The sequence below is a fragment of the Salmo salar genome, chromosome 24 (assembly GCF_965601325.2).
Source record: "Salmo salar chromosome 24, fSalSal1, whole genome shotgun sequence".
Taxonomy (NCBI): domain Eukaryota; kingdom Metazoa; phylum Chordata; class Actinopteri; order Salmoniformes; family Salmonidae; genus Salmo; species Salmo salar.
Window position 1 is genome coordinate 8,736,841 of NC_138314.1, and position 117,946 is coordinate 8,854,786.

General features: G+C 43.0%; 2 protein-coding genes across 3 annotated transcripts; both read left to right on the forward strand.

Moving 5' to 3' along the window:
• The first annotated feature begins 25,455 nt into the window (after positions 1-25,455).
• LOC123730377 (inactive carboxypeptidase-like protein X2) lies at positions 25,456-96,283 on the forward strand. 2 transcript variants are annotated; one of them, XM_082968469.1, is made up of 27 exons: positions 25,456-26,117; positions 29,138-29,173; positions 30,009-30,290; positions 30,438-30,485; positions 30,700-30,858; positions 33,039-33,122; positions 34,603-34,680; positions 35,416-35,472; positions 80,195-80,224; positions 81,705-81,782; positions 82,670-82,726; positions 85,731-85,808; positions 85,943-86,052; positions 87,959-88,098; positions 88,478-88,562; positions 88,712-88,856; positions 88,961-89,052; positions 89,303-89,426; positions 89,600-89,796; positions 91,165-91,341; positions 91,800-91,984; positions 92,087-92,377; positions 92,693-92,823; positions 93,038-93,177; positions 94,136-94,235; positions 94,496-94,662; positions 94,752-96,283. In XM_082968469.1, exons 1-27 carry the CDS (start codon positions 25,877-25,879, stop codon positions 95,124-95,126), a joined length of 3,687 nt encoding a protein of 1,228 aa, XP_082824595.1. In that variant the 5' UTR covers positions 25,456-25,876; the 3' UTR covers positions 95,127-96,283. The 2 variants fall into 2 exon arrangements, with proteins under 2 accessions (XP_082824595.1, XP_082824596.1); XM_082968470.1 differs by lacking the exons at positions 80,195-80,224; positions 81,705-81,782; positions 82,670-82,726; ... (14 more) ...; positions 94,496-94,662; positions 94,752-96,283 and adding exons at positions 40,188-40,265; positions 40,400-40,509; positions 42,416-42,555; ... (11 more) ...; positions 48,953-49,119; positions 49,209-50,740 and having other exon boundaries at positions 25,472-26,117.
• On the forward strand, positions 73,156-78,413 carry LOC145863993 (uncharacterized). The gene is made up of 3 exons (XM_082968777.1): positions 73,156-73,918; positions 77,902-78,183; positions 78,331-78,413. Exons 1-3 carry the CDS (start codon positions 73,678-73,680, stop codon positions 78,411-78,413), a joined length of 606 nt encoding a protein of 201 aa, XP_082824903.1. The 5' UTR covers positions 73,156-73,677.
• Positions 96,284-117,946: the final 21,663 nt, after the last annotated feature.

Below are 117,946 nucleotides of genomic sequence, written 5' to 3' on the forward strand. Positions count from 1 at the left end.
TTGAAATTGTGTTTTTTACATTGGATAAAAGTAGAGACTCAGAACTAGAAATTGGTATATCATACACTGCAGTTGAGAAATAATGGGAAAGTAATTCTGCTTTGAAAGTTGATAAAGTTGGTCCTTGAATGTTTTGGTACACCTACTGGAGAGCTCTGTTTTCACCCATTCAGCATCGTTAACACCCTCTTAAGCCTTAGCCCCACCCATCTCTGTGGGTGGGGTTAAGGATTCACGTGAGGCCATGTGCTAAACAGAGTGAGTAGTTTAGTAAACAACCAGAGATTAAGACTAAAAGTGGTCAAAGTAGTAGCCTACAATAAGGAAAAACTCCAGGTAAAAATACACTCTCTCGTCCTTGGCCTATATCCTTACATGACTTCGGTGCAGGTAATGTTGTTCTTCACATTACCTGTGTCTCTGGTAAACACACACTATATCAAATAACATCTAAGTTTATTTGTCACATGCACAGGACACAGAAGGTGTAAACTGCTCAGTGAAATGTTAACTAGCATAGTAGCAATATAAAAAACACAAAGTGTCCAGATGTAACAGTGTACGTTCCGTCCCTCTCTTCGCCCCAACCTGGGCTCGAACCAGGGACCCTTGCACACATCAACAACTGACACCCCACGAAGCATCGTTACCCATCGCGCCACAAAAGCCGCGGCCTTGCAACGCAAGGGGAACAACCACTTCAGGTCTCAGAGCGAGTGACGTCACCGATTGAAACGCTATTAGCACGCACCACCGCTAACTAACTAGCCATTTCACATCGGTTACACAGATAACAAATATATAATTATTAGACGACGCTTATCCGACACACTTTTCTAAATTGATGGGTCATGTAATCATCTGGCGAAGTGGAGTCTTTTGTTAGACTAGCTAGTTAGCTAAACAATGAACTGGCATAATCCCAACTCATACTACTACCAATACAAACATTGTCATAGGGATATTATGAATCTGCAGGTAGCTAAAGCTAACAACTAGGTTCAACATTAGCTAGCCTGTTAGGGCTAGGGGGCAGTATTGACACGGCTGGATAAAAAACATACCCGATTTAATCTGGTTACCACTCCTACCCAGTAACTAGAATATGCATATACTTATTACATATGGATAGAAAACACCCTAAAGTTTCTAAAACTGTTTGAATGGTGTCTGTGAGTATAACAGAACTCAAATGGCAGGTCAAAACCTGAGAGATTCCTTTACAGGAAGTGGCCTGTCTGACCATTTCTTGAACTTCTTTTCCATCTCTATCTTTTACTAAGGATCTCTGCTCTAACGTGACACTTCCCACGTCTTCCATAGGCTCCCAGAGCCCGGGAAAAAACAGAATGTCGTCATTCCAGCCCCAGGTTGAAACACATTATCGCCTTTCTCAAGTGGCCGATCAAGGGACTCTGGGCTTATGCGCATGACCCGACCGCCCCCGCCTTTGTGATTTTTTCCTCTGTTTGCCAAAAAGGAGATTCCCTGTCGGAATATTATCGCTTTTCTACGAGAAAAATGGCGTAAAAATTGATTTTAAACAGCGGTTGACATGCTTCGAAGTACGGTAATGGAATATTTAGAATTTTATTGTCACGAATTGCGCCATGCGCGCGACACTTCTTTACCATTTCGGATAGTGTCTGGAACGCACGAACAAAACGCCGCTATTCGGATATAACGATGGATTATTTTGGACCAAACCAACATTTGTTATTGAAGTAGCAGTCCTGGGAGTGTATTCTGACGAAGACAACAAAAGGTAATCAAACTTTTATAATAGTAAATATGATTATGGTGAGTGCTAAACTTGCCGGGTGTCTAAATAGCGAGCCCGTGATGCGGACATATCGAGTGCATAGAGGAGGTCTGTATCTATAATTCTTAAAATAATTGTTATGCTTTTTGTGAACGTTTATCGTGAGTAATTTAGTAAAATGTTAGCGAATTCCCCGGAAGTTTGCGGGGGGTATGCTAGTTCTGAACATCACATGCTAATGTAAAAAGCTGGTTTTTGATATAAATATGAACTTGATTGAACAAAACATGCATGTATTGTATAACATAATGTCCTAGGGTTGTCATCTGATGAAGATCATCAAAGGTGAGTGCTGCATTTAGCTGTCTTCTGGGTTTTGGTGACATTATATGCTGGCTTGAAAAATGGGTGTCTGATTATTTCTGGCTTGGTACTCTGCTGACATAATCTAATGTTTTGCTTTCGTTGTAAAGCCTTTTTGAAATCGGACAGTGTGGTTAGATTAACGAGAGTCTTTTCTTTAAATAGCTGTAAAATAGTCATATGTTTGAGAAATTGAAGTAATAGGATTTTTAAGGTTTTGAAAATCGCGCCACAGGCTGCAAGTGGCTGTTACGTAGGTGGGACGCAAGCGTCCCACCTAGCCCATAGAGGCTAGCTAACATTAGGCTATAACTAGCAATCCAAATGAATTTCTGATTTAAATAATATTACTACACAGATCATACACATACCATTAGCTCGCGCGCCAGTAAGCTAACATTCGCTAGCTAACAGTACGCTTTAACTTGCAATGAAAACAATTTTCTGAGTAAATTAGAAACGTATAATATCGGAAAATGTAGCTAGACTCTTAGCCGTATACATGGATGAACGCTTTACCGTAGACTGGAACCATTTAACTCAGTTTTGTTTGTAGCTACATTTTGTTTGGACAGCGTTGTGTCAAGTCACTCCAGTTCACACTGATCGTGGCACGTGCAGAAAGCAGCCCATCACTTTTTCCAACTGATCTGTCGATAGTGCGTGCTAAATTCAGGGCATCAATGTTGTTGAAAAAAGTAGCAATACTTTTGTAGTTCTTGAGGACTAACGTCATATCTTTCAAAAATGGCCCGGTAGAAAGGACTATCAACACATACTGAGCAGCTCACGTTATAGACCGACGAATCCAAATTCATCCCCCGGGATGTTCAGCCCATCCATTATCTCAGCCAATCATGGCTCCTTGTTTCATGAGCTGAAATAAAATATCCCAGAAATTCTCCATAGACACAAAAAGCTTATTTCGCACACATTTTGTGCACAAATGTATTTACATCCTTGTTAGTGAGCATTTCTCCTTGGCCAATATTAATCCATTGACCTGACACCTGTGGCATATCAAGAAGCTGATTAAACGGCATGATCCTTACATAGATGCACCTTGTGCTGGGAACAATAAAAGGCCACTCTAAAATGTGCAGTTTTTGTCACACAACACAATGCCACAGATGTCTCAAGTTTTGAGGAAGCACGCAATTGGCATGCTGACTGCAGGAATGTCTAAGGTATCTGAGACCAACAGATGCATAATGCATTTATTTCAATTGACTGATTTCCTTATATGAACTGTAACCCAGTAAAATCTTTGAAATTGTTGCATGTTGTGTTTATATTTTTGTTCAGTACAAATTTGGAACCATGTGTTGACAAATACAGGAGTCTGGGCACTGGCACAGACACGAAACACTTAATTAGAAATGAAGTTCTATCAGAATCCTTTTCACACCACACACCTTTCATTCATAAGAGCTTTCAACTCAAACCGTACTGGGATACTGGGATGACTGCAGAGCATTGTTGAAATAACATATTCACTAAATACTTGTGTCACTGCTTGTCTTTGTTGATCAAGATAAACCAACGAGAGACTTCAGACACTATGTCCCAGTCTATCAAGTCAAATGCATTTCGAAACGCATTGTGAACACTGCAAGGAACATGTTTCAATGTCAATTACCTCTCTGTCTGTGGCTTCTGCAAGGGCATTAGATATGAATTCTCTGTAAAACTTGTGGTTAACATTTGGTCCAAACATCAACATTTGTAGGAGGTGAAACGTGTTAAGTTTATCTGTCAACTCTGTGAAGGACAGTCCTTTGCTGAGCCATGTCCCATGAATGATGAGTCCATGTAGTGTGTGGTAACCTTGTTGGTTGTGGGGTTTAAAAACCTTACGTGGACATCCATTTGCTTTAGCTTGTTAGGTTCTAATTTTTCAGAGTAAATAACTCACGGACACTAGAGAAGCTTAACCAAGTTTAATTCTTCCCAAAGGGTCGTTACAGCTGTAATTCAGAGAAAAAAAACATTTCTCACCATCACAAATATATATACTCCACTTTAGACACCCCTCCTTCTCTCCAATCCTTACATCTTATGGTTCGACAGTAAGAAGGTAACAGGATGATATAACAATTATTTCTCCTTTCAGGGGATCTGACCTGACCTCCTCACCTCAACCCCTTCTTCGCCTAATCCACAGATGTCCTCTCGTATCACCTATCGCACTCGGTGACTCTCTCCCGTCCACCCAGGACATTCCACAGCCACTGTCTTTCTACAGATCTCACTCCTTTATATACTATGCGTCTGATCTATCATGTCTTTAATATCTCAATGTTCAAAGTTTAGCCCGAATCCAACAAGCTGAAGTGGTTTGTTCTGCGATTCGTCAAAAAGCAGCACATTACAGTCCCGTGTGGCTCAGTTGGTAGAGCATGGCGCTTGCAACGTCAGGGTTGTGAATTTGATTCCCACGGAGGACAGTTACGAAAAATGTATCCACTCACTACTGTAAGTCGCTCTGAATAAGAGCGTCTGCTAAATTACTAAAATGTAAAATGTTATTTTGCAACTTGTCCAAGAGGTGGTGCCGCAAGTAAGGTGAAGACTATGATTGATCTTGTAGGCTGTCTTCTCCCCACAGGCATATGACTTTGCTATAATACTGTCTGGAAACATCGAGTGGGAAATTGTGGTGTTGTCATCTGCACTATTGCAGGAGTAGTGGGAGACGACACTTCATTGTCCATAGGATCTATGCATGCCATGGAATAGTTGTTTCGGATTCATGAAGAGAGTTTTGAAGAGGACTCGGGTTGAGGATTCTGCATGAAAGAAAACAAATAACAATTCAGAACTTTTCTCAGTATTACCGTGGTGTCTCATTCTTTCTGAAAAGATGTCCACAACACCCTAAAATGATCAAATTCAACTCATGTTAGGTTGTATTTGTAATGGACTATCCCTTTACTTGACATTTATATCCAACGACCTCTTACGTTTAATCTTTAACCCTTAAACCTACAGCCTATGCTACATATTGCATGTATTTTAATTTCCACTTCAAACCAATTCCTGTACTTATATTATCATTGAACATACATAATAAACAGACATTAAACAAACATAAATAGAATAATGATGGTAATTATAACCATGGTTTCAAGAGAAATGTATTAAATGTCTATCGTTATAGCTTGCCATAAGTAAGGTTCAGCTGTAGAAACAACTTTCAACAACAATTGTGCTGAATGATAATGCCTAGATCATAACGCAGAAGATCTTGACTCTCTTTGTTGGGAAAAAAATGCTGATCTGTATCCAGAAATGAACAGTGGTCGAGTTCGCATGCTAGCTAGCCAAATGTTACCAAGCTGATTACTCAATGTTAGTTAAGTTGGCTAACGTTTGCTGGCTAGCATAATTTTGCCCAAATCATTCATCACACTCGCTATCCCAGATCACTTGATTTGAAGGAGGCATAGATACAGTTCTACAGTTATCTAGAAATCGTTTAATAATTCAGCTTCAGTTCCATTAGCTAGCAGGCTAACTAGCTAGCTCTTTTCGTCATTTACACGTAGCTATACAGAGAACTAATTCATGTTTGAAACGTTTCTTTACCTGATGGTTTGATTGTGCTGCTGGTTGTGATGTTGCTGCCGAAGCTTTGGAGGTTGTTGTCGAGAAAAAGTCATGTACTGTAGAACTAGTGCCAGCCCGGGCTGCAGCTTTGTGTCCCTTCCCCTTCATGTGGCTCTTCAGGGCTGATTCACCCAACATCGCAATGTCAAAGCCTTGGACACATTTTCTTTGCACCTTGCACGGTGTGTACTGTACTGTACTGCTAGCCCAGAGTGGTGGCGTGATCCACTAAAGGGATCTACTCCACTGCATCAGCATATGTTGGCTGCAAGGTCAAATCCCATTCGGGTGTATTAACGGATGCCAAGGGAAGCCAGGCTTCCCCCAAAAATGTGTCTTTCATCTCTCTGTGTTTCACAAATTCTCTTCAATTCGCAGGGGGCTGAATGTGTCTCACCTGAGAAAGCATTTGAGCGAACAAAACAACTCCCCTCTGTCTAGGTATGTGTTGTGTATCTATCTTATGCTGTCTGGTCAATAAGATTATGACATTGTTGCCCCCGTAGAATTGATGCAAGGGAAGCCAGCGAGAAGGGCCTGTGCGTTGGGGAGTGGAACCAGAGAGGTGATGAACCAGGCAGGGGAGATGATGAATCAAGCGGTGATGAACCACCTGTAGATGGGCCCTCACGGCTCAGCTACATCTCTGGACTTTCCAACACATACAAGCAGATGAATACAATGCAAGCTATCTTAAAACAACAGGATGAACCAAGTCAGTACTGAGGTACTGGGTGGCAAGTGATTGAAAGTGTTTTATGTATGGTGTTCTTACCTGAGGGAAGACACTGGTTTTATGTATGGTGTTCTTACCTGAGGGAAGACACTGGTTTTATGTATGGTGTTCTTACCTGAGGGAAGACACTGGATTTATGTATGGTGTTCTTACCTGAGGGAAGACACTGGTTTTATGTATGGTGTTCTTACCTGAGGGAAGACACTGGTTTTATGTATGGTGTTCTTACCTGAGGGAAGACACTGGATTTATGTATGGTGTTCTTACCTGAGGGAAGACACTGGTTTTATGTATGGTGTTCTTACCTGAGGGAAGACACTGGTTTTATGTATGGTGTAGACAACAAGTCTTTAAGATTAGTGCAAGAAGGGATATTGCATGTTGGGAAAGACATGTTGTGAGTTTACTCTTCCATTACATCCACAAGAGAGGAGACAGGGAGACCCCCGTACTGAAGTTAAAATACAATTGAAACCAATTGTGGTTATTTACCACACATATGTGGAACCATTTACAGTAGCGTGGTTAGTGAATAAATGTAGTGAAACTAAAGAAGAAGAGGGGTTAGAGAAAATAGAACTGCGTTGGGTATATCATCCTATGTTGGGTTCTACTACCTGTATACGGGGATAGAACTGGGTTTTTCTACAGTACCATACAGATAAGTCACTCAGTCCACATTACATAGAACCTGATTAAAACAAAATCACGGGGCACCATGACAGATTCAACCAAAGGCAGTGCAGAGACAGTGGGTCCCACACCAATGTAAACAATATTTATAGGTGTAACGCCCTGGCCATAGAGAGGGGTTTTTGGTTCTCTATTTTGGTTAGGCCAGGGTGTTACATGGGTGGGCGTTCTATGTTTATTTTTCTATGTTGGTTTGTTTCTTTGGTTTGGCCGTGTGTGGCTCTCAATCAGGAACAGCTGTAGATCGTTGTTGCTGATTGGGAGTCATACATAGGCAGCCTGTTTTTCCTTTGGGGTTTGTGGGTAGAGATTTTCTGTTTAGTGTTTTACACCTGACAGAACTGTTTGGCTGTCGGTTTCTTGCTTTTTGTGTTTAAAGTGTTCGATCTTTTAATAAATTCACGATGAGCACTAGCCACGCTGCGCCTTGGTCCACTCTCTCCAAAGACAGCCGTTACAATAGCACAATTATCCCTACTTGAAAACCAACCTGGACTGTTTTGGAAATGGAATAAATGGACAAACAAAGAAGAAAAGTACAGACATCCGGTCACAGGAACATTTGATAAGACTACGTGTGATGTGATAAGTGACATAGTCAAGGGAAGGCAAGCCAGTAAGAAGAAGAGTAATAAGAAGGTTACCATACTGTCAGCCACTATATTGGGACTAATTCAGACTGAAGGACAGACGTTTTCAGCTCAAAGTCAGTTGAAACAGTTGAAGAGTCAAAGGGTGGCGGAACAAGGGAAAAATTGAGACCCAGGATGTGGGCCCCTTCACCCTACAGCTCCCCCACCTTATGAAGATAAAGAAGGAGGTGTGGAAGTGAGAGAAGGTTTATACCCTTTAATAGCTACTGGTACAAAGGTAATTATTAAGGGGGAACTAATGAAAGAAGATGAAGAAGGAGAAGAAAGAAGGTGAGAGTCTACAAATGGAAAAAAATGGAGAAAAAGATGGAGATGGATAAAAAAAGTTTCAGTAATTGGCGAATTGCGGAATAAGGGTCCTCCGGGTGCCAGTCAACCCCTCTAGGAAACCCAGGCAAAGACAAAGACAGGAAGATTCCGCATATGGACAGCAGTTCATATAAGGACAGTAGTGGACCCTGGGATCTGGAGAAGGACTGAGAAACAGGCAGTAAGAAAAAGATCTCATACAAAGTTTGTAACGAGTAAAAGAATACTGTGTTTTCGAAGAACAATGGAAAGACCTAAGGCGTAAAGTCTGCGAACACCGAAAACAACTGAGTGAACTACAGGATGACGATTCTGAGGAAAACAGGAAACAATATGACAAACTAAGAGAGGTGAGCCTGACATGGTGATGATGAACACTCCTGCTCCTACAGCTCCCCCAAGTGGACCTGCGCTGCAACCACAGCCCATAGTGTCTTTTGTACAATTTCCCCCTCAGACCTATGGGAACCCACAACCATGGCGGCCACCATCACCCAGAATGCCACCTATGCAATGCTGGGGGTGTGGACAATTTGGACACATGAGGAACCAATGTCCACAAAATTCTCAATATCAAGGATGGGCTACAACACCTGGAGTGAACCGAAGAGGGAGAGGAAATTTCAGAGGAGGAAACAGAGGAGGATACCAACAACAAGGTAATATCAGCAGCAACCCCAAACCTATGGAGGACCTCCCCAGCAGGCACAAGGAGGTTACCAGCCTGGTCCTGGCCACCAAGGACGACACAGAGGAAATCAACCACAGGAGGGAGAAGAAGAGGTGTCTGGCCACAAGGAAATCAGAACACCAACACTTCCAATTTTCATAAAGAACAGCAATGAAGAGGCCCCTGGATCTGTGCAAGACCACTGAGAGAGATGTGCAATGGACGGCCATCTGAATTCCTGACCTGGAGCACGGATCAAATTAAGGCATTTGAAGATTTGAAGAAAGCACTGGCTAGTGCTGGAGCCCTTGGGTTGCCTGACTATAACAAAAAATGGTCATCTTTGTAGCTGAAAAAGGGGGGTTTGCCTCAGTTGTTGTTACACAAAAATCAAGTGGACAGCATAATCCCTGTGCTTACTACTCTACCAGATTGGATAATGTAGTGAGGGGTATGCATCCATGTCATAGAAGTCTTGCTGCGCCAGCATATGCGATTGAAAAGAGTACTACTCTCGTGTTAATGCATAAAGCCACCCTCTATGTGTCTCACAGTGTGATGGCACTCCTGAACCAAAATAACTCCTGCCTTACAGCTGCAAGGCTTTGTGGCTATGAGACTCTACTGACGCAACCCAATATTGCTATTAAGAGGTGTTCCACTGTTAATCCTGCTGCCCTCCTGGAAGAACGGACAGGGGGTACGCCACACGAATGTGAAAAGCAGATTTAACTTGACTCTAAGGCTAGGCCTTAGACACTGCCCTGACTGATGCTGACTTGGACCTTTTGGTTGACGGTTATGCATATACAGATCAAACTATGGTATTGTGACAATTGATAGAACCACTCACATACAACAACCATTACCAGATACTTTCTCAGTTCAACAGGCTGAACTTTTGGCACTAACCACTGCCTGTAAAATGGGAGAAGGGAAAAGGGTTACAATTTTCTCTGATTCTGCTTATGCAATAGGGGTTTGTCTCTCCTGGTTGTGGTGTCTGGAGGAGAAGGGGTTTTCACAATGCTTGTGGAAGTCATATTCATAATATAACTATGGTTTTAGATCTCTTGGAGGCTATGATGCTGCCCTCTGCTTTGGCTATTGTGAAGGTTGCTGCTCACACTGGGGGAAAAGATTTTGTGAGTATGGGTCACGCCATGGCAGATTGGCTGCCTCAAAGTGTCATAGCCACTCCATGTTTTTCTCTGCTGCTATCGGGAAAGACACTGATGATTTGGAATCTAAACAGTCTTTGGATGTTGGTTCTCATTTGGTATGGCAACAGCTGGGTTGTAAACTTGACCCTGTTTCTAAAAATTGGAGACAGACTCTGTTTGCCTGCTTGTCTTATCGCCTCTGTTTGGCAAGTGGCCCATGGTATGGCTCATTTGTCAAGGGGGATATTATAGTCAATTTCTTTGGATTGGTTTTCTCCAAATTTTACTCAGCAGTTGAAACAGTTTTTGTTTCGATGTGCTACGTGCATGCAATTTAACATTACAAAAGGAACACCTCTGAAACCAGGTAATTTCCCTACGCCAAGAGGACCATTTGTCCATCTTGCCATGGATTTTATAGATCTTGCAGAAAGAAAAGAAAGGAAAAGGTACTGTTTAGTCCTTATTGACAGGTTCACCAGGTGGGTGGATGCATTTCCCACCAAACACTGTGATGCTAAGACAGTAGCAAAACTACTAGTGAGGGAGATAATAGCTAGATTTGGTGTTCCTGTTTTTTTTTCTGCAGACAATGGTACCCACTTCACTGGTGATGTAATGAAGCAGGTAGCCATAATGATGGGAGTGGACCAGAAGTTTGTGTCCATCTACCACCCCCAGAGTAACGGGGTTACCGAGAGAGCTAACCAATCCATTAACCTCTCTTGGGCAGGCGGGACGCTACCGTCCGTCCCACTCACCAACAGCCAGTGAAATAGCAGGGCGCCAAGTTCAAAACAACAAAAATCTCATAATTCAAATTTCTCAAACATACACATTTTATACACCATTTTAACCTGTTAGGGCTAGGGGGCAGCATTGACACGGCTGGATAAAAAACATACCCGATTTAATCTAGTTACCACTCCTACCCAGTAACTAGAATATGCATATACTTATTACATATGGATAGAAAACACCCTCAATTTTCTAAAACTGTTTGAATGGTGTCTGTGAGTATAACAGAACTCAAATGGCAGGTCAAAACCTGAGAGATTCCTTTACAGGAAGTGGCCTGTCTGACCATTTGTTGAACTTCTTTTCCATCTCTATCATTTACTAAGGATCTCTGCTCTAACGTGACACTTCCCACGTCTTCCATAGGCTCTCAGAGCCCGGGAAAAAACAGAATGTCGTCATTCCAGCCCCAGGCTGAAACACATTATCGCCTTTCTCAAGTGGCCGATCAAGAGACACTGGCTTATGCGCGTGACCCCGACCGCCCCCGCCTTTGGGATTTTTTCCTCTGTTTGCCGAAAAGGAGATTCCCTGTCGGAATATTATCGCTTTTCTACGAGAAAAATGTCGTAAAAATTGATTTTAAACAGCGGTTGACATGCTTCGAAGTACGGTAATGGAATACTTAGAATTTTATTGTCACGAATTGCGCCATGCGCGTGACACTTCTTTACTATTTCGGATAGTGTCTGGAACGCACAAATAAAACGCCGCTATTCGGATATAACGATGGATTATTTTGGACCAAACCAACATTTGTTATTGAAGTAGCAGTCCTGGGTGTGTATTCTGACAAAGACAACAAAAGGTAATGAAACTTTTATAATAGTAAATATGATTATGGTGAGTGCTAAACTTGCCGGGTGTCTAAATAGCGAGCCCGTGATGCCTGGGCTATGTACTTAGAATATTGCAAAATGTGCTTTCACCAAAAAGCTATTTTAAAATCGGACATATCGAGTGCATAGAGGAGGTCTGTATCTATAATTCTTAAAATAATTGTTATGCTTTTTGTGAACGTTTATCGTGAGTAATTTAGTAAAATGTTAGCGAATTCCCCGGAAGTTTGCGGGGGGTATGCTAGTTCTGAACGTCACATGCTAATGTAAAAAGCTGGTTTTTGATATAAATATGAACTTGATTGAACAAAACATGCATGTATTGTATAACATAATGTCCTAGGGTTGTCATCTGATGAAGATCATCAAAGGTGAGTGCTGCATTTAGCTGTCTTCTGGGTTTTGGTGACATTATATGCTGGCTTGAAAAATGGGTGTCTGATTATTTCTGGCTTGGTACTCTGCTGACATAATCTAATGTTTTGCGTTCGTTGTAAAGCCTTTTTGAAATCGGACAGTGTGGTTAGATTAACGAGAGTCTTGTCTTTAAATGGCGGTAAAATAGTCATATGTTTGAGAAATTGAAGTAATAGGATTTTTAAGGTTTTGAAAATCGCGCCACAGGCTGGGAGTGGCTGTTACGTAGGTGGGACGAATTCGTCCCGCCTAGCCTAGAGAGGTTAAAGATAAACTTCTCGTTAATCTAACCACATTGTCCGATTTCAAAAAGGCTTTACGGCGAAAGCATAGCATTAGATTATGTTAGGACAGCACCTAGACAAGAAAAACCACACAGCTATTTTCCAAGCAAAGAGAGGCGTCACAAAAACCAGAAATACAGCTAGAATGAATCACTAACCTGCCAGATGGCACTCATAGGACTTCAAAAAACTTCAAAAAACTTCGGGTGAATGAGCACATCAATATACAGAAATACTCATCATAATCGTTGATAAAATAAACAACTGAATTATAGATACACTTCTCCTTAATGCAACCACTGTCAGATTTCAAAAAAGCTTTACAGCGAAAGCACACTTTGCAATAATCTGAGTACAGCGCTCAGTCACCAAACCAAACCCGCCATTTTGTGGAGTCAACAAAACTCAGAAATAGCATTATAAATATTCACTTACCTTTGATGATCTTCATCGGAATGCACTCCCAGGAATCCCAGTTCCACAATAAATGTTCATTTGTTTCGATAAAGTCCATATTTATGTCCAAATACCTCCTTTTTGTTTGCTCGTTCAGTCGAGTAATCCAAATGCACTGTGCTCGCGCAGTAAATTCAGACTAAAAGTCAAAAAACTATTACAGTTCGTAGAAACATGTCAAACGATGTATAGAATCACTCTTTAGGATGGTTTTATCATAAATCTTCCATAGTATTCCAACCGGACGATTCCAATGTCTTCAAAAAGGAAAAGGAACACAGCTAACTCTCACGGGAGAGCGCGCCACTGAGCTCATGTCATTTTCTCAGTCATCTGATTCCAAGACCTCTTATTCTCGCCCCATTCACAGTAGAAGCATGAAACAACGTTCTAAAGACTGTTGACATCTAGTGGAAGCCTTAGGAAGTGCAAAATGACCCCACAGACACTGTATATTAGATAGGCAATCACTTGAAAAACTACAAACCTCAGATTTCCACACTTCCTGGTTGGATTTTTCTCAGGTTTTTGCCTGCCATATGAGTTCTGTTATACTCACAGACATCATTCAAACAGTTTTAGAGTGTTTTCTATCCAAATCTACTAATAATATGCATATCCTACCTTCTGGGCCTGAGTAGCAGGCAGTTTACTACTGGCATGCTTTTCATCTGCACGTCAAAATACTGCCCCCTACCCAAGAGAGGTTTAACAAGGGTTAGGTAAGGCATGCCACTCCACCAGGGAATCTTGGGTGGATTATTTACCACTAGTGTTAATGAAAATGTGCAGTAGTGTTAATAAAGGCCTGGGGTGTACACCACATGAAATGTTGACAGGAAGACCCATGAATGTTCCCGCACACAGACTGACTGACAGACAAATAGACCTCACTCTAGAAGTAGAACACTAACTACTATTGTCAGATCTCTCCACTCACACACTAGGAAAGCTCAGGAGGAGGTACCAGGTGAGGACCCCGACTACCTGCTTGTGGAGGTTGGAGACTGGGTCAAAATCCAGCTCCACAAGAGAAAATGGAACCAGCCAAGATGGATGGGCCATGCAAGGTAACCATGGCAACACAACAGCGGTCAGAGTTCAGGAAAGGTCTGGCTGGAACCACCTGTCCCACTGCCAGAAGGTGTTCAGCCCACAGGAGATGATGGAGCCAGACACAGCCTGAAAAAAGAGGCAGAAGCAGATGTGAGCCGAGACCAAAGACTTGAAAAAGATGAAGGGCAAGACCAAAGCCCTGAAGAACCAACTGTTTTACATGATCAGCAAGGTTATGTTGTAAATAAACAAACCATTAGGGATATAAGAGAGGGAAGATGACAACATGTGGTCGTTGGTGGTTGACTGTGTTGGCTCTATCCACACTACTTGTTTGTGTGGGTGAAGCCGGCCCTGTCAACACATGGGTAAAGTTTGTTTGAGACTTAGGTAGAAAAGTGTCCCCAAACGAGACTGCGGTGTTAATTTTGTCTAAACCCAAATCCATGAGCACTAGTGATGATGGTGTTCTGACCAGGATGGGTAAATGGTTCACTGGGAAATTTGGAAATGTTATGGGCCAGATTTTAATGGGTATCTTATAATTTGTAGTTCCTGTGTTGATAGGCTTTTACTGTGTTTAGATGTTTTGTTGTCTTGGTAAATGGGCAGTGAAGAAGACCATACCTGGTTTAATGGTATTGGCTTTACCTGCCTCCTATGACGAATACTATGATGCCACTTGTGTTGACCCCAACTATGACCCTCTTGCTTGCCCAACGGACCCAGAGGATGATTACTATACTACCTATATGTGATGGTTAAAAGTTCCAGATGTCTAACATCGATTTCTGTACATGGTTATATGAGACTAGGTAGTCTCAAAGGGGGGAATGTTGGGGGTTACCCTGGGGGTTGGGTGTGTGGCTACACCAATGCCATGATAACTGTATATATCTCATAACCTTTGTATGCTTGCAATGCGCAATGATCGAAAAGTACTGGGTAAATGGAGATGTACTGCTTTAGTTCTCAGACTGAGAATTGTCTGCACCTGCTGATAGTCACACAGTCTCAAGGCCGAGATAGCAGAGTGAGAAACCACAGTCTAGACATGTTTTTCTCATCTTAGATACTTTGTATCTAATCCAATGCAACAATGTTAAGATATGATTGACGGTAGGTTGTAAAAAGAGTGTAGTCTCCTGTTTCGCCACACAGATCTTTACTATAGACTACTGAGGTATTCTGTATGTGGAGCTCTGTCTGCAATTGCATTTTATTACTTAAGAGTTTTTACAAAGGTTCCTGTGTCTGTGTCATCTATCTGGAAGACTGATTGTTAAAGGAAACATACATCACCCCATGCAAAGGACCACCCAACAGGAGGGTGTGATTCAATTGCTTGCTTGCTGAGGCCAAATCAAGTTCCATACTGCATTGCCGGGCACCTTCCAAATTTTGTAACAATGTGGAGAGCTTTGTATAGCGCCATAAAGCTCCGAATTTACATAATTGCTTGACGGGAGGTGGGGGCGGTACGTCCTATATAAACACAAACTCACTTTCTTGACAAATGGTACCAAGAATATGCATATCCTTGCTTCAGGGCCTGAGCTACATGCAGTTAGATTTGGGTATGTCATTTTAGGTGAAAATTGACAAAAAGGGGCGTATCCTTAAGAGCTATTAACTAACGTCAAAATCGCTAAGTAGCTAACTTCGAAGCAGTGTGCCGATGCGTGTATCACTTTATCAGAAGTACGTCATCAATGACGTACAAAGCTTTGTTTGATCCCGTGCTTTTTCAAACAGTGTGCTGCAAAATGCGAGATCCCACTGATTTCATTGTGGTTCTTGTGCCTTCTTAGATTCCAAGCTGCTTTCAAACACCGACCTCTACTGGACACCGTACTTACAAATATAGTTCAGATTTTGTACAGAAAGTTTCACCTGACCTTATCTGGTAGAGTAGGGTACTATGGAACATTCAAGGATGTGAGGGTATGAGGTCGAATCCATTTGAGTGGACACCATTTTGAAAATTGTTTTATGTGAAACCAAACTTTCTGGACTGTTGTTCAAATAATTTGTTATCTATTAAAGTATAAGCTTCTGTCTTAAACATCCTAAATAATGCCATAGATTAAGTTTTTGAAAATGTTTAAACCCCACATTTAATGAAAACAGTGAGAAAAAACAATTATCTGATAATCACACGCTGCTATGTATTACTGACCAGCAGATGCCACTAGTGAACGTTGTGAACAGATAATGAGGCTCTGAGTAATTAACTGTTTTTCGCCACAATTTGGTGAAAGAGCCGAAGCCTTCAGAAAGCCTTGGTTTCCCATGATTACTATTAACTAGCTAGGCTAGCGTGCGCATTACTATCTAGCTAGCTACCATCCTGCGAAAACAGAAAAACTTCAAATAATAATGTTAGCTTTGGTCTTTTCTACTTGACAAAATATAGATTTAGTTGAAATACACATTTGTTTGTTGAGAAAAGAGTTAGGGCTTTCTTCTTCTTCTCTCTGGCGTTTACTGTTTGGGCTTTCTAAAGAGCATAGCAATCCATCTTCTTCTTCTTTGGTATTATGGCGGTCTGCAAACAAAAATTATAGGTGCATGCCGCCAACTACTGTATTGGCTGTGTATCAACCTGCTAGTCTGTGGAATGAATTCATTACACTTTGTGAAAAATTGCTCGTCCTACTAACCCTGCACCCATTAAAACCTCACCACTATTCCACTATTTTGGCCCTATCTGATCCTACTCCATGGCAGCAGACTGGGAGGACGGGACACTATCGTTCAAAACATCTTGTAACTCTTCTGCAGTAAAATCTCGTACACCGAAATACTTCTCTGCAGCTGCCACCACAACATCTGTCATCTGTAATTTACGTTCCATTCCTGCAGTACAATTGACCACTGTTTTACAGCCTGTGTTCGTAACGGCTGCTCAGTAAAACGACTTGTCTTGATTTGTCATAGACACTTGCTAAAAAACCTTAATGAGCAAGCCTTCCTTCATGACCTGGCCTCTGTAAATATGTATAGAATCGAAGACGCTTAGACCTTTTTTTAATATTTTCAGTGTTATTGTTAACAAACACGTCCCCATAAAGAAAATGGGAATTATGAACAGGTTCAGACCCTGGTTCGACCGTGATCTGGCAGAGTTACTCCACCTCATTGCCCGTCCAACATTTCCTCATCCCCCACCCCTTCTAATGCGACTAGCCCTGATGCTCTTCGCTCTTTTTCCCCGGCCCCACTACAAAGTTTCTCCCTGCAGGCAGTCACTGAGTCTGAGGTGCTAAAGAAGCTCCGTAAACTTGACCCCCAAAAAACATCTGGGTCAGATGGTTTAGATCCTTTCTTCTTTAAGGTTGCAGCCCCTATCATCGCCAAGCCAATCTCTGACCTTTTTAACCTGTCTCTCCACTCTGGGGAGATTCCCATTGCTTGGAAGTCCGCCACGGTGTGTCCTTTATTTAAATAGTTATAGGCCAATTTCTATTTTGCCCTGTTTATCAAAAGTGTTGGAAAAACTTGTCAATAATCAACTGACTGGCGTTCTTGATGTCTATAGCATTCTCTCTGGTATGCAAAAAGCTTTTGATATGGTAGACCATTCCATTCTTGTGGGCCGGCTAAGGAGTATTGGTGTCTCTGAGGGGTCTTTTACTTGCTTTTTAACTGCCTCTCTCAAAGAATGCAGTGTATAAAGTCAGACCATCTGCTGTCTCAGCCACTGCCTGTCACCAAGGGAGTACTCCAACGCTCAATCCTAGGCCCCACGCTCTTCTCAATTTACATCAACAACATAGCTCATGCAGTAGGAAGCTCTGTCAGCCATTTATATGCAGATGATAGTCTTATACTCAGCTGGCCCCTCCCCAGATTTTGTGTTAAACGCTCTACAACAAAGCTTTCTTAGTGTCCAACAAGCTTTCTCTGCCCTTAACCTTTTTCTGAACACCTCCAAAGGTCATGTGGTTTGGTAAGAAGAATGGCACTCTCCCCAACGGTGTGATTATTACCTCTGAGGGTTTAGATCTTGAGGTAGTCAACTCATACAAGTACTTGGGAGTATTTCTAGACGGTACTCTGTCCTCAGCACATATCAAAGTTGCAGGTTAAATCTAGACTTGGTTTCCTCTATCGTAATCGCTCCTCTTTCAAACCAGCTGCCAAACTAACCCTGATTCAGATGACCATCCTACCCATGCTAGATTACGGAGACGTAATTTATAGATCGTCAGGTAAGGGTGCTCTCGAGAGGCTTGATGTTCTTTACCATTCGGCCGTCAGATTTGCCACCAATGCTCCTTATAGGACATATCACTGCACTCTATACGCCTCTGTAAACTGATTATCTATGTATACTCGTCGCAAGACCCACTGGTAGATGCTTATTTATAAAACCCTCTTAGGCCTCACTCCCCCCTATCTGAGATATCTACTGCAGCCCTCATCCTCCACATACAACACCCGTTCTTCCAGTCACATTCTGTTAAAGGTCCCCAAAGCACACACATCCCTAGGTCGCTCCTCTTTTCAGTTCGCTGCAGCTAGCAACTGGAACGAACTGCAACAAACACTCAAACTGGACAGTTTTATCTCAATCTCTTCATTCAATGACTCAATCATGGACACTCTTACTGACAGTTGTAGCTACTTCGCATGATGTATTGTTGTCTCTACCTTCTTGCCTTTGTGCTGTTGTCTGTGCCCAATAATGTTTGCACCATGTTTTGTGCTGCTACCATGTTATACTGCTACCATGTTGTGTTTCTACCATGTTGTTGTCATGTGGTGTTGCTACCATGCTGTGTTGTCATGTGTTGCTGCCATGTTATGTTGTTGTCTTCGGTCTCTCTTTATGTGGTGTTGTGGTGTCTCTCTTGTCGTGATGTGTGTTTTGTCCTTTATTTGAATGTTTTATCCCAGCCCCCGTCCCCGCAGGAGGCTTTTTGCCTTTTGGTAGACCGTCATTGTAAATAAGAATTTGTTCTTAACTGACTTGCCTAGGTAAATAAAGGTTAAATAAAATAAAATGTCCATGAATGCCAAAAAACAACCTTTCTGAAGCACATGTTATTACTGTCACTCTCTATTGGCCAATTCACAGGGATCCTCACCCTGGACCCATCTTCCTGTACAACTCTCTTTAGCTCAAATGAAATCACCGGCCCCCCTTTTGATCTCCAGCACCATGGGTACCCCTACAGTTTACACACACAACGTTTTCAACCGATACTACACATTCCTTTGTCTGATGTCCTCCTGCACACTTCTCACATCTAGGAATTTCCCTCCTACACACTGCTACCAGAGCATCAATATCTTCCGTGAAATTTGAAAGTTCACCCACGTACGTCGACATCGCACAATGTCATGCATAACGAATGAAACAGTCAGCCATGATTGCAAGGTCAAAAATGAGTTTGCTCACTTGAGTACCGACAACAAAAAGTCCAATACGTCCACTAAACTCTTCAGCTCGCTTCTTTCTGAATGTATGCCCACTGCTATGGTAAGGAGGAGCTATGTTAAGTTGATAGAGTGACATGTGCCTCTATCTATCAGAATATGTCCCACCCATACACATATTATGGCACACCCACCCACACAGGTTATGAGCAGAGGCATGCCCTGTCCTTTGAGTGAATACAATAGGCAGTAGATGTGTGTGACACTGGGGGCCGTGACACACACACAGACATGCACATCATGACAATAAAACCATGATTCAGCCTCTAATAGGGACACATAACAGAGCATCAGAATCACACCATAGATGTCACCGTCTGTGTGTGCGTGTGTACACGTCTTACAATACAGTACTTGTGAGAATTAGGGTTAGGGTTAGGAGTTGGGGTTAAGGGTTAGGGTTATGGTTAAGGTTAGGGTTAGTGTAAGGGTTGGGGTTAGGGAAAATAGGATTTTTAATGGGATTCAATTGTTGGTCCCCAACTGAGAAGTGAGTTTCACAGATTCCCATCTGCTACACGTGCATGTTTGAATGTGAGGATGTGTGTGTGTGCACCACAGAGAGAGTAACAGAGATACTATGTGCATAGTAGAGATATACAGTGCATTCGGGAAGTATTCAGACCGCTTGACTTCTTCCACATTTTATTATGTTACCGCCTTATTTTAAAATGGATTAAATAAAAAATTGTCCTCATCAATCTACACACAAAACACCGGCTCTGACGCTCGTCGGATGTGGCAGGGCTTGAAAACTATTACGGAATAAAAAGGGAAACCCAGACGCGAGCTGCCCAGTGATGCGAGCCTACCAGATAAGCTAATTGGCTTTTATGCTCGCTTCAAGGCAAGCAACACTGAAGCATGCACAAGAGAAACAGCTATTCTGGATGACTGTGTGATGACGCTCTCGGTCGCCGATGTGAGCAAGACCTTTTAACAGGTCAACATTCACAAAGCCGCGTGACCAGACAGATTACCAGGACGTGTACTCACAGCATGCGCTGACCAACTGGCAAGTGTCTTCACTGACATTTTGAACCTCTCCCTGACCGAGTCTATAATACCTACATGTTTCAAACAGACCACCATAGTCCCTGTGCCCAAGGAAGCGAAGGTAACCTGCCTAAATGATTACCGCTCCGTAGCACTCATGTCGGAAGCCATGAAGTGCTTTGAAAGGCTGGTCATCGCTCACATCAACAGCAACCCCCGGATACCCTAGTCCCACTCCAATTCGCATACCGCCCCAACAGATCCACAGATGACCCAATCTCAATCGCACTCCACACTGCCCTTTCCCACCTGGACAAATGGAACACCTGTGAGAATGCTGTTCATTGACTACAGCTCAGTGTTCAACACCATAGTGCCCACAAAGCTCATCACTAAGCTAAGGACCCTGGGACTAAACACCTCCCTCTGCAACTGGATCCTGGACTTCCTGACAGGCCCCCCCAGGTGGTAAGGGTTGGCAACAACACGTCTGCCACACTAATCCTCAACACTGGGGCCCCTCAGGGGTGTGTACTTAGTCCCCTCCTGTACTCCCTGTTCACCCACGACTGCATGGCCAAACACGACTCCAACACCATCATTAAGTTTGCTGACGACACAACAGTGGTAGGCCTGATCACTGATAACGATGCGCCTGTAGGGAGATCAGAGACCTGGCAATATGGTGCCAGGACAACAACCTCTCCCTCAATGTGAGCAAGACAAAGGAGCTGATAGTGTACTATAGGAAAAGGCGGGCCAAACAAGCCCCCATTAATATCGACGGGGCTGAAGTGTCCACATCACCAATTAACTATCATGGTCCAAACACACCAAGACAGTCGTGAAGAGGGCACGACGAAACCTTTTCCCCCTCAGGAGACTGAAAAGATTTGGCATGCGTCCCCAGATCCTCAAACAGTTCTACAGCTGCACCATCGAGAGCATCCTGACTAGTTGTATCGCCGCCTGGCATGGCAACTGCTCGGCATCTGACCGTAAGAGGGTAGTGATGTACTGGTACGGCCCAGTACATCACTGGGGCCAAGCTTCCTGCCATCCAGGACCTATATACCGGAGCGCCAAGTCTAGGACCAAAAGGCTACTTAACAGCTTCTTCCCCCAAGCCGTAAGACTGCTGAACAATTAATCAAATGGCCACCGGATTATTTACATTGACCCCCCATCCATTTGTTTGGTACACTGCTGCTACTCGCTGTTTATTATCTATGCATAGTCACTTCACCCCTACCTACATGTACAAATTACCTCAACTAACCTTCACCAACGCACACTGACTCTGTACCGGTACCCCATGTATACAGCCTCGTTATTGTTATTTTATTGAGTTACTTTTTATAATTTTTTACTTTCGTTTATTTGGTAAATATTTTCTTAACTCTTCTTGAACTGAACTTATTAAAAATAAAAAACAGAAATACACTACCGTTTGAAGTTTTGGGTCACTTAGAAATGTCCTTGTTTTGAAAGAAAAGCAATTTTTTTGGTCCATTAAAATACATCAAATTGATCAGAAATACAGTGTACAGTCGTGGCCCAGAGTTTTGAGAATGACACAAATATTAATTTCCACAAAGTCTGCTGCTTCAGTGTTTTTAGATATTTTTGTCAGATGTTACTATGGAATACTGAAATATAATTACAAGCATTTCATAAGTGTCAAAGGCTTTTATTGACAATTAGATGAAGTTGATGCAAAGAGTCAATGTTTGCAGTGTTGACCCTTCTTTTTCAAGACCTCTGCAATCCGGCCTGGCATGCTGTCAAATTAACTTCTGGGCCACATCCTGACTGATGGCAGCCCATTCTTGCATAATCAATGCTTGGAGTTTGTCAGAATTTGTGGGTTTTTGTTTGTTCACCCGCCTCTTGAGGATTGACCACAAGTTCTCAATGGGATTAAGGTCTGGGGAGTTTCCTGGCCGTGGACCCAAAATATCAATGTTTTGTTCCCCGAGCCACTTAGTTATCACTTTTGTTTTATTGCAAGGTGCTCCATCATGCTGGTAAAGGCTTTGTTCGTCACCAAACTGTTCCTGGATGGTTGGGAGAAGTAGCTCTCGGAGGATGTGTTGGTACCATTCTTTATTCATGGCTGTGTTCTTAGGCAAAATTGTGAGTGAGTCCACTCCCTTGGCTGAGAAGCAACCCCACACATGAATGGTCTCAGGATCCTTTACTGTTGGCATGACACAGGACTGATGTTAGCGCTCACCTTGTCTTCTCCGGACAAGCTTTATTCCGGATGTCCCAAACAATCGGAAAGGGGATTCATCAGGGAAAATTACTTTACCCCAGTCCTCAGCAGTCCAATCCCTGTACCTTTTGCAGAATATCAGTCTGTCCCTGATGTTTTTCCTGGAGAGAAGTTTTGCTGTCCTTCTTGACACCAGGCCATCCTCCAAAAGTCTTCGCCTCACTGTGCGTGCAGATGCACTCACACCTGCTTGCTGCCATTCCTGAGCAAGCTCTATACAGGTGGTGCCCCGATCCCGCAGCTGAATCAACTTTAGGATATGGTCCTGGCGCTTGTTGAACTTTCTTGGGCGCCCTGAGGCCTTCTGCAGAAATGCAGTTGAAATGTTTTCTGGGGGGATTCAGTTAATTTGCATGGCAAAGAGGGACTTTGCAATTAATTGCAATTCATCTGATCACTCTTCATAACATTCTGGAGTATATGCAAATTGCCATCATACAAACTGAGGCAGCATACTTTGTGAAAATGTACATTTGTGTCATTCTCAAAACTTTTGGCCACGACTGTTGACATTGTTAATGTTGTAAATGACTATTGTAGCTGGAAACAGCTGATTTATTATTGAAAATCTACAAAGGCGAACAGAGGCCCATTATCAGTACCCGCAATAGTACTCGCAAAACAATAGTACCCGCAAAACACCAGTGTCATGACTTCCGCCGAAGTCGGCTCCTCTCCTTGTTCGGGCGGCGTTCGGCGGTCGACGTCACCGGCTTTCTAGCCATCGCCACTCCATTTTTCATGTATCCATTTGTTTTGTCTTGTTCCATGCACACGTGTTCCCCAATCAATCTACATGTATTTATTCCTCTGTTCCCCATCATGTCTTTGTGTCAGATTGTTTGTGTTACGTGTTTGTTGTTGACGCGCCAGACTGGTTTGTTTTTTCCGTGATATTTCACCAAGATGTTTATTGTTAAACATAATTCTTGTGAGTGTTTTGCGCGTTTTTGCACTTTTGCCTCAATAAAGTGTGCGCCTGTTCACAAATCTCTGCTCTCCAGCACCTGACTTCGCTACCAGTACGCACACACCTGACAACCAGTCTCAACATCAACATTAAGAGGCGACTCCGGGATGCTGGCCTTCTAGGCAGAGTTCCTCTGTCCAGTGTCTGTGTTCTTTTGCCCATCTTAATATTTTATTTTTATTGGCCAGTCTGAGATATGTCTTTTTCTTTGCAACTCTGCCTAGAAGGCCAGCATCCCAGAGTCGCCTCTTCACTGTTGACGTTGAGACTGGTGTTTTGCGGGTACTATTTAATGAAGCTGCCAGTTGAGGACTTGTGAAGCATCTGTTTCTTAAACTAGACACTCTAATGTACTTGTCCTGGGTCTGCAGCCCAGAGTCTTCAGTGGCGGTCTGCAGCCCAGAGTCTTCAGCGGCGACCTTTAGCCTACAGTCTTCAGCGGGCGGTGGGCGGTCCAAAGCTTCCGGCGATGATCCACGGTCAGGTTCCTCCGGACACACAGAAGCGGGGGGATCAGCGGGTGGTGGGGGTGCTACACCCCGAACCAGAGCAGCCGCCAAGTACAGATGCCCACCCGGACCCTCCCCTATAGGTTTAGGTTTGCGGTCCGGGACAATGACATTTCTAAGTGACCCAAAACTTTTGAACGGTAGTGTATGTAAATGTGATATTTCTGTATTTAAATTTGCAAACTTTTTAAAAACATGTTTTCACTTGGTCATTATAGGGTATTGTGTGTATATGGGCAAGGAAAAAATATATTGAATCCATTTTGAATTCAGTCTGTAACACAACAAAATGTGGAATAAGTCAAGGAATACTTCCTGAAGGCACTGTATGTAGAGCAGTAGGTATATTAGAGTGAGATATGTCAAGAATCCAGTATATAAATAAATATGCGGTGTGTATAAAGTGTAACTAAAATGCAATGTAGAGTGGTAGAAATATTAGAATGAACTATGTCGAGAATACAGTATGTAAAAACACAGCTGTCAGGAATCCCGCTTCCTGAGTCTGTTTTCTGCCTGAGCTGACTGTTTTTTTGTTTTGGAGTCTTTTGTCTGAGGTTCCTGAACGCACCCTGTCTGGTTGCCAGGCGACGAAGCTAGGCGGGAGAACTTTTGATTGCCCGCACCTGCATCTCATCAACCATCTGCACATCTGGTCCTGATCATCACCTCTTCATAAGCCCTGACCTGACATCCATTCCCTGCCGGATCGTTAGCAACGAACAGTATGTTGTGCCAGCGTATCAGCCTCATGTTTCCTGAGTGTGTTTTGTTATTCTGTACTTGTTGCCGGTGACTCACTCCCATTTACTCTGTCTACAGTCATTCTCCCGGAACATTCAACTCCCTTGCCTGGCCGTCAGTGGATTCAGTGACTTCATTGGATCAACCCATTCACTCTCATCAACTCACCTCCGCTGCCGTTCCGTCTCCTGGATTATTCAATTTACACATCAAGACTACCAATAAATACTCACCTTCATTTTACTCACCTTGTCCTGGTCTGCTTCTGGGTTCTGTCTTAGAGAATCGTGACAAAAGCAAAATTGATATAATTGCAGGAAATTAGCTTCTGGACCTGAGTCAGGAATATAAATTATAAATATGTATGTGAATGGTGTGTATGGGCAGTATGTGAATAGATAAAGGTGTGTATAGCAGTAGTTATACTGTACTTTTCCTCTGTACCTTAAATATTTGTGGGTTTCAATATTGTTAGCACAAACACACTGTCCTCGACTCCTCCCCCCCTTTCCATTCCTGCCTGTTTGTGGCAGTCTGCAGAGGGGAAAGGAGGCGGAAGAAGTGGAAGAAGTGCTCTGCTCCTGGACTAAACTCTTTTCACCTCTCCTTGCTTCTCCAGTGAGCTGTTGCTAAGATCTCCTTTTGATCTCTGCACCTGTTGCAACTCATCAGCCAGGTGAAGGGGATTATATCTCTCTCAGCCATTACTTTTTCATCTGTCGTTCCAGGAGAGCTGTGGATCTCATTTAGTTAAATTGCAGGACAATTGGACTGCTCTGCCTCCCTCTTCCTCCCTCCCTCACTATTTTCTTCTCTCTGTGTCCAGCCCTGCCTCATGCTCTGAGTGAGTCTGTGTCTGGCTGTGGCTTGGAGCTCCAGAATCTTCCTCACCGGAGAGAAGGCATGGAACACTAGAGTAGAAAACTGAGAGGTAGAATTCTGTGATATAATTCAGATATAGAACACTTCGGTAGAATTTCTGAGTAGCGTTCTGAGCTGGAACTTTAAGCAAGATTTTGGGAAATCTGAACTAGAATACAGAGCTGGAATACTTAATCGGAACACTGAGCTGGAACTTTTCAGTGGAACATTGAGGTAGAATCCTGAGGCAGGTAGAGTAAGGAGGATGGGAGGTCATACTGCAGTGGTGTGTTTGGTTCTGCTGGCCCTATTCTGTGTGCTACTGCCCAGAGCAGGGGAGAGTGCAGGAGGCATTGTCTCTTTAGGCCAGGCTGTAGAGGAGATAGGGATGGAGGCCCTATATAGACAGGAGTCCCAGGATGAACCAGTTAAAGAAGAGGATCTCACAGAGACACAAAGCCAGACTAGCAAGGAAAAGAGAGCCACAGAGGAGGATGCCCTACCAGGTAAGAACGAAGCCAACCCACTGGACATAGACGTCAGTTCAACGTCTAGTTTTTATTTACATTTGGTTGAGTTGTCAACTAGCGTGAATTCAACTCAGCCAAAAATGTCACCCTGTCATTGAGGTTAAAAGTTTTATGAAAAAAAATACAAAATTCTCTTACGTTGAAGACTTTTTGCAAATCCGATCAGTTTTCCACGTTGATTCAAAGTTATCACATTGAAGTTTTGGGTTGAAATGACATGGAAACGTTGATTCAACCAGTTTTTGCCTAGTAGGAACATTCACATTATAATGCTATATATGTTACTAAGTGGAGAATTGGGTCCCATCTGAGTGGCTAGAAACATGGATGGTTTTACCTACTAGATGGGACCCAATTCAGCTGGTGTACAGGCCTTTGTTCCAGCCCAGCAATAACACATCTTATCATCGTATCAGCTAATGATCAAAACCTTAGTAGTAGAATCATCAACAGTGTCTGGTTGTTGGGCTGGAACAGATGCCTCCTTCCAGGACGAGGATTGTAGAACGTTATATGACATCATCAGGCAGGCACAGGGGACAGGGCACAAGGCAGGTGGAGGAGAGTGTTGGTCTTGAAAGAAGCCAGCAGTTTCCTGAATTACCCACACACACCTTTCAGTCACTATGACAAGTCCAACAGTGTCCACCCCGCACACACATACCACATCACACCACACCACACACACCATACAGTACTCTTACCTGTCTGTCTCCAGCTCACTCATACCTGGACTGTCTCTTGGCCCAAAGCAGAGTAGACCTGGGACTGGGGAAGATTCAGTCTTCTGCAGTAACAGACCTGGCTGGGCTCTGAGCTCAGCATCTTGGAGACAGATTTGTACAGTCCACTTTTATTTTCTACTGTACTGTGCTGTACCACAGAACCCAGCTCCAAAATGGAAGGATTCACCCTCTGAGATGGGCTGATGATGTAGTGTTAGTTATAAAACAAATTTTGTTTCTGAGATTCACAGCTTAACATGGAGTAAACCAGCACACACATCTGTTGGTTTAATCAGTCCAATTTCCCAATTAAATTGCACTAAAACCTTGTATTTACATGGTAATTACATTAGCTAGTAGGTACTGTATAACTATTTTGTGGGTACACATTGTTACATAGTGCAATACAAACTATGTAAAACTTACTACTACTGTTATAGGCTACATATTTATGGCTTGCACAATTGAAAAGATATTAGAAAAACCAACTACACAGAATCAGATTTCTTAAGGACAGGGAGAGGAATATTGAATACACATGAATATGACATGAATACACAGCCTCTGTTCCACAGATACAGTTGAAGTCGGAAGTTTACATACAGTACACCTTAGCCAAATACATTTAACAATTCCTGACATTTAATCCGAGTAAATATTCCCTGTCTTAGGTCAGTTAGGATCACCACTGTATTTTAAGAATGTGAAATGTCAGAATAATAGTAGAGAGAATGATTTATTTCAGCTTTTATTTCTTTCATCACATTCCCAGTGTGTCAGAAGTTTACATACACTCAATTAGCATTTGGTAGCATTGCCTTTAAATTGTTTAACTTAGGTAAAACGTTTCGGGTAGCCTTCCACAAGCTTCCCACAATAAGTTGGGTGAATTTTGGCCCATTCCTCCTGAGAGCTGGTGTAACTGAGTCAGGTTTTTAGGCCTCCTTGCTCGCAAATGCTTTTTCAGTTCTGCTCACAAATTTTCTATGGGATTGAGGTCAGGGCTTTGTGATGGCCACTCCAATACCTTGACTTGTTGTCCTTAAGCCATTTTGCCACAACTTTGGAAGTATGCTTGGGGTCATTGTCCATTTGGAAGACCCATTTGCGACCAAGCTTTAACTTCCTGACTGATGTCTTGAGATGTTGCTTCAATATATCCACATAATTTTCCTTCCATGATGCCATCTATTTTGTGAAGTGCACTAGTCCCTCCTGCAGCAAAGCACCCCCACAACATGATGCTGCCATCCCTGTGCTTCACGGTTGGGATGGTATTCTTCGGCTTGCAAGCCTCCTCTTTTTCCTCCAAACATAACGATAGTCATTATGGCCAAACAGTTCTATTTTTGTTTCATCAGACCAGAGGACATTTCTCCAAAAAGTACGATCTTTGTCCCCATATGCAGTTGCAAACCGTAGTCTGGCTTTTTTATAGCAGTTTTGGAGCAGTGGCTTCTTCCTTGCTGAGCGGCCTTTTAGGTTATGTCAATATAGGACTCGTTTTACTGTGGATATAGATACTTTTGTACCTGTTCCCTCCAGCATCTTCACAAGGTCCTTTGCTGTTGTTCTGGGATTGATTTGCACTTTTCGCACCAAAGTATGTTCATCTCTAGGAGACAGAATGCGTCTCCTTCCTGAGCGGAATGACGGCTGCATGGTCCAATGGTGTTTATACTTGCGTACTATTGTTTGTACAGATGAACGTGGTACCTTCAGGCATTTGTAAATTCCTCCCAAGGATGAACCAGACTTGTGGAGGTCAAAAAAACAAATCTGAGTGATTTCTTTTGATTTTCCCATGATGTCAAGCAAAGAGGCCCTGAGTTTGAAGGTAGGCCTTGAAATACATCCACAGGTACACCTCCGATTGACTCAAATGATGTCAAATAGCCTATCAGAAGCTTCTAAATCCATGACATAATTTTCTGGATTTTTCCAAGCTGTTTAAAGGCACAGTCAACTTAGTGTATGTAAACTTCTGACCCACTGGAATTGTGATACAGTGAATTAGAAGTGAAAAATGAGTTGTGTCATGCACAAAGTAGATGTCCTAACCGACTTGCCAAAACTATAGTTTGTTAACAAGACATTTGTGGAGTGGTTGAAAAACAAATTTTAATGACTCCAACCTAAGTGTATGTAAACTTCCGACTTGCACTGTAGGTCACTGGCACAGGTATTCAAATAGCCACGAATAGAGAGAGGGAAATACCAATGAATACACTCCACTGACTTCTGTAGTAACACAACTTCTTCTTCCCCAAGATAATGCCCTCCGTGGCGATATAAGCAGCACCATCAGTAAGTAGCACAAGAGCACAATTATATCCACATCCTATACGTAGCATGCAGCATACTGTAAATATGTACATTCAGAGGAAGCGGCAGAAAGAAGAAAATCTTTATATTTTATCCATTACACATCAGATAGAAAAAAAACACGTGATTATGGAATGTTTTAATGTCATGTGACATAATGTAGAAACATTTACATAAACCCAGATGAGATCTCCTTGACCTTGGGTGTGATGATATCACTGCAGTCCCTCTCCTTGATGTGTGTGTGTGTGTGTGTGTGTGTGTGTGTGTGTGTGTGTGTGTGTGTGTGTGTGTGTGTGTGTGTGTGTGTGTGTGTGTGTGTGTGTGTGTGTGTGTGTGTGTGTGTGTGAGGACCCTGTTGTTTCACCATGTGAACAGAGTAGCTTTTCTTCTGCACAGGACACCGTCATCTCCTCTCAGTCACACATCCCCCCCGCCCCCCGTTAGCTCAGCTGTGCCCCCTGCTAGAGTGATTCTGTCTGGGAGATTTCCCCATCCCCTGTCTGGTCCGGGAGTTCGGTCTGTCTGTCTTTGTTTCCCACTGTTTTTCCTCTGTCACCATCTCTCTCTGCCCCCTCTCACTCTATCACTCTATTTCTATTTGTTTAGCTGTCTCTCTATCTCTCATCAGTCTACTTCAGTAGCAGAGAGTTGGTGTTGATGTATAGCCTTTGTTTGAATGCCATCTTGTCATATCCTGGCATATCCGACTGTTATAGGATTGTTATGTGCTGTTAAACCTGACATTTGACCCTCAGGAATCAACATGTCAAAATGACCAAGTTTATTAACTTTCCTTTCCCCCGTTGACACCAAGCCAGGGTCAGGAGAGCCGAAGAGGAAGAGGAGGGCAAAGGGGATAAAAAGAAGGGCAAGAAAGACAAGAAAGACAAGAAAGACAAGAAAGACAAGAAGAACAAGGAGCCCAAAGTGCCCAAGGCCACCAAGAAGCCTAAAGCAGACAAAAAGCCAAAGAAGGGCAAAGAAAAGGGGCCACGGACAGAAGCACCTACAACTCCACCACCCACAACTACCACACTACCACCTACAACTACCACACCACCACCTACAACTACTACAGAGGTGTACACAGAAGCAGGTAATGCAGTAACACACCACTTTACTACTGTAATCAACGTTTTCAATAAAAACGGACTAGAATTGGTTGATTAGATTTTTTTATTGGCTTTGCATTGTGTGAGTAACAAAGTTGTTTGTAATCCTTTGATCTCTGTCCCATCTGAAGCTCCCACAGAACCTGACCCATACCCAGACTACCCCTACCCAGACAACGGTGAGACCATGTGTACAGATGACAAACCATTATAGAATTTCTCTGAAGCCGGTGCCTCAGTGTTCAAATACCACTCAACACTTTATAGCAGAGCCACTTTGTTTATGATCTTATTTGTACCTTGAAAAACCATGTGGATTTTGTTTTATATCTAGCTTAAAAAAATCTCCACACTAATAAAGTTACCTCTACTGTCCATCTGTCCCTCTGATAGAGGATGACTACTGGAAGCCAGATGAGGAGGAGCCCGCAGGCCCAGTGGTCGACCCAGAAGATGACTATTGGAAGGGAGAGGACCCAATGGCCACGCCCCCCACTCCTGTGGTGGATGGAAAGGTGGACGAGGGAGACGAGGACTACTGGGACGCCAGATGTATGTTTCATCCCCCTCTGTGTCCTAAAATGAATGATTCATTGACCGAATGAATGAATGAATGAATGAATGAATGAATGAATGAATGAATGAATGAATGAATGAATGAATGAATCAGGGGAGAACGACTTCCCCCTTTCATTGAAGTCATGAAGTTCAAGGTCGACCAGGGTACTACAGGCTGTTATTGCCAGAAAGCAGGATCCTCCATTATAGGAAATGGGAAAATAGCAATCTTCATGGTCAGTATTCGTGCTGCTATTACATCAGATGTACAGTATGTCCTTGAATCGATTATTTTAAAATCACACACAGAATGCCTTTCTAGCCAATCAGAAACGAGTAGTCAACAACGCTGTGCTATAAATAAGGATAATATTGAAATATCAGTATAATTTAGCGGAACTCAATATTAGGAAGGTGTTCCTAATGTTTGGTATACTCAGTGTATGTATACGATCTATGGATGGAATAAATGAATGAATGAATGAATGAATGGAACCAAGGCATCAATGACAAAAAATACTAATTTCAATTAACTTTACTAACTACTTCAAAATTATTATCAAAGTATTTTTTTTAAATACTAGCTATTAGTTTAAACGTGTACTATAGGTGTATAACCTACCAGCTCTCACAGTCTCACGTCAGAATTAGATGCTGCTGCTGCGCCTTCTTCACCACGCTGTCTGTGTGGGTGGACCATTTCAGTTTGTCCGTGATGTGTACGCCGAGGAACTTAAAACTTTCCACCCTCTCCACTACTGTCCCGTCGATGTGGATAGGGGGCTGCTCCCTCTGCTGTTTCCTGAAGTCCACGATCATCTCCTTTGTTTTGTTGACATTGAGTGTCAATCAAGCCTACCACTGTAGTGTCGTCTGCAAACTTGATGATTGAGTTGGAGGCGTGCATGGCCACGCAGTCGTGGGTGAACAGGGAGTACAGGAGAGGGCTGAGAACGCACCCTTGTGGGGCACCAGTGTTGAGGATCAGCGGGGTGGAGATGTTGTTACATATCCTCACCACCTGGGTCCCGTCAGGAAGTCCAGGACCCAGCTGCACAGGGCGGGGTCGAGACCCAGGGTCTAGGATTAACGTCTTACATCTAGACGTTCCGCTAGCGGAACACCTGCTCCAATATCCAATGATAGGCGTGGCGCGAATTACAAATTCCTCAAAAATACAAAAACTTCAATTTTTCAAACATATGACTATTTCACAGCATTTTAAAAACAAGACTCTCCTTTATCTAACCACACTGTCCGATTTCAAAAAGGCTTTACAGCGAAAGCAAAACATTAGATTATGTCAGCAGAGTACCAAGCCAGAAATAATCAGACACCCATTTTTCAAGCTAGCATATAATGTCACAAAAACCCAGAAGACAGCTAAATGCAGCACTAACCTTTGATCTTCATCAGATGACACACCTAGGACATTATGTTATACAATACATGCATGTTTTGTTCAATCAAGTTCATATTTATATTAAAAAACAGCTTTTTACATTAGCATGTGACGTTCAGAACTAGCATACCCCCGCAAACTTCCGGAGGAATTTGCTAATAATTTACTAAATTACTCACGATAAACGTTCACAAAAAGCATAACAATTATTTTAAGAATTATAGACACAGAACTCCTCTATGCACTCGAGGTGTCCGATTTTACGGTTTGGGATAGGGTTAAAATTCAAAAACAACTTTTTATCTCTGGATTTCTCGTCCAGATCCACTCTAAATCGAACCCTTTATGATATTTGCCAACTGGACTCTTTAACCAATGACTCAGGTTTTCCACCTTATATGATGAAAATCTCATCTCATGTGAAGGTTTGTCAGCAAAGCTCAGCTCATCTGTTCTTTGTGTGATAGCTGCAACAGGTTTTCATTACTTTTACTGTGTACATAATTCCACTACTGTTTCACCCTACCATATTTCCACTCCTACAGTATCTCACTCTCCTGCACCTCTCCATTTCTCTCTGTTCCCACTCCACCATCTCTCTCCATTCTCATCCTCTCCTTTCTCTGATTTCTCTACTCTTACTTCTCCATCTGCCTCCTTCCTTACTCTCATGTGCCTCTTCGATCTTGCTCTCTCTTTTCTCTTTTGTGCTCTCTTTATTCTCTGAGATCTCCATTCTCACTTTCTCGTTTTCTCCGTTCTCCAATAACAGACGAGGTGCCCGAGAATCTTCCTTTCCCTGATGGTAAAGAGGTCGTCCCCACAGAGAAAGATGACTGGAGCTACGCTGTTACAGGTGACTTACATCTCAATTAGTCAATCAGTCAGTCAGTCGGTCAATCAGTCACCGTTTAGAGGGCCACATTGTATGCTGCTATTCCTCCTTTCTAAGAATGAAAAACAACCGCTGTTTTAGGGTTTATAGTGTGGAAGTAGATCCTGTAAACCATATGCTTAGACCTAGATTCAATCAGATCAGCTGATGTTTTGGCGGTGTCTGAGGTGTAACTGTGTTGGAGCTGTCAAATCGGTGAGCAGCTGCTCTTGATCATTGTCACGAAGCCACACCCATCCCACTCACATAAGAATTTCAGGACGAGAAAGTGTAGGCTATATAGAAATAATGGCACTCAGAGACAGCAAGGGTTCAAACTGTAGAACCCAGTTTCTAGATTTCAATATAAAAATGTATTTTATAAAACAAAACTTTGCTACATTTTATCTCTGGGACCCTCAGGATGACAAATCAGAGCAAGAATACTGAATGTAAGTACATTATTTACCTTCAGAGTTGAATGTATCAAACCAGTTGCCGTGATAAAAGTGTTTTGTTGTTGTGCACTCTCCTCAAACAATAGCATGGTATTTTTTCACTGTAATATCTACTGTAAATTGGACACAGCAGTTAGATTATAAAGAATTTAAGCTTTCTGCCCATATAAGACATGTCTATGTCCTGGAAAGTTGTCTGTTACTTACAATGTCATTCTAGTCATATTAGTGCATGTTAGCAACAACTGTCACGGTTTAGGGACACCGATCCCGTAGAGGTTAATGCAACTCTGTGCAGCCAATGCCAATGTCTGCTTTAGGCATAATGCCTGGAGACGCTTGTGGATTTGATAGCTCTAACGCAGTTCCACCTCCAACATCGCCAAAACAATCTCTATGCTGATGTCGGCTAAAGCAGATCAGATTGAATAGAGCTCTTAGTCCAGGGAATGACATCAGAGTAGGAGGCTAGATCATCACCCTGCTTTTTAGAGGAAAGCGAGTGGGTGAGAGTGTAGTTCAAAACAGTCAAAGGCTTTTCATGGTTTTGTTTTTGAGCAAGAAGCCTTTCACAAGATGGCTGCTCTGTTATATTCCTTGTAAACTTAAATTAAACATTTAACTAGGCAAATAACAGGCAGCGTGTTATGCTAGCTTTATGTGGGTCCAAACAGAGAGTGTCTGTTGTGGATGCAGAAATAAAGGCTCTGTTCCACCATCACTGTAGTAGAAAATTACTGTATTAATGTTTTGAAACTACATACTGCATTTTAGCTTCCGAGAGCTTCGGAAGGCACACATTAAACCAAAGAGACTCTCTCTGTTATGTTGTTTAGTAAAAATAGATTAGTACTACTAGACAGGCTGCCAGTCTGTTTCTGCTTGAGCCAGGTTGTTGTGGTTTTGCCATGGCAGTTATGTACTGTTGAATCAATGCAGAAACAGTGTGCTACTCAGTCTAGGCTACTGGAGTGATGTGTTTGTGTTTTCTCCTTCCAATACAGAGGAGCTTGTTACACCACCACCCACCTATGAAAGCCCATGGTACGAGGAGTATGACTACGGCCATAGTGGTGGACAGAGTATGTACACACACGGGCACACACACACAGTCCTTGTGGGGACCAAACAATTGATTCCCATTCAAAATCCTATTTTCCCTAACCCCTAAGCCTAACCCTTAACCTAACCCTAACCTTACCCATGAACCTAAACCTAACCCTAACCCCTAAACCTAACACTTAAACCTAATTCTAACCTTAACCATAATTGCAACCCTAAACATAACACTGCGAAATGTCTCCACTTGTCTGTATTTTCCTTGATTTACTATCCTTGTGAGGTAAAACCTAAAACACACTGACACACACACATGCACTCTGCACTGTAAAATAAACCCTTGGCCAAATCTCCACTAGAAATATGTTTTTCATTTCAATGGGACCCTGCGGTGAAATAAAGATTAGACACAATAAAGAATAAAGAACTGGCCCTTTACCACGGAGTCAAAAGTAATGGGCCTACACTTCTCATTCCCCACAAGAATGAAAAAAAAGAAGTGTATACTGTTTCAATTATATGGTCTGTTGTCTAAGTTTGGGTTAAGCAAGACTTTGGCAGCTGATGTTCCAAACTCCCAAATAAGAAAATGCCAAGTAACATCATGACGTTATGTTATTCTATCTGCAACGTTCTAAATGTTTCACTCCACTGAAAACACCCAACATACACAGTATACTGTTACATGTAATGGGGAGGTGGGGGGAAGTAACCTCAAGTTCATCCATGATTGTTTTTCCCTCCTTTGTTTACCACAGCGAAAAAACAGGAGGAGAGAGAGAACCAAAGGAAAGAAAAGGAGAGAGAGGATAGAGGTATTGTGCACAGCCTATTTTCCATTATGATCTGAATGACTGTGATCTATTTCAGTTGTAGATACTTCACATTATACAGTAACATTTACATGTTGGTCATTAAGCAGACACTCTTATCCAGAGCAACTTACAGTTAATGCACTCACAGAAAAATTCTGGGTTAAAAACAACCCAATTTGGGGTTTTTGGTAACCCAGCGCTGTGTAAATATTGGATAGAATTCACACTGGGTTATTTTGACCCAGTCAACGATTGGGTTGTGTGAATAACTCAACATGTTGGGTTGTTGGGATTACCCAAACATTAATTTAACGATTAGTTGGGTTTTTACGAACTTTCATTCTGGGTTGACGAGCAATTTTTGGGATCATGTTGTTGATTTTTTTAAACAAAGTCCACAAGACACAGAACTCCCTTTTGCAAAACAGTAAATGCGTTTTCAAAATATAGATGCCTTCTCAAAACATAAATACATTCATCAAAACTTTATTATATCTTCGAAATTGCAAATACATTCATCAAAAGAACACAACTGCCCTGCAAAAAGACTAACAGACAAAACAGAAAGTTTGTCTTTCTTTTAAAAAGCCCAGTAGATCAAAACATTTTCTTTGCATTCACTAAATCATGATAATCAAAATTGGAAGTGCAAAAGTATACTAAAGTGCAGAATTATGGGCAATTACTATCCTTTTATGCATATTTCATCAAACAATTTCATACTTATCAAATCAAATTTTATCCCTGATAAAAATGTTTTAAAAAAATAAGCACATTGTGCAGCATTCATTCATGGGTATCATCACAATCAATTTCCATGTACAATTACATAGGTTAGTTTGCTCATAGTTTTTTAGTTTCCAATTAGGTACAGTGTCACAAAAAGAGCCGTGTTGAATAGACCAAACTGCAGCGGGAATATGGATGCTCATGTTTTAATTCAAAAAAGGAGTAACGCATCCACTGGAAAACATTATACACGACAGGAACAGTTTTGCAGGCACACAACACGCAGTGCAAAAACAACTACCCACGAAAACCAAACAAACACACACCTACTTATGGGACTCCCAATCAGAGGCAACTAGAAACACCTGCCTCCAATTGAGAGTCCAGCACCCAAAACTACACATAGAAAAACAAACCTAGAACCTATACCAAACTAATACACCCCACTACACCACACACAAAACCCCATAATACAAAACAAATATACCTCTGCCACGTCCTGACCAAATATAATAGAAATAATACCTAAATATTGGTCAGGACGTGACATTACCCCCCCCCTAAAGGTGCAGACCCCGGAATGCACCTTAAAAGAAAACACAAAAAATCCCCATTACCCCAACAAAACCAAAAAGCAATACCCCCTAAACAATAAGGGAGGGAAGGGAAGGGAGGGTGGCTGCCGTCAACGACGGCACTGTGCTACACCCTCCCTCCCCAACCCACCTATCCTGGAGGTGGCTCCGGTGCAGGACGTGGACCCTGCTCCACCCTCGGCGTCGCCCACTTCGGTGGAGCCGATAGCTGCGCCAGGCAGACGGACCCCTCGGGCTGGGCCGGGGGAACAGGAGGGCCCCTCGGGCTGGGCCGGGGGAACAGGAGGGCCCCTCGGGCTGGGCCGGGGGAACAGGAGGGCCCCTCGGGCTGGGCCGGGGGAACAGGAGGGCCCCTCGGGCTGGGCCGGGGAACAGTCTGGCCACTCCGGCAGTTCAGCGCAGTCTGGCCACTCCGGCAGTTCAGCGCAGTCTGGCCACTCCGGCAGTTCAGCGCAGTCTGGCCACTCCGGCAGTTCAGCGCAGTCTGGCCACTCCGGCGACTGTTGACTGGCGGGCAGCTCCCACGACTGTTGACTGGCGGGCAGCTCCCACGACTGTTGACTGGCGGGCAGCTCCCACGACTGTTGACTGGCGGGCAGCTCCCACGACTGTTGACTGGCGGGCAGCTCCCACGACTGTTGACTGGCGGGCAGCTCCGACGACTGTTGACTGGCGGGCAGCTCCGACGACTGTTGACTGGCGGTGCTGGGCTGACGCACTAGACTCCTGATGCGTGGGGCTGGTACTGGACGTGCCGGCCTGGAGACACGCACCTCCATGCTAGTGCATCTAGCGGGAAACACCGGACCGAAAGGGCGCACTGGCGGTCTTGAGCGCAGGGTTGGCATCACCCCTTCCGGCTCGATGCCTACTTCGCCCTGGCACATGCGGGGCGCTGGTACCTTGCCTACCGGCCTGAAAATCCCAGGCCTCACCACAGCCCCAACCCCAAAGCACGGGACCTGTCCAGTCTGCCCTACAAGGGTACGGGGAGCTGGCCTGGGGCTGTAATCTCGCCCCGCCAAATAGCCCTTGTGCCCCACCCTAAAAAATTATTGGGGCTGCCTCCAACATTCCTCCCTCACTTGCCTCTGTCCTCTTCTCCGCTGCTTGGTCCTTTGGTGGTGGGTAGTTCTGTCACAAAAAGAGCCGTGTTGAATAGACCAAACTGCAGCGGGAATATGGATGCTCATGTTTTAATTCAAAAAGGAGTAACGCATCCACTGGAAAACAATATACACGACAGGAACAGTTTTGCAGGCACACAACACGCAGTGCAAAAACAACTACCCACGAAAACCAAACAAACACACACCTACTTATGGGAGTCCAGCACCCAAAACTACACATAGAAAAACAAACCTAGAACCTATACCAAACTAATACACCCCACTACACCACACACAAAACCCCATAATACAAAACAAATATACCTCTGCCACGTCCTGACCAAATATAATAGAAATAATACCTAAATATTGGTCAGGACGTGACATACAGAAACACAATCCCACATTAGAAATAGGAAAGGTGAATGTATGAATGTATGAATGTACAGTATAGGCCTCAATCCACATCAAAGCAAAACTCTATAATGGAAGGTCACAATGTAAAATGTTTTTTTTAACAACAAAGTGACCCAATGTCTGCAACCCAGCAGGTGGGTCAGCCAAACAACCCAGCATGTGTTTGTGTCCATTAAACTAAGGTAGGTAAAACAACCACATATCAAAGTCATTGCAAGTAAAACTTAGTAACACTACAATGTCCTACTTTGCACTGTCAAAGCTCCCAGTCAAGCAGATGAACACGTCACTCAGAGATTCATAATGTAGTGGAAGAATATCAGTCCCTAATGGTTCATGTTTCTGCTTAAAGCGAATGAGGAAAAAAACACAGATATCAGTCTCTACCTGGGCATTGCAAACATGTAGCTGTGAAGCTTCAGTATGGCTTCACTTGCTAAGACGAGGGTCAAAAGTTAATTCTATCTAGAATAGGACAAATCTGAACCATAGAAATGTGTTGTGAGGGAAGGAAAGGTCGCTGGTTTGAATCCCTGAGTCAATTAGGTGAACAATCTGTTGCTGTGCCCTTGAGCAAGGCACTAAACCCTAATTGCTTCTGTAAGTCCCTCTGGATAACAGCTAAATGACTTAAATGTAAACCTATTTAACCTGTATTGGTGCATGGAAGAAGCTTTGAGCTGGAGCAGAAAGAAAGGGAGAGATGGGACAGCAAAGAGAGGTTACAGAACATGCTGGAAGGAAAGATGAGGGAAAAACAACATAAGGGATAGAAACAGAGGAGTAGCGAGTCTAACAGTAATGGAGGGGAGAGATGTTGAAATCACGAGCTTAGAATGAAGATCGGAACACTCGGGATAAGAACCAACAGCTGTTGCCACATGTTCCATTCTGTACTGTACCTCCTGTACAGCGAGGAGAGTAGAACCAGCTAAATGTATAATCAGAATGGAACCAGGGACTTTTGTCTATGGGAGATTACACTGAGTGAACAAAACATTAAGGACACCTGCTCTTTCCATGACATAGACTGACCAGGTGAATCCAGGTGAAAGCTATGATCCCTTATTGATGTCACTTGTTAAATCCAATTTAATCGGTGTAGATGAAGGGGGGACACAGGTTAAAGAAGGATTTTTAAGCCTTGAGACATGGATTGAATATGTGACAAAATATTTAAGTGCCTTTGAATGGGGTATGGTAGTAGGTTGCCAGGCGCACCGGTTTGTGTCAAGAACTGCAACACTGCTGGGTTTTTCACGCACAACAGTTTGCCGTGTGTATCAAGAATGGTCTGCCACCCAAAGGACATCCAGCCAACTTGACACAATTGTGGGAAGCATTAGAGTCAACATGGGCCAGCATCCCTGTGGAACGCTTTAGACACCTTGTAGAGTGGGGGACGGGGACAGGGGCATACCCTGTCCACCACTATCTGTGATTTCACATGTGTATGTAGAACAAAATCACATTTAATACAAAATGTGACAGCTTTCTCATCCAGTTAGATATATTGACACTTTTAGCAGGGTTACCCATAAAATGTGACTGGTGGTTATGAAAGTTTGGATACAACAGTGTGCGAATGAGGAACTGTTGTATCCAAACTTTCATAACGACCTGTCTTAGATTTACTGAAGAAAAAAAGAACAATCTGAATTTAATCAGCACATTCCTGAATTTGGAGAAACAGAATACATCTGGTTTCCTTCCTATCTGCAATGTGAAGGCATCTGGATCCTCTGAGGCATTACTGCATTTGTCGATACACACACACACACACACGTGCACGCACGCAAGCGGTCACACAGAGAATCTATTACTGGGATTGTAGTTAGTGATTGACTATGGTGCTGTTTGACAGAGAGAGCTCAGCAGAGGAGGGAAGAGGAAGAGAGGGCCAAAGCCAAGAAGAGGCCACACGTATTCAAGGAACCCAAAAGTAAGTAACTTGCTACCATCCAATGATACAATACTCGGTTAGCAAGAGTTTTAGCAAGAGCTTAAGAGCTTTTCCATTGTGGCTTGAAGTTTTTGTGATGTGTGTGTGACTGAGATGTTTTCCCCTGGTGGCAGAGTGTCCTCCCCTGGGTATGGAGTCTCATAGAATACAATCAGACCAGCTGCTGGCCTCCTCCATGTCTCACCACCGCTACAGCCAAGCCAGGGCACGACTCAACATACAGGTAACCCTAACCCTTACACACTAACACTAACCTTCACACACTAACCCTCACACACTGACCTTAACCTTCACACACACTAACCCTCACACACACTAACCTTAAACTTCACACCAGGGGCGAAAATCTGATATCAACTTTGGAGGGGACAATTACATGAAATTTTCTCAAGAGCAATTCCTGAGGGGGACACCAAAAGTAGTGCTGTAACACATAGCCTACATTGTAATATGGTAAATGTATATTGAGGAACCAAAGAAATAAGGTGTTTGCCGTACTCCTAACTACCGGTACCCAAAACTACACAACTAATCACAACAGCAATACCATTGCCTTTAACAAATCTTAGTTCAGTCACCAGTTTAAGTTGAGAGTGGGGGTATCCATGGCATTTTCCAATTATGTTCCTATTTTACAAGTAAAAAAAACTGAGAACCTTTCATAATGTTGCTAAACAAAGACTCAACAAACTTACCTGAGACTCCCTGTCTCTGCCATTCTCTCCCTGCATATCTGTCCCCAACTCTGCTGTCTGTGTGCCATCTGTTGCCTGCTCTGCCTAATGACATCATTGTGAAACATTTCCATTAGAATTTCATTTCTTTCTTATGAACATTTTATCAACTAGTCTTTGAGATATTAGGCTACTAGGGTTCTTACTATGCGTTTTTGGTGTATTGAAAAATACTCTGATGTCCGTCTTTTATTTTTCTGCCATTTTTCTACCTGGCTGGCTGGCTGGCTACACACACAGTGTGTAGGTTATTTACAGTAGGAGATGGCCTTCTATCATCTTCAATCATTCTATTTGGGCTTCGATCTAAAAGGTAGCTAGCAAATGTGAAACGGATTAAAATGACAAGAGTTGACAGCGGTATGAGTTCACCATTTACACAACATATGCTGCAACCTTTTGTAATTTTAATAGTTTGTTTCATATTGGCTGGCTTCCAACAATAGCTGAATTTGCAAAGCTAGCGAGCACCAATTCAGTTGCAGTGGTGTTTGCTATAATCTTTGCTACCCGGGTTAAATAAAGGTGAAATAAAATAAATAAATAAAAGTTCCCTTGCGACAATTTAGCTTTTGCAACGAGACCATTAAATATATTTAAGACAATGGTAGAAGAGAGTGTAGTTCTGTTCAGTTTGGATTTCAGTTTATCGCTAACCTTATCACAGGGACTTTGAAGCACTAACTTACATCATCTGCCTGCTGATCTTGGAATAAATTGACGATAGCAAAGATTCCATCTTTGACGACGCCACATAAATGGAATAGGTACTAGCTAGCTTAATAGTTAATATTTGCACGCTAGCTCTGCATATTCACAGAGTGTGTGTGTGCGATCGACTGGATTAACCTCACGTCAGTTACGTGCATTGAGTGCCTTTCAGACAGTAGATACGACCTCTCTGTTACCTAGCAAGCTAAGGAACTGGCAGTGGATCAAACCATTGTGAGGCAAAGGGTGGGGGGGGTCGCAATCTTTTGAAACTTAAAAACGCGCTATTAAGTGTCTATAATCAGCACAATTGCTTTCATTGCATATTATTAATATTATTTAAATTACATAGTTATGTTTCAGTGATATATTGGGGGGGACAAATCACATTTTTCCCAGGATGGGGGGGTCGTGTCCCCCCCGTCCCCCCCGGGATTTCCGCCCCTGCTTCACACACTAACCCTCACACACTGACCCTAACTCTCACACACTAAGTCTAACCCTCTCACACTAACCCATAACCCTTATACACTAACCCTCACACATTAACCCTAAGTCTCAGTACTGCTCCAGCCAACACAGAGCATGACTCAACATGCAGTTAGACTCCTCACACTAATTCAAACCTGACGGTAAGCCCCCTTACCCACATCTCCAACACTGTATGGTTTCCATGGTTTCCAGGCTTCGGATGATGAGGAGGACATGCATGGTGGGGCGTGGTGTCCTAACCCAGAGGACAATATTCACTGGTTTGAGATGGACGCTCGCAGAGCAACAGAGTTTACTGGGATCATAACACAGGGACGAGACTCACGCAACGAGTAAGACACACAAGCACACACACGTTTATTTTACTATCCTTGTGGGGACCAAAACATGTGTTCCCAATCAAAATCCTATTTTCCCTAACTCCTAACCCTAAACCTTAACCTTAACCCTAACCCCTAACCCTGAAACTAAATCTAACCCTAACACACATAATCCTAAACCTAATCCCTAACCTTAATCTTAATTCTAACCCTAAAATAGCCTTTTTCCTTGTTTTACACACACACACACACACACACACACACACACACACACACACACACACAGACAATTTCAAACATATCAAAGACAAAATGGTGACAACATTTGTGTGCGTCTTTCTGTTTCAGGATTGACTTTGTGACATCGTACTACGTGCAATTCAGTAATGACAGCAGAGAATGGAAAACCATCCATGACGGTTACTCTGACTGGGTGAGTCTGTCAGCCTCGCTGCTTCAAATGTACTTTGGTCCCAGGGTTCACTCTCAAGCTCTTTTTATGGGGCACAAAAGTTCACCATGTCAAATATATTTGTCTCTCCCTCTCTCTTTACCCCCCTCCTCCCCTCTCTCTGTCTCTAGTTGTTTTTTGCTAACTCTGATAAGGATACCCCTGTGCTGAATCAGTTAGCTGAGCCCATACTAGCACGCTACATCAGAGTTATCCCTCAGAGCTGGAATGGTAGTTGCTGTATGAGGCTGGAGGTACTAGGCTGCCCACTGCCTGGTGAGTGACACACGCACCCACCCTACTAGACTTCTGGTCCCCACAAGGATAGTAAAACATAAAACACACGCAAACATTCACACTGTGCATTTTCATTTCCTCAGACCCCACCAGTGCCTACCAGAGGCTGCAGAATGAGGTGACTCCCGTCCAGTACCTGGACTTCAGACATCACAATTACTCAGACATGGTCACGGTGAGACGGAACATTCCCATTTCAGGGGACTTCAAACCTTAAGGTCATCAGTACCACCTGTTTGAACTTGAATCAGGTCTAATGTTTTGTCTGACGGATTGTGACAACTGACTTCAACTCTGTCTTGACACTTTGGAGATTCATTTAATAAGATTTGTTGTGCTTGAACAAAGACTTGCACAGACTCACTGAAGGTGTCCCGGGCCAGGGCTGGTAACTGCTGCTTTCCCCTGTGTGTCTCTTCTGGTAGATGATGAAGTCTGTGTCTGAGGAGTGTCCCAACATCACCAGTATGTACAGCCTGGGTCGCAGCTCTAACGGACTGGACATCCTGGCCATGGTGATATCAGGCAACCCCACAGAACACGAGATAGGTGGGATGAAACCAATATTGTGTCTGTGTCCACAGTTTTCAGAACATGCACCCATTAGTTATTCCAGGCTAACTGCACCCCTTTGTTATTCCAGGCGAACTTTCATAGAAAGCTCTGTACTCGTGTCCGCTCAAGCATGGAAAGACAATGACAATCTGTGTTTTTCTCCTTAGGTGAGCCGGAGTTCCGCTACACGGCCGGTCTCCATGGAAACGAGGCGACGGGGCGGGAGATGGTTCTTCTTCTGTTGCAGTACCTGTGTAAGGAGTACAATGATGGCAACCCCAGAGTGCGCCGCCTGGTGGAGGGAATACGTATCCACCTGGTGCCCTCACTCAACCCTGATGGGCAGGAGAAGGCCCTCACAGTGGTCAGTACTGGATATTATACGGTTCATTCTTGAATTGCGGTGGTAAATGTTGTCCCTTGACTTTGGCACCATGTAAAAACAATAGAAAATGACAAAAACATTAAAAAGAATACATTCTAATTTTATTTCACTGTTATTTAATAAGAAAACATATGTAAGTCCTTTATACTGCAAAACAACTATTTGTATGCATTGTTGAAACTACTGGGGGTTAGCAAATTGGCTTGCCCCATTGGCGATGTGTAGAGGTGTAGTGACATGTTTTGGGGTTTAGAGATACTGTATCTATTATTTTGAATGCTAGACAGTAAACAAAAGTATTTAATATGGTTTACTTTAGACCTCCCAAACTCAACTCTGGACCTTGAAGCCAGTTCCACTGTATTGTTTCATTGTTCCCCTCTAATCAGGGACTGATTTAGACCTGAGACACCAGGTGGGTGCAATTAATTATCGGGTAGAACAGAAAACCAGCAGGCTCTGGACCTCGTAGGGTAAGAGTTGAATACTCTTGCTGTAGATCAATAAAAACACCTATTGTTTTACTAGTATAATGTGTGTCCCTCAGTTTTATGTCATTGGTGTTACCACTTTGAAAATCGCTGATTACAAAGATGTACAAGGACCTTGAGCATTTTCTCCCGTGGCAAACTGTTATTGAGGGAGGGTTCTATCTTAAAGAAAATGATTAGCTTATCACGACCTTTCAGTATGTCATAAATTTGAGAATTTCATTCATCATTTTGCGTCACTTGGTGTCAGCCAGTTTAAATAAATGGAAATAATTAATCACTTTAGTAAATAATTTTTAAAGGATTGACCTTAGATTTGAGCATTTGTGGCCTCCATTTCAGAAAATCCTCATTGGTGTTACTACTCCACCGGTGGCACAATGTTATCATAATGGTAAAAACATATTTTAAATCATTAAGCTACCATATTAGTTGATTTAGAATGGGAAGATGTACCCAACTACATTTAAATAAAAAATCAAGTCATTCTTTTCCAAAATGCCATTCCAAAATTCCACCGCAATTCAAGAACGACCCTTACAGGGAAATACAGCCTGTATTTATACTTTACACTTCCAGGGTGCAAATCTATTTTCTTCTATTAAGGAAAATGGGTGCCAGACAGTGTCTGATTTAGCCAACTTGTTATCCTGTAGGAAAGTATTGTTGTATGCAGGAACAGTCTAGCGCCCAACTTTATTTTCCTCAAGAGAAGAAAACATATCTCATATGTTAAGTCAAGACTAGAGACATTCAAGCAAATCCTAAGACGTTTGGTTTTAACATGTTGATATTACTGCAGTAAATATGCAGTCCATATCCCCATAACATCCTGTCCCATTGACACCACAGGGTTCCGAGCTGAGTGGTTGGACAACAGGCCACTGGACGGAGGACGGCCATGACATCTTCCAGAACTTCCCTGACCTGAACAGTGTTTTGTGGGAGGCCGAGGACAAGGGCATGGTGCCCAAACTGACCCCCAATCACCATGTCAAGATCCCTGCAGATCAAGAGGGGGATGACAGGGTGTGTGGAGGGAGGGAGGGAGGGTGGGAGGTTGGGAGGGTGGGAGGGAGGGAGGGAGGGGAAGGTAAGGGAGAAAGGGAGGGGATGAAGACAGGAGGGAAGGAAATGTAGATGGTGTGAAGAGCAGAGACAGTACAAGGAAGTCCATTTCTCTGTTTATCAACTTAACAAGGGGACTCGAGTGGCACAGCGGTCTAAGTCACTTCATCTCAGTGCTAGAGGTGTCACTACAGACCCTGATTCGATTCCAGGCTGTATCACATCCGGCCGTGATTGGGAGTCCTATAGGGCAGCGCACAATTGGACCAACGTCCTCCGGGTTAGGGTTTGGCCGGGGAAGAACATCATTGGAAATAAGAATTTGTTCTTAACTGACTTGCCTAGTGAATTAAAAAAAGATGGCTGCTGTTTGTTCTTCTTGTCCTGCAGATTGCTGTGGAGACTCGAGCCATCATCTTGTGGATGGAGAGCCACCCATTCGTACTGGGGGCCAACTTCCAGGGGGGAGAGAGGTTTGTGGCGTACCCCTACGACAATCACCGCCTAACCAAGACCGCCGGCGCCAGCACCAGAGAGGGCAAGAGAGAGAGGGCACAGAGCCGCAAGAAGAGACAGTACGAGGCTCTTTCTCTTCCTGCACTCTTGCTATTTTTGGCAGGAGTAATAATGATATGAAACCAAATAAACAATCAACTCAATTTAAATCATTCTTCTAGGTACGAGGAGTTTGAGGAGCCGGTGGAAGATCATAGAAACAGGGGATACCAGCAGCCAGAAGAAGACCAGTGGAACAGGGGATACCAGCAGCCGGAAGAGGACCAGTGGAACAGGGGATACCAGCAGCCAGAAGAAGACCAGTGGAACAGGGGATACCAGCAGCCAGAAGAAGACCAGTGGAACAGGGGATACCAGCAGCGAGAAGAAGACCAGTATAACAGGAGATACCAGCAGCCGGAGGAGGAGTGGAGGGGACATGGCTATGGCCACAGGGAAGAGGAAGAGGAGGATGACAGAGGGAGAGGGGGGTACGCAGAGCCTGAGGATGAACCCAGGGCCACAGCAGACGCCTCCTTTTTCAGGTGTGTAGCATAAAGTAAATGTTTTTATTTAACTAGGCAAGTCAGATAAGAACAAATTATTATTTACAATGACGGCCTACACCGGCCAAACCCGGACGACGCTGGGTCAATTGTGCACCGCCCTATGGGACTCCAAATCACAGCCGGTTGTGATACAGCCTGGATTCAAACCAGATTGTCTGTTGTGACACCTCTAGCACTGAGATGTAGTGCCTTAGACCGCTGTGCCACTCGGGAGCCCAAGTTAACCACAGATCTAGGATCAGATTACCCTATCTGACTGTGTGTGTGTGTGTGTGTGTGTGTTTGTGTGTTATAGGTGGTTGGCCATCTCTTATGCCTCTACTCACCTGTCGATGACATACACTTCCCACGGCACCTGTCACGGCGATGACATCACTGGAGGCATTGGAATCGTCAATCGCGCCAAGTGGCAGCCCGTCACAGGAAGTAAGGACCGACAACATCCCTTTTTTATTCCATTGTTATCTGCTGTTCATTAAGACATTACATAGAGTAGTTCAAAAAGGTTGAAACCTGTAATGTAACATTGATCAGAGTAAAGGACCCAGTTTTGGGGGCAATGGTCCTCTCTGGTGGCTCATCATTTGCATTGCAGGTTCTCATTGCCACCTGTCTTCCCCCCCCCTCTCCCTCCATCCTCAGGTATGAATGACTTCAGCTACCTGCACACTAACTGTCTGGAGCTGTCAGTGTTCCTGGGCTGTGATAAGTTCCCCCATCAGAGTGAGCTGGTCATTGAGTGGGAGAAGAACAGAGAGGCCATGCTCACCTTCATGGAGCAGGTACACACACAGACACACGTATGCACACACATAGAAACAATTAACACATTTTGAGAGTATACCAAACACACACACGGTCCTGGAGTGTGGCCGTAGAGCAGTGGTATTCAAAGCTGGGGTCGCCAAAATATATATATATATATATATATTACTATATATATACTGTATATACACAGTGCATTCGGAAAGTATTCAGACCCCTTGAATTTTTCCACATTTTGTTATGTTATAGTCTTATTCTAAAATGGAATTCATTTTAAAAAAATCCTCAATCTACACACAATACCCCATAATGACAAAGTGAAAAGAGGTTTTTATAATTTTTTGCAAATGTATACCTTATTTACATAAGTATTCAGACCCTTTTCAATGAGACTCGAAATTGAGCTTAGGTGCTTCCTGTTTCCATTGATCATCCTTGAGATGTTTCTACTTGATTGGAGTCCACTTGTGGTAAATTGGACATGATTTGGAAAGGCACACACCTGTTTATATAAGGTCCCACAGTTGACTGTGTATGTCAGAGAAAAAACTAAGCCATGAGGTCGAAGGATTTGTCTGTAGAGCTCCGAGACAGGATTGTGTCGAGGCACAGATCTGGGGAAGGGTACCAAAAAATGTCTGCCACACTGAAGGTCCCAAGAACACAGTGGCCTCCATCATTCTTAAATGGAAGAAGTTTGGAACCACCAACACTCTTCCTAGAGCTGGCCGCCTAGCCAAACTAAGCCATCGGGGGAGAAGAGCCTTGATCAGGGAGGTGACCAAGACCCCAATGGTCACTCTGACAGAGCTCCAGAGTTCCTCTGTGGAGATGGGAGAACCTTCCAGAAGGACAACCATCTCTGGGATCGCAATAAATTATTGTGGGAAAAATGGGGTCCCCACTGAAAAAGTTTGTATACCACTGCTGTAGAGTGACTGACATTTTGAACCCTGGTTTTCACCCCACCCAGGTGCAGCGTGGGATCAGGGGCGTGGTAAAAGACAATGAGGGGAACCCCATCGCTAATGCTACAGTTTCTGTAGAGGGGGTCAACCATGATGTCTCTACAGGTGGGTACAGTGTGTGGCTTTGTGTTAACCATGTCCCATAGGCTACTGCCCTTGGCATTCTGACTGCTGTGAACACATGAATGTAGCTATGCACTGTTATATTGGTATATTCATTAAACTACAGCTGGGGTAGATATTGGTAACAACCTGTTGTCCCTTCCCCCTGAACAAATCTACATGCAGTGGACGTCCAGGAGCCTGCCAGTGCTATCTTTACTGAGTGTGCAGTCTAAGCCCTCTCCTCTCTGCTTGCTCCACAGCTGTAACAGGGGACTACTGGCGCTTGTTGAACCCAGGTGAGTACCGTGTGACGGTGCGGGCAGAAGGCTTCGCCCCCCTGACCAAGCTGTGTGTGGTGGGCTACGAGGCAGGGGCAACTACCTGCAGCTTTAACCTGGCCAAGTCCAACTGGGACCGCATCAAACAAGTGGGTACTGCTACACCTACAATTAGAGTGCCTATTAGCCACTTTAGGGCCATTGAAGCACTATATAAATGCTATCTATTCATCCACAGATCATGGCCCTGCACGGCAACAAGCCCATACGCCTGCTCAGCCACGGCAACGGCGGAACAATATGGCACATGGTCCCCAATGGTAACAGGAATATGGAGTTTCCCGGACATGCACTCATGGATTCTACGACGCGTGACCAGAGAAGGAAAGAGCTAGGGCTCGACCGCCCCCGTCATCTACGGCAACAGAGACTGATGAGATTGACAAAAACGTTGCCCCCGACGACCACGCCGGTTCCCACAACAACAGAGGCAGAGCCCACCACTGCTTGGTACGACTCGTGGTTCATAGGAGAGGGGCAAATGTCGGCACCGGAAAGTTTCACGGACTCCATCTTGGATTACAAATACGAGTACAAGATCGACGATTACTAAACTAAACACCAAGGCCTTGTTCCAATACATTTACAATACATCCTTCCTCCCCACTTCCTTGAAGAAATCAAGGTAGGAAGGGAGGAAGTATGCATTCTAAGGTATTTGAACAGGACCGATGTCATAGTCCTGAGCCCAGGCTGTTAACTCAATTCTTAGAGTAGACAACTAAGTGACCCCTTAATGGCATATTTGGGATTTTGGCAATGATGCCCTTTATCTACTTCCCTAGAGTCAGAGGAACTCGTAGATATGATTTTTATGTCTCTGTGTCAAGTATGAAGGAAGTTCGAGTTAGTTTTGCAAGCCAATGCTAACTAGCATTAACACAATGACTAGAAAGATGCTTGCAGATACCCATAGACTTCCAGTCATTGCGCTAAAGCTAGTTAGCAATTGCGCTAGCGCTAGTTAAGAACTTCCTTCAAACTGCACACAGATACATAAAAATGGTATCCACGAGTTCATCTGACTCTGAGGAAGTAGATAAATCCCAAAGTATCCCTTTAAAGAACTGACAGGTAGGGGTAGGTTTAAGCAAAATGCCTGAAACTCCAATAACTCTGGTAGCCCCCCAGCCATCCATTCTTTCAGATCAACAAAGGAGCTGCAAGAAGTGTTTAGGTATATCTGCAAAAACTGATTAAAGGAACAATGCAGTGTTGAATGCAAGAACAGTCATGTACACAAGCTAATGTCAGTGGTCTGTATAACTGCTCGAGTAGGTCTTTTAATACAACGTTAACACACACAAAAATGTCAGTTTAGAGTAGAAAAATAGAACCACTGATATCTGGAAAATAAATGTTATACCAATTCAATTTAAAAAGTTGTTGCAAAGCTTTCCTAGAGAATGTACTTCAGAGATCATGTAGATGTGGTGGTTGCAGATTACGCACTTGTTTTACTATCGCCTCCACCCTTGAAGAGTCAAAACAAAGAATCAAAGTTTCTGTTTTTCTTATAAAAGTGTGGATTAATTTACATTATTTTCACACATTGACAGCAAAGTCATAATATCGACATACAGTAACTTTACAAAATGTTTGTTGAATAGTAAGAGAGTAATCAAAAGAGATTTTCTTAAATGTTCCTCATAATTTAGCTGAGGAAGAGGAAAGTTATTTTTTCAATTAATAAAGGCTTGTTTACATACAGCATTTGTTTTGTTCATGTCCACACTGAGCAAAAATGTGACCGACCGCCTCGATTCGGTCTTATGTAGCAGAATTTGAAATTGTGTTTTTTACATTGGATAAAAGTAGAGACTCAGAACTAGAAATTGGTATATCATACACTGCAGTTGAGAAATAATGGGAAAGTAATTCTGCTTTGAAAGTTGATAAAGTTGGTCCTTGAATGTTTTGGTACACCTACTGGAGAGCTCTGTCTACACCCATTCTGCATTGTTAACACCCTCTTAAGCCTTAGCCCCACCCATCTCTGTGGGTGGGGCTAAGGATTCACATGTGAGGTCATGTGCTAAACAGAGTGAGTAGTTTAGTAAACAACCAGAGATTAAGACTAAAAGTGGTCAAAGTAGTAGCCTACAATAAGGAAAAACTCCAGGTAAAAATACACTATCTCGTCCTTGGCCTATATCCTAACATGACTTTGGTGCAGGTAATGTTGTTCTTCACATTACCGTCTCTGGTAAACACACACTATATCAAATAACATCTACGTTTATTTATCACATGCACAGGACACAGAAGGTGTAAACTGCTCAGTGAAATAGTATAGTAGCAATAGAAAAAACAGAAAGTGTCCAGACAAAAAATGTATAATTATTAGATGACGCTTATCCGACACACTTGTCTAAATTGATGGGTCATGTGAAGAAAATTCTATAACCACATCTAGCGGATGTGGATGGGTCACTATTGTCTAGACATGTACACATGTTCATGAAATACAGTAGATGGCCGTAATCACCCACAGATACAACTGGCTAACTTGATGGGTCATGTAATCATCTGGCGAAGGGGAGTCTTTTGTTAGACTAGCTAGTTAGCTAAACAATGAACTGGCATAATCCCAACTCATACTACTACCAATACAAACATTGTCATAGGGATAGTATGAATCTGCAGGTAGCTAAAGCTAACAACTAGGTTCAACATTAGCTAGCTAACATTAGCAATCCAAATGAATTTCTGATTTAAATAATATTACTACACAGATCATACACATACCATTAGCTCGCGCGCCAGTAAGCTACCATTCGCTAACTAACAGTACGCTTTAACTTGCAATGAAAACAATTTTCTGAGTAAATTAGAAACGTATAATATCGGAAAATGTAGCTAGACTCTTAGCCGTATACATGGATGAACGCTTTACCGTAGACTGGAACCATTTAACTCAGTTTTGTTTGTAACTACATTTTGTTTGGACAGCGTTGTGTCAAGTCACTCCGGTTCACACTGATCGTGGCACGTGCAGAAAGCAGCCCATCACTTTTTCCAACTGATCTGTCGATAGTGCGTGCTAAATTCAGGGCAACAATGTTGTTGAAAAAAGTAGCAATACTTTTGTAGTTCTTGAGGACTAACGTCATATCTTTCAAAAATGGCCCGGTAGAAAGGACTATCAACACATACTGAGCAGCTCACGTTATAGACCGACGAATCCAAACTCATCCCCCGGTATGTTCAGCCCATCCATTATCTCAGCCAATCATGGCTCCTTGTTTCATGAGCTGAAATAAAATATCCCAGAAATTCTCCATAGACACAAAAAGCTTATTTCGCACACATTTTGTGCACAAATGTATTTACATCCTTGTTAGTGAGCATTTCTCCTTGGCCAATATTAATCCATTGACCTGACACCTGTGGCATATCAAGAAGCTGATTAAACGGCATGATCCTTACATAGATGCACCTTGTGCTGGGAACAATAAAAGGCCACTCTAAAATGTGCAGTTTTTGTCACACAACACAATGCCACAGATGTCTCAAGTTTTGAGGAAGCACGCAATTGGCATGCTGACTGCAGGAATGTCTAAGGTATCTGAGACCAACAGATGCATAATGCATTTATTTCAATTGACTGATTTCCTTATATGAACTGTAACCCAGTAAAATCTTTGAAATTGTTGCATGTTGCGTTTATATTTTTGTTCAGTACAAATTTGGAAACATGTGTTGACAAATACAGGAGTCTGGGCACTGGCACAGACACGAAACACTTAATTAGAAATGAAGTTCTATCACAATCCTTTTCACACCACACACCTTTCATTCATAAGAGCTTTCAACTCAAACCGTAATGGGATACTGGGATGACTGCAGAGCATTGTTGAACTAACATATTCACTAAATACTTGTGTCATTGCTTGTCTTTGTTGATCAAGATAAACCAACGAGAGACTTCAGACACTATGTCCCAGTCTATCAAGTCAAATGCATTTCGAAACGCATTGTGAACACTGCAAGGAACATGTTTCAATGTCAATTACCTCTCTGTCTGTGGCTTCTGCAAGGGCATTAGATATGAATTCTCTGTAAAACTTGTGGTTAACATTTGGTCCAAACATCAACATTTGTAGGAGGTGAAACGTGTTAAGTTTATCTGTCATCTCTGTGAAGGACAGTCCTTTGCTGAGCCATGTCCCATGAAAGATGAGTCCATGTAGTGTGTGGTAACCTTGTTGGTTGTGGGGTTTAAAAACCTTACGTGGACATCCATTTGCTTTAGCTTGTTAGGTTCTAATTTTTCAGAGTAAATAACTCACGGACACTAGAGAAGCTTAACCAAGTTTAATTCTTCCCAAAGGGTCGTTACAGCTGTAATTCAGAGAAAAAAAACATTTCTCACCATCACAAATATATATACTCCACTTTAGACACCCCTCCTTCTCTCCAATCCTTACATCTTATGGTTCGACAGTAAGAAGGTAACAGGATGATATAACAATTATTTCTCCTTTCAGGGGATCTGACCTGACCTCCTCACCTCAACCCCTTCTTCGCCTAATCCACAGATGTCCTCTCGTATCACCTATCGCACTCGGTGACTCTCTCCCGTCCACCCAGGACATTCCACAGCCACTGTCTTTCTACAGATCTCACTCCTTTATATACTATGCGTCTGATCTATCATGTCTTTAATATCTCAATGTTCAAAGTTTAGCCCGAATCCAACAAGCTGAAGTGGTTTGTTCTGCGATTCGTCAAAAAGCAGCACATTACAGTCCCGTGTGGCTCAGTTGGTAGAGCATGGCGCTTGCAACGTCAGGGTTGTGAATTTGATTCCCACGGAGGACAGTTACGAAAAATGTATCCACTCACTACTGTAAGTCGCTCTGAATAAGAGCGTCTGCTAAATTACTAAAATGTAAAATGTTATTTTGCAACTTGTCCAAGAGGTGGTGCCGCAAGTAAGGTGAAGACTATGATTGATCTTGTAGGCTGTCTTCTCCCCACAGGCATATGACTTTGCTATAATACTGTCTGGAAACATCGAGTGGGAAATTGTGGTGTTGTCATCTGCACTATTGCAGGAGTAGTGGGAGACGACACTTCATTGTCCATAGGATCTATGCATGCCATGGAATAGTTGTTTCGGATTCATGAAGAGAGTTTTGAAGAGGACTCGGGTTGAGGATTCTGCATGAAAGAAAACAAATAACAATTCAGAACTTTTCTCAGTATTACCGTGGTGTCTCATTCTTTCTGAAAAGATGTCCACAACACCCTAAAATGATCAAATTCAACTCATGTTAGGTTGTATTTGTAATGGACTATCCCTTTACTTGACATTTATATCCAACGACCTCTTACGTTTAATCTTTAACCCTTAAACCTACAGCCTATGCTACATATTGCATGTATTTTAATTTCCACTTCAAACCAATTCCTGTACTTATATTATCATTGAACATACATAATAAACAGACATTAAACAAACATAAATAGAATAATGATGGTAATTAGAACCATGGTTTCAAGAGAAATGTATTAAATGTCTATCGTTATAGCTTGCCATAAGTAAGGTTCAGCTGTAGAAACAACTTTCAACAACAATTGTGCTGAATGATAATGCCTAGATCATAACGCAGAAGATCTTGACTCTCTTTGTTGGGAAAAAAATGCTGATCTGTATCCAGAAATGAACAGTGGTCGAGTTCGCATGCTAGCTAGCCAAATGTTACCAAGCTGATTACTCAATGTTAGTTAAGTTGGCTAACGTTTGCTGGCTAGCATAATTTTGCCCAAATCATTCATCACACTCGCTATCCCAGATCACTTGATTTGAAGGAGGCATAGATACAGTTCTACAGTTATCTAGAAATCGTTTAATAATTCAGCTTCAGTTCCATTAGCTAGCAGGCTAACTAGCTAGCTCTTTTCGTCATTTACACGTAGCTATACAGAGAACTAATTCATGTTTGAAACGTTTCTTTACCTGATGGTTTGATTGTGCTGCTGGTTGTGATGTTGCTGCCGAAGCTTTGGAGGTTGTTGTCGAGAAAAAGTCATGTACTGTAGAACTAGTGCCAGCCCGGGCTGCAGCTTTGTGTCCCTTCCCCTTCATGTGGCTCTTCAGGGCTGATTCACCCAACATCGCAATGTCAAAGCCTTGGACACATTTTCTTTGCACCTTGCACGGTGTGTACTGTACTGTACTGCTAGCCCAGAGTGGTGGCGTGATCCACTAAAGGGATCTACTCCACTGCATCAGCATATGTTGGCTGCAAGGTCAAATCCCATTCGGGTGTATTAACGGATGCCAAGGGAAGCCAGGCTTCCCCCAAAAATGTGTCTTTCATCTCTCTGTGTTTCACAAATTCTCTTCAATTCGCAGGGGGCTGAATGTGTCTCACCTGAGAAAGCATTTGAGCGAACAAAACAACTCCCCTCTGTCTAGGTATGTGTTGTGTATCTATCTTATGCTGTCTGGTCAATAAGATTATGACATTGTTGCCCCCGTAGAATTGATGCAAGGGAAGCCAGCGAGAAGGGCCTGTGCGTTGGGGAGTGGAACCAGAGAGGTGATGAACCAGGCAGGGGAGATGATGAATCAAGCGGTGATGAACCACCTGTAGATGGGCCCTCACGGCTCAGCTACATCTCTGGACTTTCCAACACATACAAGCAGATGAATACAATGCAAGCTATCTTAAAACATCAGGATGAACCAAGTCAGTACTGAGGTACTGGGTGGCAAGTGATTGAAAGTGTTTTATGTATGGTGTTCTTACCTGAGGGAAGACACTGGTTTTATGTATGGTGTTCTTACCTGAGGGAAGACACTGGTTTTATGTATGGTGTTCTTACCTGAGGGAAGACACTGGATTTATGTATGGTGTTCTTACCTGAGGGAAGACACTGGTTTTATGTATGGTGTTCTTACCTGAGGGAAGACACTGGTTTTATGTATGGTGTTCTTACCTGAGGGAAGACACTGGATTTATGTATGGTGTTCTTACCTGAGGGAAGACACTGGTTTTATGTATGGTGTTCTTACCTGAGGGAAGACACTGGTTTTATGTATGGTGTAGACAACAAGTCTTTAAGATTAGTGCAAGAAGGGATATTGCATGTTGGGAAAGACATGTTGTGAGTTTACTCTTCCATTACATCCACAAGAGAGGAGACAGGGAGACCCCCGTACTGAAGTTAAAATACAATTGAAACCAATTGTGGTTATTTACCACACATATGTGGAACCATTTACAGTAGCGTGGTTAGTGAATAAATGTAGTGAAACTAAAGAAGAAGAGGGGTTAGAGAAAATAGAACTGCGTTGGGTATATCATCCTATGTTGGGTTCTACTACCTGTATACGGGGATAGAACTGGGTTTTTCTACAGTACCATACAGATAAGTCACTCAGTCCACATTACATAGAACCTGATTAAAACAAAATCACGGGGCACCATGACAGATTCAACCAAAGGCAGTGCAGAGACAGTGGGTCCCACACCAATGTAAACAATATTTATAGGTGTAACGCCCTGGCCATAGAGAGGGGTTTTTGGTTCTCTATTTTGGTTAGGCCAGGGTGTTACATGGGTGGGCGTTCTATGTTTATTTTTCTATGTTGGTTTGTTTCTTTGGTTTGGCCGTGTGTGGCTCTCAATCAGGAACAGCTGTAGATCGTTGTTGCTGATTGGGAGTCATACATAGGCAGCCTGTTTTTCCTTTGGGGTTTGTGGGTAGAGATTTTCTGTTTAGTGTTTTACACCTGACAGAACTGTTTGGCTGTCGGTTTCTTGCTTTTTGTGTTTAAAGTGTTCGATCTTTTAATAAATTCACGATGAGCACTAACCACGCTGCGCCTTGGTCCACTCTCTCCAAAGACAGCCGTTACAATAGCACAATTATCCCTACTTGAAAACCAACCTGGACTGTTTTGGAAATGGAATAAATGGACAAACAAAGAAGAAAAGTACAGACATCCGGTCACAGGAACATTTGATAAGACTACGTGTGATGTGATAAGTGACATAGTCAAGGGAAGGCAAGCCAGTAAGAAGAAGAGTAATAAGAAGGTTACCATACTGTCAGCCACTATATTGGGACTAATTCAGACTGAAGGACAGACGTTTTCAGCTCAAAGTCAGTTGAAACAGTTGAAGAGTCAAAGGGTGGCGGAACAAGGGAAAAATTGAGACCCAGGATGTGGGCCCCTTCACCCTACAGCTCCCCCACCTTATGAAGATAAAGAAGGAGGTGTGGAAGTGAGAGAAGGTTTATACCCTTTAATAGCTACTGGTACAAAGGTAATTATTAAGGGGGAACTAATGAAAGAAGATGAAGAAGGAGAAGAAAGAAGGTGAGAGTCTACAAATGGAAAAAAATGGAGAAAAAGATGGAGATGGATAAAAAAAGTTTCAGTAATTGGCGAATTGCGGAATAAGGGTCCTCCGGGTGCCAGTCAACCCCTCTAGGAAACCCAGGCAAAGACAAAGACAGGAAGATTCCGCATATGGACAGCAGTTCATATAAGGACAGTAGTGGACCCTGGGATCTGGAGAAGGACTGAGAAACAGGCAGTAAGAAAAAGATCTCATACAAAGTTTGTAACGAGTAAAAGAATACTGTGTTTTCGAAGAACAATGGAAAGACCTAAGGCGTAAAGTCTGCGAACACCGAAAACAACTGAGTGAACTACAGGATGACGATTCTGAGGAAAACAGGAAACAATATGACAAACTAAGAGAGGTGAGCCTGACATGGTGATGATGAACACTCCTGCTCCTACAGCTCCCCCAAGTGGACCTGCGCTGCAACCACAGCCCATAGTGTCTTTTGTACAATTTCCCCCTCAGACCTATGGGAACCCACAACCATGGCGGCCACCATCACCCAGAATGCCACCTATGCAATGCTGGGGGTGTGGACAATTTGGACACATGAGGAACCAATGTCCACAAAATTCTCAATATCAAGGATGGGCTACAACACCTGGAGTGAACCGAAGAGGGAGAGGAAATTTCAGAGGAGGAAACAGAGGAGGATACCAACAACAAGGTAATATCAGCAGCAACCCCAAACCTATGGAGGACCTCCCCAGCAGGCACAAGGAGGTTACCAGCCTGGTCCTGGCCACCAAGGACGACACAGAGGAAATCAACCACAGGAGGGAGAAGAAGAGGTGTCTGGCCACAAGGAAATCAGAACACCAACACTTCCAATTTTCATAAAGAACAGCAATGAAGAGGCCCCTGGATCTGTGCAAGACCACTGAGAGAGATGTGCAATGGACGGCCATCTGAATTCCTGACCTGGAGCACGGATCAAATTAAGGCATTTGAAGATTTGAAGAAAGCACTGGCTAGTGCTGGAGCCCTTGGGTTGCCTGACTATAACAGAAAATGGTCATCTTTGTAGCTGAAAAAGGGGGGTTTGCCTCAGTTGTTGTTACACAAAAATCAAGTGGACAGCATAATCCCTGTGCTTACTACTCTACCAGATTGGATAATGTAGTGAGGGGTATGCATCCATGTCATAGAAGTCTTGCTGCGCCAGCATATGCGATTGAAAAGAGTACTACTCTCGTGTTAATGCATAAAGCCACCCTCTATGTGTCTCACAGTGTGATGGCACTCCTGAACCAAAATAACTCCTGCCTTACTGCTGCAAGGCTTTGTGGCTATGAGACTCTACTGACGCAACCCAATATTGCTATTAAGAGGTGTTCCACTGTTAATCCTGCTGCCCTCCTGGAAGAACGGACAGGGGGTACGCCACACGAATGTGAAAAGCAGATTTAACTTGACTCTAAGGCTAGGCCTTAGACACTGCCCTGACTGATGCTGACTTGGACCTTTTGGTTGACGGTTATGCATATACAGATCAAACTATGGTATTGTGACAATTGATAGAACCACTCACATACAACAACCATTACCAGATACTTTCTCAGTTCAACAGGCTGAACTTTTGGCACTAACCACTGCCTGTAAAATGGGAGAAGGGAAAAGGGTTACAATTTTCTCTGATTCTGCTTATGCAATAGGGGTTTGTCTCTCCTGGTTGTGGTGTCTGGAGGAGAAGGGGTTTTCACAATGCTTGTGGAAGTCATATTCATAATATAACTATGGTTTTAGATCTCTTGGAGGCTATGATGCTGCCCTCTGCTTTGGCTATTGTGAAGGTTGCTGCTCACACTGGGGGAAAAGATTTTGTGAGTATGGGTCACGCCATGGCAGATTGGCTGCCTCAAAGTGTCATAGCCACTCCATGTTTTTCTCTGCTGCTATCGGGAAAGACACTGATGATTTGGAATCTAAACAGTCTTTGGATGTTGGTTCTCATTTGGTATGGCAACAGCTGGGTTGTAAACTTGACCCTGTTTCTAAAAATTGGAGACAGACTCTGTTTGCCTGCTTGTCTTATCGCCTCTGTTTGGCAAGTGGCCCATGGTATGGCTCATTTGTCAAGGGGGATATTATAGTCAATTTCTTTGGATTGGTTTTCTCCAAATTTTACTCAGCAGTTGAAACAGTTTTTGTTTCGATGTGCTACGTGCATGCAATTTAACATTACAAAAGGAACACCTCTGAAACCAGGTAATTTCCCTACGCCAAGAGGACCATTTGTCCATCTTGCCATGGATTTTATAGATCTTGCAGAAAGAAAAGAAAGGAAAAGGTACTGTTTAGTCCTTATTGACAGGTTCACCAGGTGGGTGGATGCATTTCCCACCACACACTGTGATGCTAAGACAGTAGCAAAACTACTAGTGAGGGAGATAATAGCTAGATTTGGTGTTCCTGTTTTTTTTTCTGCAGACAATGGTACCCACTTCACTGGTGATGTAGTGAAGCAGGTAGCCATAATGATGGGAGTGGACCAGAAGTTTGTGTCCATCTACCACCCCCAGAGTAACGGGGTTACCGAGAGAGCTAACCAATCCATTAACCTCTCTTGGGCAGGCGGGACGCTACCGTCCGTCCCACTCACCAACATCCAGTGAAATAGCAGGGCGCCAAGTTCAAAACAACAAAAATCTCATAATTCAAATTTCTCAAACATACACATTTTATACACCATTTTAAAGATAAACTTCTCGTTAATCTAACCACATTGTCCGATTTCAAAAAGGCTTTACGGCGAAAGCATAGCATTAGATTATGTTAGGACAGCACCTAGACAAGAAAAACCACACAGCCATTTTCCAAGCAAAGAGAGGCGTCACAAAAACCAGAAATACAGCTAGAATGAATCACTAACCTGCCAGATGGCACTCATAGGACTTCAAAAAACTTCAAAAAACTTCGGGTGAATGAGCACATCAATATACAGAAATACTCATCATAATCGTTGATAAAATAAACAACTGAATTATAGATACACTTCTCCTTAATGCAACCACTGTCAGATTTCAAAAAAGCTTTACAGCGAAAGCACACTTTGCAATAATCTGAGTACAGCGCTCAGTCACCAAACCAAACCCGCCATTTTGTGGAGTCAACAAAACTCAGAAATAGCATTATAAATATTCACTTACCTTTGATGATCTTCATCGGAATGCACTCCCAGGAATCCCAGTTCCACAATAAATGTTCATTTGTTTCGATAAAGTCCATATTTATGTCCAAATACCTCCTTTTTGTTTGCTCGTTCAGTCGAGTAATCCAAATGCACTGTGCTCGCGCAGTAAATTCAGACTAAAAGTAAAAAAACTATTACAGTAAGTAGAAACATGTCAAACGATGTATAGAATCAATCTTTAGGATGGTTTTATCATAAATCTTCCATAGTATTCCAACCGGACGATTCCAATGTCTTCAAAAAGGAAAAGGAACACAGCTAACTCTCACGGGAGAGCGCGCCACTGAGCTCATGTCATTTTCTCAGTCATCTGATTCCAAGACCTCTTATTCTCGCCCCATTCACAGTAGAAGCATGAAACAACGTTCTAAAGACTGTTGACATCTAGTGGAAGCCTTAGGAAGTGCAAAATGACCCCACAGACACTGTATATTAGATAGGCAATCACTTGAAAAACTACAAACCTCAGATTTCCACACTTCCTGGTTGGATTTTTCTCAGGTTTTTGCCTGCCATATGAGTTCTGTTATACTCACAGACATCATTCAAACAGTTTTAGAGTGTTTTCTATCCAAATCTACTAATAATATGCATATCCTACCTTCTGGGCCTGAGTAGCAGGCAGTTTACTACTGGCATGCTTTTCATCTGGACGTCAAAATACTGCCCCCTAACCAAGATAGGTTTAACAAGGGTTAGGTAAGGCATGCCACTCCACCAGGGAATCTTGGGTGGATTATTTACCACTAGTGTTAATGAAAATGTGCAGTAGTGTTAATAAAGGCCTGGGGTGTACACCACATGAAATGTTGACAGGAAGACCCATGAATGTTCCCGCACACAGACTGACTGACAGACAAATAGACCTCACTCTAGAAGTAGAACACTAACTACTATTGTCAGATCTCTCCACTCACACACTAGGAAAGCTCAGGAGGAGGTACCAGGTGAGGACCCCGACTACCTGCTTGTGGAGGTTGGAGACTGGGTCAAAATCCGGCTCCACAAGAGAAAATGGAACCAGCCAAGATGGATGGGCCATGCAAGGTAACCATGGCAACACAACAGCGGTCAGAGTTCAGGAAAGGTCTGGCTGGAACCACCTGTCCCACTGCCAGAAGGTGTTCAGCCCACAGGAGATGATGGAGCCAGACACAGCCTGAAAAAAGAGGCAGAAGCAGATGTGAGCCGAGACCAAAGACTTGAAAAAGATGAAGGGCAAGACCAAAGCCCTGAAGAACCAACTGTTTTACATGATCAGCAATGTTATGTTGTAAATAAACAAACCATTAGGGATATAAGAGAGGGAAGATGACAACATGTGGTCGTTGGTGGTTGACTGTGTTGGCTCTATCCACACTACTTGTTTGTGTGGGTGAAGCCGGCCCTGTCAACACATGGGTAAAGTTTGTTTGAGACTTAGGTAGAAAAGTGTCCCCAAACGAGACTGCGGTGTTAATTTTGTCTAAACCCAAATCCATGAGCACTAGTGATGATGGTGTTCTGACCAGGATGGGTAAATGGTTCACTGGGAAATTTGGAAATGTTATGGGCCAGATTTTAATTGGTATCTTATAATTTGTAGTTCCTGTGTTGATAGGCTTTTACTGTGTTTAGATGTTTTGTTGTCTTGGTAAATGGGCAGTGAAGAAGACCATACCTGGTTTAATGGTATTGGCTTTACCTGCCTCCTATGACGAATACTATGATGCCACTTGTGTTGACCCCAACTATGACCCTCTTGCTTGCCCAACGGACCCAGAGGATGATTACTATACTACCTATATGTGATGGTTAAAAGTTCCAGATGTCTAACATCGATTTCTGTACATGGTTATATGAGACTAGGTAGTCTCAAAGGGGGGAATGTTGGGGGTTACCCTGGGGGTTGGGTGTGTGGCTACACCAATGCCATGATAACTGTATATATCTCATAACCTTTGTATGCTTGCAATGCGCAATGATAGAAAAGTACTGGGTAAATGGAGATGTACTGCTTTAGTTCTCAGACTGAGAATTGTCTGCACCTGCTGATAGTCACACAGTCTCAAGGCCGAGATAGCAGAGTGAGAAACCACAGTCTAGACATGTTTTTCTCATCTTAGATACTTTGTGTCTAATCCAATGCAACAATGTTAAGATATGATTGACGGTAGGTTGTAAAAAGAGTGTAGTCTCCTGTTTCGCCACACAGATCTTTACTATAGACTACTGAGGTATTCTGTATGTGGAGCTCTGCCTGCAATTGCATTTTATTACTAAAGAGTTTTTACCAAGGTTCCTGTGTCTGTGTCATCTATCTGGAAGACTGATTGTTAAAGGAAACATACATCACCCCACGCAAAGGACCACCCAACAGGAGGGTGTGATTCAATTGCTTGCTTGCTGAGGCCAAATCAAGTTCCATACTGCATTGCCGGGCACCTTCCAAATTTTGTAACAATGTGGAGAGCTTTGTATAGCGCCATAAAGCTCAGAATTTACATAATTGCTTGACGGGAGGTGGGGGCGGTACGTCCTATATAAACACAAACTCACTTTCTTGACAAATGGTACCAAGAATATGCATATCCTTGCTTCAGGGCCTGAGCTACATGCAGTTAGATTTGGGTATGTCATTTTAGGTGAAAATTGACAAAAAGGGGCGTATCCTTAAGAGCTATTAACTAACGTCAAAATCGCTAAGTAGCTAACTTCGAAGCAGTGTGCCGATGCGTGTATCACTTTATCAGAAGTACGTCATCAATGACGTACAAAGCTTTGTTTGATCCCGTGCTTTTTCAAACAGTGTGCTGCAAAATGCGAGATCCCACTGATTTCATTGTGGTTCTTGTGCCTTCTTAGATTCCAAGCTGCTTTCAAACACCGACCTCTACTGGACACCGTACTTACAAATATAGTTCAGATTTTGTACAGAAAGTTTCACCTGACCTTATCTGGTAGAGTAGGGTACTATGGAACATTCAAGGATGTGAGGGTATGAGGTCGAATCCATTTGAGTGGACACCATTTTGAAAATTGTTTTATGTGAAACCAAACTTTCTGGACTGTTGTTCAAATAATTTGTTATCTATTAAAGTATAAGCTTCTGTCTTAAACATCCTAAATAATGCCATAGATTAAGTTTTTGAAAATGTTTAAACCCCACATTTAATGAAAACAGTGAGAAAAAACAATTATCTGATAATCACACGCTGCTATGTATTACTGACCAGCAGATGCCACTAGTGAACGTTGTGAACAGATAATGAGGCTCTGAGTAATTAACTGTTTTTCGCCACAATTTGGTGAAAGAGCCGAAGCCTTCAGAAAGCCTTGGTTTCCCATGATTACTATTAACTAGCTAGGCTAGCGTGCGCATTACTATCTAGCTAGCTACCATCCTGCGAAAACAGAAAAACTTCAAATAATAACGTTAGCTTTGGTCTTTTCTACTTGACAAAATATAGATTTAGTTGAAATACACATTTGTTTGTTGAGAAAAGAGTTAGGGCTTTCTTCTTCTTCTCTCTGGCGTTTACTGTTTGGGCTTTCTAAAGAGCATAGCAATCCATCTTCTTCTTCTTTGGTATTATGGCGGTCTGCAAACAAAAATTATAGGTGCATGCCGCCAACTACTGTATTGGCTGTGTATCAACCTGCTAGTCTGTGGAATGAATTCATTACACTTTGTGAAAAATTGCTCGTCCTACTAACCCTGCACCCATTAAAACCTCACCACTATTCCACTATTTTGGCCCTATCTGATCCTACTCCATGGCAGCAGACTGGGAGGACGGGACACTATCGTTCAAAACATCTTGTAACTCTTCTGCAGTAAAATCTCGTACACCGAAATACTTCTCTGCAGCTGCCACCACAACATCTGTCATCTGTAATTTACGTTCCATTCCTGCAGTACAATTGACCACTGTTTTACAGCCTGTGTTCGTAACGGCTGCTCAGTAAAACGACTTGTCTTGATTTGTCATAGACACTTGCTAAAAAACCTTAATGAGCAAGCCTTCCTTCATGACCTGGCCTCTGTAAATATGTATAGAATCGAAGACGCTTAGACCTTTTTTTAATATTTTCAGTGTTATTGTTAACAAACACGTCCCCATAAAGAAAATGGGAATTATGAACAGGTTCAGACCCTGGTTCGACCGTGATCTGGCAGAGTTACTCCACCTCATTGCCCGTCCAACATTTCCTCATCCCCCACCCCTTCTAATGCGACTAGCCCTGATGCTCTTCGCTCTTTTTCCCCGGCCCCACTACAAAGTTTCTCCCTGCAGGCAGTCACTGAGTCTGAGGTGCTAAAGAAGCTCCGTAAACTTGACCCCCAAAAAACATCTGGGTCAGATGGTTTAGATCCTTTCTTCTTTAAGGTTGCAGCCCCTATCATCGCCAAGCCAATCTCTGACCTTTTTAACCTGTCTCTCCACTCTGGGGAGATTCCCATTGCTTGGAAGTCCGCCACGGTGTGTCCTTTATTTAAATAGTTATAGGCCAATTTCTATTTTGCCCTGTTTATCAAAAGTGTTGGAAAAACTTGTCAATAATCAACTGACTGGCGTTCTTGATGTCTATAGCATTCTCTCTGGTATGCAAAAAGCTTTTGATATGGTAGACCATTCCATTCTTGTGGGCCGGCTAAGGAGTATTGGTGTCTCTGAGGGGTCTTTTACTTGCTTTTTAACTGCCTCTCTCAAAGAATGCAGTGTATAAAGTCAGACCATCTGCTGTCTCAGCCACTGCCTGTCACCAAGGGAGTACTCCAACGCTCAATCCTAGGCCCCACGCTCTTCTCAATTTACATCAACAACATAGCTCATGCAGTAGGAAGCTCTGTCAGCCATTTATATGCAGATGATAGTCTTATACTCAGCTGGCCCCTCCCCAGATTTTGTGTTAAACGCTCTACAACAAAGCTTTCTTAGTGTCCAACAAGCTTTCTCTGCCCTTAACCTTTTTCTGAACACCTCCAAAGGTCATGTGGTTTGGTAAGAAGAATGCCACTCTCCCCAACGGTGTGATTATTACCTCTGAGGGTTTAGATCTTGAGGTAGTCAACTCATACAAGTACTTGGGAGTATTTCTAGACGGTACTCTGTCCTCAGCACATATCAAAGTTGCAGGTTAAATCTAGACTTGGTTTCCTCTATCGTAATCGCTCCTCTTTCAAACCAGCTGCCAAACTAACCCTGATTCAGATGACCATCCTACCCATGCTAGATTACGGAGACGTAATTTATAGATCGTCAGGTAAGGGTGCTCTCGAGAGGCTTGATGTTCTTTACCATTCGGCCGTCAGATTTGCCACCAATGCTCCTTATAGGACATATCACTGCACTCTATACGCCTCTGTAAACTGATTATCTATGTATACTCGTCGCAAGACCCACTGGTAGATGCTTATTTATAAAACCCTCTTAGGCCTCACTCCCCCCTATCTGAGATATCTACTGCAGCCCTCATCCTCCACATACAACACCCGTTCTTCCAGTCACATTCTGTTAAAGGTCCCCAAAGCACACACATCCCTAGGTCGCTCCTCTTTTCAGTTCGCTGCAGCTAGCAACTGGAACGAACTGCAACAAACACTCAAACTGGACAGTTTTATCTCAATCTCTTCATTCAATGACTCAATCATGGACACTCTTACTGACAGTTGTAGCTACTTCGCATGATGTATTGTTGTCTCTACCTTCTTGCCTTTGTGCTGTTGTCTGTGCCCAATAATGTTTGCACCATGTTTTGTGCTGCTACCATGTTATACTGCTACCATGTTGTGTTTCTACCATGTTGTTGTCATGTGGTGTTGCTACCATGCTGTGTTGTCATGTGTTGCTGCCATGTTATGTTGTTGTCTTCGGTCTCTCTTTATGTGGTGTTGTGGTGTCTCTCTTGTCGTGATGTGTGTTTTGTCCTTTATTTGAATGTTTTATCCCAGCCCCCGTCCCCGCAGGAGGCTTTTTGCCTTTTGGTAGACCGTCATTGTAAATAAGAATTTGTTCTTAACTGACTTGCCTAGGTAAATAAAGGTTAAATAAAATAAAATGTCCATGAATGCCAAAAAACAACCTTTCTGAAGCACATGTTATTACTATCACTCTCTATTGGCCAATTCACAGGGATCCTCACCCTGGACCCATCTTCCTGTACAACTCTCTTTAGCTCAAATGAAATCACCGGCCCCCCTTTTGATCTCCAGCACCAAGGGTACCCCTACAGTTTACACACACAACGTTTTCAACCGATACTACACTTTCCTTTGTCTGATGTCCTCCTGCACACGTCTCACATCTAGGAATTTCCCTCCTACACACTGCTACCAGAGCATCAATATCTTCCGTGAAATTTGAAAGTTCACCCACGTACGTCGACATCGCACAATGTCATGCATAACGAATGAAACAGTCAGCCATGATTGCAAGGTCAAAAATGAGTTTGCTCACTTGAGTACCGACAACAAAAAGTCCAATACGTCCACTAAACTCTTCAGCTCGCTTCTTTCTGAATGTATGCCCACTGCTATGGTAAGGAGGAGCTATGTTAAGTTGATAGAGTGACATGTGCCTCTATCTATCAGAATATGTCCCACCCATACACAGATTATGGCACACCCACCCACACAGGTTATGAGCAGAGGCATGCCCTGTCCTTTGAGTGAATACAATAGGCAGTAGATGTGTGTGACACTGGGGGCCGTGACACACACACAGACATGCACATCATGACAATAAAACCATGATTCAGCCTCTAATAGGGACACATAACAGAGCATCAGAATCACACCATAGATGTCACCGTCTGTGTGTGCGTGTGTACACGTCTTACAATACAGTACTTGTGAGAATTAGGGTTAGGGTTAGGAGTTGGGGTTAAGGGTTAGGGTTATGGTTAAGGTTAGGGTTAGTGTAAGGGTTGGGGTTAGGGAAAATAGGATTTTGAATGGAATTCAATTGTTGGTCCCCAACTGAGAAGTGAGTTTCACAGATTCCCATCTGCTACACGTGCATGTGTGTGTGATGTGTATGTTGGAATGTGAGGATGTGTGTGTGTGCACCACAGAGAGAGTAACAGAGATACTATGTGCATAGTAGAGATATACAGTGCATTCGGGAAGTATTCAAACCCCTTGACTTTTTCCACATTTTATTATGTTACCGCCTTATTTTAAAATGGATTAAATAAAAAATTGTCCTCATCAATCTACACACAAAACACCGGCTCTGACGCTCGTCGGATGTGGCAGGGCTTGAAAACTATTATGGAATAAAAAGGGAAACCCAGACGCGAGCTGCCCAGTGATGCGAGCCTACCAGATAAGCTAATTGGCTTTTATGCTCGCTTCAAGGCAAGCAACACTGAAGCATGCACAAGAGAAACAGCTATTCTGGATGACTGTGTGATGACGCTCTCGGTCGCCGATGTGAGCAAGACCTTTTAACAGGTCAACATTCACAAAGCCGCGTGACCAGACGGATTACCAGGACGTGTACTCACAGCATGCGCTGACCAACTGGCAAGTGTCTTCACTGACATTTTGAACCTCTCCCTGACCGAGTCTGTAATACCTACATGTTTCAAACAGACCACCATAGTCCCTGTGCCCAAGGAAGCGAAGGTAACCTGCCTAAATGATTACCGCTCCGTAGCACTCATGTCGGAAGCCATGAAGTGCTTTGAAAGGCTGGTCATCGCTCACATCAACAGCAACCCCCGGATACCCTAGTCCCACTCCAATTCGCATACCGCCCCAACAGATCCACAGATGACCCAATCTCAATCGCACTCCACACTGCCCTTTCCCACCTGGACAAATGGAACACCTGTGAGAATGCTGTTCATTGACTACAGCTCAGTGTTCAACACCATAGTGCCCACAAAGCTCATCACTAAGCTAAGGACCCTGGGACTAAACACCTCCCTCTGCAACTGGATCCTGGACTTCCTGACAGGCCCCCCCAGGTGGTAAGGGTTGGCAACAACACGTCTGCCACACTAATCCTCAACACTGGGGCCCCTCAGGGGTGTGTACTTAGTCCCCTCCTGTACTCCCTGTTCACCCACGACTGCATGGCCAAACACGACTCCAACACCATCATTAAGTTTGCTGACGACACAACAGTGGTAGGCCTGATCACTGATAACGATGCGCCTGTAGGGAGATCAGAGACCTGGCAATATGGTGCCAGGACAACAACCTCTCCCTCAATGTGAGCAAGACAAAGGAGCTGATAGTGTACTATAGGAAAAGGCGGGCCAAACAAGCCCCCATTAATATCGACGGGGCTGAAGTGTCCACATCACCAATTAACTATCATGGTCCAAACACACCAAGACAGTCGTGAAGAGGGCACGACGAAACCTTTTCCCCCTCAGGAGACTGAAAAGATTTGGCATGCGTCCCCAGATCCTCAAACAGTTCTACAGCTGCACCATCGAGAGCATCCTGACTAGTTGTATCGCCGCCTGGCATGGCAACTGCTCGGCATCTGACCGTAAGAGGGTAGTGATGTACTGGTACGGCCCAGTACATCACTGGGGCCAAGCTTCCTGCCATCCAGGACCTATATACCGGAGCGCCAAGTCTAGGACCAAAAGGCTACTTAACAGCTTCTTCCCCCAAGCCGTAAGACTGCTGAACAATTAATCAAATGGCCACCGGATTATTTACATTGACCCCCCATCCATTTGTTTGGTACACTGCTGCTACTCGCTGTTTATTATCTATGCATAGTCACTTCACCCCTACCTACATGTACAAATTACCTCAACTAACCTTCACCAACGCACACTGACTCTGTACCGGTACCCCCTGTATACAGCCTCGTTATTGCTATTTTATTGAGTTACTTTTTATAATTTTTTACTTTCGTTTATTTGGTAAATATTTTCTTAACTCTTCTTGAACTGAACTTATTAAAAATAAAAAACAGAAATACACTACCGTTTGAAGTTTTGGGTCACTTAGAAATGTCCTTGTTTTGAAAGAAAAGCATTTTTTTTGGTCCATTAAAATACATCAAATTGATCAGAAATACAGTGTACAGTCGTGGCCCAGAGTTTTGAGAATGACACAAATATTAATTTCCACAAAGTCTGCAGCTTCAGTGTTTTTAGATATTTTTGTCAGATGTTACTATGGAATACTGAAATATAATTACAAGCATTTCATAAGTGTCAAAGGCTTTTATTGACAATTAGATGAAGTTGATGCAAAGAGTCAATGTTTGCAGTGTTGACCCTTCTTTTTCAAGACCTCTGCAATCCGGCCTGGCATGCTGTCAAATTAACTTCTGAGCCACATCCTGACTGATGGCAGCCCATTCTTGCATAATCAATGCTTGGAGTTTGTCAGAATTTGTGGGTTTTTGTTTGTTCACCCGCCTCTTGAGGATTGACCACAAGTTCTCAATGGGATTAAGGTCTGGGGAGTTTCCTGGCCGTGGACCCAAAATATCAATGTTTTGTTCCCCGAGCCACTTAGTTATCACTTTTGCCTTATGGCAAGGTGCTCCATCATGCTGGAAAAGGCTTTGTTCGTCACCAAACTGTTCCTGGATGGTTGGGAGAAGTAGCTCTCGGAGGATGTGTTGGTACCATTCTTTATTCATGGCTGTGTTCTTAGGCAAAATTGTGAGTGAGTCCACTCCCTTGGCTGAGAAGCAACCCCACACATGAATGGTCTCAGGATCCTTTACTGTTGGCATGACACAGGACTGATGTTAGCGCTCACCACCAAGCTTTATTCCGGATGTCCCAAACAATCGGAAAGGGGATTCATCAGGGAAAATTACTTTACCCCAGTCCTCAGCAGTCCAATCCCTGTACCTTTTGCAGAATATCAGTCTGTCCCTGATGTTTTTCCTGGAGAGAAGTGGCTTCTTTGCTGTCCTTCTTGACACCAGGCCATCCTCCAAAAGTCTTCGCCTCACTGTGCGTGCAGATGCACTCACACCTGCTTGCTGCCATTCCTGAGCAAGCTCTATACAGGTGGTGCCCCGATCCCGCAGCTGAATCAACTTTAGGATATGGTCCTGGCGCTTGTTGAACTTTCTTGGGCGCCCTGAGGCCTTCTGCAGAAATGCAGTTGAAATGTTTTCTGGGGGGATTCAGTTAATTTGCATGGCAAAGAGGGACTTTGCAATTAATTGCAATTCATCTGATCACTCTTCATAACATTCTGGAGTATATGCAAATTGCCATCATACAAACTGAGGCAGCATACTTTGTGAAAATGTACATTTGTGTCATTCTCAAAACTTTTGGCCACGACTGTTGACATTGTTAATGTTGTAAATGACTATTGTAGCTGGAAACAGCTGATTTATTATTGAAAATCTACAAAGGCGAACAGAGGCCCATTATCAGTACCCGCAATAGTACTCGCAAAACAATAGTACCCGCAAAACACCAGTGTCATGACTTCCGCCGAAGTCGGCTCCTCTCCTTGTTCGGGCGGCGTTCGGCGGTCGACGTCACCGGCTTTCTAGCCATCGCCACTCCATTTTTCATGTATCCATTTGTTTTGTCTTGTTCCATGCACACGTGTTCCCCAATCAATCTACATGTATTTATTCCTCTGTTCCCCATCATGTCTTTGTGTCAGATTGTTTGTGTTACGTGTTTGTTGTTGACGCGCCAGACTGGTTTGTTTTTTCCGTGATATTTCACCAAGATGTTTATTGTTAAACATAATTCTTGTGAGTGTTTTGCGCGTTTTTGCACTTTTGCCTCAATAAAGTGTGCGCCTGTTCACAAATCTCTGCTCTCCAGCACCTGACTTCACTACCAGTATGCACACACCTTACAACCAGTCTCAACATCAACATTAAGAGGCGACTCCGGGATGCTGGCCTTCTAGGCAGAGTTCCTCTGTCCAGTGTCTGTGTTCTTTTGCCCATCTTAATATTTTATTTTTATTGGCCAGTCTGAGATATGTCTTTTTCTTTGCAACTCTGCCTAGAAGGCCAGCATCCCAGAGTCGCCTCTTCACTGTTGACGTTGAGACTGGTGTTTTGCGGGTACTATTTAATGAAGCTGCCAGTTGAGGACTTGTGAAGCATCTGTTTCTTAAACTAGACACTCTAATGTACTTGTCCTGGGTCTGCAGCCCAGAGTCTTCAGTGGCGGTCTGCAGCCCAGAGTCTTCAGCGGCGACCTTTAGCCTAGAGTCTTCAGCGGGCGGTGGGCGGTCCAAAGCTTCCGGCGATGATCCACGGTCAGGTTCCTCCGGACACACAGAAGCGGGGGGATCAGCGGGTGGTGGGGGTGCTACACCCCGAACCAGAGCAGCCGCCAAGTACAGATGCCCACCCGGACCCTCCCCTATAGGTTTAGGTTTGCGGTCCGGGACTATGACATTTCTAAGTGACCCAAAACTTTTGAACGGTAGTGTATGTAAATGTGATATTTCTGTATTTAAATTTGAAAACTTTTTAAAAACATGTTTTCACTTGGTCATTATAGGGTATTGTGTGTATATGGGCAAGGAAAAAATATATTGAATCCATTTTGAATTCAGTCTGTAACACAACAAAATGTGGAATAAGTCAAGGAATACTTCCTGAAGGCACTGTATGTAGAGCAGTAGGTATATTAGAGTGAGATATGTCAAGAATCCAGTATATAAATAAATATGCGGTGTGTATAAAGTGTAACTAAAATGCAATGTAGAGTGGTAGAAATATTAGAATGAACTATGTCGAGAATACAGTATGTAAAAACACAGCTGTCAGGAATCCCGCTTCCTGAGTCTGTTTTCTGCCTGAGCTGACTGTTTTTTTGTTTTGGAGTCTTTTGTCTGAGGTTCCTAAACGCACCGTCTGGTTGCCAGGCGACGAAGCTAGGCGGGAGAACTTTTGATTGCCCGCACCTGCATCTCATCAACCATCTGCACACCTGGTCCTGATCATCACCTCTTCATAAGCCCTGACCTGACATCCATTCCCTGCGGGATCGTTATCAACGAACAGTATGTTGTGCCAGCGTATCAGCCTCATGTTTCCTGAGTGTGTTTTGTTATTCTGTACTTGTTGCTGGTGACTCACTCCCATTTACTCTGTCTACAGTCATTCTCCCGGAACATTCAACTCCCTTGCCTGGCCATCAGTGGATTCAGTGACTTCATTGGATCAACCCATTCACTCTCATCAACTCACCTCCGCTGCCGTTCTGTCTCCTGGATTATTCAATTTACACATCAAGACTACCAATAAATACTCACCTTCATTTTACTCACCTTGTCCTGGTCTGCTTCTGGGTTCTGTCTTAGAGAATTGTGACAAAAGCAAAATTGATATAATTGCAGGAAATTAGCTTTTGGACCTGAGTCAGGAATATAAATTATAAATATGTATGTGAATGGTGTGTATGGACAGTATGTGAATAGATAAAGGTGTGTATAGCAGTACTTTTCCTCTGTACCTTAAATATTTGTGGGTTTCAATATTGTTAGCACAAACACAGTGTCCTCGACTCCTCCCCCCCTTTCCATTCCTGCCTGTTTGTGGCAGTCTGCAGAGGGGAAAGGAGGCGGAAGAAGATGAAGAAGTGCTCTGCTCCTGGACTAAACTCTTTTCACCTCTCCTTGCTTCTCCAGTGAGCTGCTGCTAAGATCTCCTTTTGATCTCTGCACCTGTTGCAACTCATCAGCCAGGTGAAGGGGATTATATCTCTCTCAGCCATAACTTTTTCAGCTGTCGTTCCAGGAGAGCTGTGGAACTCATTTAGTTAAATTGCAGGACAATTGGACTGCTCTCCCTCCCTCACTATTTTCTTCTCTCTGTGTCCAGCCCTGCCTCATGCTCTGAGTGAGTCTGTGTCTGGCTGTGGCTTGGAGCTCCAGAATCTTCCTCACCGGAGAGAAGGCATGGAACACTAGAGTAGAAAACTGAGAGGTAGAATTCTGTGATATAATTCAGATATAGAACACTTCGGTAGAATTTCTGAGTAGCTTTCTGAGCTGGAACTTCTAGCAAGATTTTGGGAAATCTGAACTAGAATACAGAGCTGGAATACTTAATCGGAACACTGAGCTGGAACTTTTCAGTGGAACATTGAGGTAGAATCCTGAGGCAGGTAGAGTAAGGAGGATGGGAGGTCATACTGCAGTGGTGTGTTTGGTTCTGCTGGCCCTATTCTGTGTGCTACTGCCCAGAGCAGGGGAGAGTGCAGGAGGCATTGTCTCTTTAGGCCAGGCTGTAGAGGAGATAGGGATGGAGGCCCTATATAGACAGGAGTCCCAGGATGAACCAGTTAAAGAAGAGGATCTCACAGAGACACAAAGCCAGACTAGCAAGGAAAAGAGAGCCACAGAGGAGGATGCCCTACCAGGTAAGAACGAAGCCAACCCACTGGACATAGACGTCAGTTCAACGTCTAGTTTTTATTTACATTTGGTTGAGTTGTCAACTAGTGTGAATTCAACTCAGCCAAAAATGTCACCCTGTCATTGAGGTTAAAAGTTTGATGAAAAAACTACAAAATTCTCTTATGTTGAAGACTTTTTGCAAATCCGATCAGTTTTCCACGTTGATTCAAAGTTATCACATTGAAGTTTTGGGTTGAAATGACATGGAAACGTTGATTCAACCAGATTTTACCTAGTAGGAACATTCATATTATAATGCTATATATGTTACTAAGTGGAGAATTGGGTCCCATCTGAGTTGTGGCTAGAAACATGGATGGTTTTACCTACTAGATGGGACCCAATTCAGCTGGAGTACAGGCCTTTGTTCCAGCCCAGCAATAACACATCTTATCATCGTATCAGCTAATGATCAAAACCTTAGTAGTAGAATCATCAACAGTGTCTGGTTGTTGGGCTGGAACAGATGCCTCCTTCTAGGACGAGGATTGTAGAACGTTATATGACATCATCAGGCAGGCACAGGGGACAGGGCACAAGGCAGGTGGAGGAGAGTGTTGGTCTTGAAAGAAGCCAGCAGTTTCCTGAATTACCCACACACACCTTTCAGTCACTATGACAAGTCCAACAGTGTCCATACAGTACTCTTACCATACAGTACTCTTACCTGTCTGTCTCCAGCTCACTCATACCTGGACTGTCTCTTGGCCCAAAGCAGAGTAGACCTGGGACTGGGGAAGTTTCAGTCTTCTGCAGTAACAGACCTGGCTGGGCTCTGAGTTCAGCATCTTGGAGACAGATTTGTACAGTCCACTTATATTTTCTGAGATTCACAGCTTAACATGGAGTAAACTTCAGCACACACATCTGTTGGTTTAATCAGTCCAATTTCCCAATTAAATTGCACTAAAACCTTGTATTTACATGGTAATTACATTAGCTAGTAGGTACTGTATAACTATTTTGTGGGTACACATTGTTACATGGTGCACCACAAACTGTCACGAATCCCACCGAAGGCGGTTCCCCTTCCTATTCGGGCGGTGCTCGGTGGTCGTCGTCACCGGTCTACTAGCTGCCACCGATCCCTTTTTCCCTTTTTTTTGGTTGGGTCTTATTGTTTTCACCTGTTCCTTGTTGGGGTTTGATTAGGAGCTATTTAAGCTGGCAATGCCCGCTTGCTGTTGTGCGGGCTTGTTTCTCCAGTGTAGTGTTGGTGGATGTGTTTATTTGCTTTTACGCAGTACTGTAGTGGGTCCTGTTTTGGCCCGGTCTGGGTTTTGCGCCTAGTGTATTGGCGTGACTGTATTCAGTCCTGTATTAAATTGCATTCGTCCTAACCTCTGCTCTTTGCGCCTGATTCCTGCACCCACACGTTACAAAAACGTACTACTACTGTTACAGGCTACATATTTCTTAAGGACAGGGACAGGACAATGTTGATGATGCTCTGACAGCATGCCATTACAGTTTGACTGGGTTACTAATGGAGAGGAATATTGAATACACATGAATATGACATGAATACACAGCCTCTGTTCCACAGATACAGTTGAAGTTGGAAGTTTACATACAGTACACCTTAGCCGAATACATTTAACAATTCCTGACATTTAATCCTAGTAAAAATGTAGTCTGGCTTTTTTATGGTGGTTTTGGAGCAGTGGCTTCTTCCTTACTGAGCGGCCTTTCAGGTTATGTCAATATAGGACTCGTTTTACTGTCGATATAGATACTTTTGTACATGTTCCCTCCAGCATCTTCACAAGGTCCTTTGCTGTTGTTCTGGGATTGATTTGCACTTTACGCACCAAAGTACGTTCATCTCTAGGAGACAGAACGCGTCTCCTTCCTGAGCGGAATGACGGCTGCATGGTCCCATGGTGTTTATACTTGCGTACTATTGTTTGTGCAGATGAACGTGGTACCTTCAGGCATTTGTAAATTCCTCCCAAGGATGAACCAGACTTGTGGAGGTCAAAAAAATAGTGATTTCTTTTGATTTTCCCATGATGTCAAGCAAAGAGGCCCTGAGTTAGAAGGTAGGCCTTGTAATACATCCACAGGTACACCTCCGATTCACTCAAATGATGTCAAATAGCCTATCAGAAGCTTCTAAAGCCATGACTTAATTTTCTGGATTTTTCCAAGCTGTTTAAAGGTACAGTCAACTTAGTGTATGTAAACTTCTGACCCACTGGAATTGTGATCCAGTGAATTATAAGTGAAAAATGACTTGTGTCATGCACAAAGTAGATGTCCTAACCGACTTGCCAAAACTATAGTTTGTTAACAAGACATTTGTGGAGTGGTTGAAAAACAAGTTTTAATGACTCCAACCTAAGTGTATGTAAACTTCCGACTTCAACTGTAGGTCACTGGCACAGGTATTCAAACAGCCACGAATAGAGAGAGGGAAATACCAATGAATACACTCCACTGACTTCTGTAGTTACACAACTTCTTGTTCCTGATAGAATAATTTGATATCTTGATGATAATAATCAATAATCAATTCGCCTTGACTAATGCCCAAGGTTTGTAAGACAATGGGTTAAATAATTAGGCAAGGACTCAGCTTTCTGCAAAAGGTTTCTGTAGCTTTATTCAGAGAACGTTCTGAGGTCAGGATAACAAAACAGTCATTTTATAGTTCTTGCTTACTTATGCACATGCATTTACACACAAACTGTTGGTGACCTGCATCCCCCATTGACTTCCCACACTGTTTATCACTATCTAGCTCAGCCTGTTCCTTTCCCTCAAGGTTAGGAACCCTTTGAAGTTTTACTGCCTTTACCATCTGTCCCCTACTCCCTACACTAATTACATACACACATTTCTTTCCCTCTCCAGTGGTTCCTGGACTTTCTGGGACTAATCAGACCAATCGATCACTACATTGATCATTACATTGATTATTCATTAACCATGCTGTATGACTAATAATTCATCATGGTTTATTGATTCATTTACCTTTATTAGATAATTCTCTTATCAGTTCCCCAAAACAATACAATACAATACAATACAATGCCCTCCGTGGCGATATAAGCAGCACCATCAGTAAGTAGCACAAGAGCACAATTATATACACATCCTTTACGTAGCATGCAGCATACTGTAAATATGTACATTCAGAGGAAGTGGCAGAAAGAAGAAAATCTTTATTTTATCCTTTACACATCAGATAGAAAAAAAACACGTGATTATGGAATGTTTTAATGCCATGTGACATAATGTAGAAACATTTACATAAACCCAGATGAGATCTCCTTGACCTTGGGTGTGGTGATATCACTGCAGTCCCTCTCCTTGGTGTGTGTGTGTGTGTGTGTGTGTGTGTGTGTGTGTGTGTGTGTGTGTGTGTGTGTGTGTGTGTGTGTGTGTGTGTGTGTGTGTGTGTGTGTGTGTGTGTGTGTGTGTGTGTGTGTGTGTGTGTGTGTGTGTGTGTGTGTGTGTGTGTGAGTGTGAGTAGAGGACCCTGTTGTTTCACCATGTGAACAGAGTATCTTTTCTTCAGCACAGGACACCGTCATCTCCTCTCAGTCACACATCCCCCCCGCCCCCCGTTAGCTCAGCTGTGCCCCCTGCTAGAGTGATTCTGTCTGGGAGATTTCCCCATCCCCTGTCTGGTCCGGGAGTTCGGTCTGTCTGTCTTTGTTTCCCACTGTTTTTCCTCTGTCACCATCTCTCTCTGCCCCCTCTCACTCTATCACTCTATTTCTATTTGTTTATCTGTCTCTCTATCTCTCATCAGTCTACTTCAGTAGCAGAGAGTTGGTGTTGATGTATAGCCTTTGTTTGAATGCCATCTTGTCATATCCTGGCATATCCGACTGCTATAGGATTGTTATGTGCTGTTAAACCTGACATTTGACCCTCAGGAATCAATATGTCAAAATGACCAAGTTTATTAACTTTCCTTTCCCCCGTTGACACCAAGCCAGGGTCAGGAGAGCCGAAGAGGAAGAGGAGGGCAAAGGGGATAAAAAGAAGGGCAAGAAAGACAAGAAAGACAAGAAAGACAAGAAAGACAAGAAGAACAAGGAGCCCAAAGTGCCCAAGGCCACCAAGAAGCCTAAAGCAGACAAAAAGCCAAAGAAGGGCAAAGAAAAGGGGCCACGGACAGAAGCACCTACAACTCCACCACCCACAACTACCACACTACCACCTACAACTACCACACCACCACCTACAACTACTACAGAGGTGTACACAGAAGCAGGTAATGCAGTAACACACCACTTTACTACTGTAATCAACGTTTTCAATAAAAACGGACTAGAAATGGTTGATTAGATTTTTTTATTGGCTTTGCATTGTGTGAGTAACAAAGTTGTTTGTAATCCTTTGATCTCTGTCCCATCTGAAGCTCCCACAGAACCTGACCCATACCCAGACTACCCCTACCCAGACAACGGTGAGACCATGTGTACAGATGACAAACCATTATAGAATTTCTCTGAAGCCGGAGCCGGTGAATGAATGAATGAATGAATGGAACCAAGGCATCAATGACAAAAAATACTAATTTCAATTAACTTTACTAACTACTTCAAAATTATTATCAAAGTATTTTTTTTAAATACTAGCTATTAGTTTAAACGTGTACTATAGGTGTATAACCTACCAGCTCTCACAGTCTCACGTCAGAATTAGATGCTGCTGCTGCGCCTTCTTCACCACGCTGTCTGTGTGGGTGGACCATTTCAGTTTGTCCGTGATGTGTACGCCGAGGAACTTAAAACTTTCCACCCTCTCCACTATTGTCCCGTCGATGTGGATAGGGGGCTGCTCCCTCTGCTGTTTCCTGAAGTCCACGATCATCTCCTTTGTTTTGTTGACATTGAGTGTCAATCAAGCCTACCACTGTAGTGTCGTCTGCAAACTTGATGATTGAGTTGGAGGCGTGCATGGCCACGCAGTCGTGGGTGAACAGGGAGTACAGGAGAGGGCTGAGAACGCACCCTTGTGGGGCACCAGTGTTGAGGATCAGCGGGGTGGAGATGTTGTTACATATCCTCACCACCTGGGTCCCGTCAGGAAGTCCAGGACCCAGCTGCACAGGGCGGGGTCGAGACCCAGGGTCTAGGATTAACGTCTTACATCTAGACGTTCCGCTAGCGGAACACCTGCTCCAATATCCAATGATAGGCGTGGCGCGAATTACAAATTCCTCAAAAATACAAAAACTTCAATTTTTCAAACATATGACTATTTCACAGCATTTTAAAAACAAGACTCTCCTTTATCTAACCACACTGTCCGATTTCAAAAAGGCTTTACAGCGAAAGCAAAACATTAGATTATGTCAGCAGAGTACCAAGCCAGAAATAATCAGACACCCATTTTTCAAGCTAGCATATAATGTCACAAAAACCCAGAAGACAGCTAAATGCAGCACTAACCTTTGATCTTCATCAGATGACACACCTAGGACATTATGTTATACAATACATGCATGTTTTGTTCAATCAAGTTCATATTTATATTAAAAAACAGCTTTTTACATTAGCATGTGACGTTCAGAACTAGCATACCCCCGCAAACTTCCGGAGGAATTTGCTAATAATTTACTAAATTACTCACGATAAACGTTCACAAAAAGCATAACAATTATTTTAAGAATTATAGACACAGAACTCCTCTATGCACTCGAGGTGTCCGATTTTAAGGTTTGGGATAGGGTTAAAATTCAAAAACAACTTTTTATCTCTGGATTTCTCGTCCAGATCCACTCTAAATCGAACCCTTTATGATATTTGCCAACTGGACTCTTTAACCAATGACTCAGGTTTTCCACCTTATATGATGAAAATCTCATCTCATGTGAAGGTTTGTCAGCAAAGCTCAGCTCATCTGTTCTTTGTGTTATAGCTGCAACAGGTTTTCATTACTTTTACTGTGTCCATAATTCCACTACTGTTTCACCCTACCATATTTCCACTCCTACAGTATCTCACTCTCCTGCACCTCTCCATTTCTCTCTGTTCCCACTCCACCATCTCTCTCCATTCTCATCCTCTCCTTTCTCTGATTTCTCTACTCTTACTTCTCCATCTGCCTCCTTCCTTACTCTCATGTGCCTCTTCGATCTTGCTCTCTCTTTTCTCTTTTGTGCTCTCTTTATTCTCTGAGATCTCCATTCTCACTTTCTCGTTTTCTCCGTTCTCCAATAACAGACGAGGTGCCCGAGAATCTTCCTTTCCCTGATGGTAAAGAGGTCGTCCCCACAGAGAAAGATGACTGGAGCTACGCTGTTACAGGTGACTTACATCTCAATTAGTCAATCAGTCAGTCAGTCGGTCAATCAGTCACCGTTTAGAGGGCCACATTGTATGCTGCTATTCCTCCTTTCTAAGAATGAAAAACAACCGCTGTTTTAGGGTTTATAGTGTGGAAGTAGATCCTGTAAACCATATGCTTAGACCTAGATTCAATCAGATCAGCTGATGTTTTGGCGGTGTCTGAGGTGTAACTGCGTTGGAGCTGTCAAATCGGTGAGCAGCTGCTCTTGATCATTGTCATGAAGCCACACCCATCCCACTCACATAAGAATTTCAGGACGAGAAAGTGTAGGCTATATAGAAATAATGGCACTCAGAGACAGCAAGGGTTCAAACTGTAGAACCCAGTTTCTAGATTTCAATATAAAAATGTATTTTATAAAACAAAACTTTGCTACATTTTATCTCTGGGACCCTCAGGATGACAAATCAGAGCAAGAATACTGAATGTAAGTACATTATTTACCTTCAGAGTTGAATGTATCAAACCAGTTGCCGTGATAAAAGTGTTTTGTTGTTGTGCACTCTCCTCAAACAATAGCATGGTATTTTTTCACTGTAATATCTACTGTAAATTGGACACAGCAGTTAGATTATAAAGAATTTAAGCTTTCTGCCCATATAAGACATGTCTATGTCCTGGAAAGTTGTCTGTTACTTACAATGTCATTCTAGTCATATTAGTGCATGTTAGCAACAACTGTCACGGTTTAGGGACACCGATCCCGTAGAGGTTAATGCAACTCTGTGCAGCCAATGCCAATGTCTGCTTTAGGCATAATGCCTGGAGACGCTTGTGGATTTGATAGCTCTAACACAGTTCCACCTCCAACATCGCCAAAACAATCTCTATGCTGATGTCGGCTAAAGCAGATCAGATTGAATAGAGCTCTTAGTCCAGGGAATGACATCAGAGTAGGAGGCTAGATCATCACCCTGCTTTTTAGAGGAAAGCGAGTGGGTGAGAGTGTAGTTCAAAACAGTCAAAGGCTTTTCATGGTTTTGTTTTTGAGCAAGAAGCCTTTCACAAGATGGCTGCTCTGTTATATTCCTTGTAAACTTAAATTAAACATTTAACTAGGCAAATAACAGGCAGCGTGTTATGCTAGCTTTATGTGGGTCCAAACAGAGAGTGTCTGTTGTGGATGCAGAAATAAAGGCTCTGTTCCACCATCACTGTAGTAGAAAATTACTGTATTAATGTTTTGAAACTACATACTGCATTTTAGCTTCCGAGAGCTTCGGAAGGCACACATTAAACCAAAGAGACTCTCTCTGTTATGTTGTTTAGTAAAAATAGATTAGTACTACTAGACAGGCTGCCAGTCTGTTTCTGCTTGAGCCAGGTTGTTGTGGTTTTGCCATGGCAGTTATGTACTGTTGAATCAATGCAGAAACAGTGTGCTACTCAGTCTAGGCTACTGGAGTGATGTGTTTGTGTTTTCTCCTTCCAATACAGAGGAGCTTGTTACACCACCACCCACCTATGAAAGCCCATGGTACGAGGAGTATGACTACGGCCACAGTGGTGGACAGAGTATGTACACACACGGGCACACACACACAGTCCTTGTGGGGACCAAACAATTGATTCCCATTCAAAATCCTATTTTCCCTAACCCCTAAGCCTAACCCTTAACCTAACCCTAACCTTACTCATGAACCTAAACCTAACCCTAACCCTTAAACCTAACCCTTAAACATAATTCTAACCTTAACCATAATTGCAACCCTAAACATAACACTGCGAAATGTCTCCACTTGTCTGTATTTTCCTTGATTTACTATCCTTGTGAGGTAAAACCTAAAACACACTGACACACACACATGCACTCTGCACTGTAAAATAAACCCTTGGCCAAATCTTCACTAGAAATATGTTTTTCATTTCAATGGGACCCTGCGGTGAAATAAAGATTAGACACAATAAAGAATAAAGAACTGGCCCTTTACCACGGAGTCAAAAGTAATGGGCCTACACTTCTCATTTCCCACAAGAATGAAAAAAAAGAAGTGTATACTGTTTCAATTATATGGTCTGTTGTCTAAGTTTGGGTTAAGCAAGACTTTGGCAGCTGATGTTCCAAACTCCCAAATAAGAAAATGCCAAGTAACTGGAGCAAACAACAGTCAGATCAAGATTATTACCCCCTTCAAACACTTTGTCATGTGGCAAACCTTAAGAAACACCTGGGCCTGTTCAGGAGGGGAAAACGTTATAGAATGTTTGTGTATATTATGATTGTCTGTCAGGTACAATAGGAAATCATGACGTTATCTGTTATTCTAGCTGCAACGTTCTAAATGTTTCACTCCACTGAAAACACCCAACATACACAGTATACTGTTACATGTAATGGGGAGGTGGGGGGAAGTAACCTCAAGTTCATCCATGATTGTTTTTCCCTCCTTTGTTTACCACAGCGAAAAAACAGGAGGAGAGAGAGAACCAAAGGAAAGAAAAGGAGAGAGAGGATAGAGGTATTGTGCACAGCCTATTTTCCATTATGATCTGAATGACTGTGATCTATTTCAGTTGTAGATACTTCACATTATACAGTAACATTTACATGTTACTGTATAATGTGAAGTATCTACAACTGAAATAGATCACAGTCATTCAGATCATAATGGAAAATAGGCTGTGCACAATACCTCTATCCTCTCTCTCCTTTTCTTTCCTTTGGTTCTCTCTCTCCTCCTGTTTTTTCGCTGTGGTAAACAAAGGAGGGAAAAACAATCATGGATGAACTTGAGGTTACTTCCCCCCACCTCCCCATTACATGTAACAGTGCAACTTACAGTTAATGCACTCACAGAAAAATTCTGGGTTAAAAACAACCCAATTTGGGGTTTTTGGTAACCCAGCGCTGTGTAAATATTGGATAGAATTCACACTGGGTTATTTTGACCCAGTCAACCGATTGGGTTGCGTGAATAACTCAACATGTTGGGTTGTTGGGATTACCCAAACATTAATTTAACGATCAGTTGGGTTTTTATTAACTTTCATTCTGGTTTGACGAGCAATTTTAGGATCATGTTGTTGATTTTTTTAAACAAAGTCCACAAGACACAGAACTCCCTTTTGCAAAACAGTAAATGCGTTTTCAAAATATAGTTGCCTTCTCAAAACATAAATACATTAATCAAAACTATATTATACCATCAAAATTGCAAATACATTCATCAAAAGAAAACAACTGCCCTGCAAAAACATTAACTCAACCATACTTTTGTCCAAACAGACAAAACAGAAAGTTAGTCTTTCTTTTAAAAAGCCTAGTAGATCAAAACATTTTCTTTGCATTCACTAAATCATGATCAAAATTGGAAGTACAAAAGTAAACTAAAGTGCAGAATTATGGGCAATCACTCTCCTTTTATGCATATTTCACCAAACAATTTAATTCTTTTCAAATCAAATTTTATCCCTGATAAAAAATTTAAAAAATTGCACATTGTGCAGCATTCATTCATGGGTGTCATCACAATCCATTTCCATGTACAATTACATAGGTTAGTTTGCTCATAGTTTTTTAGTTTCCAATTAGGCACAGAAACACAATCCCACATTAGAAATAGGAAAGGTGACTACAATTGAGGAACACAACTGATATGAATGTACAGTATAGGCCTCAATCCACATCAAAGCAAAACTCTATAATGGAAGGTTAAAAATAAAAAAAACTTTTTTTTTTTTACAAAACAACAAAGTGACCCAATGTCTGCAACCCAGCAGGTGGGTCAGCCAAACAAGCCAGCATTCTTTTGTGTCCATTAAACTAAGGTAGGTAAAACAACCACATATCGGAGTCATTGCAAGTAAAACATAGTAACACTGCAATGTCATACTTTGCACTGTCAAAGCTCCCAGTCAAGCAGATGAACATATGACCACGTCACTCACAGATTCATAATGTAGTGGAAGAATATCAGTCCCTAATGGTTCATGTTTCCGCTTAAAGCGAATGAGGAAAGAAACACAGATATCAGTCTCTACCTGGGCATTGCAAACATGTAGCTGTGAAGCTTCAGTATGGCTTCACTTGCTAAGACGAGGGTCAAAAGTTAATTCTATCTAGAATAGGACAAATCTGAACCATAGAAATGTGTTGTGAGGGAAGGAAAGGTCGCTGGTTCGAATCCCTGAGTCAATTAGGTGAACAATCTGTTACTGTGCCCTTGAGCAAGGCACGTAAGCCTAATTCTTCTGTAAGTCCCTCTGGATAACAGAGTGTGCTAAATGACTTAAATGTAAACCTATTTAACCTGTATTGGTGCATGGAAGAAGCTTTGAGCTGGAGCAGAAAGAAAGGGAGAGATGGGACAGCAAAGAGAGGTTACAGAACATGCTGGAAGGAAAGATGAGGGAAAAACAACATAAGGGATAGAAACAGAGGAGTAGCGAGTCTAACAGTAATGGAGGGGAGAGATGTTGAAATCACGAGCTTAGAATGAAGATCGGAACACTCGGGATAAGAACCAACAGCTGTTGCCACATGTTCCATTCTGTACTGTACCTCCTGTACAGCGAGGAGAGTAGAACCAGCTAAATGTATAATCAGAATGGAACCAGGGACTTTTGTCTATGGGAGATTACACTGAGTGAACAAAACATTAAGGACACCTGCTCTTTCCATGACATAGACTGACCAGGTGAATCCAGGTGAAAGCTATGATCCCTTATTGATGTCACTTGTTAAATCCAATTTAATCGGTGTAGATGAAGGGGGGACACAGGTTAAAGAAGGATTTTTAAGCCTTGAGACATGGATTGAATATGTGACAAAATATTTAAGTGCCTTTGAATGGGGTATGGTAGTAGGTTGCCAGGCGCACCGGTTTGTGTCAAGAACTGCAACACTGCTGGGTTTTTCACGCACAACAGTTTGCCGTGTGTATCAAGAATGGTCTGCCACCCAAAGGACATCCAGCCAACTTGACACAATTGTGGGAAGCATTAGAGTCAACATGGGCCAGCATCCCTGTGGAACGCTTTAGACACCTTGTAGAGTGGGGGACGGGGACGGGGGCATACCCTGTCCACCACTATCTGTGATTTCACATGTGTATGTAGAACAAAATCACATTTAATACAAAATGTGACAGCTTTCTCATCCAGTTAGATATATTGACACTTTTAGCAGGGTTACCCATAAAATGTGACTGGTGGTTATGAAAGTTTGGATACAACAGTGTGCGAATGAGGAACTGTTGTATCCAAACTTTCATAACGACCTGTCTTAGATTTACTGAAGAAAAAAAGAACAATCTGAATTTAATCAGCACATTCCTGAATTTGGAGAAACAGAATACATCTGGTTTCCTTCCTATCTGCAATGTGAAGGCATCTGGATCCTCTGAGGCATTACTGCATTTGTCGATACACACACACACACACACATGCACGCACGCAAGCGGTCACACAGAGAATTTATTACTGGGATTGTAGTTAGTGATTGACTATGGTGCTGTTTGACAGAGAGAGCTCAGCAGAGGAGGGAAGAGGAAGAGAGGGCCAAAGCCAAGAAGAGGCCACACGTATTCAAGGAACCCAAAAGTAAGTAACTTGCTACCATCCAATGATACAATACTCGGTTAGCAAGAGTTTTAGCAAGAGCTTAAGAGCTTTTCCATTGTGGCTTGAAGTTTTTGTGATGTGTGTGTGACTGAGATGTTTTCCCCTGGTGGCAGAGTGTCCTCCCCTGGGTATGGAGTCTCATAGAATACAATCAGACCAGCTGCTGGCCTCCTCCATGTCTCACCACCGCTACAGCCAAGCCAGGGCACGACTCAACATACAGGTAACCCTAACCCTTACACACTAACACTAACCTTCACACACTAACCCTCACACACTGACCTTAACCTTCACACACACTAACCCTCACACACACTAACCTTAAACTTCACACCAGGGGCGAAAATCTGATATCAACTTTGGAGGGGACAATTACATGAAATTTTCTCAAGAGCAATTCCTGAGGGGGACACCAAAAGTAGTGCTGTAACACATAGCCTACATTGTAATATGGTAAATGTATATTGAGGAACCAAAGAAATAAGGTGTTTGCCGTACTCCTAACTACCGGTACCCAAAACTACACAACTAATCACAACAGCAATACCATTGCCTTTAACAAATCTTAGTTCAGTCACCAGTTTAAGTTGAGAGTGGGGGTATCCATGGCATTTTCCAATTATGTTCCTATTTTACAAGTAAAAAAAACTGAGAACCTTTCATAATGTTGCTAAACAAAGACTCAACAAACTTACCTGAGACTCCCTGTCTCTGCCATTCTCTCCCTGCATATCTGTCCCCAACTCTGCTGTCTGTGTGCCATCTGTTGCCTGCTCTGCCTAATGACATCATTGTGAAACATTTCCATTAGAATTTCATTTCTTTCTTATGAACATTTTATCAACTAGTCTTTGAGATATTAGGCTACTAGGGTTCTTACTATGCGTTTTTGGTGTATTGAAAAATACTCTGATGTCCGTCTTTTATTTTTCTGCCATTTTTCTACCTGGCTGGCTGGCTGGCTACACACACAGTGTGTAGGTTATTTACAGTAGGAGATGGCCTTCTATCATCTTCAATCATTCTATTTGGGCTTCGATCTAAAAGGTAGCTAGCAAATGTGAAACGGATTAAAATGACAAGAGTTGACAGCGGTATGAGTTCACCATTTACACAACATATGCTGCAACCTTTTGTAATTTTAATAGTTTGTTTCATATTGGCTGGCTTCCAACAATAGCTGAATTTGCAAAGCTAGCGAGCACCAATTCAGTTGCAGTGGTGTTTGCTATAATCTTTGCTACCCGGGTTAAATAAAGGTGAAATAAAATAAATAAATAAAAGTTCCCTTGCGACAATTTAGCTTTTGCAACGAGACCATTAAATATATTTAAGACAATGGTAGAAGAGAGTGTAGTTCTGTTCAGTTTGGATTTCAGTTTATCGCTAACCTTATCACAGGGACTTTGAAGCACTAACTTACATCATCTGCCTGCTGATCTTGGAATAAATTGACGATAGCAAAGATTCCATCTTTGACGACGCCACATAAATGGAATAGGTACTAGCTAGCTTAATAGTTAATATTTGCACGCTAGCTCTGCATATTCACAGAGTGTGTGTGTGCGATCGACTGGATTAACCTCACGTCAGTTACGTGCATTGAGTGCCTTTCAGACAGTAGATACGACCTCTCTGTTACCTAGCAAGCTAAGGAACTGGCAGTGGATCAAACCATTGTGAGGCAAAGGGTGGGGGGGGTCGCAATCTTTTGAAACTTAAAAACGCGCTATTAAGTGTCTATAATCAGCACAATTGCTTTCATTGCATATTATTAATATTATTTAAATTACATAGTTATGTTTCAGTGATATATTGGGGGGGACAAATCACATTTTTCCCAGGATGGGGGGGTCGTGTCCCCCCCGTCCCCCCCGGGATTTCCGCCCCTGCTTCACACACTAACCCTCACACACTGACCCTAACTCTCACACACTAAGTCTAACCCTCTCACACTAACCCATAACCCTTATACACTAACCCTCACACATTAACCCTAAGTCTCAGTACTGCTCCAGCCAACACAGAGCATGACTCAACATGCAGGTAGACTCCTCACACTAATTCAAACCTGACGGTAAGCCCCCTTACCCACATCTCCAACACTGTATGGTTTCCATGGTTTCCAGGCTTCGGATGATGAGGAGGACATGCATGGTGGGGCGTGGTGTCCTAACCCAGAGGACAATATTCACTGGTTTGAGATGGACGCTCGCAGAGCAACAGAGTTTACTGGGATCATAACACAGGGACGAGACTCACGCAACGAGTAAGACACACAAGCACACACACGTTTATTTTACTATCCTTGTGGGGACCAAAACATGCGTTCCCAATCAAAATCCTATTTTCCCTAACTCCTAACCCTAAACCTTAACCTTAACCCTAACCCCTAACCCTGAAACTAAATCTAACCCTAACACACATAATCCTAAACCTAATCCCTAACCTTAATCTTAATTCTAACCCTAAAATAGACTTTTTCCTTGTTTTACCCTCCTTGTGAGGACTTCTGTTCCCCACAAGGATAGTGAAACCAAACCCCACACCGCACGCCCACACACACTCACTCGCACACGCGCACAGACAATTTCAGACATATCAAAGACAAAATGGTGACAAAATTTGTGTGCGTCTTTCTGTTTCAGGAGTGACTTTGTGACATCGTACTACGTGCAATTCAGTAATGACAGCAGAGAATGGAAAACCATCCATGACGGTTACTCTGACTGGGTGAGTCTGTCAGCCTCGCTGCTTCAAATGTACTTTGGTCCCAGGGTTCACTCTCATGCTCTTTTTATGGGGCACAAAAGTTCACCATGTCAAATATATTTGTCTCTCCCTCTCTCTTTACCCCCCTCCTCCCCTCTCTCTGTCTCTAGTTGTTTTTTGCTAACTCTGATAAGGATACCCCTGTGCTGAATCAGTTAGCTGAGCCCATACTAGCACGCTACATCAGAGTTATCCCTCAGAGCTGGAATGGTAGTTGCTGTATGAGGCTGGAGGTACTAGGCTGCCCACTGCCTGGTGAGTGACACACGCACCCACCCTACTAGACTTCTGGTCCCCACAAGGATAGTAAAACATAAAACACACGCAAACATTCACACTGTGCATTTTCATTTCCTCAGACCCCACCAGTGCCTACCAGAGGCTGCAGAATGAGGTGACTCCCGTCCAGTACCTGGACTTCAGACATCACAACTACTCAGACATGGTCACGGTGAGATGGAACATTCCCATTTCAGGGGACTTCAAACGTTAAGGCCGTCAGTACCACCTGTTTGAACTTGAATCAGGTCTAATGTTTTGTCTGACGGATTGTGACAACTGACTTCAACTCTGTCTTGACACTTTGGAGATTCATTTAATAAGATTTGTTGTGCTTGAACAAAGACTTGCACAGACTCACTGAAGGTGTCCCGGGCCAGGGCTGGTAACTGCTGCTTTCCCCTGTGTGTCTCTTCTGGTAGATGATGAAGTCTGTGTCTGAGGAGTGTCCCAACATCACCAGTATGTACAGCCTGGGTCGCAGCTCCAACGGACTGGACATCCTGGCCATGGTGATATCAGGCAACCCCACAGAACACGAGATAGGTGGGATGAAACCAATATTGTGTCTGTGTCCACAGTTTTCAGAACATGCACCCATTAGTTATTCCAGGCTAACTGCACCCCTTTGTTATTCCAGGCGAACTTTCATAGAAAGCTCTGTACTCGTGTCCGCTCAAGCATGGAAAGACAATGACAATCTGTGTTTTTCTCCTTAGGTGAGCCGGAGTTCCGCTACACGGCCGGTCTCCATGGAAACGAGGCGACGGGGCGGGAGATGGTTCTTCTTCTGTTGCAGTACCTGTGTAAGGAGTACAATGATGGCAACCCCAGAGTGCGCCGCCTGGTGGAGGGAATACGTATCCACCTGGTGCCCTCACTCAACCCTGATGGGCAGGAGAAGGCCCTCACAGTGGTCAGTACTGGATATTATACGGTTCATTCTTGAATTGCGGTGGTAAATGTTGTCCCTTGACTTTGGCACCATGTAAAAACAATAGAAAATGACAAAAACATTAAAAAGAATACATTCTAATTTTATTTCACTGTTATTTAATAAGAAAACATATGTAAGTCCTTTATACTGCAAAACAACTATTTGTATGCATTGTTGAAACTACTGGGGGCTAGCAAATTGGCTTGCCCCATTGGCGATGTGTAGAGGTGTAGTGACATGTTTTGGGGTTTAGAGATACTGTATCTATCTATTATTTTGAATGCTAGACAGTAAACAAAAGTATTTAATATTGTTTACTTTAGACCTCCCAAACTCAACTCTGGACCTTGAAGCCAGTTCCACTGTATTGTTTCATTGTTCCCCTCTAATCAGGGACTGATTTAGACCTGAGACACCAGGTGGGTGCAATTAATTATCGGGTAGAACAGAAAACCAGCAGGCTCTGGACCTCGTAGGGTAAGAGTTGAATACTCTTGCTGTAGATCAATAAAAACACCTATTGTTTTACTAGTATAATGTGTGTCCCTCAGTTTTATGTCATTGGTGTTACCACTTTGAAAATCGCTGATTACAAAGATGTACAAGGACCTTGAGCATTTTCTCCCGTGGCAAACTGTTATTGAGGGAGGGTTCTATCTTAAAGAAAATGATTAGCTTATCACGACCTTTCAGTATGTCATAAATTTGAGAATTTCATTCATCATTTTGCGTCACTTGGTGTCAGCCAGTTTAAATAAATGGAAATAATTAATCACTTTAGTAAATAATTTTTAAAGGATTGACCTTAGATTTGAGCATTTGTGGCCTCCATTTCAGAAAATCCTCATTGGTGTTACTACTCCACCGGTGGCACAATGTTATCATAATGGTAAAAACATATTTTAAATCATTAAGCTACCATATTAGTTGATTTAGAATGGGAAGATGTACCCAACTACATTTAAATAAAAAATCAAGTCATTCTTTTCCAAAATGCCATTCCAAAATTCCACCGCAATTCAAGAACGACCCTTACAGGGAAATACAGCCTGTATTTATACTTTACACTTCCAGGGTGCAAATCTGTTTTCTTCTATTAAGGAAAATGGGTGCCAGACAGTGTCTGATTTAGCCAACTTGTTATCCTGTAGGAACGTATTGTTGTATGCAGGAACAGTCTAGCGCCCAACTTTATTTTCCTCAAGAGAAGAAAACATATCTCATATGTTAAGTCAAGACTAGAGACATTCAAGCAAATCCTAAGACGTTTGGTTTTAACATGTTGATATTACTGCAGTAAATATGCAGTCCATATCTCCATAACATCCTGTCCCATTGACACCACAGGGTTCCGAGCTGAGTGGTTGGACAACAGGCCACTGGACGGAGGACGGCCATGACATCTTCCAGAACTTCCCTGACCTGAACAGTGTTTTGTGGGAGGCCGAGGACAAGGGCATGGTGCCCAAACTGACCCCCAATCACCATGTCAAGATCCCTGCAGATCAAGAGGGGGATGACAGGGTGTGTGGGGGGGGGGGGGGGGAGGGAGGGAGGGAGGGAGGGTGGGGGGGGGGGGAGGGAGGGAGGGAGGGAGGGGAAGGTAAGGGAGAAAGGGAGGGGATGAAGACAGGAGGGGAGAAACAGGAGGGAAGGAAATGTAGATGGTGTGAAGAGCAGAGACAGTACAAGGAAGTCCATTTCTCTGTTTATCAACTTAACAAGGGGACTCGAGTGGCACAGCGGTCTAAGTCACTTCATCTCAGTGCTAGAGGTGTCACTACAGACCCTGATTCGATTCCAGGCTGTATCACATCCGGCCGTGATTGGGAGTCCTATAGGGCAGCGCACAATTGGACCAACGTCCTCCGGGTTAGGGTTTGGCCGGGGAAGAACATCATTGTAAATAAGAATTTGTTCTTAACTGACTTGCCTAGTTAAATAAAAAAAGATGGTTGCTGTTTGTTCTTCTTGTCCTGCAGATTGCTGTGGAGACTCGAGCCATCATCTTGTGGATGGAGAGCCACCCATTCGTACTGGGGGCCAACTTCCAGGGGGGAGAGAGGTTTGTGGCGTACCCCTACGACAATCACCGCCTAACCAAGACCGCCGGCGCCAGCACCAGAGAGGGCAAGAGAGAGAGGGCACAGAGCCTCAAGAAGAGACAGTACGAGGCTCTTTCTCTTCATGCACTCTTAATATTTTTGGCAGGAGTAATAATGATATGAAACCAAATAAACAATCAACTCAATTTAAATCATTCTTCTAGGTACGAGGAGTTTGAGGAGCCGGTGGAAGATCATAGAAACAGGGGATACCAGCAGCCAGAAGAAGACCAGTGGAACAGGGGATACCAGCAGCCAGAAGAAGACCAGTGGAACAGGGGATACCAGCAGCGAGAAGAAGACCAGTATAACAGGAGATACCAGCAGCCGGAGGAGGAGTGGAGGGGACATGGCTATGGCCACAGGGAAGAGGAAGAGGAGGATGACAGAGGGAGAGGGGGGTACGCAGAGCCTGAGGATGAACCCAGGGCCACAGCAGACGCCTCCTTTTTCAGGTGTGTAGCATAAAGTAAATGTTTTTATTTAACTAGGCAAGTCAGATAAGAACAAATTATTATTTACAATGACGGCCTACACCGGCCAAACCCGGACGACGCTGGGTCAATTGTGCACCGCCCTGTGGGACTCCAAATCACAGCCGGTTGTGATACAGCCTGGATTCAAACCAGATTGTCTGTTGTGACACCTCTAGCACTGAGATGTAGTGCCTTAGACCGCTGTGCCACTCGGGAGCCCAAGTTAACCACAGATCTAGGATCAGATTACCCTATCTGACTGTGTGTGTGTGTGTGTGTGTTTGTGTGTTATAGGTGGTTGGCCATCTCTTATGCCTCTACTCACCTGTCGATGACATACACTTCCCACGGCTCCTGTCACGGCGATGACATCACTGGAGGCATTGGAATCGTCAATCGCGCCAAGTGGCAGCCCGTCACAGGAAGTAAGGACCGACAACATCCCTTTTTTATTCCATTGTTATCTGCTGTTCATTAAGACATTACATACAGTAGTTCAAAAAGGTTGAAACCTGTAATGTAACATTGATCAGAGTAAAGGACCCAGTTTTGGGGGCAATGGTGCTCTCTGGTGGCTCATCATTTGCATTGCAGGTTCTCATTGCCACCTGTCTTCCCCCCCTCTCCCTCCATCCTCAGGTATGAATGACTTCAGCTACCTGCACACTAACTGTCTGGAGCTGTCAGTGTTCCTGGGCTGTGATAAGTTCCCCCATCAGAGTGAGTTGGTCATTGAGTGGGAGAAGAACAGAGAGGCCATGCTCACCTTCATGGAGCAGGTACACACACAGACACACGCATGCACACACATAGAAACAATTAACACATTTTGAGAGTATACCAAACACACACACGGTCCTGGAGTGTGGCCGTAGAGCAGTGGTATTCAAAGCTGGGGTCGCCAAAATATATATATATATTACTATATATATACTGTATATACACAGTGCATTCGGAAAGTATTCAGACCCCTTGAATTTTTCCACATTTTGTTATGTTATAGTCTCATTCTAAAATGGAATTAATTTTTTTAAATCCTCAATATACACACAATACCACATAATGACAAAGTGAAAAGAGGTTTTTATAATTTTTTGCAAATGTATAGAAAAAAAATACCTTATTTACATAAGTATTCAGACCCTTTTCAATGAGACTCGAAATTGATGTTAGGTGCATCCTGTTTCCATTGATCATCCTTGAGATGTTTCTACTTGATTGGAGTCCACTTGTGGTAAATTGGACATGATTTGGAAAGGCACACACCTGTTTATATAAGGTCCCACAGTTGACTGTGTATGTCAGAGAAAAAACTAAGCCATGAGGTCGAAGGAATTGTCTGTAGAGCTCCGAGACAGGATTGTGTCGAGGCACAGATCTGGGGAAGGGTACCAAAAAATGTCTGCCGCATTGAAGGTCCCAACAACACAGTGGCCTCCATCATTCTTAAATGGAAGAAGTTTGGAACCACCAACACTCTTCCTAGAGCTGGCCGCCTAGCCAAACTAAGCCATCGGGGGAGAAGAGCCTTGATCAGGGAGGTGACCAAGACCCCAATGGTCACTCTGACAGAGCTCCAGAGTTCCTCTGTGGAGATGGGAGAACCTTCCAGAAGGACAACCATCTCTGGGATCGCAAGAAATGATTGTGGGAAAAATGGGGTCCCCACTGAAAAAGTTTGTATACCACTGCTGTAGAGTGACTGACCTTTTGAACCCTGGTTTTCACCCCACCCAGGTGCAGCGTGGGATCAGGGGCGTGGTAAAAGACAATGAGGGGAACCCCATCGCTAATGCTACAGTTGCTGTAGAGGGGGTCAACCATGATGTCTCTACAGGTGGGTACAGTGTGTGGCTTTGTGTTAACCATGTCCCATAGGCTACTGCCCTTGGCATTCTGACTGCTGTGAACACATGAATGTAGCTATGCACTGTTATATTGGTATATTCATTAAACTACAGCTGGGGTAGATATTGGTAACAACCTGTTGTCCCTTCCCCCTGAACAAACCTACATGCAGTGGACGTCCAGGAGCCTGCCAGTGCTATCTTTACTGAGTGTGCAGTCTAAGCCCTCTCCTCTCTGCTTCCTCCACAGCTGTAACAGGGGACTACTGGCGCTTGTTGAACCCAGGTGAGTACCGTGTGACGGTGCGGGCAGAAGGCTTCGCCCCCCTGACCAAGCTGTGTGTGGTGGGCTACGAGGCAGGGGCAACTACCTGCAGCTTTAACCTGGCCAAGTCCAACTGGGACCGCATCAAACAAGTGGGTAGTGCTACACCTACAATTAGAGTGCCTATTAGCCACTTTAGAGCCATTGAAGCACTATATAAATGATATCTATTCATCCACAGATCATGGCCCTGCACGGCAACAAGCCCATACGCCTGCTCAGTCACGGCAACGGCGGAACAAGACGGAACACGGTCTCCAATGGTAACAGGGATGTGGGGCCTCCGGCGGGAGCAGCCATTGCTTATTGGACGCGTCACAAGCAAAGGGAAGATCTAGAGCTCGACCGCCCCCGTCATCTACGGCAACAGAGACTGATGAGATCGACAAAAACGTTGCCCCCGACGACCACGCCGGTTCCCACGACAACAGAGGCGGAGCCCACCACTGCTTGGTACGACTCGTGGTTCATAGGAGAGGGGCAAACGTCGGCACCGGAAAGTTTCACGGACTCCATCTTGGATTACAAATACGAGTACAAGATCGACGATTACTAAACTAAACCCCAAGGCCTTGTTCCAATACATTTACAATACATCCTTCTTCCCCACTTCCTTGAAGAAATCAAGGTAGGAAGGGAGGAAGTATGCATTCTAAAGTATTTGAACAGGACCGATGTCATAGTCCTGAGCCCAGGCTGTTAACTCAATTCTTAGAGTAGACAACTAAGTGACCCCTTAAAGGGATATTTGGGATTTTGGCAATGATGCCCTTTATCTACTTCCCCAGAGTCAGAGGAACTCGTAGATATGATTTTTATGTCTCTGTGTCAAGTATGAAGGAAGTTCGAGTTAGTTTTGCAAGCCAATGCTAACTAGCATTAACACAATGACTAGAAAGATGCTTGCAGATACCCATAGACTTCCAGTCATTGCGCTAAAGCTAGTTAGCAATTGCGCTAGCGCTAGTTAAGAACTTCCTTCAAACTGCACACAGATACATAAAAATGGTATCCACGAGTTCATCTGACTCTGTGGAAGTAGATAAATCCCAAAGTATCCCTTTAAAGAACTGACAGGTAGGGGTAGGTTTAAGCAAAATGCCTGAAACTCCAATAACTCTGGTAGCCCCCCAGCCATCCATTCTTTCAGATCAACAAAGGAGCTACAAGAAGTGTTTAGGTATATCTGCAAAAACTGATTAAAGAAACAATGCAGTGTTGAATGCAAGAACAGTCATGTACACAAGCTAATGTCAGTGGTCTGTATAACTGCTCGAGTAGGTCTTTTAATACAACGTTAACACACACAAAAATGTCAGTTTAGAGTAGAAAAATAGAACCACTGATATCTGGAAAATAAATGTTATACCAATTCAATTTAAAAAGTTGTTGCAAAGCTTTCCTAGAGAATGTACTTCAGAGATCATGTAGATGTGGTGGTTGCAGATTACGCACTTGTTTTACTATCGCCTCCACCCTTGAAGAGTCAAAACAAAGAATCAAAGTTTCTGTTTTTCTTATAAAAGTGTGGATTAATTTACATTATTTTCACACATTGACAGCAAAGTCATAATATCGACATACAGTAACTTTACAAAATGTTTGTTGAATAGTAAGAGAGTAATCAAAAGAGATTTTCTTAAATGTTCCTCATAATTTAGCTGAGGAAGAGGAAAGTTATTTTTTCAATTAATAAAGGCTTGTTTACATACAGCATTTGTTTTGTTCATGTCCACACTGAGCAAAAATGTGACCGACCGCCTCGATTCGGTCTTATGTAGCAGAATTTGAAATTGTGTTTTTTACATTGGATAAAAGTAGAGACTCAGAACTAGAAATTGGTATATCATACACTGCAGTTGAGAAATAATGGGAAAGTAATTCTGCTTTGAAAGTTGATAAAGTTGGTCCTTGAATGTTTTGGTACACCTACTGGAGAGCTCTGTTTTCACCCATTCAGCATCGTTAACACCCTCTTAAGCCTTAGCCCCACCCATCTCTGTGGGTGGGGTTAAGGATTCACGTGAGGCCATGTGCTAAACAGAGTGAGTAGTTTAGTAAACAACCAGAGATTAAGACTAAAAGTGGTCAAAGTAGTAGCCTACAATAAGGAAAAACTCCAGGTAAAAATACACTATCTCGTCCTTGGCCTATATCCTAACATGACTTTGGTGCAGGTAATGTTGTTCTTCACATTACCGTCTCTGGTAAACACACACTATATCAAATAACATCTACGTTTATTTATCACATGCACAGGACACAGAAGGTGTAAACTGCTCAGTGAAATAGTATAGTAGCAATAGAAAAAACAGAAAGTGTCCAGACAAAAAATGTATAATTATTAGATGACGCTTATCCGACACACTTGTCTAAATTGATGGGTCATGTGAAGAAAATTCTATAACCACATCTAGCGGATGTGGATGGGTCACTATTGTCTAGACATGTACACATGTTCATGAAATACAGTAGATGGCCGTAATCACCCACAGATACAACTGGCTAACTTGATGGGTCATGTAATCATCTGGCGAAGGGGAGTCTTTTGTTAGACTAGCTAGTTAGCTAAACAATGAACTGGCATAATCCCAACTCATACTACTACCAATACAAACATTGTCATAGGGATAGTATGAATCTGCAGGTAGCTAAAGCTAACAACTAGGTTCAACATTAGCTAGCTAACATTAGCAATCCAAATGAATTTCTGATTTAAATAATATTACTACACAGATCATACACATACCATTAGCTCGCGCGCCAGTAAGCTACCATTCGCTAACTAACAGTACGCTTTAACTTGCAATGAAAACAATTTTCTGAGTAAATTAGAAACGTATAATATCGGAAAATGTAGCTAGACTCTTAGCCGTATACATGGATGAACGCTTTACCGTAGACTGGAACCATTTAACTCAGTTTTGTTTGTAACTACATTTTGTTTGGACAGCGTTGTGTCAAGTCACTCCGGTTCACACTGATCGTGGCACGTGCAGAAAGCAGCCCATCACTTTTTCCAACTGATCTGTCGATAGTGCGTGCTAAATTCAGGGCAACAATGTTGTTGAAAAAAGTAGCAATACTTTTGTAGTTCTTGAGGACTAACGTCATATCTTTCAAAAATGGCCCGGTAGAAAGGACTATCAACACATACTGAGCAGCTCACGTTATAGACCGACGAATCCAAACTCATCCCCCGGTATGTTCAGCCCATCCATTATCTCAGCCAATCATGGCTCCTTGTTTCATGAGCTGAAATAAAATATCCCAGAAATTCTCCATAGACACAAAAAGCTTATTTCGCACACATTTTGTGCACAAATGTATTTACATCCTTGTTAGTGAGCATTTCTCCTTGGCCAATATTAATCCATTGACCTGACACCTGTGGCATATCAAGAAGCTGATTAAACGGCATGATCCTTACATAGATGCACCTTGTGCTGGGAACAATAAAAGGCCACTCTAAAATGTGCAGTTTTTGTCACACAACACAATGCCACAGATGTCTCAAGTTTTGAGGAAGCACGCAATTGGCATGCTGACTGCAGGAATGTCTAAGGTATCTGAGACCAACAGATGCATAATGCATTTATTTCAATTGACTGATTTCCTTATATGAACTGTAACCCAGTAAAATCTTTGAAATTGTTGCATGTTGCGTTTATATTTTTGTTCAGTACAAATTTGGAAACATGTGTTGACAAATACAGGAGTCTGGGCACTGGCACAGACACGAAACACTTAATTAGAAATGAAGTTCTATCACAATCCTTTTCACACCACACACCTTTCATTCATAAGAGCTTTCAACTCAAACCGTAATGGGATACTGGGATGACTGCAGAGCATTGTTGAACTAACATATTCACTAAATACTTGTGTCATTGCTTGTCTTTGTTGATCAAGATAAACCAACGAGAGACTTCAGACACTATGTCCCAGTCTATCAAGTCAAATGCATTTCGAAACGCATTGTGAACACTGCAAGGAACATGTTTCAATGTCAATTACCTCTCTGTCTGTGGCTTCTGCAAGGGCATTAGATATGAATTCTCTGTAAAACTTGTGGTTAACATTTGGTCCAAACATCAACATTTGTAGGAGGTGAAACGTGTTAAGTTTATCTGTCATCTCTGTGAAGGACAGTCCTTTGCTGAGCCATGTCCCATGAAAGATGAGTCCATGTAGTGTGTGGTAACCTTGTTGGTTGTGGGGTTTAAAAACCTTACGTGGACATCCATTTGCTTTAGCTTGTTAGGTTCTAATTTTTCAGAGTAAATAACTCACGGACACTAGAGAAGCTTAACCAAGTTTAATTCTTCCCAAAGGGTCGTTACAGCTGTAATTCAGAGAAAAAAAACATTTCTCACCATCACAAATATATATACTCCACTTTAGACACCCCTCCTTCTCTCCAATCCTTACATCTTATGGTTCGACAGTAAGAAGGTAACAGGATGATATAACAATTATTTCTCCTTTCAGGGGATCTGACCTGACCTCCTCACCTCAACCCCTTCTTCGCCTAATCCACAGATGTCCTCTCGTATCACCTATCGCACTCGGTGACTCTCTCCCGTCCACCCAGGACATTCCACAGCCACTGTCTTTCTACAGATCTCACTCCTTTATATACTATGCGTCTGATCTATCATGTCTTTAATATCTCAATGTTCAAAGTTTAGCCCGAATCCAACAAGCTGAAGTGGTTTGTTCTGCGATTCGTCAAAAAGCAGCACATTACAGTCCCGTGTGGCTCAGTTGGTAGAGCATGGCGCTTGCAACGTCAGGGTTGTGAATTTGATTCCCACGGAGGACAGTTACGAAAAATGTATCCACTCACTACTGTAAGTCGCTCTGAATAAGAGCGTCTGCTAAATTACTAAAATGTAAAATGTTATTTTGCAACTTGTCCAAGAGGTGGTGCCGCAAGTAAGGTGAAGACTATGATTGATCTTGTAGGCTGTCTTCTCCCCACAGGCATATGACTTTGCTATAATACTGTCTGGAAACATCGAGTGGGAAATTGTGGTGTTGTCATCTGCACTATTGCAGGAGTAGTGGGAGACGACACTTCATTGTCCATAGGATCTATGCATGCCATGGAATAGTTGTTTCGGATTCATGAAGAGAGTTTTGAAGAGGACTCGGGTTGAGGATTCTGCATGAAAGAAAACAAATAACAATTCAGAACTTTTCTCAGTATTACCGTGGTGTCTCATTCTTTCTGAAAAGATGTCCACAACACCCTAAAATGATCAAATTCAACTCATGTTAGGTTGTATTTGTAATGGACTATCCCTTTACTTGACATTTATATCCAACGACCTCTTACGTTTAATCTTTAACCCTTAAACCTACAGCCTATGCTACATATTGCATGTATTTTAATTTCCACTTCAAACCAATTCCTGTACTTATATTATCATTGAACATACATAATAAACAGACATTAAACAAACATAAATAGAATAATGATGGTAATTAGAACCATGGTTTCAAGAGAAATGTATTAAATGTCTATCGTTATAGCTTGCCATAAGTAAGGTTCAGCTGTAGAAACAACTTTCAACAACAATTGTGCTGAATGATAATGCCTAGATCATAACGCAGAAGATCTTGACTCTCTTTGTTGGGAAAAAAATGCTGATCTGTATCCAGAAATGAACAGTGGTCGAGTTCGCATGCTAGCTAGCCAAATGTTACCAAGCTGATTACTCAATGTTAGTTAAGTTGGCTAACGTTTGCTGGCTAGCATAATTTTGCCCAAATCATTCATCACACTCGCTATCCCAGATCACTTGATTTGAAGGAGGCATAGATACAGTTCTACAGTTATCTAGAAATCGTTTAATAATTCAGCTTCAGTTCCATTAGCTAGCAGGCTAACTAGCTAGCTCTTTTCGTCATTTACACGTAGCTATACAGAGAACTAATTCATGTTTGAAACGTTTCTTTACCTGATGGTTTGATTGTGCTGCTGGTTGTGATGTTGCTGCCGAAGCTTTGGAGGTTGTTGTCGAGAAAAAGTCACGTAATGTAGAACTAGTGCCAGCCCGGGCTGCAGCTTTGTGTCCCTTCCCCTTCATGTGGCTCTTCAGGGCTGATTCACCCAACATCGCAATGTCAAAGCCTTGGACACATTTTCTTTGCACCTTGCACGGTGTGTACTGTACTGTACTGCTAGCCCAGAGTGGTGGCGTGATCCACTAAAGGGATCTACTCCACTGCATCATTACATCCACAAGAGAGGAGACAGGGAGACCCCCGTACTGAAGTTAAAATACAATTGAAACCAATTGTGGTTATTTACCACACATATGTGGAACCATTTACAGTAGCGTGGTTAGTGAATAAATGTAGTGAAACTAAAGAAGAAGAGGGGTTAGAGAAAATAGAACTGCGTTGGGTATATCATCCTATGTTGGGTTCTACTACCTGTATACGGGGATAGAACTGGGTTTTTCTACAGTACCATACAGATAAGTCACTCAGTCCACATTACATAGAACCTGATTAAAACAAAATCACGGGGCACCATGACAGATTCAACCAAAGGCAGTGCAGAGACAGTGGGTCCCACACCAATGTAAACAATATTTATAGGTGTAACGCCCTGGCCATAGAGAGGGGTTTTTGGTTCTCTATTTTGGTTAGGCCAGGGTGTTACATGGGTGGGCGTTCTATGTTTATTTTTCTATGTTGGTTTGTTTCTTTGGTTTGGCCGTGTGTGGCTCTCAATCAGGAACAGCTGTAGATCGTTGTTGCTGATTGGGAGTCATACATAGGCAGCCTGTTTTTCCTTTGGGGTTTGTGGGTAGAGATTTTCTGTTTAGTGTTTTACACCTGACAGAACTGTTTGGCTGTCGGTTTCTTGCTTTTTGTGTTTAAAGTGTTCGATCTTTTAATAAATTCACGATGAGCACTAACCACGCTGCGCCTTGGTCCACTCTCTCCAAAGACAGCCGTTACAATAGCACAATTATCCCTACTTGAAAACCAACCTGGACTGTTTTGGAAATGGAATAAATGGACAAACAAAGAAGAAAAGTACAGACATCCGGTCACAGGAACATTTGATGAGACTACGTGTGATGTGATAAGTGACATAGTCAAGGGAAGGCAAGCCAGTAAGAAGAAGAGTAATAAGAAGGTTACCATACTGTCAGCCACTATATTGGGACTAATTCAGACTGAAGGACAGACGTTTTCAGCTCAAAGTCAGTTGAAACAGTTGAAGAGTCAAAGGGTGGCGGAACAAGGGAAAAATTGAGACCCAGGATGTGGGCCCCTTCACCCTACAGCTCCCCCACCTTATGAAGATAAAGAAGGAGGTGTGGAAGTGAGAGAAGGTTTATACCCTTTAATAGCTACTGGTACAAAGGTAATTATTAAGGGGGAACTAATGAAAGAAGATGAAGAAGGAGAAGAAAGAAGGTGAGAGTCTACAAATGGAAAAAAATGGAGAAAAAGATGGAGATGGATAAAAAAAGTTTCAGTAATTGGCGAATTGCGGAATAAGGGTCCTCCGGGTGCCAGTCAACCCCTCTAGGAAACCCAGGCAAAGACAAAGACAGGAAGATTCCGCATATGGACAGCAGTTCATATAAGGACAGTAGTGGACCCTGGGATCTGGAGAAGGACTGAGAAACAGGCAGTAAGAAAAAGATCTCATACAAAGTTTGTAACGAGTAAAAGAATACTGTGTTTTCGAAGAACAATGGAAAGACCTAAGGCGTAAAGTCTGCGAACACCGAAAACAACTGAGTGAACTACAGGATGACGATTCTGAGGAAAACAGGAAACAATATGACAAACTAAGAGAGGTGAGCCTGACATGGTGATGATGAACACTCCTGCTCCTACAGCTCCCCCAAGTGGACCTGCGCTGCAACCACAGCCCATAGTGTCTTTTGTACAATTTCCCCCTCAGACCTATGGGAACCCACAACCATGGCGGCCACCATCACCCAGAATGCCACCTATGCAATGCTGGGGGTGTGGACAATTTGGACACATGAGGAACCAATGTCCACAAAATTCTCAATATCAAGGATGGGCTACAACACCTGGAGTGAACCGAAGAGGGAGAGGAAATTTCAGAGGAGGAAACAGAGGAGGATACCAACAACAAGGTAATATCAGCAGCAACCCCAAACCTATGGAGGACCTCCCCAGCAGGCACAAGGAGGTTACCAGCCTGGTCCTGGCCACCAAGGACGACACAGAGGAAATCAACCACAGGAGGGAGAAGAAGAGGTGTCTGGCCACAAGGAAATCAGAACACCAACACTTCCAATTTTCATAAAGAACAGCAATGAAGAGGCCCCTGGATCTGTGCAAGACCACTGAGAGAGATGTGCAATGGACGGCCATCTGAATTCCTGACCTGGAGCACGGATCAAATTAAGGCATTTGAAGATTTGAAGAAAGCACTGGCTAGTGCTGGAGCCCTTGGGTTGCCTGACTATAACAAAAAATGGTCATCTTTGTAGCTGAAAAAGGGGGGTTTGCCTCAGTTGTTGTTACACAAAAATCAAGTGGACAGCATAATCCCTGTGCTTACTACTCTACCAGATTGGATAATGTAGTGAGGGGTATGCATCCATGTCATAGAAGTCTTGCTGCGCCAGCATATGCGATTGAAAAGAGTACTACTCTCGTGTTAATGCATAAAGCCACCCTCTATGTGTCTCACAGTGTGATGGCACTCCTGAACCAAAATAACTCCTGCCTTACTGCTGCAAGGCTTTGTGGCTATGAGACTCTACTGACGCAACCCAATATTGCTATTAAGAGGTGTTCCACTGTTAATCCTGCTGCCCTCCTGGAAGAACGGACAGGGGGTACGCCACACGAATGTGAAAAGCAGATTTAACTTGACTCTAAGGCTAGGCCTTAGACACTGCCCTGACTGATGCTGACTTGGACCTTTTGGTTGACGGTTATGCATATACAGATCAAACTATGGTATTGTGACAATTGATAGAACCACTCACATACAACAACCATTACCAGATACTTTCTCAGTTCAACAGACTGAACTTTTGGCACTAACCACTGCCTGTAAAATGGGAGAAGGGAAAAGGGTTACAATTTTCTCTGATTCTGCTTATGCAATAGGGGTTTGTCTCTCCTGGTTGTGGTGTCTGGAGGAGAAGGGGTTTTCACAATGCTTGTGGAAGTCATATTCATAATATAACTATGGTTTTAGATCTCTTGGAGGCTATGATGCTGCCCTCTGCTTTGGCTATTGTGAAGGTTGCTGCTCACACTGGGGGAAAAGATTTTGTGAGTATGGGTCACGCCATGGCAGATTGGCTGCCTCAAAGTGTCATAGCCACTCCATGTTTTTCTCTGCTGCTATCGGGAAAGACACTGATGATTTGGAATCTAAACAGTCTTTGGATGTTGGTTCTCATTTGGTATGGCAACAGCTGGGTTGTAAACTTGACCCTGTTTCTAAAAATTGGAGACAGACTCTGTTTGCCTGCTTGTCTTATCGCCTCTGTTTTGCAAGTGGCCCATGGTATGGCTCATTTGTCAAGGGGGATATTATAGTCAATTTCTTTGGATTGGTTTTCTCCAAATTTTACTCAGCAGTTGAAACAGTTTTTGTTTCGATGTGCTACGTGCATGCAATTTAACATTACAAAAGGAACACCTCTGAAACCAGGTAATTTCCCTACGCCAAGAGGACCATTTGTCCATCTTGCCATGGATTTTATAGATCTTGCAGAAAGAAAAGAAAGGAAAAGGTACTGTTTAGTCCTTATTGACAGGTTCACCAGGTGGGTGGATGCATTTCCCACCAAACACTGTGATGCTAAGACAGTAGCAAAACTACTAGTGAGGGAGATAATAGCTAGATTTGGTGTTCCTGTTTTTTTTTCTGCAGACAATGGTACCCACTTCACTGGTGATGTAGTGAAGCAGGTAGCCATAATGATGGGAGTGGACCAGAAGTTTGTGTCCATCTACCACCCCCAGAGTAACGGGGTTACCGAGAGAGCTAACCAATCCATTAACCTCTCTTGGGCAGGCGGGACGCTACCGTCCGTCCCACTCACCAACAGCCAGTGAAATAGCAGGGCGCCAAGTTCAAAACAACAAAAATCTCATAATTCAAATTTCTCAAACATACACATTTTATACACCATTTTAACCTGTTAGGGCTAGGGGGCAGCATTGACACGGCTGGATAAAAAACATACCCGATTTAATCTGGTTACCACTCCTACCCAGTAACTAGAATATGCATATACGTATTACATATGGATAGAAAACACCCTCAATTTTCTAAAACTGTTTGAATGGTGTCTGTGAGTATAACAGAACTCAAATGGCAGGTCAAAACCTGAGAGATTCCTTTACAGGAAGTGGCCTGTCTGACCATTTGTTGAACTTCTTTTCCATCTCTATCATTTACTAAGGATCTTTGCTCTAACGTGACACTTCCCACGTCTTCCATAGGCTCTCAGAGCCCGGGAAAAAACAGAATGTCGTCATTCCAGCCCCAGGCTGAAACACATTATCGCCTTTCTCAAGTGGCCGATCAAGAGACACTGGCTTATGCGCGTGACCCCGACCGCCCCCGCCTTTGGGATTTTTTCCTCTGTTTGCCGAAAAGGAGATTCCCTGTCGGAATATTATCGCTTTTCTACGAGAAAAATGTCGTAAAAATTGATTTTAAACAGCGGTTGACATGCTTCGAAGTACGGTAATGGAATACTTAGAATTTTATTGTCACGAATTGCGCCATGCGCGTGACACTTCTTTACTATTTCGGATAGTGTCTGGAACGCACGAACAAAACGCCGCTATTCGGATATAACGATGGATTATTTTGGACCAAACCAACATTTGTTATTGAAGTAGCAGTCCTGGGTGTGTATTCTGACGAAGACAACAAAGGGTAATGAAACTTTTATAATAGTAAATATGATTATGGTGAGTGCTAAACTTGCCGGGTGTCTAAATAGCGAGCCCGTGATGCCTGGGCTATGTACTTAGAATATTGCAAAATGTGCTTTCACCAAAAAGCTATTTTAAAATCGGACATATCGAGTGCATAGAGGAGGTCTGTATCTATAATTCTTAAAATAATTGTTATGCTTTTTGTGAACGTTTATCGTGAGTAATTTAGTAAAATGTTAGCGAATTCCCCGGAAGTATGCTAGTTCTGAACGTCACATGCTAATGTAAAAAGCTGGTTTTTGATATAAATATGAACTTGATTGAACAAAACATGCATGTATTGTATAACATAATGTCCTAGGGTTGTCATCTGATGAAGATCATCAAAGGTGAGTGCTGCATTTAGCTGTCTTCTGGGTTTTGGTGACATTATATGCTGGCTTGAAAAATGGGTGTCTGATTATTTCTGGCTTGGTACTCTGCTGACATAATCTAATGTTTTGCTTTCGTTGTAAAGCCTTTTTGAAATCGGACAGTGTGGTTAGATTAACGAGAGTCTTGTCTTTAAATGGCGGTAAAATAGTCATATGTTTGAGAAATTGAAGTAATAGGATTTTTAAGGTTTTGAAAATCGCGCCACAGGCTGGGAGTGGCTGTTACGTAGGTGGGACGAATTCGTCCCGCCTAGCCTAGAGAGGTTAAAGATAAACTTCTCGTTAATCTAACCACATTGTCCGATTTCAAAAAGGCTTTACGGCGAAAGCATAGCATTAGATTATGTTAGGACAGCACCTAGACAAGAAAAACCACACAGCCATTTTCCAAGCAAAGAGAGGCGTCACAAAAACCAGAAATACAGCTAGAATGAATCACTAACCTGCCAGATGGCACTCATAGGACTTCAAAAAACTTCAAAAAACTTCGGGTGAATGAGCACATCAATATACAGAAATACTCATCATAATCGTTGATAAAATAAACAACTGAATTATAGATACACTTCTCCTTAATGCAACCACTGTCAGATTTCAAAAAAGCTTTACAGCGAAAGCACACTTTGCAATAATCTGAGTACAGCGCTCAGTCACCAAACCAAACCCGCCATTTTGTGGAGTCAACAAAACTCAGAAATAGCATTATAAATATTCACTTACCTTTGATGATCTTCATCGGAATGCACTCCCAGGAATCCCAGTTCCACAATAAATGTTCATTTGTTTCGATAAAGTCCATATTTATGTCCAAATACCTCCTTTTTGTTTGCTCGTTCAGTCGAGTAATCCAAATGCACTGTGCTCGCGCAGTAAATTCAGACTAAAAGTCAAAAAACTATTACAGTTCGTAGAAACATGTCAAACGATGTATAGAATCACTCTTTAGGATGGTTTTATCATAAATCTTCCATAGTATTCCAACCGGACGATTCCAATGTCTTCAAAAAGGAAAAGGAACACAGCTAACTCTCACGGGAGAGCGCGCCACTGAGCTCATGTCATTTTCTCAGTCATCTGATTCCAAGACCTCTTATTCTCGCCCCATTCACAGTAGAAGCATGAAACAACGTTCTAAAGACTGTTGACATCTAGTGGAAGCCTTAGGAAGTGCAAAATGACCCCACAGACACTGTATATTAGATAGGCAATCACTTGAAAAACTACAAACCTCAGATTTCCACACTTCCTGGTTGGATTTTTCTCAGGTTTTTGCCTGCCATATGAGTTCTGTTATACTCACAGACATCATTCAAACAGTTTTAGAGTGTTTTCTATCCAAATCTACTAATAATATGCATATCCTACCTTCTGGGCCTGAGTAGCAGGCAGTTTACTACTGGCATGCTTTTCATCTGCACGTCAAAATACTGCCCCCTACCCAAGAGAGGTTTAACAAGGGTTAGGTAAGGCATGCCACTCCACCAGGGAATCTTGGGTGGATTATTTACCACTAGTGTTAATGAAAATGTGCAGTGGTGTTAATAAAGGCCTGGGGTGTACACCACATGAAATGTTGACAGGAAGACCCATGAATGTTCCCGCACACAGACTGACTGACAGACAAATACACCTCACTCTAGAAGTAGAACACTAACTACTATTGTCAGATCTCTCCACTCACACACTAGGAAAGCTCAGGAGGAGGTACCAGGTGAGGACCCCGACTACCTGCTTGTGGAGGTTGGAGACTGGGTCAAAATCCAGCTCCACAAGAGAAAATGGAACCAGCCAAGATGGATGGGCCATGCAAGGTAACCATGGCAACACAACAGCGGTCAGAGTTCAGGAAAGGTCTGGCTGGAACCACCTGTCCCACTGCCAGAAGGTGTTCAGCCCACAGGAGATGATGGAGCCAGACACAGCCTGAAAAAAGAGGCAGAAGCAGATGTGAGCCGAGACCAAAGACTTGAAAAAGATGAAGGGCAAGACCAAAGCCCTGAAGAACCAACTGTTTTACATGATCAGCAAGGTTATGTTGTAAATAAACAAACCATTAGGGATATAAGAGAGGGAAGATGACAACATGTGGTCGTTGGTGGTTGACTGTGTTGGCTCTATCCACACTACTTGTTTGTGTGGGTGAAGCCGGCCCTGTCAACACATGGGTAAAGTTTGTTTGAGACTTAGGTAGAAAAGTGTCCCCAAACGAGACTGCGGTGTTAATTTTGTCTAAACCCAAATCCATGAGCACAAGTGATGATGGTGTTCTGACCAGGATGGGTAAATGGTTCACTGGGAAATTTGGAAATGTTATGGGCCAGATTTTAATTGGTATCTTATAATTTGTAGTTCCTGTGTTGATAGGCTTTTACTGTGTTTAGATGTTTTGTTGTCTTGGTAAATGGGCAGTGAAGAAGACCATACCTGGTTTAATGGTATTGGCTTTACCTGCCTCCTATGACGAATACTATGATGCCACTTGTGTTGACCCCAACTATGACCCTCTTGCTTGCCCAACGGACCCAGAGGATGATTACTATACTACCTATATGTGATGGTTAAAAGTTCCAGATGTCTAACATCGATTTCTGTACATGGTTATATGAGACTAGGTAGTCTCAAAGGGGGGAATGTTGGGGGTTACCCTGGGGGTTGGGTGTGTGGCTACACCAATGCCATGATAACTGTATATATCTCATAACCTTTGTATGCTTGCAATGCGCAATGATCGAAAAGTACTGGGTAAATGGAGATGTACTGCTTTAGTTCTCAGACTGAGAATTGTCTGCACCTGCTGATAGTCACACAGTCTCAAGGCCGAGATAGCAGAGTGAGAAACCACAGTCTAGACATGTTTTTCTCATCTTAGATACTTTGTATCTAATCCAATGCAACAATGTTAAGATATGATTGACGGTAGGTTGTAAAAAGAGTGTAGTCTCCTGTTTCGCCACACAGATCTTTACTATAGACTACTGAGGTATTCTGTATGTGGAGCTCTGTCTGCAATTGCATTTTATTACTTAAGAGTTTTTACAAAGGTTCCTGTGTCTGTGTCATCTATCTGGAAGACTGATTGTTAAAGGAAACATACATCACCCCATGCAAAGGACCACCCAACAGGAGGGTGTGATTCAATTGCTTGCTTGCTGAGGCCAAATCAAGTTCCATACTGCATTGCCGGGCACCTTCCAAATTTTGTAACAATGTGGAGAGCTTTGTATAGCGCCATAAAGCTCCGAATTTACATAATTGCTTGACGGGAGGTGGGGGCGGTACGTCCTATATAAACACAAACTCACTTTCTTGACAAATGGTACCAAGAATATGCATATCCTTGCTTCAGGGCCTGAGCTACATGCAGTTAGATTTGGGTATGTCATTTTAGGTGAAAATTGACAAAAAGGGGCGTATCCTTAAGAGCTATTAACTAACGTCAAAATCGCTAAGTAGCTAACTTCGAAGCAGTGTGCCGATGCGTGTATCACTTTATCAGAAGTACGTCATCAATGACGTACAAAGCTTTGTTTGATCCCGTGCTTTTTCAAACAGTGTGCTGCAAAATGCGAGATCCCACTGATTTCATTGTGGTTCTTGTGCCTTCTTAGATTCCAAGCTGCTTTCAAACACCGACCTCTACTGGACACCGTACTTACAAATATAGTTCAGATTTTGTACAGAAAGTTTCACCTGACCTTATCTGGTAGAGTAGGGTACTATGGAACATTCAAGGATGTGAGGGTATGAGGTCGAATCCATTTGAGTGGACACCATTTTGAAAATTGTTGTATGTGAAACCAAACTTTCTGGACTGTTGTTCAAATAATTAGTTATCTATTAAAGTATAAGCTTCTGTCTTAAACATCCTAAATAATGCCATAGATTAAGTTTTTGAAAATGTTTAAACCCCACATTTAATGAAAACAGTGAGAAAAAACAATTATCTGATAATCACACGCTGCTATGTATTACTGACCAGCAGATGCCACTAGTGAACGTTGTGAACAGATAATGAGGCTCTGAGTAATTAACTGTTTTTCGCCAGAATTTGGTGAAAGAGCCGAAGCCTTCAGAAAGCCTTGGTTTCCCATGATTACTATTAACTAGCTAGGCTAGCGTGCGCATTACTATCTAGCTAGCTACCATCCTGCGAAAACAGAAAAACTTCAAATAATAACGTTAGCTTTGGTCTTTTCTACTTGACAAAATATAGATTTAGTTGAAATACACATTTGTTTGTTGAGAAAAGAGTTAGGGCTTTCTTCTTCTTCTCTCTGGCGTTTACTGTTTGGGCTTTCTAAAGAGCATAGCAATCCATCTTCTTCTTCTTTGGTATTATGGCGGTCTGCAAACAAAAATTATAGGTGCATGCCGCCAACTACTGTATTGGCTGTGTATCAACCTGCTAGTCTGTGGAATGAATTCATTACACTTTGTGAAAAATTGCTCGTCCTACTAACCCTGCACCCATTAAAACCTCACCACTATTCCACTATTTTGGCCCTATCTGATCCTACTCCATGGCAGCAGACTGGGAGGACGGGACACTATCGTTCAAAACATCTTGTAACTCTTCTGCAGTAAAATCTCGTACACCGAAATACTTCTCTGCAGCTGCCACCACAACATCTGTCATCTGTAATTTACGTTCCATTCCTGCAGTACAATTGACCACTGTTTTACAGCCTGTGTTCGTAACGGCTGCTCAGTAAAACGACTTGTCTTGATTTGTCATAGACACTTGCTAAAAAACCTTAATGAGCAAGCCTTCCTTCATGACCTGGCCTCTGTAAATATGTATAGAACCGAAGACGCTTAGACCTTTTTTTAATATTTTCAGTGTTATTGTTAACAAACACGTCCCCATAAAGAAAATGGGAATTATGAACAGGTTCAGACCCTGGTTCGACCGTGATCTGGCAGAGTTACTCCACCTCATTGCCCGTCCAACATTTCCTCATCCCCCACCCCTTCTAATGCGACTAGCCCTGATGCTCTTCGCTCTTTTTCCCCGGCCCCACTACAAAGTTTCTCCCTGCAGGCAGTCACTGAGTCTGAGGTGCTAAAGAAGCTCCGTAAACTTGACCCCCAAAAAACATCTGGGTCAGATGGTTTAGATCCTTTCTTCTTTAAGGTTGCAGCCCCTATCATCGCCAAGCCAATCTCTGACCTTTTTAACCTGTCTCTCCACTCTGGGGAGATTCCCATTGCTTGGAAGTCCGCCACGGTGTGTCCTTTATTTAAATAGTTATAGGCCAATTTCTATTTTGCCCTGTTTATCAAAAGTGTTGGAAAAACTTGTCAATAATCAACTGACTGGCGTTCTTGATGTCTATAGCATTCTCTCTGGTATGCAAAAAGCTTTTGATATGGTAGACCATTCCATTCTTGTGGGCCGGCTAAGGAGTATTGGTGTCTCTGAGGGGTCTTTTACTTGCTTTTTAACTGCCTCTCTCAAAGAATGCAGTGTATAAAGTCAGACCATCTGCTGTCTCAGCCACTGCCTGTCACCAAGGGAGTACTCCAACGCTCAATCCTAGGCCCCACGCTCTTCTCAATTTACATCAACAACATAGCTCATGCAGTAGGAAGCTCTGTCAGCCATTTATATGCAGATGATAGTCTTATACTCAGCTGGCCCCTCCCCAGATTTTGTGTTAAACGCTCTACAACAAAGCTTTCTTAGTGTCCAACAAGCTTTCTCTGCCCTTAACCTTTTTCTGAACACCTCCAAAGGTCATGTGGTTTGGTAAGAAGAATGGCACTCTCCCCAACGGTGTGATTATTACCTCTGAGGGTTTAGATCTTGAGGTAGTCAACTCATACAAGTACTTGGGAGTATTTCTAGACGGTACTCTGTCCTCAGCACATATCAAAGTTGCAGGTTAAATCTAGACTTGGTTTCCTCTATCGTAATCGCTCCTCTTTCAAACCAGCTGCCAAACTAACCCTGATTCAGATGACCATCCTACCCATGCTAGATTACGGAGACGTAATTTATAGATCGTCAGGTAAGGGTGCTCTCGAGAGGCTTGATGTTCTTTACCATTCGGCCGTCAGATTTGCCACCAATGCTCCTTATAGGACATATCACTGCACTCTATACGCCTCTGTAAACTGATTATCTATGTATACTCGTCGCAAGACCCACTGGTAGATGCTTATTTATAAAACCCTCTTAGGCCTCACTCCCCCCTATCTGAGATATCTACTGCAGCCCTCATCCTCCACATACAACACCCGTTCTTCCAGTCACATTCTGTTAAAGGTCCCCAAAGCACACACATCCCTAGGTCGCTCCTCTTTTCAGTTCGCTGCAGCTAGCAACTGGAACGAACTGCAACAAACACTCAAACTGGACAGTTTTATCTCAATCTCTTCATTCAATGACTCAATCATGGACACTCTTACTGACAGTTGTAGCTACTTCGCATGATGTATTGTTGTCTCTACCTTCTTGCCTTTGTGCTGTTGTCTGTGCCCAATAATGTTTGCACCATGTTTTGTGCTGCTACCATGTTATACTGCTACCATGTTGTGTTTCTACCATGTTGTTGTCATGTGGTGTTGCTACCATGCTGTGTTGTCATGTGTTGCTGCCATGTTATGTTGTTGTCTTCGGTCTCTCTTTATGTGGTGTTGTGGTGTCTCTCTTGTCGTGATGTGTGTTTTGTCCTTTATTTGAATGTTTTATCCCAGCCCCCGTCCCCGCAGGAGGCTTTTTGCCTTTTGGTAGACCGTCATTGTAAATAAGAATTTGTTCTTAACTGACTTGCCTAGGTAAATAAAGGTTAAATAAAATAAAATGTCCATGAATGCCAAAAAACAACCTTTCTGAAGCACATGTTATTACTATCACTCTCTATTGGCCAATTCACAGGGATCCTCACCCTGGACCCATCTTCCTGTACAACTCTCTTTAGCTCAAATGAAATCACCGGCCCCCCTTTTGATCTCCAGCACCATGGGTACCCCTACAGTTTACACACACAACGTTTTCAACCGATACTACACATTCCTTTGTCTGATGTCCTCCTGCACACGTCTCACATCTAGGAATTTCCCTCCTACACACTGCTACCAGAGCATCAATATCTTCCGTGAAATTTGAAAGTTCACCCACGTACGTCGACATCGCACAATGTCATGCATAACGAATGAAACAGTCAGCCATGATTGCAAGGTCAAAAATGAGTTTGCTCACTTGAGTACCGACAACAAAAAGTCCAATACGTCCACTAAACTCTTCAGCTCGCTTCTTTCTGAATGTATGCCCACTGCTATGGTAAGGAGGAGCTATGTTAAGTTGATAGAGTGACATGTGCCTCTATCTATCAGAATATGTCCCACCCATACACATATTATGGCACACCCACCCACACAGGTTATGAGCAGAGGCATGCCCTGTCCTTTGAGTGAATACAATAGGCAGTAGATGTGTGTGACACTGGGGGCCGTGACACACACACAGACATGCACATCATGACAATAAAACCATGATTCAGCCTCTAATAGGGACACATAACAGAGCATCAGAATCACACCATAGATGTCACCGTCTGTGTGTGCGTGTGTACACGTCTTACAATACAGTACTTGTGAGAATTAGGGTTAGGGTTAGGAGTTGGGGTTAAGGGTTAGGGTTATGGTTAAGGTTAGGGTTAGTGTAAGGGTTGGGGTTAGGGAAAATAGGATTTTTAATGGGATTCAATTGTTGGTCCCCAACTGAGAAGTGAGTTTCACAGATTCCCATCTGCTACACGTGCATGTTTGAATGTGAGGATGTGTGTGTGTGCACCACAGAGAGAGTAACAGAGATACTATGTGCATAGTAGAGATATACAGTGCATTCGGGAAGTATTCAGACCCCTTGACTTTTTCCACATTTTATTATGTTACCGCCTTATTTTAAAATGGATTAAATAAAAAATTGTCCTCATCAATCTACACACAAAACACCGGCTCTGACGCTCGTCGGATGTGGCAGGGCTTGAAAACTATTACGGAATAAAAAGGGAAACCCAGATGCGAGCTGCCCAGTGATGCGAGCCTACCAGATAAGCTAATTGGCTTTTATGCTCGCTTCAAGGCAAGCAACACTGAAGCATGCACAAGAGAAACAGCTATTCTGGATGACTGTGTGATGACGCTCTCGGTCGCCGATGTGAGCAAGACCTTTTAACAGGTCAACATTCACAAAGCCGCGTGACCAGACAGATTACCAGGACGTGTACTCACAGCATGCGCTGACCAACTGGCAAGTGTCTTCACTGACATTTTGAACCTCTCCCTGACCGAGTCTATAATACCTACATGTTTCAAACAGACCACCATAGTCCCTGTGCCCAAGGAAGCGAAGGTAACCTGCCTAAATGATTACCGCTCCGTAGCACTCATGTCGGAAGCCATGAAGTGCTTTGAAAGGCTGGTCATCGCTCACATCAACAGCAACCCCCGGATACCCTAGTCCCACTCCAATTCGCATACCGCCCCAACAGATCCACAGATGACCCAATCTCAATCGCACTCCACACTGCCCTTTCCCACCTGGACAAATGGAACACCTGTGAGAATGCTGTTCATTGACTACAGCTCAGTGTTCAACACCATAGTGCCCACAAAGCTCATCACTAAGCTAAGGACCCTGGGACTAAACACCTCCCTCTGCAACTGGATCCTGGACTTCCTGACAGGCCCCCCCAGGTGGTAAGGGTTGGCAACAACACGTCTGCCACACTAATCCTCAACACTGGGGCCCCTCAGGGGTGTGTACTTAGTCCCCTCCTGTACTCCCTGTTCACCCACGACTGCATGGCCAAACACGACTCCAACACCATCATTAAGTTTGCTGACGACACAACAGTGGTAGGCCTGATCACTGATAACGATGCGCCTGTAGGGAGATCAGAGACCTGGCAATATGGTGCCAGGACAACAACCTCTCCCTCAATGTGAGCAAGACAAAGGAGCTGATAGTGTACTATAGGAAAAGGCGGGCCAAACAAGCCCCCATTAATATCGACGGGGCTGAAGTGTCCACATCACCAATTAACTATCATGGTCCAAACACACCAAGACAGTCGTGAAGAGGGCACGACGAAACCTTTTCCCCCTCAGGAGACTGAAAAGATTTGGCATGCGTCCCCAGATCCTCAAACAGTTCTACAGCTGCACCATCGAGAGCATCCTGACTAGTTGTATCGCCGCCTGGCATGGCAACTGCTCGGCATCTGACCGTAAGAGGGTAGTGATGTACTGGTACGGCCCAGTACATCACTGGGGCCAAGCTTCCTGCCATCCAGGACCTATATACCGGAGCGCCAAGTCTAGGACCAAAAGGCTACTTAACAGCTTCTTCCCCCAAGCCGTAAGACTGCTGAACAATTAATCAAATGGCCACCGGATTATTTACATTGACCCCCCATCCATTTGTTTGGTACACTGCTGCTACTCGCTGTTTATTATCTATGCATAGTCACTTCACCCCTACCTACATGTACAAATTACCTCAACTAACCTTCACCAACGCACACTGACTCTGTACCGGTACCCCATGTATACAGCCTCGTTATTGTTATTTTATTGAGTTACTTTTTATAATTTTTTACTTTCGTTTATTTGGTAAATATTTTGTTAACTCTTCTTGAACTGAACTTATTAAAAATAAAAAACAGAAATACACTACCGTTTGAAGTTTTGGGTCACTTAGAAATGTCCTTGTTTTGAAAGAAAAGCAATTTTTTTGGTCCATTAAAATACATCAAATTGATCAGAAATACAGTGTACAGTCGTGGCCCAGAGTTTTGAGAATGACACAAATATTAATTTCCACAAAGTCTGCTGCTTCAGTGTTTTTAGATATTTTTGTCAGATGTTACTATGGAATACTGAAATATAATTACAAGCATTTCATAAGTGTCAAAGGCTTTTATTGACAATTAGATGAAGTTGATGCAAAGAGTCAATGTTTGCAGTGTTGACCCTTCTTTTTCAAGACCTCTGCAATCCGGCCTGGCATGCTGTCAAATTAACTTCTGGGCCACATCCTGACTGATGGCAGCCCATTCTTGCATAATCAATGCTTGGAGTTTGTCAGAATTTGTGGGTTTTTGTTTGTTCACCCGCCTCTTGAGGATTGACCACAAGTTCTCAATGGGATTAAGGTCTGGGGAGTTTCCTGGCCGTGGACCCAAAATATCAATGTTTTGTTCCCCGAGCCACTTAGTTATCACTTTTGTTTTATTGCAAGGTGCTCCATCATGCTGGTAAAGGCTTTGTTCGTCACCAAACTGTTCCTGGATGGTTGGGAGAAGTAGCTCTCGGAGGATGTGTTGGTACCATTCTTTATTCATGGCTGTGTTCTTAGGCAAAATTGCGAGTGAGTCCACTCCCTTGGCTGAGAAGCAACCCCACACATGAATGGTCTCAGGATCCTTTACTGTTGGCATGACACAGGACTGATGTTAGCGCTCACCTTGTCTTCTCCGGACAAGCTTTATTCCGGATGTCCCAAACAATCGGAAAGGGGATTCATCAGGGAAAATTACTTTACCCCAGTCCTCAGCAGTCCAATCCCTGTACCTTTTGCAGAATATCAGTCTGTCCCTGATGTTTTTCCTGGAGAGAAGTTTTGCTGTCCTTCTTGACACCAGGCCATCCTCCAAAAGTCTTCGCCTCACTGTGCGTGCAGATGCACTCACACCTGCTTGCTGCCATTCCTGAGCAAGCTCTATACAGGTGGTGCCCATGATCCCGCAGCTGAATCAACTTTAGGATATGGTCCTGGCGCTTGTTGAACTTTCTTGGGCGCCCTGAGGCCTTCTGCAGAAATGCAGTTGAAATGTTTTCTGGGGGGATTCAGTTAATTTGCATGGCAAAGAGGGACTTTGCAATTAATTGCAATTCATCTGATCACTCTTCATAACATTCTGGAGTATATGCAAATTGCCATCATACAAACTGAGGCAGCATACTTTGTGAAAATGTACATTTGTGTCATTCTCAAAACTTTTGGCCACGACTGTTGACATTGTTAATGTTGTAAATGACTATTGTAGCTGGAAACAGCTGATTTATTATTGAAAATCTACAAAGGCGAACAGAGGCCCATTATCAGTACCCGCAATAGTACTCGCAAAACAATAGTACCCGCAAAACACCAGTGTCATGACTTCCGCCGAAGTCGGCTCCTCTCCTTGTTCGGGCGGCGTTCGGCGGTCGACGTCACCGGCTTTCTAGCCATCGCCACTCCATTTTTCATGTATCCATTTGTTTTGTCTTGTTCCATGCACACGTGTTCCCCAATCAATCTACATGTATTTATTCCTCTGTTCCCCATCATGTCTTTGTGTCAGATTGTTTGTGTTACGTGTTTGTTGTTGACGCGCCAGACTGGTTTGTTTTTTCCGTGATATTTCACCAAGATGTTTATTGTTAAACATAATTCTTGTGAGTGTTTTGCGCGTTTTTGCACTTTTGCCTCAATAAAGTGTGCGCCTGTTCACAAATCTCTGCTCTCCAGCACCTGACTTCGCTACCAGTACGCACACACCTGACAACCAGTCTCAACATCAACATTAAGAGGCGACTCCGGGATGCTGGCCTTCTAGGCAGAGTTCCTCTGTCCAGTGTCTGTGTTCTTTTGCCCATCTTAATATTTTATTTTTATTGGCCAGTCTGAGATATGTCTTTTTCTTTGCAACTCTGCCTAGAAGGCCAGCATCCCAGAGTCGCCTCTTCACTGTTGACGTTGAGACTGGTGTTTTGCGGGTACTATTTAATGAAGCTGCCAGTTGAGGACTTGTGAAGCATCTGTTTCTTAAACTAGACACTCTAATGTACTTGTCCTGGGTCTGCAGCCCAGAGTCTTCAGTGGCGGTCTGCAGCCCAGAGTCTTCAGCGGCGACCTTTAGCCTACAGTCTTCAGCGGGCGGTGGGCGGTCCAAAGCTTCCGGCGATGATCCACGGTCAGGTTCCTCCGGACACACAGAAGCGGGGGGATCAGCGGGTGGTGGGGGTG

What these genes read in the sequence shown, in the direction of transcription:
- LOC123730377 (XM_082968469.1), top strand. Translation starts at nt 25,877, where the DNA reads ATGGGAGGTCATACTGCAGTGGTGTGTTTGGTTCTGCTGGCCCTATTC. An exon ending in GGACGAGACTCACGCAACGA is followed by an intron (nt 88,099 to 88,477) that starts GTAAGACACACA and finishes TTTCTGTTTCAG; the next exon opens with GAGTGACTTTGTGACATCGT. An exon ending in GCAGACGCCTCCTTTTTCAG is followed by an intron (nt 92,378 to 92,692) that starts GTGTGTAGCATA and finishes TGTGTGTTATAG; the next exon opens with GTGGTTGGCCATCTCTTATG.
- LOC145863993 (XM_082968777.1), top strand. Translation starts at nt 73,678, where the DNA reads ATGGGAGGTCATACTGCAGTGGTGTGTTTGGTTCTGCTGGCCCTATTC. An exon ending in AGAGGAGGATGCCCTACCAG is followed by an intron (nt 73,919 to 77,901) that starts GTAAGAACGAAG and finishes GTTGACACCAAG; the next exon opens with CCAGGGTCAGGAGAGCCGAA. An exon ending in AGAGGTGTACACAGAAGCAG is followed by an intron (nt 78,184 to 78,330) that starts GTAATGCAGTAA and finishes TCCCATCTGAAG; the next exon opens with CTCCCACAGAACCTGACCCA.